Consider the following 144179-nt stretch of genomic DNA (forward strand, 5'->3'; position numbering starts at 1 on the left):
TACAATATATTCCTTGGACCTTCACATTGATGATGAAACACAGAAATCGCATCGGAATGAAATACAAACGGCAAACTGCCGCGTAAGTACAAGAATAAAGACTCGTCTTACAGTCTGTGTTTTGAGCATTCCCTCTGAGACCAGTATTAGTTCCCGATACACCACTGCAGGTCCAATGTATTCCTTGGACCTTCACATTGACGATGAGACACAGAAATCGCATCGGAATTAAATACAAAAGGCACAATGTCACCAAGAACAAGAATAGAGACTCTCTTTACAGTCGGTGCTTTGAGCATTCCCTGTGAGACCAGTATTAGTTTCCGATACACCACTGCTGGTTCAATGTATACCTTGGACCTTCACATTGACGATGAAACACATAAACCGCATCGGAATTAAATACAAACGGCACAATGCCGCCTTAAGTACAAGAATAGAGACTCTTCTTACGGTCGGTGCTTTGAGCATTCCCTGTGAGACCAGTATCAGTTTCCGATACACCACTGCAGGTTCAATGTATTTCTTGGACCTTCACATTGACGAAGAGACACAGAAATCGCATCGGAATTAAATACAAAAGGCACAATGTCACCAAGAACAAGAATAGAGACTCTCTTTACAGTCGGTGCTTTGAGCATTCCCTGTGAGACCAGTATTAGTTTCCGATACACTTCAGCAGGTTCAATGTATTCCTAGGACCATCACATTGACGATGAAACACATAAATCGCATCAGAATTAAATACAAACGGAGCAATGCCGCCTTAAGTACAAGAATAGAGACTCTTCTTACAGTCGGTGCTTTGAGCATTCCCTGAGAGACCAGAATTAGTTTCCGATACACCACTCCAGGTTCAATGTATTCCTTGGACATTCACATTGACGATGAAACACAGATATCGCATTGGAATTAAATTCAAAAGGCACAATGCCGCCTTAAGTACAAGAATAGAGACCATTCATACAGTCGGTGCTTTGAGCATTCCCTGTGAGACCAGTATTACTTTCCGATACACCACTGCAGGTTCAATGTATTCCTTGCACCTTCTCATTGACGATGAAACACAGAAATCGCATCGGAATTAAGTACAAAAGGCACAATGCCGCCTTATGTACAAGAATAGAGACTCTTCTTACGGTCGGTGCTTTGAGCATTCCCTGTGAGACCAGTATTAGTTTCCGATACACCACTGCATGTACAATATATTCCTTGGACCTTCACATTGATGATGAAACACAGAAATCGCATCGGAATGAAATACAAACGGCAAACTGCCGCGTAAGTACAAGAATAAAGACTCGTCTTACAGTCTGTGTTTTGAGCATTCCCTGTGAGACCAGTATTAGTTCCCGATACACCACTGCAGGTTCAATGTATTCCTTGGACCTTCACATTGACGAAGAGACACAGAAATCGCATCGGAATTAAATACAAAAGGCACTATGTCACCAAGAACAAGAATAGAGACTCTCTTTACAGTCGGTGCTTTGAGCATTCCCTGTGAGACCAGTATTAGTTTCCGATACACCACTGCTGGTTCAATGTATTCCTTGGACCTTCACATTGACGATGAAACACATAAACCGCATCGGAATTAAATACAAAAGGCACAATGCCGCCTTAAGTACAAGAATAGAGACTCTTCTTACGGTCGGTGCATTGAGCATTCCCTGTGAGACCGGTATTAGTTTCCGATACACCACTGCAGGTTCAATGTATTCCTCGGACCTTCACATTGACGCTGAAACACAGATATTACATCGGAATTAAATACAAAAGGCACAATGCCGCCTTAAGTACAAGAATAGAGACTCTTCTTACAGTCGGTGTTTTGAGCATTCCCTGTGAGACCAGTATTAGTTTCCAATACACCACTGCAGGTTCAATGAATTCCTTGGACAAACACATTGCCGATGAAAAACAGAAATTATATCGGAATAAAATACAAAAGACACAATGCCGTCTTAAGAGCAAGAATAGGGACTCTTCTTACAGTCGGTGCTTTGAGCATTCCCTGTGAGACCAAAATTAGTTTCCGATACACCACTGCAAGTTCAATGTATTCCTTGGACATACACATTGACGATGAAACACTGAAATTACATCGGAATTAAATACAAAAGACTCAATGCCGTCTTAAGTACAAGAGGAGTGAGGCTTCTTAGAGTCTGTGTTTTATCCATTCCTGTGAGACCAGTATTAGTTTCCGATACACCACTGCAGGTTCAATGTATTCCTTGGAACTTCACATTGACGATGAAACACAGATATCGCATCGGAATTAAGTACAAAAGGTGCAATGCCGCCTTAAGTACAAGAATAGAGACTCTTCTTACAGTCGGTGCTTTGAGCATTCCCTGTGAGACCAGTATTAGTTTCCGATACACCACTGCAGGTTCAATGTATTCCTTGGACCTTCACATTGACGATGTAACTCAGAAATCGCATCGGAATTAAATACAAAAGGCACAATGCCGCATTAAGTACAATAATAGAGACTCTTCTTACAGTCGGTGATTTGAGCATTCCCTTTGAGACCAGTATTAGTTTCTGATACACCACTGCAGGTTCAATGTATTCCTTGGAACTTCACATTGACGATGAAACACAGAAATCGCATCGGAATTAAATACAAAAGGCACAATGCCGTCTTAAGTACAAGAATAGGGACTCTTCTTACAGTCGGTGCTATGAGCATTCCCTGTGAGACCAGTATTAGTTTCCGATACACCACTGCAGGTTCAATGTATTCCTTGGACCTTCACATTGACGATGAAACACAGAAATGGCATGGGATTCAAATTCAAAAGGCACTATGCCATCTTAAGTACAAGAATAGAGACTCTTCTTAAAGTCGGTGCTTTGAGCATTCCCTGTGAGACCAGTATTAGTTTGCGATACACCACTGAAGCTTCAATGTATTCCTTGGACCTTGACATTGACGATGAAACACAGAAATCGCATCGGAATTAAATACAAAAAGCACAATGCCGCCTTAAGTACAAGAATGGAGACTCTTCTTACAGTCGGTGCTTTGAGCATTCCCTGTGAGACCAGTAACAGTTTCCGATACACCACTGCAGGTTCAATGTATTTCTTGGACCTTCACATTGACGATGAAACGCAGAAATCGCATTGGAATTAATTACAAAAGGCGCAATGCCGCCTTAAGTACAAGAATAGAGACTATTCTTACAGTCGGTGCTTTGAACATTCCCTGTGAGACCAGTATTAGTTTCTGATACACCACTGCAGGTTCAATGTATTCCTTGCACCTTTAGATTGACGATGAAGCACAGAAATCGCATCGGAGTTAAATACAGAAGGCACAATGCCGCCTTAAGTACAAGAACAGAGACTCTTCTTACAGTCGGTGCTTTGAGCATTCCCTATGAGACCAGTATTAGTTTCCGATACACCACTGCCGGTTCAATGTGTTCCTTGGACCTTCACATTGACGATGAAACACAGAAATCGCATAGGAATTAAATACCATAGGCGCAATGCCGCCTTAACTACAAGAATAGAGACTCTTCTTACAGTCGGTGATTTGAGCATTTTCTGTGAGAAAAGTATTACTTTCCGATACACCACTGCAGGTTCAATGTATTCCTTGGACCTTCATATTGACAATGAAACACAGAAATCGCATCGGAATTAAATTGAAAAGGCGCAATGCCGCCTTAAGAACAAGAATAGAGACTCTTCTTACAGTTGGTGCTTTGAGCACTCCCTGTGAGACCAGTATTACTTTCTGATACACAACTGCAGGTTCAATGTGATCTTTGGACCTTCACATTGACGATGAAACACAGAAATCGCATCGAATTAAGTACAAAAGGCACAATGCCGTCATCAGTACAAGAATAGAGACTCTTCTTACAGTCGGTGCTTTGAGCATTCCCTGTGAGACCAGTATTAGTTTCCGATACACCACTGCATGTTCAATGTATTCCTTGGACCTTCACATTGACGATGAAACACAGAAATCGCATCGGAATAAAATACATAAGGCACAATGCCGTCTTAAGTACAAGAATAGAGACACTTCCTACAGTCGGTGATTTCAGCATTCCCTGTGAGACCAGTATTAGTTTCCGATACACCTCAGCAGGTTCAATGTATTCCTAGGACTTTCTCATTGACGATGAAACACAGAAATCGCATCGGATTTAAATACAAAAGGCACAATGTCGCCTTAAGTACAAGAATAGAGACTCTTCTTACAGTCGGTGCTTTGAGCATTCCCTGTCAGACCAGTGTTAGTTTCCGATACACCACTGCAGGTTCAATGTATTCCTTGGACCTTCACATTGAAGATGAAACACAGAAATCGCATCGGAATGAAATACAAAAGGCAAACTGCCGCGTAAGTACAAGAATAGAGACTCTTCTTAGAGTCGGTGCTCTCAGCATTCCCTGTGGGACCATTATTAGTTTCCAATACACCTCAGCAGGTTCAATGTATTCCTAGGACCTTCACATGGAATATGAACCACAGAAATCACATCGGAATTAAATACAAAAGGCGCAATGCCGCCTTAAGTACAAGAATAGAGACTCTTTTTACAGTCGGTGCTTTGAGCATTCCCTGTGAGACCAGTATTAGTTTCCGATACACCACTCCAGGTTCAATGTATTCCTTGGACATTCACATTGACGATGAAACACAGAAATCGCATCGGAATGAAATACAAAAGGCAAACTGCCGCGTAAGTACAAGAATAGAGACTCCTCTTACAGTCGGTGCTTTCAGCATTCCCTGTGACACCAGTCTTAGTTTCCGATACTCCTCAGCAGGTTCAATGTATTCCTAGGACCTTCATATTGACGATGCAACACAGAAATCGCATCGGAATTAAATACAAAAGGCACAATGTCGCCTTAAGTACAAGAATAGAGACTCTTCTTACAGTCGGTGCTTTGAGCATTCCCTGTGAGACCAGTATTAGTTTCCGATACACCACTTCAGGTTCAATGTATTCCTTGGACATTCACAATGACGATGAAACACAGAAATCGCATCGGAATGAAATACAAAAGCCAAACTGCCGCGTAAGTACAAGAATAGAGACTCTTCTTACAGTCGGTGCTTTCAGCTTCCCTGTGAGACCAGTATTAGTTTCCGATACACCTCAGCAGGCTCAATGTATTCCTAGGACCTTCACATTGACGATGAAACACAGACATCGCATCGGAATTAAATACAAAAAGCACAATGTCGCATTAAGTACAAAAATAGAGACTCTTTTTGCAGTCGGTGTTTTGAGCATTCCCTGTGAGACCAGAATTAGTTTCCGATACACCACTCCAGGTTCAACGTAATCCTTGGACCTTCACATTGACGATGAAACACAGAAATCGCATCGGAATGAAATACATAAGACAAACTCCCGTGTAAGTACAAGAATAGAGACTCTTCTTACAGTCGGTGTTTTCAGCATTCCCTGTGAGACCAGTATATGTTTCCGATAAACCTCAGCATGTTCGATGTATTCCTAGGACCTTCACATTGATGATGAAACACAGAAATCGCATCGGAATTAAATACAAAAGGCACAATGTCGCCTTAAGCACAAGAATAGTGACTCTTCTTACAGTCTGTGGTTTGAGCATTCCCTGTGAGACCAGTTTTAGTTTCCGATACACCACTGCAGGTTCTATGTATTCCTTGGACCTTCACATTGACGATGAAACACAGAAATCGCATCGGAATGAAATACAAAAGGCAAACTGCCGCATAAGTACAAGAATAGAGACTCTTCTTACAGTCGGTGCTCTCAGCATTCCCTGTGAAACCAGTATTAGTTTCCGATACACCTCAGCAGTTTCAATGTATTCCTAGGACCATCACATTGACGATGAAACACATAAATCGCAACAGAATTAAATACAAAAGGAGCAATAACGCCTTACGTACAAGAATAGAGACTCTTCTTACAGTCGCTGCTTTGAGCATTCCCTGAGAGACCAGAATTAGTTTCCGATACACCACTCCAGGTTCAATGTATTCCTTGGACATTCACATTGACGATGAAACACAGATATCGCATTGGAATTAAATTCAAAAGGCACAATGCCGCCTTAAGTACAAGAATAGAGACCATTCATACAGTCGGTGCTTTGAGCATTCCCTGTGAGACCAGTATTACTTTCCGATACACCACTGCAGGTCCAATGTATTCCTTGGACCTTCTCATTGACGATGAAACACAGAAATCGCATCGGAATTAAGTACAAAAGGCACAATGCCGTCATCAGTACAAGAATAGAGACTCTTCTTACAGTCGGTGCTTTGAGCATTCCCTGTGAGACCAGTATTAGTTTCCGATACACCACTGCATGTTCAATGTATTCCTTGGACCTTCACATTGACGATGAAACACAGAAATCGCATCGGAATAAAATACATAAGGCACAATGCCGTCTTAAGTACAAGAATAGAGACACTTCCTACAGTCGGTGATTTCAGCATTCCCTGTGAGACCAGTATTAGTTTCCGATACACCTCAGCAGGTTCAATGTATTCCTAGGACTTTCTCATTGACGATGAAACACAGAAATCGCATCGGATTTAAATACAAAAGGCACAATGTCGCCTTAAGTACAAGAATAGAGACTCTTCTTACAGTCGGTGCTTTGAGCATTCCCTGTCAGACCAGTGTTAGTTTCCGATACACCACTGCAGGTTCAATGTATTCCTTGGACCTTCACATTGAAGATGAAACACAGAAATCGCATCGGAATGAAATACAAAAGGCAAACTGCCGCGTAAGTACAAGAATAGAGACTCTTCTTAGAGTCGGTGCTCTCAGCATTCCCTGTGGGACCATTATTAGTTTCCAATACACCTCAGCAGGTTCAATGTATTCCTAGGACCTTCACATGGAATATGAACCACAGAAATCACATCGGAATTAAATACAAAAGGCGCAATGCCGCCTTAAGTACAAGAATAGAGACTCTTTTTACAGTCGGTGCTTTGAGCATTCCCTGTGAGACCAGTATTAGTTTCCGATACACCACTCCAGGTTCAATGTATTCCTTGGACATTCACATTGACGATGAAACACAGAAATCGCATCGGAATGAAATACAAAAGGCAAACTGCGGCGTAAGTACAAGAATAGAGACTCCTCTTACAGTCGGTGCTTTCAGCATTCCCTGTGAGACCAGTCTTAGTTTCCGATACTCCTCAGCAGGCTCAATGTATTCCTAGGACCTTCATATTGACGATGCAACACAGAAATCGCATCGGAATTAAATACAAAAGGCACAATGTCGCCTTAAGTACAAGAATAGAGACTCTTCTTACAGTCGGTGCTTTGAGCATTCCCTGTGAGACCAGTATTAGTTTCCGATACACCACTTCAGGTTCAATGTATTCCTTGGACATTCACAATGACGATGAAACACAGAAATCGCATCGGAATGAAATACAAAAGCCAAACTGCCGCGTAAGTACAAGAATAGAGACTCTTCTTACAGTCGGTGCTTTCAGCTTCCCTGTGAGACCAGTATTAGTTTCCGATACACCTCAGCAGGCTCAATGTATTCCTAGGACCTTCACATTGACGATGAAACACAGACATCGCATCGGAATTAAATACAAAAAGCACAATGTCGCATTAAGTACAAAAATAGAGACTCTTTTTGCAGTCGGTGTTTTGAGCATTCCCTGTGAGACCAGAATTAGTTTCCGATACACCACTCCAGGTTCAACGTAATCCTTGGACCTTCACATTGACGATGAAACACAGAAATCGCATCGGAATGAAATACATAAGACAAACTCCCGTGTAAGTACAAGAATAGAGACTCTTCTTACAGTCGGTGTTTTCAGCATTCCCTGTGAGACCAGTATATGTTTCCGATAAACCTCAGCATGTTCGATGTATTCCTAGGACCTTCACATTGATGATGAAACACAGAAATCGCATCGGAATTAAATACAAAAGGCACAATGTCGCCTTAAGCACAAGAATAGTGACTCTTCTTACAGTCTGTGGTTTGAGCATTCCCTGTGAGACCAGTTTTAGTTTCCGATACACCACTGCAGGTTCTATGTATTCCTTGGACCTTCACATTGACGATGAAACACAGAAATCGCATCGGAATGAAATACAAAAGGCAAACTGCCGCATAAGTACAAGAATAGAGACTCTTCTTACAGTCGGTGCTCTCAGCATTCCCTGTGAAACCAGTATTAGTTTCCGATACACCTCAGCAGTTTCAATGTATTCCTAGGACCATCACATTGACGATGAAACACATAAATCGCAACAGAATTAAATACAAAAGGAGCAATAACGCCTTACGTACAAGAATAGAGACTCTTCTTACAGTCGCTGCTTTGAGCATTCCCTGAGAGACCAGAATTAGTTTCCGATACACCACTCCAGGTTCAATGTATTCCTTGGACATTCACATTGACGATGAAACACAGATATCGCATTGGAATTAAATTCAAAAGGCACAATGCCGCCTTAAGTACAAGAATAGAGACCATTCATACAGTCGGTGCTTTGAGCATTCCCTGTGAGACCAGTATTACTTTCCGATACACCACTGCAGGTCCAATGTATTCCTTGGACCTTCTCATTGACGATGAAACACAGAAATCGCATCGGAATTAAGTACAAAATGCACAATGCCGCCTTATGTACAAGAATAGAGACTCTTCTTACGGTCGGTGCTTTGAGCATTCCTTGTGAGACCAGTATTAGTTTCCGATACACCACTGCATGTACAATATATTCCTTGGACCTTCACATTGATGATGAAACACAGAAATCGCATCGGAATGAAATACAAACGGCAAACTGCCGCGTAAGTACAAGAATAAAGACTCGTCTTACAGTCTGTGTTTTGAGCATTCCCAGTGAGACCAGTATTAGTTCCCGATACACCACTGCAGGTTCAATGTATTCCTTGGACCTTCACATTGACGAAGAGACACAGAAATCGCATCGGAATTAAATACAAAAGGCACAATGTCACCAAGAACAAGAATAGAGACTCTCTTTACAGTCGGTGCTTTGAGCATTCCCTGTGAGACCAGTATTAGTTTCCGATACACCACTGCTGGTTCAATGTATTCCTTGGACCTTCACATTGACGATGAAACACATAAACCGCATCGGAATTAAATACAAAAGGCACAATGCCGCCTTAAGTACAAGAATAGAGACTCTTCTTACGGTCGGTGCATTGAGCATTCCCTGTGAGACCGGTATTAGTTTCCGATACACCACTGCAGGTTCAATGTATTCCTCGGACCTTCACATTGACGCTGAAACACAGATATTACATCGGAATTAAATACAAAAGGCACAATGCCGCCTTAAGTACAAGAATAGAGACTCTTCTTACAGTCGGTGTTTTGAGCATTCCCTGTGAGACCAGTATTAGTTTCCAATACACCACTGCAGGTTCAATGAATTCCTTGGACAAACACATTGCCGATGAAAAACAGAAATTATATCGGAATAAAATACAAAAGACACAATGCCGTCTTAAGAGCAAGAATAGGGACTCTTCTTACAGTCGGTGCTTTGAGCATTCCCTGTGAGACCAAAATTAGTTTCCGATACACCACTGCAAGTTCAATGTATTCCTTGGACATACACATTGACGATGAAACACTGAAATTACATCGGAATTAAATACAAAAGACTCAATGCCGTCTTAAGTACAAGAGGAGTGAGGCTTCTTAGAGTCTGTGTTTTATCCATTCCTGTGAGACCAGTATTAGTTTCCGATACACCACTGCAGGTTCAATGTATTCCTTGGACCTTCACATTGACGATGAAACACAGATATCGCATCGGAATTAAGTACAAAAGGTGCAATGCCGCCTTAAGTACAAGAATAGAGACTCTTCTTACAGTCGGTGCTTTGAGCATTCCCTGTGAGACCAGTATTAGTTTCCAATACACCACTGCAGGTTCAATGTATTCCTTGGACCTTCACATTGTCGATGTAACTCAGAAATCGCATCGGAATTAAATACAAAAGGCACAATGCCGCATTAAGTACAATAATAGAGACTCTTCTTACAGTCGGTGATTTGAGCATTCCCTTTGAGACCAGTATTAGTTTCTGATACACCACTGCAGGTTCAATGTATTCCTTGGAACTTCACATAGACGATGAAACACAGAAATCGCATCGGAATTAAATACAAAAGGCACAATGCCGTCTTAAGTACAAGAATAGGGACTCTTCTTACAGTCGGTGCTATGAGCATTCCCTGTGAGACCAGTATTAGTTTCCGATACACCACTGCAGGTTCAATGTATTCCTTGGACCTTCACATTGACGATGAAACACAGAAATGGCATGGGAATCAAATTCAAAAGGCACTATGCCATCTTAAGTACAAGAATAGAGACTCTTCTTACAGTCGGTGCTTTGAGCATTCCCTGTGAGACCAGTATTAGTTTCCGATACACCACTGAAGGTTCAATGTATTCCTTGGACCTTGACATTGACGATGAAACACAGAAATCGCATCGGAATTGAATACAAAAAGCACAATGCCGCCTTAAGTACAAGAATGGAGACTCTTCTTACAGTCGGTGCTTTGAGCATTCCCTGTGAGACCAGTATCAGTTTCCGATACACCACTGCAGGTTCAATGTATTTCTTGGAAATTCACATTGACGATGAAACGCAGAAATCGCATTGGAATTAATTACAAAAGGCGCAATGCCGCCTTAAGTACAAGAATAGAGACTATTCTTACAGTCGGTGCTTTGAACATTCCCTGTGAGACCAGTATTAGTTTCTGATACACCACTGCAGGTTCAATGTATTCCTTGCACCTTTAGATTGACGATGAAGCACAGAAATCGCATCGGAGTTAAATACAGAAGGCACAATGCCGCCTTAAGTACTAGAACAGAGACTCTTCTTACAGTCGGTGCCTTGAGCATTCCCTATGAGACCAGTATTAGTTTCCGATACACCACTGCCGGTTCAATGTGTTGCTTGGACCTTCACATTGACGATGAAACACAGAAATCGCATTGGAATTAAATACCAAAGGCGCAATGCCGCCTTAACTACAAGAATAGAGACTCTTCTTACATTCGGTGATTTGAGCATTTCCTGTGAGAAAAGTATTACTTTCCGATACACCACTGCAGGTTCAATGTATTCCTTGGACCTTCATATTGACAATGAAACACAGAAATCGCATCGGAATTAAATTGAAAAGGCGCAATGCCGCCTTAAGAACAAGAATAGAGACTCTTCTTACAGTTGGTGCTTTGAGCACTCCCTGTGAGACCAGTATTACTTTCTGATACACAACTGCAGGTTCAATGTGATCTTTGGACCTTCACATTGACGATGAAACACAGAAATCGCATCGAATTAAGTACAAAAGGCACAATGCCGTCATCAGTACAAGAATAGAGACTCTTCTTACAGTCGGTGCTTTGAGCATTCCCTGTGAGACCAGTATTAGATTCCGATACACCACTGCATGTTCAATGTATTCCTTGGACCTTCACATTGACGATGAAACACAAAAATCGCATCGGAATAAAATACATAAGGCACAATGCCGTCTTAAGTACAAGAATAGAGACACTTCCTACAGTCGGTGATTTCAGCATTCCCTGTGAGACCAGTATTAGTTTCCGATACACCTCAGCAGGTTCAATGTATTCCTAGGACCTTCTCATTGACGATGAAACACAGAAATCGCATCGGATTTAAATACAAAAGGCACAATGTCGCCTTAAGTACAAGAATAGAGACTCTTCTTACAGTCGGTGCTTTGAGCATTCCCTGTCAGACCAGTGTTAGTTTCCGATACACCACTGCAGGTTCAATGTATTCCTTGGACCTTCACATTGAAGATGAAACACAGAAATCGCATCGGAATGAAATACAAAAGGCAAACTGCCGCGTAAGTACAAGAATAGAGACTCTTCTTAGAGTCGGTGCTCTCAGCATTCCCTGTGGGACAAGTATTAGTTTCCAATACACCTCAGCAGGTTCAATGTATTCCTAGGATCTTCACATGGAATATGAACCACAGAAATCACATCGGAATTAAATACAAAAGGCGCAATGCCGCCTTAAGTACAAGAATAGAGACTCTTTTTACAGTCGGTGCTTTGAGCATTCCCTGTGAGACCAGTATTAGCTTCCGATACACCACTCCAGGTTCAATGTATTCCTTGGACATTCACATTGACGATGAAACACAGAAATCGCATCGGAATGAAATACAAAAGGCAAACTGCCGCGTAAGTACAAGAATAGAGACTCCTCTTACAGTCGGTGCTTTCAGCATTCCCTGTGAGACCAGTCTTAGTTTCCGATACTCCTCAGCAGGTTCAATGTATTCCTAGGACCTTCATATTGACGATGCAACACAGAAATCGCATCGGAATTAAATACAAAAGGCACAATGTCGCCTTAAGTACAAGAATAGAGACACTTCTTACAGTCGGTGCTTTGAGCATTCCCTGTCAGACCAGTGTTAGTTTCCGATACACCACTGCAGGTTCAATGTATTCCTTGGACATTCACAATGACGATGAAACACAGAAATCGCATCGGAATGAAATACAAAAGCCAAACTGCCGCGTAAGTACAAGAATAGAGACTCTTCTTACAGTCGGTGCTTTCAGCTTCCCTGTGAGACCAGTATTAGTTTCCGATACACCTCAGCAGGCTCAATGTATTCCTAGGACCTTCACATTGACGATGAAACACAGACATCGCATCGGAATTAAATACAAAAAGCACAATGTCGCATTAAGTACAAAAATAGAGACTCTTTTTGCAGTCGGTGTTTTGAGCATTCCCTGTGAGACCAGAATTAGTTTCCGATACACCACTCCAGGTTCAACGTAATCCTTGGACCTTCACATTGACGATGAAACACAGAAATCGCATCGGAATGAAATACAAAAGACAAACTGCCGTGTAAGTACAAGAATAGAGACTCTTCTTACAGTCGGTGTTTTCAGCATTCCCTGTGAGACCAGTATATGTTTCCGATAAACCTCAGCATGTTCGATGTATTCCTAGGACCTTCACATTGATGATGAAACACAGAAATCGCATCGGAATTAAATACAAAAGGCACAATGTCGCCTTAAGCACAAGAATAGAGACTCTTCTTACAGTCGGTGCTCTCAGCATTCCCTGTGAAACCAGTATTAGTTTCCGATACACCTCAGCAGTTTCAATGTATTCCTAGGACCATCACATTGACGATGAAACACATAAATCGCAACAGAATTAAATACAAAAGGAGCAATAACGCCTTGCGTACAAGAATAGAGACTCTTCTTACAGTCGCTGCTTTGAGCATTCCCTGAGAGACCAGAATTAGTTTCCGATACACCACTCCAGGTTCAATGTATTCCTTGGACATTCACATTGACGATGAAACACAGATATCGCATTGGAATTAAATTCAAAAGGCACAATGCCGCCTTAAGTACAAGAATAGAGACCATTCATACAGTCGGTGCTTTGAGCATTCCCTGTGAGACCAGTATTACTTTCCGATACACCACTGCAGGTCCAATGTATTCCTTGGACCTTCTCGTTGACGATGAAACACAGAAATCGCATCGGAATTAAGCACAAAAGGCACAATGCCGCCTTATGTACAAGAATAGAGACTCTTCTTACGGTCGGTGCTTTGAGCATTCCCTGTGAGACCAGTATTAGTTTCCGATACACCACTGCATGTACAATATATTCCTTGGACCTTCACATTGATGATGAAACACAGAAATCGCATCGGAATGAAATACAAACGGCAAACTGCCGCGTAAGTACAAGAATAAAGACTCGTCTTACAGTCTGTGTTTTGAGCATTCCCTCTGAGACCAGTATTAGTTCCCGATACACCACTGCAGGTTCAATGTATTCCTTGGACCTTCACATTGACGATGAGACACAGAAATCGCATCGGAATTAAATACAAAAGGCACAATGTCACCAAGAACAAGAATAGAGACTCTCTTTACAGTCGGTGCTTTGAGCATTCCCTGTGAGACCAGTATTAGTTTCCGATACACCACTGCTGGTTCAATGTATACCTTGGACCTTCACATTGACGATGAAACACATAAACCGCATCGGAATTAAATACAAACGGCACAATGCCGCCTTAAGTACAAGAATAGAGACTCTTCTTACGGTCGGTGCTTTGAGCATTCCCTGTGAGACCAGTATCAGTTTCCGATACACCACTGCAGGTTCAATGTATTTCTTGGACCTTCACATTGACGATGAAACGCAGTAATCGCATTGGAATTAATTACAAAAGGCGCAATGCCGCCTTAAGTACAAGAATAGAGACCCTTCTTACAGTCGGTGCTTTGAACATTCCCTGTGAGACCAGTATTAGTTTCTGATACACCACTGCAGGTTCAATGTATTCCTTGCACCTTTAGATTGACGATGAAGCACAGAAATCGCATCGGAGTTAAATACAGAAGGCACAATGCCGCCTTAAGTACAAGAACAGAGACTCTTCTTACAGTCGGTGCCTTGAGCATTCCCTATGAGACCAGTATTAGTTTCCGATACACCACTGCCGGTTCAATGTGTTCCTTGGACCTTCACATTGACGATGAAACACAGAAATCGCATTGGAATTAAATACCAAAGGCGCAATGCCGCCTTAACTACAAGAATAGAGACTCTTCTTACAGTCGGTGCTTTGAGCGTTTCCTGTGAGAAAAGTATTACTTTCCGATACACCACTGCAGGTTCAATGTATTCCTTGGACCTTCATATTGACAATGAAACACAGAAATCGCATCGGAATTAAATTGAAAAGGCGCAATGCCGCCTTAAGAACAAGAATATAGACTCTTCTTACAGTTGGTGCTTTGAGCACTCCCTGTGAGACCAGTATTACTTTCTGATACACAACTGCAGGTTCAATGTGATCTTTGGACCTTCACATTGACGATGAAACACAGAAATCGCATCGAATTAAGTACAAAAGGCACAATGCCGTCATCAGTACAAGAATAGAGACTCTTCTTACAGTCGGTGCTTTGAGCATTCCCTGTGAGACCAGTATTAGTTTCCGATACACCACTGCATGTTCAATGTATTCCTTGGACCTTCACATTGACGATGAAACACAGAAATCGCATCGGAATAAAATACATAAGGCACAATGCCGTCTTAAGTACAAGAATAGAGACACTTCCTACAGTCGGTGATTTCAGCATTCCCTGTGAGACCAGTATTAGTTTCCGATACACCTCAGCAGGTTCAATGTATTCCTAGGACCTTCTCATTGACGATGAAACACAGAAATCGCATCGGATTTAAATACAAAAGGCACAATGTCGCCTTAAGTACAAGAATAGAGACTCTTCTTACAGTCGGTGCTTTGAGCATTCCCTGTCAGACCAGTGTTAGTTTCCGATACACCACTGCAGGTTCAATGTATTCCTTGGACCTTCACATTGAAGATGAAACACAGAAATCGCATCGGAATGAAATACAAAAGGCAAACTGCCGCGTAAGTACAAGAATAGAGACTCTTCTTAGAGTCGGTGCTCTCAGCATTCCCTGTGGGACAAGTATTAGTTTCCAATACACCTCAGCAGGTTCAATGTATTCCTAGGACCTTCACATGGAATATGAACCACAGAAATCACATCGGAATTAAATACAAAAGGCGCAATGCCGCCTTAAGTACAAGAATAGAGACTCTTTTTACAGTCGGTGCTTTGAGCATTCCCTGTGAGACCAGTATTAGTTTCCGATACACCACTCCAGGTTCAATGTATTCCTTGGACATTCACATTGACGATGAAACACAGAAATCGAATCGGAATGAAATACAAAAGGCAAACTGCCGCGTAAGTACAAGAATAGAGACTCCTCTTACAGTCGGTGCTTTCAGCATTCCCTGTGAGACCAGTATTAGTTTCCGATACTCCTCAGCAGGTTCAATGTATTCCTAGGACCTTCATATTGACGATGCAACACAGAAATCGCATCGGAATTAAATACAAAAGGCACAATGTCGCCTTAAGTACAAGAATAGAGACTCTTCTTACAGTCGGTGCTTTGAGCATTCCCTGTGAGACCAGTATTCGTTTCCGATACACCACTTCAGGTTCACTGTATTCCTTGGACATTCACAATGACGATGAAACACAGAAATCGCATCGGAATGAAATACAAAAGCCAAACTGCCGCGTAAGTACAAGAATAGAGACTCTTCTTACAGTCGGTGTTTTCAGCATTCCCTGTGAGACCAGTATATGTTTCCGATAAACCTCAGCAGGTTCGATGTATTCCTAGGACCTTCACATTGATGATGAAACACAGAAATCGCATCGGAATTAAATACAAAAGGCACAATGTCGCCTTAAGCACAAGAATAGTGACTCTTCTTACAGTCGGTGGTTTGAGCATTCCCTGTGAGACCAGTTTTAGTTTCCGATACACCACTGCAGGTTCTATGTATTCCTTGGACCTTCACATTGACGATGAAACACAGAAATCGCATCGGAATGAAATACAAAAGGCAAACTTGCCGCATAAGTACAAGAATAGAGACTCTTCTTACAGTCGGTGCTCTCAGCATTCCCTGTGAAACCAGTATTAGTTTCCGATACACCTCAGCAGGTTCAATGTATTCCTAGGACCATCAAATTGACGATGAAACACATAAATCGCAACAGAATTAAATACAAAAGGAGCAATGCCGGCTTACGTACAAGAATAGAGACTCTTCTTACAGTCGGTGCTTTGAGCATTCCCTGAGAGACCAGAATTAGTTTCCGATACACCACTCCAGGTTCAATGTATTCCTTGGACATTCACATTGACGATGAAACACAGATATCGCATTGGAATTAAATTCAAAAGGCACAATGCCGCCTTATGTACAAGAATAGAGACCATTCATACAGTCGGTGCTTTGAGCATTCCCTGTGAGACCAGTATTACTTTCCGATACACCACTGCAGGTCCAATGTATTCCTTGGACCTTCTCATTGACGATGAAACACAGAAATCGCATCGGAATTAAATACAAAAGGCACAATGCCGCCTTATGTACAAGAATAGAGACTCTTCTTACGGTCGGTGCTTTGAGCATTCCCTGTGAGACCAGAATTAGTTTCCGATACACCACTGCATGTACAATATATTCCTTGGACCTTCACATTGATGATGAAACACAGAAATCGCATCGGAATGAAATACAAACGGCAAACTGCCGCGTAAGTACAAGAATAAAGACTCGTCTTACAGTCTGTGTTTTGAGCATTCCCTCTGAGACCAGTATTAGTTCCCGATACACCACTGCAGGTTCAATGTATTCCTTGGACCTTCACATTGACGATGAGACACAGAAATCGCATCGGAATTAAATACAAAAATCACAATGTCACCAAGAACAAGAATAGAGACTCTCTTTACAGTCGGTGCTTTGAGCATTCCCTGTGAGACCAGTATTAGTTTCCGATACACCACTGCTGGTTCAATGTATTCCTTGGACCTTCACATTGACGATGAAACACATAAACCGCATCGGAATTAAATACAAAAGGCACAATGCCGCCTTAAGTACAAGAATAGAGACTCTTCTTACGGTCGGTGCTTTGAGCATTCCCTGTGAGACCGGTATTAGTTTCCGATACACCACTGCAGGTTCAATGTATTCCTCGGACCTTCACATTGACGCTGAAACACAGATATTACATCGGAATTAAATAAAAAAGGCACAATGCCGCCTTAAGTACAAGAATAGAGACTCTTCTTACAGTCGGTGTTTTGAGCATTCCCTGTGAGACCAGTATTAGTTTCCAATACACCACTGCAGGTTCAATGTATTCCTTGGACAAACACATTGCCGATGAAAAACAGAAATTATATCGGAATTAAATACAAAAGACACAATGCCGTCTTAAGAGCAAGAATAGGGACTCTTCTTACAGTCGGTGCTTTGAGCATTCCCTGTGAGACCAAAATTAGTTTCCGATACACCACTGCAAGTTCAATGTATTCCTTGGACATACACATTGACGATGAAACACTGAAATTACATCGGAATTAAATACAAAAGACTCAATTCCGCCTTAAGTACAAGAGGAGTGAGGCTTCTTAGAGTCTGTGTTTTATCCAATCCTGTGAGACCAGTATTAGATTCCGATACACCACTGCAGGCACAATGCATCCCTTGGACCTTCACATTGACGATGAAACACAGAAATCGCATCGGAATTAAATTCAAAAGGCACAATGCCGCCTTAAGTACAAGAATAGAGACCCTTCTGACAGTCGGTGCTATGAGCATTCCCTGTGAGACCAGTATTAGTTTCCCATACACCACTGCATGTTAAAAGTATCCCTTGGACCTTCACATTGACGATGAAACACAGATATCGCATTGGAACTAAATTCAAAAGGCACAATGCCGTCATAAGTACACGAATAGAGACTTATCTTTCAGTCGGTGCTTTGAGCATTCGCTGTGAGACCAGTAATAGTTTCCGATACACAACTGCAGGTTCAATGTATTCCTTGGACCTTCACATTGTCGATGAAACACAGAATTCGCATCGGAATTAAATACAAAATGCACAATGCCGCATTAAGTACAAGAATAGAGGCCCTTCTTACAGTCGGTGCTTTGAGCATTCCCTGTGAGACCAGTATTAGTTTAAAATACACCACTGCAGGTTCAATGTATTCCTTGAACCTTCACATTGACGATGAAACACAGAAATCGCATCGGAATTAAATACAAAAGGCACAATGCCACCTTAAGTGCAAGAATAGAAACTCCTCTTACTGTCGGTGCTTTAAGAATTCCCTGTGAGACCAGTAATAGTTTCCGATACACCACTGCAGGTTCAATGTATTCCTTGGACCTTCACATTGACGTTGAAACACAGAAATCGCATCGGAATTAAATACAAAAGGCGCAATGCCGCCTTAAGTAAAAGAATAGAGACTCTTCTTACGGTCGGTGCTTTGAGCATTGCCTGTGAGACCAGTATTAGTTTCTGATACACCACTGCAGGTTCAATGTATTCCTTGGACCTTCACATTGACGATGAAACACAGAAATCACATCGGAATTAATTACAAAAGGCACAATGCCATCGTAAGTACAAGAATAGAGACTCTTCTTACAGTCTGTGCTTCGAGCATTCCCTGTGAGACCAGTATTAGTTTCCGATACACCACTGCAGGTTCAATGTATTCCTTGGACCTTCACATTGACGATGAAACACAGAAATCGCATCGGAATTAAGTACAAAAGGTGCAATGCCGCCTTAAGTACAAGAATAGAGACTCTTCTTACAGTCGGTGCTTTGAGCATTCCCTGTGAGACCAGTATTAGTTTCCGATACACCACTGCAGGTTCAATGTATTCCTTGGACCTTCACATTGACGATGAAACTCAGAAATCGCATCGGAATTAAATACAAAAGGCACAATGCCGCATTAAGTACAATAATAGAGACTCTTCTTACAGTCGGTGCTTTGAGCATTCCCTTTGAGACCAGTATTAGTTTCTGATACACCTCTGCAGTTTCAATGAATTCCTTGGAACTTCACATTGACGATGAAACACAGAAATCGCATCGGAATTAAATACAAAAGGCACAATGCCGTCTTAAGTACAAGAATAGAGACTCTTCTTACAGTCGGTGCTATGAGCATTCCCTGTGAGACCAGTATTAGTTTCCGATACACCACTGCAGGTTCAATGTATTCCTTGGACCTTCACATTGACGATGAAACACAGAAATGGCATGGGAATTAAATTCGAAAGGCACTATGCCATCTTAAGTACAAGAATAGAGACTCTTCTTACAGTCGGTGCTTTGAGCATTCCCTGTGAGACCAGTATTAGTTTCCGATACACCACTGAAGGTTCAATGTATTCCTTGGACCTTGACATTGACGATGAAACACAGAAATCGCATCGGAATTAAATACAAAAGGCACAATGCCGCCTTAAGTACAAGAATGCAGACTCTTCTTACAGTCGGTGCTTTGAGCATTCCCTGTGAGACCAGTATCAGTTTCCGATACACCACTGCAGGTTCAATGTATTCCTTGGACCTTCACATTGACGATGAAACGCAGAAATCGCATTGGAATTAATTACAAAAGGCGCAATGCCACCTTAAGTACAAGAATAGAGACTCTTCTTACAGTCGGTGCTTTGAACATTCCCTGTGAGACCAGTATTAGTTTCTGATACACCACTGCAGGTTCAATGTATTCCTTGCACCTTTAGATTGACGATGAAACACAGAAATCGCATCGGAGTTAAATACAGAAGGCACAATGCCGCCTTAAGTACAAGAACAGAGACTCTTCTTACAGTCGGTGCCTTGATCATTCCCTATGAGACCAGTATTAGTTTCCGATACACCACTGCCGGTTCAATGTGTTCCTTGGACCTTCACATTGACGATGAAACACAGAAATCGCATTGGAATTAAATACCAAAGGCGCAATGCCGCCTTAACTACAAGATTAGAGACTCTTCTTACAGTCGGTGCTTTGAGCATTCCCTGTGAGAAAAGTATTACTTTCCGATACACCACTGCAGGTTCAATGTATTCCTTGGACCTTCATATTGACAATGAAACACAGAAATCGCATCGGTATTAAATTGAAAAAGCGCAATGCCGCCTTAAGAACAAGAATAGAGACTCTTCTTACAGTTGGTGCTTTGAGCACTCCATGTGAAACCAGTATTACTTTCTGATACACAACTGCAGCTTCAATGTGATCTTTGGACCTTCGCATTGACGATGAAACACAGAAATCGCATCGAATTAAGTACAAAAGGCACAATACCGTCATCAGTGCAAGAATAGAGACTCTTCTTACAGTCGGTGCTTTGAGCATTCCCTGTGAGACCAGAATTAGTTTCCGATACACGACTGCAGGTTCTATGTATTCCTTGGACATTCACATTGATAATGAACCACAGAAGTCCCATCGGAATTAAATACAAAAGGCGCAATGCCGCCTTAAGTACAAGAATAGAGACTCTTTTCACAGTCGGTGCTTTGGGCATTCCCTGTGAGACCAGAATTAGTTTCCGATACACCACTCCAGGTTCAATGTATTCCTTGGACATTCACATTGACGATGAAACACAGAAATCACATCGGAATGAAATACAAAAGGCAAACTGCAGCGTTAGTACAAGAATAGAGACTCCTCTTACAGTCGGTGCTTTCAGCATTCCCTGTGAGACCAGTATTAGTTTCCGATACTCCTCAGCAGGTTCAATGTATTCCTAGGACCTTCATATTGACGATGAAACACAGAAATCGCATCGGAATTAAATACAAAAGGCACAATGTCGCCTTAAGTACAAGAATAGAGACACTTCTTACAGTCGGTGCTTTGAGCATTCCCTGTGAGACCAGTATTAGTTTCCGATACACCACTCCAGGTTCAATGTATTCCCTGGACATTCACAATGACGATTAAACACAGAAATCGCATCGGAATGAAATACAAAAGCCAAACTGCCGCGTAAGTACAAGAATAGAGACTCTTCTTACAGTCGGTGCTTTCAGCTTCCCTGTGAGACCAGTATTAGTTTCCGATACACCTCAGCAGGTTCAATGTATTCCTAGGACCTTCACATTGACGATGAAACACAGAAATCGCATCGGAATTAAATACAAAAAGCACAATGTCGCATTAAGTACAAAAATAGAGACTCTTCTTGCAGTCGGTGTTTTGAGCATTCGCTGTGAGACCAGAATTAGTTTCCGATACACCACTCCAGGTTCAACGTAATCCTTGGACCTTCACATTGATGATGAAACACAGAAATCGCATCGGAATGAAATACAAACGGCAAACTGCCGCGTAAGTACAAGAATAAAGACTCGTCTTACAGTCTGTGTTTTGAGCATTCCCTGTGAGACCAGTATTAGTTCCCGATACACCACTGCTGGTTCAATGTATTCCTTTGACCTTCACATTGACGATGAAACACAGAAATCGAATCGGAATTAAATACAAAAGGCACAATGTCACCAAGAACAAGAATAGAGACTCTCTTTACAGTCGGTGCTTTGAGCATTCCCTGTGAGACCAGTATTAGTTTCCGATACACCACTGCCGGTTCAATGTATTCCTTGGACCTTCACATTGACGATGAAACACATAAACCGCATCGGAATTAAATACAAAAGGCACAATGCCGCCTTAAGTACAAGAATAGCGACTTTTCTTACGGTCGGTGCTTTGAGCATTCCCTGTGAGACCAGTATTAGTTTCCGATACACCACTGCAGGTTCAATGTATTCCTCGGACCTTCACATTGACGCTGAAACACAGATATTACATCGGAATTAAATACAAAAGGCACAATGCCGCCTTAAGTACAAGAATAGAGACTCTTCTTACAGTCGGTGTTTTGAACATTCCCTGTGAGACCAGTATTAGTTCCCGATACACCACTGCAGGTTCAATGTATTCCTTGGACCTTCACATTAACGATGAAACACAGAAATCGCATCCGAATTAAATACAATTGGCACAATGCCGTCTTAAGTACAAGAATAGAGACTCTTCTTACAGTCGATGCTATGAGCTTTCCCTGTGAGACCTGTATTAGTTTCCGATACACCTCTGCAGGTTCAATGTATTCCTTGGACCTTCACATTGACGATGAAACACAGAAATCGCATCGGAATTAAATACAAAAGGCACAATGTCACCAAGAACAAGAATAGAGACTCTCTTTACAGTCGGTGCTTTGAGCATTCCCTGTGAGACCAGTATTAGTTTCCGATACACCACTGCCGGTTCAATGTATTCCTTGGACAAACACATTGCCGATGAAAAACAGAAATTATATCGGAATTAAATACAAAAGACACAATGCCGTCTTAAGAGCAAGAATAGGGTCTCTTCTTACAGTCGGTGCTTTGAGCATTCCCTGTGAGACGAAAATTTGTTTCCGATACACCACTGCAAGTTCAATGTATTCCTTGGACATACACATTGACGATGAAACACTGAAATTACATCGTAATTAAATACAAAAGACTCAATGCCGCCTTAAGTACAAGAGGAGTGAGGCTTCTTAGAGTCTGTGTTTTATCCATTCCTGTGAGACCAGTATTAGTTTCCGATACACCACTGCAGGCACAATGTATCCCTTGGACCTCCACATTGACGATGAAACACAGAAATCGCATCGGAATTAAATTCAAAAGGCACAATGCCGCCTTAAGTACAAGAATAGAGACCCTTCTGTCAGTCGGTGCTATGAGCATTCCCTGTGAGACCAGTATTAGTTTCCGATACACCACTGCGGGTTAAAAGTATCCCTTGGACCTTCACATTGACGATGAAACACGGATATCGCATTGGAATTAAATTCAAAAGGCACAATGCCGTCATAAGTACACGAATAGAGACTCATCTTGCAGTCGGTGCTTTGAGCATTCCCTGTGAGACCAGTATTAGTTGCCGATACACAACTGCAGGTTCAATGTATTCCTTGGACCTTCACATTGACGATGAAACACAGAAATCGCATCGGAATTAAATACAAAAGGCACAATGCCGCATTAAGTACAAGAATAGAGGCCCTTCTTACAGTCGGTGCTTTGAGCATTCCCTGTGAGACCAGTATTAGTTTAAGATACACCACTGCAGGTTCAATGTATTCCTTGGACCTTCACATTGACGATGAAACACAGAAATCGCATCGGAATAAAATACAAAAGGTGCAATGCCGCCTTAAGTACAAGAATAGAGACTCTTCTTACACTCGGTGCTTTGAGCACTCCCTGTGAGACCAGTATTAGTTTCTGATACACCACTGCAGGTTCAATGTATTCCTTGGACCTTCACATTGACGATGAAACACAGATATCGCATCGGAATTAAATACAAAAGGCGCAATGCCGCCTTATGTACAAGTATAGAAACTCTTCTTACAGTCGGTGATTTGAGCATTCCCTGTGAGACCAGTATTCGTTTCTGATACACCACTGCAGGTTCAATGTATTGCTTGGACCTTCACATTGACGATGAAACAGAGAAATCGCATCGGAATTAATTACACAACACACAATGCCATCATAAGTACAAGAATAGAGACTCTTCTTACAGTCTGTGCTTTGAGCATTCCCTGTGAGACCAGTATTAGTTTCCGATACACCACTGCAGGTTCAATGTATTCCTTGGACCTTCACATTGACGATGAAACACAGAAATCGCATCGGAATTAAGTACAAAAGGTGCAATGCCGCCTTAAGTACAAGAATAGAGACTCTTCTTACTGTCGGTGCTTTGAGCATTCCCTTTGAGACCAGTATTAGTTTCTGATACACCACTGCAGGTTCAATGTATTCCTTGGAACTTCACATTGATGATGAAACACAGAAATCGCATCGGAATTAAATACAAAAGGCACAATGCCGTCTTAAGTACAAGAATAGAGACTCTTCTTACAGTCGGTGCTATGAGCATTCCCTGTGAGACCAGTATTAGTTTCCGATACACCACTGCAGGTTCAATGTATTCCTTGGACCTTCACATTGACGATGAAACACAGAAATGGCAACGGAATTAAATTCAAAAGGCACTATGCCATCTTAAGTACAAGAATAGAGACTCTTCTTACAGTCGGTGCTTTGAGCAGTCCCTGTGAGACCAGTATTAGTTTCCGATACACCACTGAAGGTTCAATGTATTCCTTGGACCTTGACATTGACGATGAAACACAGAAATCGCATCGGAATTAAATACAAAACTCACAATGCCGCCTTAAGTACAAGAATGGAGACTCTTCTTACAGTCGGTGCTTTGAGCATTCCCTGTGAGACCAGTATCAATTTCCGATACACCACTGCAGGTTCAATGTATTCCTTGGACCTTCACATTGACGATGAAACGCAGAAATCGCATTGGAATTAATTACAAAAGGCGCAATGCCGCCTTAAGTACAAGAATAGAGACTCTTCTTACAGTCGGTGCTTTGAACATTCATTGTGTGACCAGTATTAGTTTCTGATACACCACTGCAGGTTCAATGTATTCCTTGCACCTTTAGATTGACCATGAAACACAGAAATCGCATCGGAGTTAAATACAGAAGGCACAATGCCGCCTTAAGTACAAGAACAGAGACTCTTCTTACAGTCGGTGCCTTGAGCATTCCCTATGAGACCAGTATTAGTTTCCGATACACCACTGCCGGTTCAATGTGTTCCTTGGACCTTCACATTGACGATGAAACACAGAAATCGCATTGGAATTAAATACAAAAGGCGCAATGCCGCCTTAACTACAAGAATAGAGACTCTTCTTACAGTCGGTGCTTTGAGCATTCCCTGTGAGAAAAGTATTACTTTCCGATACACCACTGCAGGTTCAATGTATTCCTTGGACCTTCATATTGACAATGAAACACAGAAATCGCATCGGAATTAAATTGAAAAGGCGCAATGCCGCCTTAAGAACAAGAATAGAGACTCTTCTTACAGTTGGTGCTTTGAGCACTCCCTGTGAGACCAGTAATACTTTCTGATACACAACTGCAGGTTCAATGTGATCTTTGGACCTTCACATTGACGATGAAACACAGAAATCGCATCGGAATTAAGTACAAAAGGCACAATGCCGTCATCAGTACAAGAATAGAGACTCTTCTTACAGTCGGTGCTTTAAGCATTCCCTGTGAGACCAGAATTAGTTTCCGATACACCACTGCAGGTTCTATGTATTCTCTGGACATTCACATTGACGATGAAACCCAGAAATCGCATCGGAATTAAATACAAAAGGCGCAATGCCACCTTACGTACAAGCATAGAGACTCCTCTTACAGTCGATGCTTTGAGCATTCCCTGTGAGACCAGTATTAGTTTCCGATACACCACTGCAGGTTCAATGTATTCCTTGGACCTTCACATTGACGATGAAACACAGAAATCGCATCCGAATTAAATACAATTGGCACAATGCCGTGTTAAGTACAAGAATAAAGACTCTTCTTACAGTCGGTGCTATGAGCATTCCCTGTGAGACCTGTATTAGTTTCCGATACACCACTGCAGGTTCAATGTATTCCTTGGACCTTCACATTGACGATGAAACACAGAAATCGCATCGGAATTAAATAAAAATCGCACAATGCCGCCTTAAGTACAAGAATTGCGACTCTTCTTACAGTCGGTGCTTTGAGCATTCCCTGTGAGACCAGTATTAGTTTCCGATACACAACTGCAGGTTAAATGTATTCCTTGGACCTTCACATTGACGATGAAACACAGAATTCGCATCGGAATTAAATTCAAGAGGCACTATGCCATCTTAAGTACAAGAATAGAGACTCTTCTTACAGTCGGTGCTTTGAACATTCCCTGTGAGACCAGTATTAGTTTCCGATACACCACTGAAGGTTCAATGTATTCCTTGGACTTGACATTGACGATGAAACACAGAAATCGCATCGGAATTAAATACAAAAGGCACATTGCCGCCTTAAGTACAGGAATAGAGACTCTTCTTACAGTCGGTGCTTTGAGCATTCCCTGTGAGACCAGGATTAGTTTCCGATACACCACTGCAGGTTCAATGTATTCCTTGGACCTTCACATTGACGATGAAACGCAGAAATCGCATTGGAATTAATTACAAAAGGCGCTATCCCGCCTTAAGTACAAGAATAGAGACTCTTCTTACAGTCGGTGCTTTGAACATTCCCTGTGAGACCAGTATTAGATTGTGATACACCACTGCAGGTTCAATGTATTTCTTGCACTTTTACATTGACGATGAAACACAGAAATGGCATCGGAGTTAAATACAGAAGGCACAATGCCGCCTTAAGTACAAGAACAGAGACTCTTCTTACTGTCGGTGCCTTGAGCATTCCCTTTGAGTCCAGTATTAGTTTCCGATACACCACTGCCGGTTCAATGTTTTCCTTGGACCTTCACATTGACGGTGAAACACAAAAATCGCATTATAATTAAATACAAAAGGTGCAATGCCGCCTGAATTACAGGAATAGAGACTCTTCTTACAGTCGGTGATTTGAGCAATCCCTGTGAGAAAAGTATTACTTTCCGATACACCACTGCAGGTTCAATGTATTCCTTGGACCTTCATATTGACAATGAAACACAGAAATCGCATCTGAATTAAATTGAAAAGGCGCAATGCCGCCTTAAGGACAGGAATAGAGACTCTTCTTACAGTCGGTGCTTTGAGCACTCCCTGTGAGGCCAGTATTACTTTCTGATACACAACTGCAGGTTCAATGTGATCCTTGGACCTTCACATTGACGATGAAACAAAGAAATCGCATCGGAATTAAGTACAAAAGGCACAATGCCGTCATCAGTACAAGAATAGAGACTCTTCTTACAGTCGGTGCTTTGAGCATTCCCTGTGAGACCAGAATTAGTTTCCGATACACGACTGCAGGTTCTATGTATTCCTTGGACATTCACATTGACGATGAAACCCAGAAATCGCATCGGAATGAAATACAAAAGGCGCAATGCCACCTTAAGTACAAGCATAGACACTCTTCTTACAGTCGATGCTTTGAGCATTCCGTGTGAGACCAGTATTAGTTTCCGATACACCACTGCAGGTTCAATGTATTCCTTGGACCTTCACATTAACGATGAAACACAGAAATCGCATCCGAATTAAATACAATTGGCACAATGCCGTCTTAAGTACAAGAATAGAGACTCTTCTTACAGTCGATGCTATGAGCTTTCCCTGTGAGACCTGTATTAGTTTCCGATACAGCTCTGCAGGTTCAATGTATTCCTTGGACCTTCACATTGGCGATGAAACACCGAAATCGCATCGGAACTAAATACAAATCGCATAATGCCGCCTTAAGTACAAGAATTGTGACTCTTCTTACAGTCGGAGCTTTCAGCATTGCCTGTGAGACCAGCATTAGTTTCCGATACACCACTGCAGGTACAATATATTCCTTGGACCTTCACATTGATGATGAAACACAGAAATCGCATCGGAATGAAACACAAACGGCAAACTGCCACGTAAGTACAAGAATAAAGACTCGTCTTACAGTCTGTGTTTCGAGCATTCCCTGTGAGACCAGTATTAGTTCCCGATACACCACTGCAGGTTCAATGTATTCCTTGGACCTTCACATTGACGATGAAACACAGAAATCGCATCGGAATTAAATACAAATGGCACAATGTCACCAAGAACAAGAATAGAGACTCTCTTTACAGTCGGTGCTTTGAGCATTCCCTGTGAGACCAGTATTAGTTTCCGATACACCACTGCCGGTTCAATGTATTCCTTGGACCTTCACATTGACGATGAAACACATAAACCGCATCGGAATTAAATACAAAAGGCACAATGCCGCCTTAAGTACAAGAATAGAGACTTTTCTTACGGTCGGTGCTTTGAGCACTCCCTGTGAGACCGGTATTAGTTTCCGATACACCACTGCAGGTTCAATGTATTCCTCGGACCTTCACATTGACGCTGAAACACAGATATTACATCGGAATTAAATACAAAAGGCACAATGCCGCCTTAAGTACAAGAATAGAGACTCTTCTTACAGTCGGTGTTTTGAGCATTCCCTGTGAGACCAGTATTAGTTTCCAATACACCACTGCAGGTTCAATGTATTCCTTGGACAAACACATTGCCGATGAAAAACAGAAATTATATCGGAATTAAATACAAAAGACACAATGCCGTCTTAAGAGCAAGAATAGGGACTCTTCTTACAGTCGGTGCTTTGAGCATTCCCTGTGAGACCAAAATTAGTTTCCGATACACCACTGCAAGTTCAATGTATTCCTTGGACATACACATTGACGATGAAACACTGAAATTACATCGGAATTAAATACAAAAGACTCAATGCCGCCTTAAGTACAAGAGGAGTGAGGCTTCTTAGAGTCTGTGTTTTATCCATTCCTGTGAGACCAGTATTAGTTTCCGATACACCACTGCAGGCACAATGTATCCCTTGGACCTTCACATTGACGATGAAACACAGAAATCGCATCGGAATTAAATTCAAAAGGCACAATGCCGCCTTAAGTACAAGAATAGAGACCCTTCTGACAGTCGGTGCTATGAGCATTCCCTGTGAGACCAGTATTAGTTTCCGATACACCACTGCGGGTTAAAAGTATCCCTTGGACCTTCACATTGACGATGAAACACAGATATCGCATTGGAATTAAATTCAAAAGGCACAATGCCGTCATAAGTACACGAATAGAGACTCATCTTGCAGTCGGTGCTTTGAGCATTCCCTGTGAGACCAGTATTAGTTTCCGATACACAACTGCAGGTTCAATGTATTCCTTGGACCTTCACATTGACGATGAAACACAGAAATCGCATCGGAATTAAATACAAAAGGCACAATGCCGCATTAAGTACAAGAATAGAGGCCCTTCTTACAGTCGGTGCTTTGAGCATTCCCTGTGAGACCAGTATTAGTTTAAGATACACCACTGCAGGTTCAATGTATTCCTTGGACCTTCACATTGACGATGAAACACAGAAATCGCATCGGAATTGAATACAAAAGTGCAATGCCGCCTTAAGTACAAGAATAGAGACTCTTCTTACACTCGGTGCTTTGGGCACTCCCTGTGAGACCAATATTAGTTTCTGATACACCACTGCAGGTTCAATGTATTCCTCGGACCTTCACATTGACGATGAAACACAGATATCGCATCGGAATTAAATACAAAAGGCGCAATGCCGCCTTAAGTACAAGTATAGAGACTCTTCTTACAGTCGGTGATTTGAGCATTCCCTGTGAGACCAGTATTAGTTTCTGATACACCACTGCAGGTTCAATGTATTGCTTGGACCTTCACATTGACGATGAAACAGAGAAATCGCATCGGAAATAATTACAGAAGGCACAATGCCATCATAAGAACAAGAATAGAGACTCTTCTTACAGTCTGTGCTTTGAGCATTCCCTGTGAGACCAGTATTAGTTTCCGATACACCACTGCAGGTTCAATGTATTCCTTGGACCTTCACATTGACGATGAAACACAGAAATCGCATCGGAATTAAGTTCAAAAGGTGCAATGCCGCCTTAAGTACAAGAATAGAGACTCTTCTTAGAGTCGGTGCTTTGAGCATTCCATGTGAGACCGGTATTAGTTTCCGATACACCACTGCAGGTTCAATGTATTCCTTGGACCTTCACATTGACGATGAAACTCAGAAATCGCATCGGAATTAAATACAAAAGGCACAATGCCGCATTAAGTACAATAATAGAGACTCTTCTTACAGTCGGTGCTTTGAGCATTCCCTTTGAGACCAGTATTAGTTTCTGATACACCACTGCAGGTTCAAAGTATTCCTTGGAACTTCACATTGTCGATGAAACACAGAAATCGCATCGGAATTAAATACAAAAGGCACAATTCCGTCTTAAGTACAAGAATGGAGACTCTTCTTACAGTCGGTGCTATGAGCATTCCCTGTGAGACCAGTATTAGTTTCCGATACACCACTGCAGGTTCAATGTATTCCTTGGACCTTCACATTGACGATGAAACACAGAAATGGCATCGGAATTAAATTCAAAAGGCACTATGCCATCTTAAGTACAAGAATAGAGACTCTTCTTACAGTCGGTGCTTTGAGCAGTCCCTGTGAGACCAGTATTAGTTTCCGATACACCACTGAAGGTTCAATGTATTCCTTGGACCTTGACATTGACGATGAAACACAGAAATCGCATCTGTATTAAATTGAAAAGGCGCAATGCCGCCTTAAGAACAAGAATAGAGACTCTTCTTACAGTTGGTGCTTTGAGCATTCCCTGTGAGACCAGAATTAGTTTCCGATACACGACTGCAGGTTCTATGTACTCCTTGGACATTCACATTGAATATGAACCACAGAAATCACATCGGAATTAAATACAAAAGGCGCAATGCCGCCTTAAGTACAAGAATAGAGACTCTTTTTACAGTCGGTGCTTTGAGCATTCCCTGTGAGACCAGAATTAGTTTCCGATACACCACTCCAGGTTCAATGTATTCCTTGGACATTCACATTGACGATGAAACACAGAAATCACATCGGAATGAAATACAAAAGGCAAACTGCCGCGTAAGTACAAGAATAGAGACTCCTCTTACAGTCGGTGCTTTCAGCATTCCTGTGAGACCAGTATTAGTTTCCGATACTCCTCAGCAGGTTCAATGTATTCCTAGGACCTTCATATTGACGATGAAACACAGAAATCGCATCGGAATTAAATACAAAAGGCACAATGTCGCCTTAAGTACAAGAATAGAGACTCTTTTTACAGTCGGTGCTTTGAGCATTCCCTGTGAGACCAGAATTAGTTTCCGATACACCACTCCAGGTTCAATGTATTCCTTGGACATTCACATTGACGATGAAACACAGAAATCACATCGGAATGAAATACAAAAGGCAAACTGCCGCGTAAGTACAAGAATAGAGACTCCTCTTACAGTCGGTGCTTTCAGCATTCCCTGTGAGACCAGTATTAGTTTCCGATACTCCTCAGCAGGTTCAATGTATTCCTAGGACCTTCATATTGACGATGAAACACAGAAATCGCATCGGAATTAAATACAAAAGGCACAATGTCGCCTTAAGTACAAGAATAGAGACTCTTCTTACAGTCGGTGCTTTGAGCATTCCCTGTGAGACCAGTATTAGTTTCCGATACACCACTCCAGGTTCAATGTATTCCTTGGACATTCACAATGACGATGAAACACAGAAATCGCATCGGAATGAAATACAAAAGCCAAACTGCCGCGTAAGTACAAGAATAGAGACTCTTCTTACAGTCGGTGCTTTCAGCTTCCCTGTGAGACCAGTATTAGTTTCCGATACACCTCAGCAGGTGCAATGTATTCCTAGGACCTTCACATTGACGATGAAACACAGAAATCGCATCGGAATTAAATACAAAAAGCACAATGTCGCATTAAGTACAAAAATAGAGACTCTTCTTGCAGTCGGTGTTTTGAGCATTCCCTGTGAGACCAGAATTAGTTTCCGATACACCACTCCAGGTTCAACGTAATCCTTGGACCTTCACATTGACGATGAAACACAGAAATCGCATCGGAATGAAATACAAAAGCCAAACTGGCGTGTAAGTACAAGAATAGAGGCTCTTCTTACAGTCGATGCTTTCAGCTTCCCTGTGAGACCAGTATTAGTTTCCGATACACCACTCCAGGTTCAATGTATTCCTTGGACATTCACATTGACGATGAAACACAGAAATCGCATCGGAATTAAGTACAAAAGGCACAATGCCGCCTTATGTACAAGAATAGAGACTCTTCTTACGGTAGGTGCTTTGAGCATTCCCTGTGAGACCAGTATTAGTTTCCGATACACCACTGCAGGTACAATATATTCCTTGGACCATCACATTGATGATGAAACACAGAAATCGCATCGGAATGAAATACAAACGGCAAACAGCCGCGCAAGTACAAGAATAAAGACTCGTCTTACAGTCTGAGTTTTGAGCATTCTATGTGAGACCAGTATTAGTTCCCGATACACCACTGCAGGTTCAATGTATTCCTTGGACCTTCACATTGACGATGAAACACAGAAATCGCATCGGAATTAAATACAAAAGGCACAATGTCACCAAGAACAAGAATAGAGACTCTCTTTACAGTCGGTGCTTTGAGCATTCCCTGTGAGACCAGTATTAGTTTCCGATACACCACTGCCGGTTCAATGTATTCCTTGGACCTTCACATTGACGATGAAACACATAAACCGCATCGGAATTAAATACAAAAGGCACAATGCCGCCTTAATTACAAGAATAGTGACTTTTCTTACGGTCGGTGCTTTGAGCATTCCCTGTGAGACCGGTATTAGTTTCCGATACACCACTGCAGGTTCAATGTATTCCTCGGACCTTCACATTGACGCTGAAACACAGATATTACATCGGAATTAAATACAAAAGGCACAATGCCGCCTTAAGTACAAGAATAGAGACTCTTCTTACAGTCGGTGTTTTGAGCATTCCCTGTGAGACCAGTATTAGTTTCCAATACACCAATGCAGGTTCAATGTATTCCTTGGACAAACACATTGCCGATTAAAAAAACAGAAATTATATCGGAATTAAATACAAAAGACACAATGCCGTCTTAAGAGCAAGAATAGGGACTCTTCTTACAGTCGGTGCTTTGAGCATTCCCTGTGAGACCAAAATTAGTTTCCGATACACCACTGCAAGTTCAATGTATTCCTTGGACATACACATTGACGATGAAACACTGAAATTACATCGGAATTAAATACAAAAGACTCAATGCCGCCTTAAGTACAAGAGGAGTGAGGCATCTTAGAGTCTGTGTTTTATCCATTCCTGTGAGACCAGTATTAGTTTCCGATACACCACTGCAGGCACAATGTATCCCTTGGACCTTCACATTGACGATGAAACACAGATATCGCATTGGAATTAAATTCAAAAGGCACAATGCCGTCATAAGTACACGAATAGAGACTCATCTTGCAGTCGGTGCTTTGAGCATTCCCTGTGAGACCAGTATTAGTTTCCGATACACAACTGCATGTTCAATGTATTCCTTGGACCTTCACATTGACGATGAAACACAGAAATCGCATCGGAATTAAATACAAAAGGCACAATGCCGCATTAAGTACAAGAATAGAGGCCCTTCTTACAGTCGGTGCTTTGAGCATTCCCTGTGAGACCAGTATTAGTTTAAGATACACCACTGCAGGTTCAATGTATTCCTTGGACCTTCACATTGACGATGAAACACAGAAATCGCATCGGAATTAAATACAAAAGGTGCAATGCCGCCTTAAGTACAAGAATAGAGACTCTTCTTACACTCGGTGCTTTGAGCACTCCCTGTGAGACCAGTATTAGTTTCTGATACACCACTGCAGGTTCAATGTATTCCTCGGACCTTCACATTGACGATGAAACACAGATATCGCATCGGAATTAAATACAAAAGGCGCAATGCCGCCTTAAGTACAAGTATAGAGACTCTTCTTACAATCGGTGATTTGAGCATTCCCTGTGAGACCAGTACTAGTTTCTGATACACCACTGCAGGTTCAATGTATTGCTTGGACCTTCACATTGACGATGAAACAGAGAAATCGCATCGGAATTAAGTACAAAAGGTGCAATGCCGCCTTAAGTACAAGAATAGAGACTCTTCTTACAGTCGGTGCTTTGAGCATTCCCTGTGAGACCAGTATTAGTTTCCGATACACCACTGCAGGTTCAATGTATTCCTTGGACCTTCACATTGACGATGAAACTCAGAAATCGCATCGGAATTAAATACAAAAGGCACAATGCCGCATTAAGTACAATAATAGAGACTCTTCTTACAGTCGGTGCTTTGAGCATTCCCTTTGAGACCAGTATTAGTTTCTGATACATTACTGCAGGTTCAATGTATTCCTTGGAACTTCACATTGACGATGAAACACAGAAATCGCATCGGAATTAAATACAAAAGGCACAATGCCGTCTTAAGTACAAGAATAGAGACTCTTCTTACAGTCGGTGCTATGAGCATTCCCTGTGAGACCAGTATTAGTTTCCGATACACCACTGCAGGTTCAATGTATTCCTTGGACCTTCACATTGACGATGAAACACAGAAATGGCATCGGAATTAAATTCAAAAGGCACTATGCCATCTTAAGTACAAGAATAGAGACTCTTCTTACAGTCTGTGCTTTGAGCAGTCCCTGTGAGACCAGTATTAGTTTCCGATACACCACTGAAGGTTCAATGTATTCCTTGGACCTTGACATTGACGATGAAACACAGAAATCGCAATGGAATTAAATACAAACGGCACAATGCCGCCTTAAGTACAAGAATGGAGACTCTTCTTACAGTCGGTGCTTTGAGCATTCCCTGTGAGACCAGTATCAGTTTCCGATACACCACTGCAGGTTCAATGTATTCCTTGGACCTTCACATTGACGATGAAACGCAGAAATCGCATTGGAATTAATTACAAAAGGCGCAATGCCGCCTAAAGTACAAGAATAGAGACTCTTCTTACAGTCGGTGCTTTGAACATTCCCTGTGAGACCAGTATTAGTTTCTGATACACCACTCCAGGTTCAATGTATTCCTTGCACCTTTAGATTGACCATGAAACACAGAAATCGCATCGGAGTTAAATACAGAAGGCACAATGCCGCCTTAAGTACAAGAACAGAGACTCTTCTTACAGTCGGTGCCTTGAGCATTCCCTATGAGACCAGTATTAGTTTCCGATACACCACTGCCGGTTCAATGTGTTCCTTGGACCTTCACATTGACGATGAAACACAGAAATCGCGTTGGAATTAAATACAAAAGGCGCAATGCCGCCTTAACTACAAGAATAGAGACTCTTCTTACAGTCGGTGCTTTGAGCATTCCCTGTGAGAAAAGTACTACTTTCCGATACACCACTGCAGGTTCAATGTATTCCTTGGAGCTTCATATTGACAATGAAACACAGAATTCGCATCGGAATTAAATTCAAAAGGCACTATGCCATCTTAAGTACAAGAATAGAGACTCTTCTTACAGTCGGTGCTTTGAACATTCCCTGTGAGACCAGTATTAGTTTCCGATACACCACTGAAGGTTCAATGTATTCCTTGGACTTGACATTGACGATGAAACACAGAAATCGCATCGGAATTAAATACAAAAGGCACAATGCCGCCTTAAGTACAGGAATAGAGACTCTTCTTACAGTCGGTGCTTTGAGCATTCCCTGTGAGACCAGTATTAGTTTCCGATACACCACTGCAGGTTCAATGTATTCCTTGGACCTTCACATTGACGATGAAACGCAGAAATCGCATTGGAATTAATTACAAAAGGCGCAATCCCGCCTTAAGTACAAGAAAAGAGACTCTTCTTACAGTCGGTGCTTTGAACATTCCCTGTGAGACCAGTATTAGTTTGTGATACACCACTGCAGGTTCAATGTATTTCTTGCACCTTTACATTGACGGTGAAACACAGAATTTGCATCGGAGTTAAATACAGAGGGCACAATGCCGCCTTAAGTACAAGAACAGAGACTCTTCTTACTGTCGGTGCCTTGAGCATTCCCTTTGAGTCCAGTATTAGTTTCCGATACACCACTGCCGGTTCAATGTGTTCCTTGGACCTTCACATTGACGGTGAAACACAAAAATCGCATTATAATTAAATACAAAAGGCGCAATGCCACCTGAACTACAGGAATAGAGACTCTTCTTACAGTCGGTGCTTTGAGCATTCCCTGTGAGAAAAGTATTACTTTCCGATACACCACTGCAGGTTCAATGTATTCCTTGGACCTACATATTGACAATGAAACACAGAAATCGAATCTGAATTAAATTGAAAAGGCGCAATGCCGCCTTAAGGACAAGAATAGAGACTCTTCTTACAGTCGGTGCTTTGAGCACTCCCTGTGAGACCAGTATTACTTTCTGATACACAACTGCAGGTTCAATGTGATCCTTGGACCTTCACATTGACGATGAAACAAAGAAATCGCATCGGAATTAAGTACAAAAGGCACAATGCCGTCATCAGTACAAGAATAGAGACTCTTCTTACAGTCGGTGCTTTGAGCATTCCCTGTGAGACCAGAATTAGTTTCCGATACACGACTGCAGTTTCTATGTATTCCTTGGACATTCACAGTGACGATGAAACCCAGAAATCGCATCGGAATTAAATACAAAAGGCGCAATGCCACCTTAAGTACAAGCATAGAGACTCTTCTTACAGTCGATGCTTTGAGCATTCCGTGTGAGACCAGTATTAGTTTCCGATACACCACTGCAGGTTCAATGTATTCCTTGGACCTTCACATTAACGATGAAACACAGAAATCGCATCGGAATTAAATACAAATCGCACAATGCCGCCTTAAGTACAAGAATTGTGACTCTTCTTACAGTCGGTGCTTTCAGCATTCCCTGTGAGACCAGTATTAGTTTCCGATACACCACTGCAGGTACAATATATTCCTTGGACCTTCACATTGATGATGAAACACAGAAATCGCATCGGAATGAAATACAAACGGCAAACTGCCGCGTAAGTACAAGAATAAAGACTCGTCTTACAGTCTGTGTTTTGAGCATTCCCTGTGACACCAGAATTACTTTCCGATACACCACTGCAGGTTCAATGTATTCCTTGGACCTTCATATTGACAATGAAACACAGAAATCGAATCTGAATTAAATTGAAAAGGCGCAATGCCGCCTTAAGGACAAGAATAGAGACTCTTCTTACAGTCGGTGCTTTGAGCACTCCCTGTGAGACCAGTATTACTTTCTGATACACAACTGCAGGTTCAATGTGATCCTTGGACCTTCACATTGACGATGAAACAAAGAAATCGCATCGGAATTAAGTACAAAAGGCACAATGCCGTCATCAGTACAAGAATAGAGACTCTTCTTACAGTCGGTGCTTTGAGCATTCCCTGTGAGACCAGAATTAGTTTCCGATACACGACTGCAGGTTCTATGTATTCCTTGGACATTCACAGTGACGATGAAACCCAGAAATCGCATCGGAATTAAATACAAAAGGCACAATGTCGCCTTAAGTACAAGAATAGAGACTCTTCTTACAGTCGGTGCTTTGAGCATTCCCTGTGAGACCAGTATTAGTTTCCGATACACCACTCCAGGTTCAATGTATTCCTTGGACATTCACAATGACGATGAAACACAGAAATCGCATCGGAATGAAATACAAAAGCCAAACTGCCGCGTAAGTACAAGAATAGAGACTCTTCTTACAGTCGGTGCTTTCAGCTTCCCTGTGAGACCAGTATTAGTTTCCGATACACCTCAGCAGGTTCAATGTATTCCTAGGACCTTCACATTGACGATGAAACACAGAAATCGCATCGGAATTAAATACAAAAAGCACAATGTCGCATTAAGTACAAAAATTGAGACTCTTCTTGCAGTCGGTGTTTTGAGCATTCCCTGTGAGACCAGAATTAGTTTCCGATACACCACTCCAGGTTCAACGTAATCCTTGGACCTTCACATTGACGATGAAACACAGAAATCGCATCGGAATGAAATACAAAAGCCAAACTGGCGCGTAAGTACAAGAATAGAAGCTCTTCTTACAGTCGATGCTTTCAGCTTCCCTGTGAGACCAGTATTAGTTTCCGATACACCACTCCAGGTTCAATGTATTCCTTGGACATTCACATTGACGATGAAACACAGAAATCGCATCGGAATTAAGTACAAAAGGCACAATGCCGCCTTATGTACAAGAATAGAGACTCTTCTTACGGTAGGTGCTTTGAGCATTCCCTGTGAGACCAGTATTAGTTTCCGATACACCACTGCAGGTACAATATATTCCTTGGACCTTCACATTGATGATGAAACACAGAAATCGCATCGGAATGAAATACAAACGGCAAACTGCCGCGTAAGTACAAGAATAAAGACTCGTCTTACAGTCTGTGTTTTGAGCATTCCCTGTGAGACCAGTATTAGTTCCCGATACACCACTGCAGGTTCAATGTATTCCTTGGACCTTCACATTGACGATGAAACACAGAAATCGCATCGGAATTAAATACAAAAGGCACAATGTCACCAAGAACAAGAATAGAGACTCTCTTTACAGTCGGTGCTTTGAGCATTCCCTGTGAGACCAGTATTAGTTTCCGATACACCACTGCAGGTCCAATGTATTCCTTGGACCTTCACATTGACGATGCAACACAGAAATCGCATCGGAATTAAGTACAAAAGGTGCAATGCCGCCTTAAGTACAAGAATAGAGACTCTTCTTACAGTCGGTGCTTTGAGCATTCCCTGTGAGACCAGTATTAGTTTCCGATACACCACTGCAGGTTCAATGTATTCCTTGGACCTTCACATTGACGATGAAACTCAGAAATCGCATCGGAATTAAATACAAAAGGCACAATGCCGCATTAAGTACAATAATAGAGACTCTTCTTACAGTCGGTGCTTTGAGCATTCCCTTTGAGACCAGTATTAGTTTCTGATACACCACTGCAGGTTCAATGTATTCCTTGGAACTTCACATTGACGATGAAACACAGAAATCGCATCGGAATTAAATACAAAAGGCACAATGCCGTCTTAAGTACAAGAATAGAGACTCTTCTTACAGTCGGTGCTATGAGCATTCCCTGTGAGACCAGTATTAGTTTCCGATACACCACTGCAGGTTCAATGTATTCCTTGGACCTTCACATTGACGATGAAACACAGAAATGGCATCGGAATTAAATTCAAAAGGCACTATGCCATCTTAAGTACAAGAATAGAGACTCTTCTTACAGTCGGTGCTTTGAGCAGTCCCTGTGAGACCAGTATTAGTTTCCGATACACCACTGAAGGTTCAATGTATTCCTTGGACCTTGACATTGACGATGAAACACAGAAATCGCATCGGAATTAAATACAAACGGCACAATGCCGCCTTAAGTACAAGAATCAAGACACTTCTTACAGTCGGTGCTTTGAGCATTCCCTGTGAGACCAGTATCAGTTTCCGATACACCACTGCAGGTTCAATGTATTCCTTGGACCTTCACATTGACGATGAAACGCAGAAAACGCATTGGAATTAATTACAAAAGGCGCAATGCCGCCTAAAGTACAAGAATAGAGACTCTTCTTACAGTCGGTGCTTTGAACATTCCCTGTGAGACCAGTATTAGTTTCTGATACACCACTGCAGGTTCAATGTATTCCTTGCACCTTTAGATTGACCACGAAACACAGGAATCGCATCGGAGTTAAATACAGAAGGCACAATGCCGCCATAAGTACAAGAACAGAGACTCTTCTTACAGTCGGTGCCTTGAGCATTCCCTATGAGACCAGTATTAGTTTCCGATACACCACTGCCGGTTCAATGTGTTCCTTGGACCTTCACATTGACGATGAAACACAGAAATCGCATTGGAATTAAATACAAAAGTCGTAATGCCGCCTTAACTACAAGAATAGAGACTCTTCTTACAGTCGGTGCTTTGAGCATTCCCTGTGAGAAAAGTACTACTTTCCGATACACCACTGCAGGTTCAATGTATTCCTTGGAGCTTCATATTGACAATGAAACACAGAAATCGCATCGGAATTAAATTGAAAAGGCGCAATGCCGCTTAAGAACAAGAATAGAGACTCTTCTTACAGTTGTAGCTTTGAGCACTCCCTGTGAGACCAGTATTACTTTCTGATACACAACTGCAGGTTCAATGTGATCTTTGGACCTTCACATTGACGATGAAACACAGAAATCGCATCGGAATTAAGTACAAAAGGCACAATGCCGTCATCAGTACAAGAATAGAGACTCTTCTTACAGTCGGTGCTTTGAGCATTCCCTGTGAGACCAGAATTAGTTTCCGATACACCACTGCAGGTTCTATGTATTCCTTGGACATTCACATTGACGATGAAACCCAGAAATCGCATCGGAATTAAATACAAAAGGCGCAATGCCACCTTAAGTACAAGCATAGAGACTCTTCTTACAGTCGATGCTTTGAGCATTCCCTGTGAGACCAGTATTAGTTTCCGATAAACCACTGCAGGTTCAATATATTCCTTGGACCTTCACATTGACGATGAAACGCAGAAACCGCATTGGAATTAATTACAAAAGGCGCAATCCCGCCTTAAGTACAAGAATAGAGACTCTTCTTACAGTCGGTGCTTTGAACATTCCCTGTGAGACCAGTATTAGTTTCCGATACACCACTGAAGGTTCAATGTATTCCTTGGACTTGACATTGACGATGAAACACAGAAATCGCATCGGAATTAAATACAAAAGGCACAATGCCGCCTTAAGTACAGGAATGGAGACTCTTCTTACAGTCGGTGCTTTGAGCATTCCCTGTGAGACCAGTATTAGTTTCCGATACACCACTGCAGGTTCAATGTATTCCTTGGACCTTCACATTGACGATGAAACGCAGAAACCGCATTGGAATTAATTACAAATGGCGCAATCCCGCCTTAAGTACAAGAATAGAGACTCTTCTTACAGTCGGTGCTTTGAACATTCCCTGTGAGACCAGTATTAGTTTGTGATACTCCACTCCAGGTTCAATGTATTTCTTGCACCTTTACATTGACGGTGAAACACAGAATTTGCATCGGAGTTAAATACAGAAGGCACAATGCCGCCTTAAGTACAAGAACAGAGACTCTTCTTACTGTCGGTGCCTTGAGCATTCCCTTTGAGTCCAGTATTAGTTTCCGATACACCACTGCCGGTTCAATGTGTTCCTTGGACCTTCACATTGACGGTGAAACACAAAAATCGCATTATAATTAAATACAAAAGGCGCAATGCCGCCTGAACTACAGGAATAGAGACTCTTCTTACAGTCGGTGCTTTGAGCAATCCCTGTGAGAAAAGTATTACTTTCCGATACACCACTGCAGGTTCAATGTATTCCTTGGACCTTCATATTGACAATGCAACACAGAAATAGAATCTGAATTAAATTGAAAAGGCGCAATGCCGCCTTAAGGACAAGAATAGAGACTCTTCTTACAGTCGGTGCTTTGAGCACTCCCTGTGAGACCAGTATTACTTTCTGATACACAACTGCAGGTTCAATGTGATCCTTGGACCTTCACATTGACGATGAAACAAAGAAATCGCATCGGAATTAAGTACAAAAGGCACAATGCCGTCATCAGTACAAGAATAGAGACTCTTCTTACAGTCGGTGCTTTGAGCATTCCCTGTGAGACCAGAATTAGTTTCCGATACACGACTGCAGGTTCTATGTATTCCTTGGACATTCACAGTGACGATGAAACCCAGAAATCGCATCGGAATTAAATACAAAAGGCGCAATGCCACCTTAAGTACAAGCATAGAGACTCTTCTTACAGTCGATGCTTTGAGCATTCCGTGTGAGACCAGTATTAGTTTCCGATACACCACTGCCGGTTCAATGTATTCCTTGGACCTTCACATTGTCGATGAAACACATAAACCGCATCGGAATTAAATACAAAAGGCACAATGCCGCCTTAAGTACAAGAGGAGTGAGGCTTCTTAGAGTCTGTGTTTTATCCATTCCTGTGAGACCAGTATTAGTTTCCGATACACCACTGCAGGCACAATGTATCCCTTGGACCTTCACATTGACGATGAAACACAGAAATCGCATCGGAATTAAATTCAAAAGGCACAATGCCGCCTTAAGTAGAAGAATAGAGACCCTTCTGACAGTCGGTGCTATGAGCATTCCCTGTGAGACCAGTATTAGTTTCCGATACACTACTGCGGTTTAAAAGTATCCCTTGGACCTTCACATTGACGATGAAACACAGATATCGCATTGGAATTAAATTCAAAAGGCACAATGCCGTCATAAGTACACGAATAGAGACTCATCTTGCAGTCGGTGCTTTCAGCATTCCCTGTGAGACCAGTATTAGTTTCCGATACACAACTGCAGGTTCAATTTATTCCTTGGACCTTCACATTGACGATGAAACACAGAAATCGCATCGGAATTAAATACAAAAGGCACAATGCCGCATTAAGTACAAGAATAGAGGCCCTTCTTACAGTCGGTGCTTTGAGCATTCCCTGTGAGACCAGTATTAGTTTAAGATACACCACTGCAGGTTCAATGTATTCCTTGGAGCTTCACATTGACGATGAAACAGAGAAATCGCATCGGAATTAATTACAAAAGGCACAATGCCATCATAAGTACAAGAATAGAGACTCTTCTTACAGTCTGTGCTTTGAGCATTCCCTGTGAGACCAGTATTAGTTTCCGATACACCACTGCAGGTTCAATGTATTCCTTGGACCTTCACATTGACGATGAAACACTGAAATCGCATCGGAATTAAGTACAAAAGGTGCAATGCCGCCTTAAGTACAAGAATAGAGACTCTTCTTACAGTCGGTGCTTTGAGCATTCCCTGTGAGACCAGTATTAGTTTTCGATACACCACTGCAGGTTCAATGTATTCCTTGGACCTTCACATTGACGATGAAACTCAGAAATCGCATCGGAATTAAATACAAAAGGCACAATGCCGCACTAAGTACAATAATAGAGACTCTTCTTACAGTCGGTGCTTTGAGCATTCCCTTTGAGACCAGTATTAGTTTCTGATACACCACTGCAGGTTCAATGTATTCCTTGGAACTTGACATTGCCGATGAAACACAGAAATCGCATCGGAATTAAATACAAAAGGCACAATGCCGTCTTAAGTACAAGAATAGAGACTCTTCTTACAGTCGGTGCTATGAGCATTCCCTGTGAGACCAGTATTAGTTTCCGATACACCACTGCAGGTTCAATGTATTCCTTGGACCTTCACATTGACGATGAAACACAGAAATGGCATCGGAATTAAATTCAAAAGGCACTATTCCATCTTAAGTACAAGAGTAGAGACTCTTCTTACAGTCGGTGATTTGAGCAGTCCCTGTGAGACCAGTATTAGTTTCCGATACACCACTGAAGGTTCAATGTATTCCTTGGACCTTGACATTGACGATGAAACACAGAAATCGCATCGGAATTAAATACAAAAGGCACAATGCCGCCTTAAGTACAAGAATGGAGACTCTTCTTACAGTCGGTGCTTTGAGCATTCCCTGTGAGACCAGTATCAGTTTCCGATACACCACTGCAGGTTCAATGTATTCCTTGGACCTTCACATTGACGATGAAACGCAGAAATCGCATAGGAATTAATTACAAAAGGCGCAATGCCGCCTTAAGTACAAGAATAGAGACTCTTCTTACAGTCGGTGCTTTGAACATTCCCTGTGAGACCAGTATTAGTTTCTGATACACCACTGCAGGTTCAATGTATTCCTTGCACCTTTAGATTGACCATGAAACACAGAAATCGCATCGGAGTTAAATACAGAAGGCACAATGCCGCCTTAAGTACAAGAACAGAGACTCTTCTTACAGTCGGTGCCTTGAGCATTCCCTATGAGACCAGTATTAGTTTCCGATACACCACTGCCGGTTCAATGTGTTCCTTGGACCTTCACATTGACGATGAAACACAGAAATCGCTTTGTAATTAAATACAAAAGGCGCAATGCCGCCTTAACTACAAGAATAGAGACTCTTCTTACAGTCGGTGCTTTGAGCATTCCCTGTGAGAAAAGTATTACTTTCCGATACACCACTGCAGGTTCAATGTATTCCTTGGACCTTCATATTGACAATGAAACACAGAAATCGCATCGGAATTAAATTGAAAAGGCGCAATGCCGCCTTAAGAACAAGAATAGAGACTCTTCTTACAGTTGGTGCTTTGAGCACTCCCTGTGAGACCAGTATTACTTTCTGATACACAACTGCAGGTTCAATGTGAACTTTGGACCTTCACATTGACGATGAAACACAGAAATCGCATCGGAATTAAGTACAAAAGGCACAATGCCGTCATCAGTACAAGAATAGAGACTCTTCTTACAGTCGGTGCTTTGAGCATTCCCTGTGAGACCAGAATTAGTTTCCGATACACCACTGCAGGTTCTATGTATTCCTTGGACATTCACATTGACGATGAAACCCAGAAATCGCATCGGAATTAAATACAAAAGGCGCAATGCCACTTTAAGTACAAGCATAGAGACTCTTCTTACAGTCGATGCTTTGAGCATTCCCTGTGAGACCAGTATTAGTTTCCGATACACCACTGCAGGTTCAATGTATTCCTTTGAACTTCACATTGACGATGAAACACAGAAATCGCATCCGAATTAAATACAATTGGCACAATGCCGTCTTAAGTACAAGAATAGAGACTCTTCTTACAGTCGGTGCTATGAGCATTCCCTGTGAGACCTGTATTAGTTTCCGATACACCACTGCAGGTTCATTGTATTCCTTGGACCTTCACATTGACGATGAAACACAGAAATCGCATCGGAATTAAATACAAATCGCACAATGCCGCCTTAAGTACAAGAATTGTGACTCTTCTTACAGTCGGTGCTTTGAGCATTCCCTGTGAGACCAGTATTAGTTTCCGATACACAACTGCAGGTTAAATGTATTCCTTGGACCTTCACATTGACGATGAAACACAGAAATCGCATCCGAATTAAATACAATTGGCACAATGCCGTCTTAAGTACAAGAATAGAGACTCTTCTTACAGTCGGTGCTATGAGCATTCCCTGTGAGACCTGTATTAGTTTCCGATACACCACTGCAGGTTCATTGTATTCCTTGGACCTTCACATTGACGATGAAACACAGAAATCGCATCGGAATTAAATACAAATCGCACAATGCCGCCTTAAGTACAAGAATTGTGACTCTTCTTACAGTCGGTGCTTTGAGCATTCCCTGTGAGACCAGTATTAGTTTCCGATACACAACTGCAGGTTAAATGTATTCCTTGGACCTTCACATTGACGATGAAACACAGAATTCGCATCGGAATTAAATTCAAAAGGCACTATGCCATCTTAAGTACAAGAATAGAGACTCTTCTTACAGTCGGTGCTTTGAACATTCCCTGTGAGACCAGTATTAGTTTCCGCTACACCACTGAAGGTTCAACGTATTCCTTGGACTTGACATTGACGATGAAACACAGAAATCGCATCGGAATTAAATACAAAAGGCACAATGCCGCCTTAAGTACAGGAATAGAGACTCTTCTTACAGTCGGTGCTTTGAGCATTCCCTGTGAGACCAGTATTAGTTTCCGATACACCACTGCAGGTTCAATGTATTCCTTGGACCTTCACATTGACGTTGAAACGCAGAAATCGCATTGAAATTAATTACAAAAGGCGCAATCCCGCCTTAAGTACAAGAATAGAGACTCTTCTTACAGTCGGTGCTTTGAACATTCCCTGTGAGACCAGTATTAGTTTGTGATACACCACTGCAGGTTCAATGTATTTCTTGCACCTTTACATTGACAATGAAACACAGAAATGGCATCGGAGTTAAATACAGAAGGCACAATGCCGCCTTAAGTACAAGAACAGAGACTCTTCTTACTGTCGGTGCCTTGAGCATTCGCTTTGAGTCCAGTATTAGTTTCCGATACACCACTGCCGGTTCAATGTGTTCCTTGGACCTTCACATTGACGGTGAAACACAAAAATCGCATTATAATTAAATACAAAAGGCGCAATGCCGCCTTAACTACAAGAATAGAGACTCTTCTTACAGTCGGTGCTTTGAGCATTCCCTGTGAGAAAAGTATTACTTTCCGATACACCACTGCAGGTTCAATGTATTCCTTGGACCTTCATATTGACAATGAAACACAGAAATCGCATCTGAATTAAATTGAAAAGGCGCAATGCCGCCTTAAGGACAAGAATAGAGACTCTTCTTACAGTCGGTGCTTTGAGCACTCCCTGTGAGACCAGTATTACTTTCTGATACACAACTGCAGGTTCAATGTGATCCTTGGACCTTCACATTGACGATGAAACAAAGAAATCGCATCGGAATTAAGTACAAAAGGCACAATGCCGTCATCAGTACAAGAGTAGTGACTCTTCTTACAGTCGGTGCTTTGAGCATTCCCTGTGAGACCAGAATTAGTTTCCGATACACGACTGCAGGTTCTATGTATTCCTTGGACATTCACATTGACGATGAAACCCAGAAATCGCATCGGAATTAAATACAAAAGGCGCAATGCCACCTTAAGTACAAGCATAGAGACTCTTCTTACAGTCGATGCTTTGAGCATTCCGTGTGAGACCAGTATTAGTTTCCGATACACCACTGCAGGTTCAATGTATTCCTTGGACCTTCACATTAACGATGAAACACAGAAATCGCATCCGAATTAAATACAATTGGCACAATGCCGTCTTAAGTACAAGAATAGAGACTCTTCTTACAGTCGGTGCTATGAGCATTCCCTGTGAGACCTGTATTAGTTTCCGATACACCACTGCAGGTTCATTGTATTCCTTGGACCTTCACATTGACGATGAAACACAGAAATCGCATCGGAATTAAATACAAATCGCACAATGCCGCCTTAAGTACAAGAATTGTGACTCTTCTTACAGTCGGTGCTTTGAGCATTCCCTGTGAGACCAGTATTAGTTTCCGATACACAACTGCAGGTTAAATGTATTCCTTGGACCTTCACATTGACGATGAAACACAGAAATCGCATCCGAATTAAATACAATTGGCACAATGCCGTCTTAAGTACAAGAATAGAGACTCTTCTTACAGTCGGTGCTATGAGCATTCCCTGTGAGACCTGTATTAGTTTCCGATACACCACTGCAGGTTCATTGTATTCCTTGGACCTTCACATTGACGATGAAACACAGAAATCGCATCGGAATTAAATACAAATCGCACAATGCCGCCTTAAGTACAAGAATTGTGACTCTTCTTACAGTCGGTGCTTTGAGCATTCCCTGTGAGACCAGTATTAGTTTCCGATACACAACTGCAGGTTAAATGTATTCCTTGGACCTTCACATTGACGATGAAACACAGAATTCGCATCGGAATTAAATTCAAAAGGCACTATGCCATCTTAAGTACAAGAATAGAGACTCTTCTTACAGTCGGTGCTTTGAACATTCCCTGTGAGACCAGTATTAGTTTCCGCTACACCACTGAAGGTTTAACGTTTTCCTTGGACTTGACATTGACGATGAAACACAGAAATCGCATCGGAATTAAATACAAAAGGCACAATGCCGCCTTAAGTACAGGAATAGAGACTCTTCTTACAGTCGGTGCTTTGAGCATTCCCTGTGAGACCAGTATTAGTTTCCGATACACCACTGCAGGTTCAATGTATTCCTTGGACCTTCACATTGACGTTGAAACGCAGAAATCGCATTGAAATTAATTACAAAAGGCGCAATCCCGCCTTAAGTACAAGAATAGAGACTCTTCTTACAGTCGGTGCTTTGAACATTCCCTGTGAGACCAGTATTAGTTTGTGATACACCACTGCAGGTTCAATGTATTTCTTGCACCTTTACATTGACAATGAAACACAGAAATGGCATCGGAGTTAAATACAGAAGGCACAATGCCGCCTTAAGTACAAGAACAGAGACTCTTCTTACTGTCGGTGCCTTGAGCATTCGCTTTGAGTCCAGTATTAGTTTCCGATACACCACTGCCGGTTCAATGTGTTCCTTGGACCTTCACATTGACGGTGAAACACAAAAATCGCATTATAATTAAATACAAAAGGCGCAATGCCGCCTTAACTACAAGAATAGAGACTCTTCTTACAGTCGGTGCTTTGAGCATTCCCTGTGAGAAAAGTATTACTTTCCGATACACCACTGCAGGTTCAATGTATTCCTTGGACCTTCATATTGACAATGAAACACAGAAATCGCATCTGAATTAAATTGAAAAGGCGCAATGCCGCCTTAAGGACAAGAATAGAGACTCTTCTTACAGTCGGTGCTTTGAGCACTCCCTGTGAGACCAGTATTACTTTCTGATACACAACTGCAGGTTCAATGTGATCCTTGGACCTTCACATTGACGATGAAACAAAGAAATCGCATCGGAATTAAGTACAAAAGGCACAATGCCGTCATCAGTACAAGAGTAGTGACTCTTCTTACAGTCGGTGCTTTGAGCATTCCCTGTGAGACCAGAATTAGTTTCCGATACACGACTGCAGGTTCTATGTATTCCTTGGACATTCACATTGACGATGAAACCCAGAAATCGCATCGGAATTAAATACAAAAGGCGCAATGCCACCTTAAGTACAAGCATAGAGACTCTTCTTACAGTCGATGCTTTGAGCATTCCGTGTGAGACCAGTATTAGTTTCCGATACACCACTGCAGGTTCAATGTATTCCTTGGACCTTCACATTAACGATGAAACACAGAAATCGCATCCGAATTAAATACAATTGGCACAATGCCGTCTTAAGTACAAGAATAGAGACTCTTCTTACAGTCGGTGCTATGAGCTTTCCCTGTGAGACCTGTATTAGTTTCCGATACACCTCTGCAGGTTCAATGTATTCCTTGGACCTTCACATTGACGATGAAACACAGAAATCGCATCGGAATTAAATACAAATCGCACAATGCCGCCTTAAGTACAAGAATTGTGACTCTTCTTACAGTCGGTGCTTTCAGCATTCCCTGTGAGACCAGTATTAGTTTCCGATACACCACTGCAGGTTCAATGTATTCCTTCGACCTTCACATTGACGATGAAACACAGAAAACGCATCTGAATTAAATACAAAAGGCACAATACCGCCTTAAGTACAAGAATAGAAACTCTTCTTACAGTCGGTGCTTGAGCATTCCCTGTGAGACCAGTATTAGTTACCGATACACCACTGCAGGTTCAATGTATTCCTAGGACCTTCACATTGACGAAGAAACACAGAAATCACATCGGAGTTAAATACAAAAGGCACAATGCCGTCATAAGTACAAGAATAGAGGCTCTTCTTACAGTCGGTGCTATGAGCATTCCCTGTGAGACCAGTATTAGTCTCCGATACACCACTGCAGGTTCAATGTATACCTTGGACCTTCACATTGACGATGAAACACAGAAAACGCATCGGAGTTAAATACAAAAGGCCCAATGCGGCCTTAAGTACAAGAATAGAGACTCTTCATACAGTCGGTGTTTTGTGCATTCCCTGTGAGACCAGTGTTAGTTTCCGATACACCACTGCAGGTTCAATGTATTCCTTTGACCTTCACATTGACGATGAAACACAGAATTCGCATCGGAATTAAATTCAAAAGGCACTATGCCATCTTAAGTACAAGAATAGAGACTCTTCTTACAGTCGGTGCTTTGAGCATTCCCTGTGAGACCAGTATTAGTTTCGGATACACAATACTGAAGGTTCAATGTATTCCTTGGACTTGACATTGACGATGAAACACAGAAATCGCATCGGAATGAAATACAAAAGGCACAATGCCGCCTTAAGTACAGGAATAGAGACTCTTCTTACAGTCGGTGCTTTGAGCATTCCCTGTGAGACCAGTATTAGTTTCCGATACACCACTGCAGGTTCAATGTATTCCTTGGACCTTCACATTGACGATTAAACGCAGAAATCGCATTGGAATTAATTACAAAAGGCGCAATGCCGCCTTAAGTACAAGAATAGAGACTCTTCTTACAGTCGGTGCTTTGAGCATTCCCTGTGAGACCAGTATTAGTTTCCGATACACCACTGCAGGTTCAATGTATTCCTTGGACCTTCACATTGACGATTAAACGCAGAAATCGCATTGGAATTAATTCCAAAAGGCGCAATGCCGCCTTAAGTACAAGAATAGAGGCTCTTCTTACAGTCGGTGCTATGAGCATTCCCTGTGAGACCTGTATTAGTTTCCGATACACCACTGCAGGTTCAATGTATTCCTTGGACCTTCACACTGACGATGAAACACAGAAATCGCGTCGGAATTAAATACAAATCGCACAATGCCGCCTGAAGTACAAGAATTGTGACTCTTCTTACAGTCGTTGCCATGAGCATTCCCTGTGAGACCAGTATTAGGTTCCGATACACCACTGCAGGTTCAATGTATTACTTGGACCTTCACATTGACGATGAAACACAGAAATCGCATCGGAATTAAATACAAAAGGGGCAATGCCACCTTAAGTACAAGAATAGAGACTCTTCTTACCGTCGGTGCTTTGAGCATTCCCTGTGAGACCAGTATTAGTTTCTGATAAACCACTGCAGGTTCAATGTATTCCTTGGATCTTCACATTGACGATGAACCGCAGAAATCGCATCGGAAATAAAAACAAATGGCACAATGCCACCTTAGGTACAAGAATAGAGACTCTTCTTAAAGTCGGTGCCATGAGCATTCCCTGTGAGACCAGTATTAGGTTCCGATACACCACTGCAGGTTCAATGTATTCCTTGGACCTTCACATTGACGATGAAACACAGAAATCGCATCGGAATTAAATACAAACGGCGCAATGCCGCCTTAAGTACAAGAATAGAGACTCTTCTTACAGTCGGTGCTTTGAGCATTCCCTGTGGGGCCAGCATTAGTTTCTGATATACCACTGCAGGTTCCATGTATTCCTTGGACCTTCAAATTGACTATGAAACACAGAAATCGCATCCGAATTAAATACAATTGGCACAATGCCGCCTTATGTACAAGAATAGAGACTCTTCTTACTGTCGGTGCTTTGAGCATTCCCTGTGAGACCAGTATTAGTTTCCGATACACCACTGCAGGTTCAATGTATTCCTTGGACCTTCACATTGACGTTGAAACACAGAAATCGCATCGTAATTAAATACAAAAGGCGCAATCTCGCCTTAAGTACAAGAATAGAGACTCTTCTTACAGTCGGTGCTTTGAGCATTCCCTGTGAGACCAGTATTAGTTTCTGATACACCACTGAATGTTCAATGTATTCCTTGGACCTTCACATTGACGATGATACACAGAAATCGCATCGGAATTAATTACAAAAGGCACAATGCCGTCATAAGTACAAGAATAGAGACTCTTCTTACAGTCGGTGCTTTGAGCATTCCCTGTGAGACCAGTATTAGTTACCGATACACCACTGCAGGTTCAATGTATTCCTAGGACCTTCACATTGACGAAGAAACACAGAAATCACATCGGAGTTAAATACAAAAGGCACAATGCCGTCATAAGTACAAGAATAGAGGCTCTTCTTACAGTCGGTGCTATGAGCATTCCCTGTGAGACCAGTATTAGTTTCCGATACACCACTGCAGGTTCAATGTATAACTTGGACCTTCACATTGACGATGAAACACAGAAAACGCATCGGAGTTAAATACAAAAGGCCCAATGCCGCCTTAAGTACAAGAATAGAGACTCTTCATACAGTCGGTGTTTTGTGCATTCCCTGTGAGACCAGTGTTAGTTTCCGATACACCACTGCAGGTTCAATGTATTCCTTTGACCTTCACATTGACGATGAAACACAGAATTCGCATCGGAATTAAATTCAAAAGGCACTATGCCATCTTAAGTACAAGAATAGAGACTCTTCTTACAGTCGGTGCTTTGAGCATTCCCTGTGAGACCAGTATTAGTTTCGGATACACAATACTGAAGGTTCAATGTATTCCTTGGACTTGACATTGACGATGAAACACAGAAATCGCATCGGAATTAAATACAAAAGGCACAATGCCGCCTTAAGTACAGGAATAGAGACTCTTCTTACAGTCGGTGCTTTGAGCATTCCCTGTGAGACCAGTATTAGTTTCCGATACACCACTGCAGGTTCAATGTATTCCTTGGACCTTCACATTGACGATTAAACGCAGAAATCGCATTGGAATTAATTACAAAAGGCGCAATGCCGCCTTAAGTACAAGAATAGAGACTCTTCTTACAGTCGGTGCTTTGAGCATTCCCTGTGAGACCAGTATTAGTTTCCGATACACCACTGCAGGTTCAATGTATTCCTTGGACCTTCACATTGACGATTAAACGCAGAAATCGCATTGGAATTAATTACAAAAGGCGCAATGCCGCCTTAAGCACAAGAATAGATGCTCTTCTTACAGTCGGTGCTATGAGCATTCCCTGTGAGACCTGTATTAGTTTCCGATACACCACTGCAGGTTCAATGTATTCCTTGGACCTTCACACTGACGATGAAACACAGAAATCGCGTCGGAATTAAATACAAATCGCACAATGCCGCCTGAAGTACAAGAATTGTGACTCTTCTTACAGTCGTTGCCATGAGCATTCCCTGTGAGACCAGTATTAGGTTCCGATACACCACTGCAGGTTCAATGTATTACTTGGACCTTCACATTGACGATGAAACACAGAAATCGCATCGGAATTAAATACAAAAGGGGCAATGCCACCTTAAGTACAAGAATAGAGACTCTTCTTACAGTCGGTGCTTTGAGCATTCCCTGTGAGACCAGTATTAGTTTCTGATAAACCACTGCAGGTTCAATGTATTCCTTGGATCTTCACATTGACGATGAACCGCAGAAATCGCATAGGAAATAAAAACAAATGGCACAATGCCACCTTAGGTACAAGAATAGAGACTCTTCTTAAAGTCGGTGCCATGAGCATTCCCTGTGAGACCAGTATTAGGTTCCGATACACCACTGCAGGTTCAATGTATTCCTTGGACCTTCACATTGACGATGAAACACAGAAATCGCATCGGAATTAAATACAAACGGCGCAATGCCGCCTTAAGTACAAGAATAGAGACTCTTCTTACAGTCGGTGCTTTGAGCATTCCCTGTGGGGCCAGCATTAGTTTCTGATATACCACTGCAGGTTCCATGTATTCCTTGGACCTTCAAATTGACTATGAAACACAGAAATCGCATCCGAATTAAATACAATTGGCACAATGCCGCCTTATGTACAAGAATAGAGACTCTTCTTACTGTCGGTGCTTTGAGCATTCCCTGTGAGACCAGTATTAGTTTCCGATACACCACTGCAGGTTCAATGTATTCCTTGGACCTTCACATTGACGTTGAAACACAGAAATCGCATCGGAATTAAATACAAAAGGCGCAATCTCGCCTTAAGTACAAGAATAGAGACTCTTCTTACAGTCGGTGCTTTGAGCATTCCCTGTGAGACCAGTATTAGTTTCTGATACACCACTGAATGTTCAATGTATTCCTTGGACCTTCACATTGACGATGATACACAGAAATCGCATCGGAATTAATTACAAAAGGCACAATGCCGTCATAAGTACAAGAATAGAGACTCTTCTTACAGTCGGTGCTTTGAGCATTCCCTGTGAGACCAGTATTAGTTTCCGATACACCACTGCAGGTTCAATGTTTTCCTTGGACCATCACATTGACGATGAAACACAGAAATCGCATCGGAATTAAATACAAAAGGTGCAATGCCGCCTTAAGTACAAGAATAGAGACTCTTCTTACAGTCGGTGCTTTGAGCATTCCCTGTGAGACCAGTATTAGTTTCTGATACACCACTGAATGTTCAATGTATTCCTTGGACCTTCACATTGACGATGATACACAGAAATCGCATCGGAATTAATTACAAAAGGCACAATGCCGTCATAAGTACAAGAATAGAGACTCTTCTTACAGTCGGTGCGTGGAGCATTCCGTTTGAGACCAGTTTTAGTTTCTGATACATCACTGCAGGTTCAATGTATTGCTTGGACCTTCCCATTGTCGGTGAAACACAGAAATCGCATCGGAATTAAATACAAAAGGCGCAATGCCGCCTTAAGTACAAGAATAGAGACTCTTCTTACAGTCGGTGCTTTGAGCATTCCCTGTGAGACCTGTATTAGTTTTCGATACACCACTGCATGTTCAATGTATTAAATTAATTAATTAATTAATTAATTAATTAAAATTAAATGCAAAAGGCACAATGCCGTCTTAAGTACAAGATTAGAGACTCTTCCTACAGTCGGTGCTATGAGCATTCCCTGTGAGACCTGTATTAGTTTCCGATACACCACTGCATGTTCAATGTATTCCTTGGACCTTCACATTGACGATGAAACACAGATATTGCATCGGAATTAAATACAAAATGCGCAATGCCGCCTTAAGTACAAGTATAGAGACCCTTCTTACAGTCGGTGATTTGAGCATTCCCTGTGAGACCAGTATTAGTTTCTGATACACCACTGCAGGTTCAATGTATTGCTTGGACCTTCACACTGACGATGAAACACAGAAATCACATCGGAATTAAATACAAAAGGCACAATGACGTCTTAAGTACAAGAATAGAGACTCTTCTTACAGTCGGTGCTATGAGCAATCCCTGTGAGACCAGTATTAAATTCCGATTCACCACTGTATGTTCAATGTATTCCTTGGACCTTCACATTGACGATGAAACACAGAAATCGCATCGGAATTAAATACAAAAGGCGCAATGCCGCCTTAAGTACAAGAATAGAGACTCTTCTTACAGTCGGTGCTTTGAGCATTCACTGTGAGGCCAGTATTAGATTCCGATACACCACTGCAGGTTCAATGTTTTCCTTGGACCTTCACATTGACGATGAAACACAAAAATCGCATCGGAATTAAATACAAAAGGCACAATGCCATCTTAAGTACATGAATAGAGACTCTTCTTACAGTCGGTGCTTTCAGCAATCCCTGTGAGACCAGTATTAGTTTCTGATACACCTCAGCAGGTTCAATGTATTCCTAGGACCTTCACATTGACGATTAAACACAGAAATCGCATCGGAGTTAAATACAAAAGGCACAATGTCGCCTTAAGTACAAGATTAGACACTCTTCTTACAGTCCGTGCTTTGAGCATTCCCTGTGAGACCAGTATTAGTTTCCGATTCACCACTGAAGGTTCAATGTATTCCTTGGACCTTCACATTGACGATGAAACACAGAAATCGCATCGGAATTAAATACAAAAGGCACAATGCCGTCTTAAGTACAAGAATAGAGACTCTTCTTACAGACGGTGCTACGAGCATTCCCTGTGAGACCAGTATTAGCTTCCGATACACCACTGCAGGTTCAATGTATTCCTTGGACCTTCCCATTGACGGTGAAACACAGAAATCGCATCGGAATTAAATACAAAAGGCGCAATGCCGCCTTAAGTACAAGAATAGAGACTCTTCTTACAGTCGGTGCTTTGAGCATTCCCTGTGAGACTAGTATTAGATTCCGATACACCACCGCAGGTTCAATGTATTCCTTGGACATACACATTGACGATGAAACACAGAAATCGCATCGGAATTAAATACAAAAGGCACAATGCCGTCTTAAGTACAAGAATAGAGACTCTTCTTACAGTCGGTGCTATGAGCATTCCCTGTGAGACCTGTATTAGTTTCCGATACACCACTGCATGTTCAATGTATTCCTTGGACCTTCACATTGACGATGAAACACAGATATTGCATCGGAATTAAATACAAAATGCGCAATGCCGCCTTAAGTACAAGTATAGAGACCCTTCTTACAGTCGGTGATTTGAGCATTCCCTGTGAGACCAGTATTAGTTTCTGATACACCACTGCAGGTTCAATGTATTGCTTGGACCTTCACACTGACGATGAAACACAGAAATCGCATCGGAGTTAAATACAAAAGGCACAATGCCGCCTTAAGTACAAGAATAGAGACTCTTCTTACTGTCGGTGCTTTGAGCATTCCCTGTGAGACCAGTATTAGTTTCCGATACACCACTGCAGGTTCAATGTATTCCTTGGACTTTCACATTGACGATAAAACTCAGAAATCGCATCGGAATTAAATACAAAAGGCGCAATGCCGCCTTAAGTACAAGAATAGAGACTCTTCTTACAGTCGGTGCTTGGAGCATTCCCTTTGAGACCAGTTTGAGTTTCTGATACACCACTGCAGGTTGAATGTATTCCTTGGACCTTCACATTGACGATGAAACACAGAAATCGCATCGGAATTAAATACAAAAGGCACAATGCCGTCTTAAGTACAGGAATAGTGACTCTTCTTACAGTCGGTGCTTTCAGCATTCCCTGTGAGACCAGTATTAGTTTCTGATACACCACTGCATGTTCAATGTATTCCTTGGACCTTCACATAGACGTTGAAACACAGAAATCGCATCGGAATTAATTACAAAAGGCACAATGCCGTTATAAGTACAAGAATAGAGACTCTTCTTACAGTCGATGCTTTGATCATTCCCTGTGAGACCAGTATTAGTTTCCGATACACCACTGCAAGTTCAATGTATTCCTTGGACCATCACATTGACGATGAAACACAGTAATCGCATCGGAATTAAATACAAAAGGTGCAATGCCGCCTTAAGTACAAGAATAGAGACTTTTCTTACAGTCGGTGCTTTGAGCATTTCCTGTGAGACCAGTATTAGTTTCCGATACACCACTGCAGGTTCAATGTATTCCTTGGACCTTCACATTGACGATAAAACTCAGAAATCGCATCGGAATCAAATACAAAAGGCGCAATGCCGCCTTAAGTACAAGAATAGAGACTCTTCTTACAGTCGGTGCTTGGAGCATTCCCTTTGAGACCAGTTTTAGTTTCTGATACACCACTGCAGGTTGAATGTATTCCTTGGACCTTCACATTGACGATGAAACACAGATATCACATCGGAATTAATTACAAAAGGCACAATGCCGTCTTAAGTACAAGAATAGAGACTCTTCTTACAGTCGGTGCTATGAGCAATCCCTGTGAGACCAGTATTAATTTCCGATTCACCACTGTATGTTCAATGTATTCCATGGACCTTCACATTGACGATGAAACACAGAAATCGCATCGGAATTAAATACAAAAGGCGCAATGCCGCCTTAAGTACAAGAATAGAGACTCTTCTTACAGTCGGTGGTTTGAGCATTCCCTGTGAGGCCAGTATTAGATTCCGATACACCACTGCAGGTTCAATGTATTCCATGGACCTTCACATTGACGATGAAACACAGAAATCGCATCGGAATTAAATACAAAAGGCACAATGCCGTCTTAAGTACAAGAATAAAGACTCTTCTTACAGTCGGTGCTTTCAGCATTCCCTGTGAGACCAGTATTAGTTTCCGATACACCTCAGCAGGTTCCATGTATTCCTAGGACCTTCACATTGACAATGAAACACAGAAATCGCATCGGAATTAAATACAAAAGGCACAATGTCGCCTTAAGTACAAGTATAGACACTCTTCATACAGTCGGTGCTTTGAGCATTCCCTGTGAGACCAGTATTAGTTTCCGATACACCACTGCATGTTCAATGTATTCCTTGGGCCTTCACATTGACGATGAAGCACAGAAATCGCATCGGAATTAAATACAAAAGGCACAATGCCGTCTTAAGTACAAGAATAGAGACTCCTCTTACAGACGGTGCTACGAGCATTCCCTGTGAGACCAGTATTAGGTTCCGATACACCACTGCAGGTTCAATGTATTCCTTGGACATACACATTGACGATGAAACACAGAAATCGCATCGGAATTAAATACAAAAGGCACAATGCCGTCTTATGTACAAAAATAGAGAATCTTCTTACAGTCGGTGCCATAAGCATTCCCTGTGAGACCTGTATTAGTTTCCGATACACCACTGCATGTTCAATGTATTTCTTGGACCTTCACATTGACGATGAAACACAGATATCGCATCGGAATTAAATACAAAATGCGCAATACCACCTTAAGTACTAGTATAGAGACCCTTCTTACAGTCGGTGATTTGAGCATTCCCTGTGAGACCAGTATTAGTTTCTGATACACCACAGCAGGGTCAATGTATTGCTTGGACCTTCACATTGACGATGAAACACCGAAATCGCATCTGAGTTAAATACAAAAGGCACAATGCCGCCTTAAGTACAAGAATAGAGACTCTTCTTACAGTCGGTGCTTTGAGCATTCCCTGTGAGACCAGTATTAGTTTCTGATACACCACTGCATGTTCAATGTATTCCTTGGACCTTCACATTGACGAAGAAACACAGAAATCGCATCGGAATAAATTACAAAAGGAACAATGCCGTCATAAGTACAAGAATAGAGACTCATGTTACAGTCGGTGCTCTGAGCATTCCCTGTGAGACCAGTATTAGTTTCCGATACACCACTGCAGGTTGAATGTATTCCTTGGACCTTCACATTGACGATGAAACAAAGAAAACGCATCGGAATTAAATACAAAAGGCGCAATGCCGTCTTAAACACAAGAATAGAGACTCTTCTTACAGTCGGTGCTTTCAGCATTCCCTGTGAGACCAGTATTAGTTTCCGATACACCTCAGCAGGTTCAATGTATTCCTAGGACCTCCACACTGACGATGAAACACAGAAATCGCATCGGAATTAAATACAAAAGGCACAATGTCGCCTTAAGTACGAGAATAGACACTCTTCTTACAGTCGGTGCTTTGAGCATTCCCTGTGAGACCAGTATTAGTTTCCGATACACCACTGCAGGTTCAATGTATTCCTTGGACCTTCCCATTGACGATGAAACACAGAAATCGCATCGGAATTAAATACAAAAGGAGCAATGCCGCCTTAAGTACAAGAATAGAGACTCTTCTTACAGTCGGTGCTTTGAGCATTCCCTGTGAGACTAGTATTAGATTCCGATACACCACTGCAGGTTCAATGTATTCATTGGACCTTCACATTGACGATGAAACACAGAAATCGCATCGGAATTAAATACAAAAGGCACAATGCCGTCTTAAGTACAAGAATAGAGACTCTTCTTACAGTTGGTGCTTTCAGCATTCCCTGTGAGACCAGTATTAGTATCCGATACACCTCAGCAGGTTCAATGTATTCCTAGGACCTTCACATTGACGATGAAACACAGAAATCGCATCGGAATTAAATACAAAAGGCACAATGTCGCCTTTGGTACAAGAATAGGCACTCTTCTTACAGTCGGTGCTTTGAGCATTCCCTGTGAGACCAGTATTAGTTTCCGATACACCACTGCAGGTTCAATGTATTCCTTGGACCTTCACATTGACGATGAAACACAGAAATCGCATCGGAATTAAATACAAATCGCACAATGCTGCATTAAGTACAAGAATAGAGACTCTTTTTACAGTCGGTGCTTTGAGCATTCCCTGTGAGACCAGAATTAGTTTCCGATACACCACTCCAGGTTCAATGTATTCCTTGGACCTTCACATTGGCGATGAAACACAGAAATCGCATCGGAATGAAATACAAAAGGCAAACTGCCGCGTAAGTACAAGAATAGAGACTCTTCTCACAGTCGGTGCTCTCAGAATTCCCTGTGAGACCAGTATAAGTTGCCGATACACCTCAGCAGATTCAATGTATTCCTAGGACCTTCACATTGACGATGAAACACAGAAATCGCATCGGAATTAAATACAAAAGGCACAATGTCGCCTTTGGTACAAGAATAGGCACTCTTCTTACAGTCGGTGCTTTGAGCATTCCCTGTGAGACCAGTATTAGTTTCCGATACACCACTGCAGGTTCAATGTATTCCTTGGACCTTCACATTGACGATAAAACTCAGAAATCGCATCGGAATTAAATACAAAAGGCACAATGCCGTCTTAAACACAAGAATAGAGACTCTTCTTACAGTCGGTGCTTTCAGCATTCCCTGTGAGACCAGTATTAGTTTCCGATACACCTCAGCAGGTTCAATCTATTCCTAGGACCTTCACGTTGACGATGAAACACAGAAATCGTATCGGAATTAAATACAAAAGGCACAATGTCGCTTTAAGTACAAGAATAGACACTCTTCTTACAGTCGGTGCTTTGAGCATTCCCTGTGAGACCAGTATTAGTTTCCGATACACCACTGAAGGTTCAATGTATTCCTTGGACCTTCACATTGACGATGAAACAAAGAAATCGCATCGGAATTAAATACAAAAGGCACAATGCCGTCTTAAGTACAAGAATAGAGACTCTTCTTACAGGCGGTGCTACGAGCATTCCCTGTGAGACCAGTATTAGTTTCCGATACACCACTGCAGGTTCAATGTATTCCTTGGACCTTCCCATTGACGATGAAACACAGAAATCGCATCGGAATTAAATACAAAAGCGCAATGCCGTCTTAAGTACAAGAATAGAGACTCTTCATACAGTCGGTGCTTTCAGCATTCCCTGTGAGACCAGTATTAGTACCCGATACACCTCAGCAGGTTCAATGTATTCCTAGGACCTTCACATTGACGATGAAACACAGAAATCGCATCGGAATTAAATACAAAAGGCACAATGTCGCCTTAAGTACTAGAATAGGCACTCTTCTTACAGTCGGTGCTTTGAGCATTCTCTGTGAGACCAGTATTAGTTTCCGATTCACCACTGCAGGTTCAATGTATTCCTTGGACCTTCACATTGACGATGAAACACAGAAATCGCATCGGAATTAAATACAAAAGGCACAATGCCGTCTTAAGTACAAGAATAGAGACTCTTCTTACAGACGGTGCTTTGAGCATTCCCTGTGAGACCAGAATTAGTTTCCGATACACCACTCCAGGTTCAATGTATTCCTTGGACCTTCACATTGACGATGAAACACAGAAATCGCATCGGAATGAAATACAAAAGGCAAACTGCCACGTAAGTAGAAGAATAGAGACTCTTCTCACAATCGGTGCTTTCAGAATTCCCTGTGAGACCAGTATTAGTTGCCGATACACCACTGCAGGTTCAATGTATTCCTTGGACCTTCACATTGACGATAAAACTCCGAAATCGCATCGGTATTAAATACAAAAGGCGCAATGCCGCCTTAAGTACAAGAATAGAGACTCTTCTTACAGTCGGTGCCTGGAGCATTCCCTTTGAGAACAGTTTTAGTTTCTGATACACCACTGCAGGTTGAATGTATTCCTTGGTCCTTCACATTGACGATGAAACACAGACATCGCATCGGAATTAAATACAAAAAGCACAATGCCGTCTTAAACACAAGAATAGAGACTCTTCTTACAGTCGGTGCTTTCAGCATTCCCTGTGAGACCAGTATTAGTTTCCGATACACCTCAGCAGGTTCAATGTATTCCTAGGACCCTCACATTGACGATGAAACACAGAAATCGCATCGGAATTAAATACAGAAGGCACAATGCCGTCTTAAGTACAAGAATAGAGACTCTTCTTACAGTCGGTGCTTTGAGCATTCCCTGTGAGACCAGTATTAGTTTCCGATACACCACTGAAGGTTCAATGTTTTCCTTGGACCTTGACATTGACTATGAAACACAGAAATCGCATCGGAATTAAATACAAAAGGCACAATGCCACCTTAAGTACAAGAATAGAAACTCTTCTTACAGTCGGTGCTTTGAGCATTCCCTGTGAGACCACTATTAGTTTCCGATACACCACTGCAGGTTCAATGTATTCCTTCGACCTTCACATTGACGATGAAACACAGAAATCGCATCGGAGTTAAATACAAAAGGCACAATTCCGTCTTAAGTACAAGAATAGATACTCTTCTTACAGTCGGTGCTATGAGCATTCCCTGTGAGACCAGTATTAGTTTCCGATACACCACTCCAGGTTCAATGTATTCCTTGGACCTTCACATTGACGATGAAACACAGAAATCGCATCGGAATTAAATACAAAAGGCACAATGTCGCCTTAAGTACAAGAATGGAGACTCCTCTTATTGTCGGTGCTTTGAGCATTCCCTGTGAGACCAGTATTAGTTTCCGATACACCACTGCAGGTTCAATGTAACCCTAGGACCTTCACATTGACGATGAAACACAGAAATCGCATCGGAATTAAATACAAAAGGCGCAATGCCGCCTTAAGTACAAGAATAGAGACTCTTCTTACAGTCGGTGCTTTGAGCATTCCCTGTGAGACTAGTATTAGATTCCGATACACCACCGCAGGTTCAACGTATTCCTTGGACATACACATTGACGATGAAACACAGAAATCGCATCGGAATTAAATACAAAAGGCACAATGCCGTCTTAAGTACAAGAATAGAGACTCTTCTTACAGTCGGTGCTATGAGCATTCCCTGTGAGACCTGTATTAGTTTCCGATACACCACTGCATGTTCAATGTATTCCTTGGACCTTCACATTGACGATGAAACACAGATATTGCATCGGAATTAAATACAAAATGCGCAATGCCGCCTTAAGTACAAGTATAGAGACCCTTCTTACTGTCGGTGATTTGAGCATTCCCTGTGAGACCAGTATTAGTTTCTGATACACCACTGCAGGTTCAATGTATTGCTTGGACCTTCACACTGACGATGAAACACAGAAGTCGCATCGGAGTTAAATACAAAAGGCACAATGCCGCCTTAAGTACAAGAATAGAGACTCTTCTTACTGTCGGTGCTTTGAGCATTCCCTGTGAGACCAGTATTAGTTTCCGATACACCACTGCAGGTTCAATGTATTCCTTGGACTTTCACATTGACGATAAAACTCAGAAATCGCATCGGAATTAAATACAAAAGGCGCAATGCCGCCTTAAGTACAAGAATAGAGACTCTTCTTACAGTCGGTGCTTGGAGCATTCCCTTTGAGACCAGTTTGAGTTTCTGATACACCACTGCAGGTTGAATGTATTCCTTGGACCTTCACATTGACGATGCAACACAGAAATCGCATCGGAATTAAATACAAAAGGCACAATGCCGTCTTAAGTACAGGAATAGTGACTCTTCTTACAGTCGGTGCTTTCAGCATTCCCTGTGAGACCAGTATTAGTTTCTGATACACCACTGCATGTTCAATGTATTCCTTGGACCTTCACATAGACGTTGAAACACAGAAATCGCATCGGAATTAATTACAAAAGGCACAATGCCGTTATAAGTACAAGAATAGAGACTCTTCTTACAGTCGATGCTTTGATCATTCCCTGTGAGACCAGTATTAGTTTCCGATACACCACTGCAAGTTCAATGTATTCCTTGGACCATCACATTGACGATGAAACACAGAAATCGCATCGGAATTAAATACAAAAGGTGCAATGCCGCCTTAAGTACAAGAATAGAGACTTTTCTTACAGTCGGTGCTTTCAGCATTTCCTGTGAGACCAGTATTAGTTTCCGATACACCACTGCAGGTTCAATGTATTCCTTGGACCTTCACATTGACGATAAAACTCAGAAATCGCATCGGAATCAAATACAAAAGGCGCAATGCCGCCTTAAGTACAAGAATAGAGACTCTTCTTACAGTCGGTGCTTGGAGCATTCCCTTTGAGACCAGTTTTAGTTTCTGATACACCACTGCAGGTTGAATGTATTCCTAGGACCTTCACATTGACGATGAAACACAGATATCACATCGGAATTAATTACAAAAGGCACAATGCCGTCTTAAGTACAAGAATAGAGACTCTTCTTACAGTCGGTGCTATGAGCAATCCCTGTGAGACCAGTATTAATTTCCGATTCACCACTGTATGTTCAATGTATTCCATGGACCTTCACATTGACGATGAAACACAGAAATCGCATCGGAATTAAATACAAAAGGCGCAATGCCGCCTTAAGTACAAGAATAGAGACTCTTCTTACAGTCGGTGGTTTGAGCATTCCCTGTGAGGCCAGTATTAGATTCCGATACACCACTGCAGGTTCAATGTATTCCATGGACCTTCACATTGACGATGAAACACAGAAATCGCATCGGAATTAAATACAAAAGGCACAATGCCGTCTTAAGTACAAGAATAAAGACTCTTCTTACAGTCGGTGCTTTCAGCATTCCCTGTGAGACCAGTATTAGTTTCCGATACACCTCAGCAGGTTCAATGTATTCCTAGGACCTTCACATTGACGATGAAACACAGAAATCGCATCGGAATTAAATACAAAAGGCACAATGTCGCCTTAAGTACAAGTATAGACACTCTTCATACAGTCGGTGCTTTGAGCATTCCCTGTGAGACCAGTATTAGTTTCCGATACACCACTGCATGTTCAATGTATTCCTTGGGCCTTCACATTGACGATGAAGCACAGAAATCGCATCGGAATTAAATACAAAAGGCACAATGCCGTCTTAAGTACAAGAATAGAGACTCCTCTTACAGACGGTGCTACGAGCATTCCCTGTGAGACCAGTATTAGGTTCCGATACACCACTGCAGGTTCAATGTATTCCTTGGACATACACATTGACGATGAAACACAGAAATCGCATCGGAATTAAAAAAAAAAGGCACAATGCCGTCTTATGTACAAGAATAGAGACTCTTCTTACAGTCGGTGCCATAAGCATTCCCTGTGAGACCTGTATTAGTTTCCGATACACCACTGCATGTTCAATGTATTTCTTGGACCTTCACATTGACGATGAAACACAGATATCGCATCGGAATTAAATACAAAATGCGCAATACCACCTTAAGTACAAGTATAGAGACCCTTCTTACAGTCGGTGATTTGAGCATTCCCTGTGAGACCAGTATTAGTTTCTAATACACCACAGCAGGGTCAATGTATTGCTTGGACCTTCACATTGACGATTAAACACCGAAATCGCATCGGAGTTAAATACAAAAGGCACAATGCCGCCTTAAGTACAAGATTAGAGACTCTTCTTACAGTCGGTGCTTTGAGCATTCCCTGTGAGACCAGTATTAGTTTCTGATACACCACTGCATGTTCAATGTATTCCTTGGACCTTCACATTGACGAAGAAACACAGAAATCGCATCGGAATAAATTACAAAAGGAACAATGCCGTCATAAGTACAAGAATAGAGACTCTTGTTACAGTCGGTGCTTTGAGCATTCCCTGTGAGACCAGTATTAGTTTCCGATACACCACTGCAGGTTGAATGTATTCCTTGGACCTTCACATTGACGATGAAACAAAGAAAACGCATCGGAATTAAATACAAAAGGCACAATGCCGTCTTAAACACAAGAATAGAGACTCTTCTTACAGTCGGTGCTTTCAGCATTCCCTGTGAGACCAGTATTAGTTTCCGATACACCTCAGCAGGTTCAATGTATTCCTAGGACCTCCACACTGACGATGAAACACAGAAATCGCATCGGAATTAAATACAAAAGGCACAATGTCGCCTTAAGTACGAGAATAGACACTCTTCTTACAGTCGGTGCTTTGAGCATTCCCTGTGAGACCAGTATTAGTTTCCGATACACCACTGCAGGTTCAATGTATTCCTTGGACCTTCCCATTGACGATGAAACACAGAAATCGCATCGGAATTAAATACAAAAGGAGCAATGCCGCCTTAAGTACAAGAATAGAGACTCTTCTTACAGTCGGTGCTTTGAGCATTCCCTGTGAGACTAGTATTAGATTCCGATACACCATTGCAGGTTCAATGTATTCATTGGACCTTCACATTGACGATGAAACACAGAAATCGCATCGGAATTAAATACAAAAGGCACAATGCCGTCTTAAGTACAAGAATAGAGACTCTTCTTACAGTTGGTGCTTTCAGCATTCCCTGTGAGACCAGTATTAGTATCCGATACACCTCAGCAGGTTCAATGTATTCCTAGGACCTTCACATTGACGATGAAACACAGAAATCGCATCGGAATTAAATACAAAAGGCACAATGTCGCCTTTGGTACAAGAATAGGCACTCTTCTTACAGTCGGTGCTTTGAGCATTCCCTGTGAGACCAGTATTAGTTTCCGATACACCACTCCAGGTTCAATGTATTCCTTGGACCTTCACATTGGCGATGAAACACAGAAATCGCATCGGAATGAAATACAAAAGGCAAACTGCCGCGTAAGTACAAGAATAGAGACTCTTCTCACAGTCGGTGCTCTCAGAATTCCCTGTGAGACCAGTATAAGTTGCCGATACACCTCAGCAGGTTCAATGTATTCCTAGGACCTTCACAGTGACGATGAAACACAGAAATCGCATCGGAATTAAATTCAAAAGGCACAATGTCGCCTTTGGTACAAGAATAGGCACTCTTCTTACAGTCGGTGCTTTGAGCATTCCCTGTGAGACCAGTATTAGTTTCCGATACACCACTGAAGGTTCAATGTATTCCTTGGACCTTCCCATTGACGATGAAACAAAGAAATCGCATCGGAATTAAATACAAAAGGCACAATGCCGTTTTAAGTACAAGAATAGAGACTCTTCTTACAGACGGTGCTACGAGCATTCCCTGTGAGACCAGTATTAGTTTCCGATACACCACTGCAGGTTCAATGTATTCCTTGGACCTTCCCATTGACGATGAAACACAGAAATCGCATCGGAATTAAATACAAAGGGCGCAATGCCGTCTTAAGTACAAGAATAGAGACTCTTCTTACAGTCAGTGCTTTCAGCTATCCCTGTGAGACCAGTATTAGGTTCCGATACACCTCAGCAGGTTCAATGTATTCCTAGGACCTTCACATAGACGATAAAACACAGAAATCACATCGGAATTAAATACAAAAGGCACAATGTCGCCTTAAGTACAAGAATAGACACTCTTCTTACAGTCGGTGCTTTGAGCATTCCCTGTGATACCAGTATTAGTTTCCGATACACCACTGCAGGTTCAATGAATTCCTTGGACCTTCACATTGACGATGAAACACAGAAATCGCATCGTAATTAAATACAAAAGGCACAATGCCGTCTTAAGTACAAGAATAGAGACTCTTCATACAGTCGGTGCTTTCAGCATTCCCTGTGAGACCAGTATTAGTATCCGATACACCTCAGCAGGTTCAATGTATTCCTAGGACCTTCACATTGACGATGAAACACAGAAATCGCATCGGAATTAAATACAAAAGGCACAATGTCGCCTTAAGTACTAGAATAGGCACTCTTCTTACAGTCGGTGCTTTGAGCATTCTCTGTGAGACCAGTATTAGTTTCCGATACACCACTGCAGGTTCAATGTATTCCTTGGACCTTCACATTGACGATGAAACCCAGAAATCGCATCGGAATTAAATACAAAAGGCACAATACCGCATTATGTACAAGAATAGAGACTCTTTTTACAGTCGGTGCTTTGAGCATTCCCTGTGAGACCAGAATTAGTTTCCGATACACCACTCCAGGTTCAATGTATTCCTTGGACCTTCACATTGACGATGAAACACAGAAATCGCATCGGAATGAAATACAAAAGGCAAACTGCCACGTAAGTAGAAGAATAGAGACTCTTCTCACAATCGGTGCTTTCAGAATTCCCTGTGAGACCAGTATTAGTTGCCGATACACCACTGCAGGTTCAATGTATTCCTTGGACCTTCACATTGACGATAAAACTCCGAAATCGCATCGGTATTAAATACAAAAGGCGCAATGCCGCCTTAAGTACAAGAATAGAGACTCTTCTTACAGTCGGTGCCTGGAGCATTCCCTTTGAGAACAGTTTTAGTTTCTGATACACCACTGCAGGTTGAATGTATTCCTTGGTCCTTCACATTGACGATGAAACACAGACATCGCATCGGAATTAAATACAAAAAGCACAATGCCGTCTTAAACACAAGAATAGAGACTCTTCTTACAGTCGGTGCTTTCAGCATTCCCTGTGAGACCAGTATTAGTTTCCGATACACCTCAGCAGGTTCAATGTATTCCTAGGACCCACATATTGACGATGAAACACAGAAATCGCATCGGAATTAAATACAGAAGGCACAATGCCGTCTTAAGTACAAGAATAGAGACTCTTCTTACAGTCGGTGCTTTGAGCATTCCCTGTGAGACCAGTATTAGTTTCCGATACACCACTGAAGGTTCAATGTTTTCCTTGGACCTTGACATTGACTATGAAACACAGAAATCGCATCGGAATTAAATGCAAAAGGCACAATGCCACCTTAAGTACAAGAATAGAAACTCTTCTTACAGTCGGTGCTTTGAGCATTCCCTGTGAGACCATTATTACTTTCCGATACACCACTGCAGGTTCAATGTATTCCTTCGACCTTCACATTGACGATGAAACACAGAAATCGCATCGGAGTTAAATACAAAAGGCACAATTCCGTCTTAAGTACAAGAATAGATACTCTTCTTACAGTCGGTGCTATGAGCATTCCCTGTGAGACCAGTATTAGTTTCCGATACACCACTCCAGGTTCAATGTATTCCTTGGACCTTCACATTGACGATGAAACACAGAAATCGCATCGGAATTAAATACAAAAGGCACAATGTCGCCTTAAGTACAAGAATGGAGACTCCTCTTATTGTCGGTGCTTTGAGCATTCCCTGTGAGACCAGTATTAGTTTCCGATACACCACTGCAGGTTCAATGTAACCCTAGGACCTTCACATTGACGATGAAACACAGAAATCGCATCGGAATTAAATAGAAAAGGCACAATGTCGCCTTAAGTACAAGAATAGAGACTCTTATTACAGTCGGTGCTTTGAGCATTCCCTGTGAGACCAGTATTAGTTTCCGATACACCACTCCAGGTTCAATGTATTCCTTGGACATTCACGTTGACGATGAAACACAGAAATCGCATCGGAATGAAATACAAAAGGCAAACTGCCGCGTAAGTACAAGAATAGAGACTCTTCTTACAGTCGGTGCTTTCAGAAATACCTGTGAGACCAGTGTTAGTTTCCGACACACCTCAGCAGGTTCAATGTAATCCTAGGACCTTCAAATTGACGATGAAACACATAAATCGCATCGGAATTATATACAAAAGGCACAATGTCGCCTTAAGTACAAGAATAGAGACACTATTTACACTCGGTGCTTTGAGCATTCCCTGTGAGACCAGTATTTGTTTCCGATACACCACTCCAGGTTCGATGTATTCCTTGGAACTTCACATTGACGATGAAACACAGAAATCGTATCGGAATGAAATACAAAAGGCAAACAGCCGCGTAAGTACAAGAATAGAGACTCTTTTTACAGTCGGTGCTTTCAGCAATCCCTGTGAGACCAGTATTAGTTTCCGATACACCTCAACAGGTTCAATGTATTCATAGGACCTTCACATTGACGATGAAACACAGAAATCGCATCGGAATTAAATACAAAAGGCGCAAAGCCGCCTTTAGTACAAGAATAGAGACTCTTCTTACAGTCGGTGCTTTGAGCATTCCCTGTGAGACCAGAATTAGTTTCCGATACACCACTCCAGGTTCAATGTATTCCTTGGACATTCACATTGACGATGAAACACAGCAATCGCATCGGAATGAAAAACAAAAGGCAAACTGCCGCGTATGTACAAGAATAGAGACTCTTCTTACAGTAGGTGCTTTCAGCATTCCCTGTGAGACCAGTATTAGTTTCCGATACACCTCAGCAGGTTCAATGTATTCCTAGGACCTTCACATTGACGATGAAACACAGAAATCGCATCGGAATTTAATACAAAAGGCACAATGTCGAATTAAGTACAAGAATAGAGACTCTTCTTACAGTCGGTGCTTTGAGCATTCCCTGTGAGACCAGTTTTAGTTTCCGATACACCACTCCAGGTTCAATGAATTCCTTGGACATTCACATTGACGATGAAACACAGAAATCGCATCGGAATGAAATTCAAAAGCAAACTGCCGCGTAAGTACAAGAATAGAGACTCTTCTTACAGTCGGTGCTTTCAGCATTCCCTGTGAGACCAGTATTAGTTTCCGATACACCTCAACAGGTTCAATGTATTCCTAGGACCTTCACATTGACGATGAAACACAGAAATCGCATTGGAATTAAATACAAAAGGCACAATGTCGCCTTAAGTACAAGAATAGAGACTCTTCTTACAGTCGGTGCTTTGAGCATTCCCTGTGAGACCAGTATTAGTTTCCGATACACCACTCCAGGTTCAATGAATTCCTTGGACATTCACATTGACGATGAAACACAGAAATCGCATCGGAATGAAATACAAAAGGCAAACTGCCGCGTAAGTACAAGAATAGAGACTCTTCTTACAGTCGGTGCTTTCACCATTCCCTGTGAGACCAGTAATAGTTTCCGATACACCTCAGCAGGTTCAATGTATTCATAGGACCTTCACATTGACGATGAAAAACAGAAATCGCATCGGAATTAAATACAAAAGGCGGAATGCCGCCTTAAGTACAAGAATGGAGACTCTTCTTACAGTCGGTGCTTTGAGCATTCCCTGTGAGACCAGAATTAGTTTCCGATACACCACTCCAGGTTCAATGTATTCCTTGGACATTCACATTGACGATGAAACACAGAAATCGCATCGGAATGAAATACAAAAGGAAAACTGCCGCGTAAGTACAAGAATAGAGACTCTTCTTACAGTCGGTGCATTCAGCGTTCCCTGTGAGACCAGTATTAGTTTCCGATACACCTCAGCAGGTTCAATGTAATCCTATGACCTTCACATTGACGATGAAACACATAAATCGCATCGGAATTAAATACAAAAGGCACAATGTCGCCTTAAGTACAAGAATAGAGACTCTTCTTACAGTCGATGCTTTGAGCATTCCCTGTGAGACCAGTATTAGTTTCCGATACACCACTGCAGGTTCAATGTAATCCTAGGACCTTCACATTGACGATGAAACACATAAATCGCATCGGAATTAAATACAAAAGGCAAAATGTCGCCTTAAGTACAAGAATAGAGACTCTTCTTACAGTCGGTGCTTTGAGCATTCCCTGTGAGACCAGTATTAGTTTCCGATACACCACTGCAGGTTCAATGTAATCCTAGGACCTTCACACTGACGATGAAACACAGAAATCGCATCGGAATTAAATACAAAAGGCACAATGTCGCCTTAAGTACAAGAATAGAGACTCTTCTTACTGTCGGTGCTTTGAGCATTCCCTGTGAGACCAGTATTAGTTTCCGATACACCACTCCAGGTTCAATGTATTCCTTGGACATTCACATTGACGATGAAACACAGAAATCGCATCGGAATGAAAAACAAAAGGCAAACTGCCGCGTAAGTACAAGAATAGAGACTCTTCTTACAGTCGGTGCTTTCAGAAATACCTGTGAGACCAGTGTTAGTTTCCGACACACCTCAGCAGGTTCAATGTAATCCTAGGACCTTCAAATTGACGATGAAACACATAAATCGCATCGGAATTATATACAAAAGGCACAATGTCGCCTTAAGTACAAGAATAGAGACACTATTTACACTCGGTGCTTTGAGCATTCCCTGTGAGACCAGTATTTGTTTCCGATACACCACTCCAGGTTCGATGTATTCCTTGGACCTTCACATTGACGATGAAACACAGAAATCGTATCGGAATGAAATACAAAAGGCAAACAGCCGCGTAAGTACAAGAATAGAGACTCTTTTTACAGTCGGTGCTTTCAGCAATCCCTGTGAGACCAGTATTAGTTTCCGATACACCTCAACAGGTTCAATGTATTCATAGGACCTTCACATTGACGATGAAACACAGAAATCGCATCGGAATTAAATACAAAAGGCGCAAAGCCGCCTTTAGTACAAGAATAGAGACTCTTCTTACAGTCGGTGCTTTGAGCATTCCCTGTGAGACCAGAATTAGTTTCCGATACACCACTCCAGGTTCAATGTATTCCTTGGACATTCACATTGACGATGAAGCACAGAAATCGCATCGGAATGAAATACAAAAGGCAAACTGCCGCGTAAGTACAAGAATAGAGACTCTTCTTACAGTCGGTGCTTTCAGCATTCCCTGTGAGACCAGTATTAGTTTCCGATACACCTCAGCAGGTTCAATGTATTCCTAGGACCTTCACATTGACGATGAAACACAGAAATCGAATTGGAATTAAATACAAAAGGCACAATGTCGCCTTAAGTACAAGAATAGAGACTCTTCTTACAGTCGGTGCTTTGAGCATTCCCTGTGAGACCAGTATTAGTTCCCGATACACCACTTCAGGTTCAAGGTATTCCTTGGACATTCGCATTGACGATGAAACACAGAAATCGCATCGGAATGAAAAACAAAAGGCAAACTGCCGCGTAAGTACAAGAATAGAGACTCTTCTTACAGTCGGTGCTTTCAGCATTCCCTGTGAGACCAGTATTAGTTTCCGATACACCTCAGCAGGTTCAATGTATTCCTAGGACCTTCACATTGACGAAGAAACACAGAAATCGCATCGGAATTAAATACAAAAGGCACAATGTCGAATTAAGTACAAGAATGGAGACTCTTCTTACAGTCGGTGCTTTGAGCATTCCCTGTGAGACCAGTATTAGTTTCCGATACACCACTCCAGGTTCAATGTATTCCTTGGACATTCACATTGACGATGAAACACAGAAATAGCATCGGAATGAAATACAAAATGCACACTGCCGCGTAAGTACAAGAATAGAGACTCTTCTTACAGTCGGTGCTTTAAGCATTCCCTGTGAGGTCAGTATTGGTTTCCGATACACCTCAGCAGGTTCAATGCAATCCTAAGACCTTCACATTGACGATGAAACACATAAATCGCATCGGAATTAAATACAAAGGGTACAACGTCGCCTTAAGTGCAAGAATAGAGACTCTTCTTACAGGCGGTGCTTTGAGCATTCCCTGTGAGACCAGTATTAGTTTCCGATACACCACTGCAGGTTCAATGTATTCCTAGGACCTTCACACTGACGATGAAACACAGAAATCGCATCGGAATTAAATACAAAAGGCACAATGTCGCCATAAGTACAAGAATAGAGACTCTTCTTGCAGTCGGTGCTTTGAGCATTCCCTGTGAGACCAGTATTAGTTTCCGATACACCACTCCAGGTTCAATGTATTCCTTGGACATTCACATTGACGATGAAACACAGCAATCGCATCGGAATGAAAAACAAAAGGCAAACTGCCGCGTATGTACAAGAATAGAGACTCTTCTTACAGTAGGTGCTTTCAGCATTCCCTGTGAGACCAGTATTAGTTTCCGATACACCTCAGCAGGTTCAATGTATTCCTAGGACCTTCACATTGACGATGAAACACAGAAATCGCATCGGAATTTAATACAAAAGGCACAATGTCGAATTAAGTACAAGAATAGAGACTCTTCTTACAGTCGGTGCTTTGAGCATTCCCTGTGAGACCAGTTTTAGTTTCCGATACACCACTCCAGGTTCAATGAATTCCTTGGACATTCACATTGACGATGAAACACAGAAATCGCATCGGAATGAAATTCAAAAGCAAACTGCCGCGTAAGTACAAGAATAGAGACTCTTCTTACAGTCGGTGCTTTCAGCATTCCCTGTGAGACCAGTATTAGTTTCCGATACACCTCAACAGGTTCAATGTATTCCTAGGACCTTCACATTGACGATGAAACACAGAAATCGCATTGGAATTAAATACAAAAGGCACAATGTCGCCTTAAGTACAAGAATAGAGACTCTTCTTACAGTCGGTGCTTTGAGCATTCCCTGTGAGACCAGTATTAGTTTCTGATACACCACTCCAGGTTCAATGAATTCCTTGGACATTCACATTGACGATGAAACACAGAAATCGCATCGGAATGAAATACAAAAGGCAAACTGCCGCGTAAGTACAAGAATAGAGACTCTTCTTACAGTCGGTGCTTTCACCATTCCCTGTGAGACCAGTAATAGTTTCCGATACACCTCAGCAGGTTCAATGTATTCATAGGACCTTCACATTGACGATGAAAAACAGAAATCGCATCGGAATTAAATACAAAAGGCGGAATGCCGCCTTAAGTACAAGAATGGAGACTCTTCTTACAGTCGGTGCTTTGAGCATTCCCTGTGAGACCAGAATTAGTTTCCGATACACCACTCCAGGTTCAATGTATTCCTTGGACATTCACATTGACGATGAAACACAGAAATCGCATCGGAATGAAATACAAAAGGCAAACTGCCGCGTAAGTACAAGAATAGAGACTCTTCTTACAGTCGGTGCATTCAGCGTTCCCTGTGAGACCAGTATTAGTTTCCGATACACCTCAGCAGGTTCAATGTAATCCTATGACCTTCACATTGACGATGAAACACATAAATCGCATCGGAATTAAATACAAAAGGCACAATGTCGCCTTAAGTACAAGAATAGAGACTCTTCTTACAGTCGATGCTTTGAGCATTCCCTGTGAGACCAGTATTAGTTTCCGATACACCACTGCAGGTTCAATGTAATCCTAGGACCTTCACATTGACGATGAAACACATAAATCGCATCGGAATTAAATACAAAAGGCAAAATGTCGCCTTAAGTACAAGAATAGAGACTCTTCTTACAGTCGGTGCTTTGAGCATTCCCTGTGAGACCAGTATTAGTTTCCGATACACCACTGCAGGTTCAATGTAATCCTAGGACCTTCACACTGACGATGAAACACAGAAATCGCATCGGAATTAAATACAAAAGGCACAATGTCGCCTTAAGTACAAGAATAGAGACTCTTCTTACTGTCGGTGCTTTGAGCATTCCCTGTGAGACCAGTATTAGTTTCCGATACACCACTCCAGGTTCAATGTATTCCTTGGACATTCACATTGACGATGAAACACAGAAATCGCATCGGAATGAAAAACAAAAGGCAAACTGCCGCGTAAGTACAAGAATAGAGACTCTTCTTACAGTCGGTGCTTTCAGCATTCCCTGTGAGACCAGTATTAGCTTCCGATACACCTCAGCAGGTTCAATGTATTCCTAGGACCTTCACATTGACGATGAAACACAGAAATCGCATCGCAATTAAATACAAAAGGCAAAATGTCGCCTTAAGTACAAGAATAGAGACTCTTCTTACAGTCGGTGCTTTGAGCATTCCCTGTGAGACCAGTATTAGTTTCCGATACCACTCCAGGTTCAATGTATTCCTTTGACATTCGCATTGACGATGAGACTCAGAAATCGCATCGGAATGAAATACAAAAGGCAAACTGCCGCGTAAGTACAAGAATAGAGACTCTTCTTACAGTCGGTGCTTTCAGCATTCCCTGTGAGACCAGTATTAGTTTCCGATACACCTCAGCAGGTTCAATGTCATCCTAGGACCTTCACATTGACGATGAAACACATAAATCGCATCGGAATTAAATACAAAAGGCACAATGTCGCCTTAAGTACAAGAATAAAGACTCTTCTTATAGTCGGTGCTTTGAGCATTCCCTGTGAGACCACTATTAGTTTCCGATACACCACTGCAGGTTCAATGTATTCCTAGGACCTTCACACTGACGAATAAACACAGACATCGCATCGGAATTAAATACAAAAGGCACAATGTCGCCTTAAGTACAAGAATAGAGACTCTTCTTACAGTCGGTGCTTTGAGCATTCCCTGTGAGACCGGTATTAGTTTCCGATACACCACTCCAGGTTCAATGTATTCCTTGGACATTCACATTGACGATGAAACACAGAAATCGCATCGGAATGAAAAACAAAAGGCAAACTGCCGCGTAAGTACAAGAATAGAGACTCTTCTTACAGTCGGTGCTTTCAGCATTCCCTGTGAGACCAGTATTAGTTTCCGATACACCACTGCAGGTTCAATGTAATCCTAGGACCTTCACATTGACGATGAAACACATAAATCGCATCGGAATTAAATACAAAAGGCAAAATGTCGCCTTAAGTACAAGAATAGAGACTCTTCTTACAGTCAGTGCTTTGAGCATTCCCTGTGAGACCAGTATTAGTTTCCGATACACCACTGCAGGTTCAATGTAATCCTAGGACCTTCACACTGACGATGAAACACAGAAATCGCATCGGAATTAAATACAAAAGGCACAATGTCGCCTTAAGTACAAGAATAGAGACTCTTCTTACTGTCGGTGCTTTGAGCATTCCCTGTGAGACCAGTATTAGTTTCCGATACACCACTCCAGGTTCAATGTATTCCTTGGACATTCACATTGACGATGAAACACAGAAATCGCATCGGAATGAAAAACAAAAGGCAAACTGCCGCGTAAGTACAAGAATAGAGACTCTTCTTACAGTCGGTGCTTTCAGCATTCCCTGTGAGACCAGTATTAGTTTCCGATACACCTCAGCAGGTTCAATGTATTCCTAGGACCTTCACATTGACGATGAAACACAGAAATCGCATCGCAATTAAATACAAAAGGCAAAATGTCGCCTTAAGTACAAGAATAGAGACTCTTCTTACAGTCGGTGCTTTGAGCATTCCCTGTGAGACCAGTATTAGTTTCCGATACCACTCCAGGTTCAATGTATTCCTTGGACATTCGCATTGACGATGAGACACAGAAATCGCATCGGAATGAAATACAAAAGGCAAACTGCCGCGTAAGTATAAGAATAGAGACTCTTCTTACAGTCGGTGCTTTCAGCATTCCCTGTGAGACCAGTATTAGTTTCCGATACACCTCAGCAGGTTCAATGTAATCCTAGGACCTTCACATTGACGATGAAACACATAAATCGCATCGGAATTAAATACAAAAGGCACAATGTCGCCTTAAGTACAAGAATAGAGACTCTTCTTATAGTCGGTGCTTTGAGCATTCCCTGTGAGACCACTATTAGTTTCCGATACACCACTGCAGGTTCAATGTATTCCTTGGACCTTCACATTGACGATGAAACAAAGAAATCGCATCGGAATTAAATACAAAAGGCACAATGCCGTCTTAAGTACAAGAATAGAGACTCTTCTTACAGACGGTGCTACGAGCATTCCCTGTGAGACCAGTATTAGTTTCCGATACACCACTGCAGGTTCAATGTATTCCTTGGACCTTCCCATTGACGATGAAACACAGAAATCGCATCGGAATTAAATACAAAAGGCGCAATGCCGTCTTAAGTACAAGAATAGAGACTCTTCTTACAGTCAGTGCTTTCAGCTATCCCTGTGAGACCAGTATTAGGTTCCGATACACCTCAGCAGGTTCAATGTATTCCTAGGACCTTCACATAGACGATGAAACCCAGAAATCGCATCGGAATTAAATACAAAAGGCACAATACCGCATTATGTACAAGAATAGAGACTCTTTTTACAGTCGGTGCTTTGAGCATTCCCTGTGAGACCAGAATTAGTTTCCGATACACCACTCCAGGTTCAATGTATTCCTTGGACCTTCACATTGACGATGATACACAGAAATCGCATCGGAATGAAATACAAAAGGCAAACTGCCACGTAAGTAGAAGAATAGAGACTCTTCTCACAATCGGTGCTTTCAGAATTCCCTGTGAGACCAGTATTAGTTGCCGATACACCACTGCAGGTTCAATGTATTCCTTGGACCTTCCCATTGACGATAAAACTCCGAAATCGCATCGGTATTAAATACAAAAGGCGCAATGCCGCCTTAAGTACAAGAATAGAGACTCTTCTTACAGTCGGTGCCTGGAGCATTCCCTTTGAGAACAGTTTTAGTTTCTGATACACCACTGCAGGTTGAATGTATTCCTTGGTCCTTCACATTGACGATGAAACACAGACATCGCATCGGAATTAAATACAAAAAGCACAATGCCGTCTTAAACACAAGAATAGAGACTCTTCTTACAGTCGGTGCTTTCAGCATTCCCTGTGAGACCAGTATTAGTTTCCGATACACCTCAGCAGGTTCAATGTATTCCTAGGACCCTCACATTGACGATGAAACACAGAAATCGCATCGGAATTAAATACAGAAGGCACAATGCCGTCTTAAGTACAAGAATAGAGACTCTTCTTACAGTCGGTGCTTTGAGCATTCAATGTGAGACCAGTATTAGTTTCCGATACACCACTGAAGGTTCAATGTTTTCCTTGGACCTTGACATTGACTATGAAACACAGAAATCGCATCGGAATTAAATACAAAAGGCACAATGCCACCTTAAGTTCAAGAATAGAAACTCTTCTTACAGTCGGTGTTTTGAGCAATCCCTGTGAGACCAGTATTAGTTTCCGATACACCACTGCAGGTTCAATGTATTCCTTCGACCTTCACATTGACGATGAAACACAGAAATCGCATCGGAGTTAAATACAAAAGGCACAATTCCGTCTTAAGTACAAGAATAGATACTCTTCTTACAGTCGGTGCTATGAGCATTCCCTGTGAGACCAGTATTAGTTTCCGATACACCACACCAGGTTCAATGTATTCCTTGGACCTTCACATTGACGATGAAACACAGAAATCGCATCGGAATTAAATACAAAAGGCACAATGTCGCCTTAAGTACAAGAATGGAGACTCTTCTTATTGTCGGTGCTTTGAGCATTCCCTGTGAGACCAGTATTAGTTTCCGATACACCACTGCAGGTTCAATGTAACCCTAGGACCTTCACATTGACGATGAAACACAGAAATCGCATCGGAATTAAATAGAAAAGGCACAATGTCGCCTTAAGTACAAGAATAGAGACTCTTATTACAGACGGTGCTTTGAGCATTCCCTGTGAGACCAGTATTAGTTTCCGATACACCACTCCAGGTTCAATGTATTCCTTGGACATTCACGTTGACGATGAAACACAGAAATCGCATCGGAATGAAATACAAAAGGCAAACTGCCGTGTAAGTACAAGAATAGAGACTCTTCTTACAGTCGGTGCTTTCAGAAATCCCTGTGAGACCAGTATTAGTTTCCGACACACCTCAGCAGGTTCAATGTAATCCTAGGACCTTCAAATTGACGATGAAACACATAAATTGCATCGGAATTATATACCAAAGGCACAATGTCGCCTTAAGTACAAGAATAGAGACACTATTTACACTCGGTGCTTTGAGCATTCCCTGTGAGACCAGTATTTGTTTCCGATACACCACTCCAGGTTCGATGTATTCCTTGGACCTTCACATTGACGATGAAACACAGAAATCGTATCGGAATGAAATACAAAAGGCAAACAGCCGCGTAAGTACAAGAATAGAGACTCTTTTTACAGTCGGTGCTTTCAGCAATCCCTGTGAGACCAGTATTAGTTTCCGATACACCTCAACAGGTTCAATGTATTCATAGGACCTTCACATTGACGATGAAACACAGAAATCGCATCGGAATTAAATACAAAAGGCGCAAAGCCGCCTTTAGTACAAGAATAGAGACTCTTCTTACAGTCGGTGCTTTGAGCATTCCCTGTGAGACCAGAATTAGTTTCCGATACACCACTCCAGGTTCAATGTATTCCTTGGACATTCACATTGACGATGAAGCACAGAAATCCCATCGGAATGAAATACAAAAGGCAAACTGCCGCGTAAGTACAAGAATAGAGACTCTTCTTACAGTCGGTGCTTTCAGCATTCCCTGTGAGACCAGTATTAGTTTCCGATACACCTCAGCAGGTTCAATGTATTCCTAGGACCTTCACATTGACGAAGAAACACAGAAATCGCATCGGAATTAAATACAAAAGGCACAATGTCGAATTAAGTACAAGAATGGAGACTCTTCTTACAGTCGGTGCTTTGAGCATTCCCTGTGAGACCAGAATTAGTTTCCGATACACCACTCCAGGTTCAATGTATTCCTTGGACATTCACATTGACGATGAAACACAGAAATAGCATCGGAATGAAATACAAAAGGCACACTGCCGCGTAAGTACAAGAATAGAGACTCTTCTTACAGTCGGTGCTTTCAGCATTCCCTGTGAGATCAGTATTGGTTTCCGATACACCTCAGCAGGTTCAATGTAATCCTAAGACCTTCACATTGACGATGAAACACATAAATCGCATCGGAATTAAATACAAAGGGTACAATGTCGCCTTAAGTGCAAGAATAGAGACTCTTCTTACAGGCGGTGCTTTGAGCATTCCCTGTGAGACCAGTATTAGTTTCCGATACACCACTGCAGGTTCAATGTATTCCTAGGACCTTCACACTGACGATGAAACACAGAAATCGCATCGGAATTTAATACAAAAGGCACAATGTCGAATTAAGTACAAGAATAGAGACTCTTCTTACAGTCGGTGCTTTGAGCATTCCCTGTGAGACCAGTTTTAGTTTCCGATACATCACTCCAGGTTCAATGAATTCCTTGGTCATTCACATTGACGATGAAACACAGAAATCGCATCGGAATGAAATTCAAAAGCAAACTGCCGCGTAAGTACAAGAATAGAGACTCTTCTTACAGTCGGTGCTTTCAGCATTCCCTGTGAGACCAGTATTAGTTTCCGATACACCTCAACAGGTTCAATGTATTCCTAGGACCTTCACATTGACGATGAAACACAGAAATCGCATTGGAATTAAATACAAAATGCACAATGTCGCCTTAAGTACAAGAATAGAGACTCTTCTTACAGTCGGTGCTTTGAGCATTCCCTGTGAGACCAGTATTAGTTTCCGATACACCACTCCAGGTTCAATGAATTCCTTGGACATTCACATTGACGATGAAACACAGAAATCGCATCGGAATGAAATACAAAAGGCAAACTGCCGCGTAAGTACAAGAATAGAGACTCTTCTTACAGTCGGTGCTTTCAGCATTCCCTGTGAGACCAGTAATAGTTTCCGATACACCTCAGCAGGTTCAATGTATTCATAGGACCTTCACATTGACGATGAAAAACAGAAATCGCATCGGAATTAAATACAAAAGGCGCAATGCCGCCTTAAGTACAAGAATGGAGACTCTTCTTACAGTCGGTGCTTTGAGCATTCCCTGTGAGACCAGAATTAGTTTCCGATACACCACTCCAGGTTCAATGTATTCCTTGGACATTCACATTGACGATGAAACACAGAAATCGCATCGGAATGAAATACAAAATGCAAACTGCCGCGTAAGTACAAGAATAGAGACTCTTCTTACAGTCGGTGCATTCAGCATTCCCTGTGAGACCAGTATTAGTTTCCGATACACCTCAGCAGGTTCAATGTAATCCTAGGACCTTCACATTGACGATGAAACACATAAATCGCATCGGAATTAAATACAAAAGGCACAATGTCGCCTTAAGTACAAGAATAGAGACTCTTCTTACAGTCGATGCTTTGAGCATTCCCTGTGAGACCAGTATTAGTTTCCGATACACCACTGCAGGTTCAATGTAATCCTAGGACCTTCACATTGACGATGAAACACATAAATCGCATCGGAAGTAAATACAAAAGGCAAAATGTTGCCTTAAGTACAAGAATAGAGACTCTTCTTACAGTCGGTGCTTTGAGCATTCCCTGTGAGACCAGTATTAGTTTCCGATACACCACTGCAGGTTCAATGTAATCCTAGGACCTTCACACTGACGATGAAACACAGAAATCGCATCGGAATTAAATACAAAAGGCACAATGTCGCCTTATGTACAAGAATAGAGACTCTTCTTACTGTCGGTGCTTTGAGCATTCCCTGTGAGACCAGTATTAGTTTCCGATACACCACTCCAGGTTCAATGTATTCCTTGGACATTCACATTGACGATGAAACACAGAAATCGCATCGGAATGAAAAACAAAAGGCAAACTGCCGCGTAAGTACAAGAATAGAGACTCTTCTTACAGTCGGTGCTTTCAGCATTCCCTGTGAGACCAGTATTAGTTTCCGATACACCTCAGCAGGTTCAATGTATTCCTAGGACCTTCACATTGACGATGAAACACAGAAATCGCATCGCAATTAAATACAAAAGGCAAAATGTCGCCTTAAGTACAAGAATAGAGACTCTTCTTACAGTCGGTGCTTTGAGCATTCCCTGTGAGACCAGTATTAGTTTCCGATACCACTCCAGGTTCAATGTATTCCTTGGACATTCGCATTGACGATGAGACACAGAAATCGCATCGGAATGAAATACAAAAGGCAAACTGCCGCGTAAGTACAAGAATAGAGACTCTTCTTACAGTCGGTGCTTTCAGCATTCCCTGTGAGACCAGTATTAGTTTCCGATACACCTCAGCAGGTTCAATGTAATCTTAGGACCTTCACATTGACGATGAAACACATAAATCGCATCGGAATTAAATACAAAAGGCACAATGTCGCCTTAAGTACAAGAATAGAGACTCTTCTTATAGTCGGTGCTTTGAGCATTCCCTGTGAGACCACTATTAGTTTCCGATATACCACTGCAGGTTCAATGTATTCCTAGGACCTTCACACTGACGAATAAACACAGACATCGCATCGGAATTAAATACAAAAGGCACAATGTCGCCTTAAGTACAAGAATAGAGACTCTTCTTACAGTCGGTGCTTTGAGCATTCCCTGTGAGACCGGTATTAGTTTCCGATACACCACTCCAGGTTCAATGTATTCCTTGGACATTCACATTGACGATGAAACACAGAAATCGCATCGGAATGAAAAACAAAAGGCAAACTGCCGCGTAAGTACAAGAATAGAGACTCTTCTTACAGTCGGTGCTTTCAGCATTCCCTGTGAGACCAGTATTAGTTTCCGATACACCTCAGCAGGTTCGTTGTATTCCTAGGACCTTCACATTGACGATGAAACACAGAAATCACATCGGAATTAAATACAAAAGGCATAATGTCGTCTTAAGTACAAGAATAGAGACTCTTCTTACAGTCGGTGCTTTGAGCATTCCCTGTGAGACCAGTATTAGTTTCCGATACACCACTCCAGGTTCAATGAATTCCTTGGACATTCACATTGACGATGAAACACAGAAATCGCATCGGAATGAAATACAAAAGCAAACTGCCGCGTAAGTACAAGAATAGGGTCTCTTCTTACAGTCGGTGCCATAAGCATTCCCTGTGAGACCAGTATTAGTTTCCGATATACCTCAGCATGTTCAATGTATTCCTTGGACCTTCACATTGACGATGAAACACAGAAATCGCATCGGAATTAAATACAAAAGGCGCAATGCCGCCTTAAGTACAAGAATAGAGACTCTTCTTACAGTCGGTGCTTTGACCTTCCCTGTGAGACCAGAATTAGTTTCAGATACACCACTCCAGGTTCAATGTATTCCTTGGACATTCACATCGACGATGAAACACAGAAATCGCATCGGAATGAAATACAAAAGGCAAACTGCCGCGTAAGTACAAGAATAGAGACTCTTCTTACAGTCGGTGCTTTCAGCATTCCCTGTGAGACCAGTATTAGTTTCCGATACACCTCAGCAGGTTCAATGTAATCCTAGGACCTTCACATTGATGATGAAACACATAAATCGCATCGGAATTAAATACAAAAGGCACAATGTCGCCTTAAGTACAAGAATAGAGACTCTTCTTACAGTCGGTGCTTTCAGCATTCCCTGTGAGACCAGTATTAGTTTCCGATACACCACTGAATGTTCAATGTAATCCTAGGACCTTCACATTGACGATGAAACACATAAAGCACATCGTAATTAAATACAAAAGGCACAATGTCGCCTTAAGTACAAGAATAGAGACTCTTCTTACAGACGGTGCTTTGAGCATTCCCTGTGAGACCAGTATTAGTTTCCGATACACCACTGCAGGTTCAATGTATTCCTAGGACCTTCACACTGACGATGAAACACAAAAATCGCATCGGAATTAAATACAAAAGGCACAATGTCGCCTTAAGTACAAGAATAGAGACTCTTCTTACAGTCGGTGCTTTGAGCATTCCCTGTGAGACCAGTATTAGTTTCCGATACACCACTGCAGGTTCAATGTATTCCTAGGACCTTCACACTGACGATGAAACACAGAAATCGCATCGGAATTAAATACAAAAGGCACAATGTCGCCTTAAGTACAAGAATAGAGACTCTTCTTACAGTCGGTGCTTTGAGCATTCCCTGTGAGACCAGTAATAGTTTCCGATACACCACTCCAGGTTCAATGTATTCCTTGGACATTCACATTGACGATGAAACACAGAAATCGCATCGGAATGAAATACAAAATGCAAACTGCCGCGTAAGTACAAGAATAGAGACTCTTCTTACAGTCGGTGCTTTCAGCATTCCCTGTGAGACCAGTATTAGTTTCCGATACACCTCAGCAGGTTCAATGTAATCCTAGGACCTTCACATTGACGATGGAACACATGAATCGCATCGGAATTAAATACAAAAGGCACAATGTCGCCTTAAGTGCAAGAATAGAGACTCTTCTTACAGTCGGTGCTTTGAGCATTCCCTGTGAGACCAGTATTAGTTTCCGATACACCACTGCAGGTTCAATGTATTCCTAGGACATTCACATTGACGATGAAACACAGAAATCGCATCGGAATTGAATACAAAAGGCACAATGTCGCCTTAAGTACAAGAATAGAGACTCTTCTTACAGTCGGTGCTTTGAGCATTATCTGTGAGACCAGTATTAGTTTCCGACACACCACTCCAGGTTCAGTGTATTCCTTCGACATTCACATTGACGATGAAACACCGAAATCGCATCGGAATGAAATACAAAAGGCAAACTGCCGCGTAAGTAAAAGAATAGAGACTCTTCTTACAGTCGGTGCTATCAGCATTCCCTGTGAGACCAGTATTAGTTTCCGATACACCTCAGCTGGTTCAATGTATTCCTAGGACCTTTGCATTGACGATGAAACAAAGAAATCGCATCGGAATTAAATACAAAAGACACAATGTCGCCTTAAGTACAAGAATAGAGACACTTCTTACAGTCTGTGCTTTGAGCATTCCCTGTGAGACCAGTATTAGTTTCCGATACACCACTCCAGGTTCAATGTATTCCTTGGACATTCACATTGACGATGAAACACAGAAATCGCATCGGAATGGAAAACAAAAGGCAAACTGCCGCGTAAGTACAAGAATAGAGACTCTTCTTACAGCCGGTGCTTTCATCATTCCCTGTGAGACCAGTATCTGTTTCCGATACACCTCAGCAGGTTCAATGTATTCCTAGGACCTTCACATTGACGATGAAACACAGAAATCGCATCGGAATTAAATACAAAAGGCACAATGTCGCCTTAAGTACAAGAATAGAGACTCTTCTTACAGTCGGTGCTTTGAGCATTCCCTGTGAGACCAGTATTAGTTTCCGATACACCACTCCAGGTTCAATGTATTCCTTGGACATTCACATTGACGATGAAACACAGAAATCGCATCGGAATGGAAAACAAAAGGCAAACTGCCGCGTAAGTACAAGAATAGAGACTCTTCTTACAGTCGGTGCTTTCATCATTACCTGTGAGACCAGTATTAGTTTCCGATACACCTCAGCAGGTTCAATGTATTCCTAGGACCTTCACATTGACGATGAAACACAGAAATCGCATCGGAATTAAATACAAAAGGCACAATGTCGCCTTAAGTACAAGAATAGAGACTCTTCTTACAGTCGGTGCTTTGAGCATTCCCTGTGAGACCAGTATTAGTTTCCGATACACCACTTCAGGTTCAATGTATTCCTTGGACATTCACGTTGACGATGAAACACAGAAATCGCATCGGAATGAAATTCAAAAGGCAAACTGCCGCGTAAGTACAAGAATAGAGACTCTTCTTACAGTCGGTGCTTTCAGCATTCCCTGTGAGACCAGTATTAGTTTCCGATACACCTCAGCAGGTTCAATGTAATCCTAGGACCTTCACATTGACGATGAAACACATAAATCGCATCGGAATTAAATACAAAAGGCACAATGTCGCCTTAAGTACAAGAATAGAGACTCTTCTTACAGTCGGTGCTTTGAGCATTCCCTGTGAGACCAGTATTAGTTTCCGATACACCACTGCAGGTTTAATGTATTCCTAGGACCTTCACACTGACGATGCAACACAGAAATCGCATCGGAATTAAATACAAAAGGCACAATGTCGCCTTAAGTACAAGAAAAGAGACTCTTCTTACAGTCGGTGCTTTGAGCATTCCCTGTGAGACCAGTATTAGTTTCCGATACACCACTCCAGGTTCAATGTATTCCTTGGACATTAACATTGACGATGAAACACAGAAATCGTATCGGAATGAAAAACAAAAGGCAAACTGCCGCGTAAGTACAAGAATAGAGACTCTTCTTACAGTCGGTGCTTTCAGCATTCCCTGTGAGACCAGTATTAGTATCCGATACACCTCAGCAGGTTCAATGTATTCCTAGGACCTTCACATTGACGATGAAACACAGAAATCGCATCGGAATTAAATACAAAAGGCACAATGTCGCCTTAAGTACAAGAATAGAGACTCTTCTTACAGTCGGTGCTTTGAGCATTCCCTGTGAGACCAGTATTAGTTTCCGATACACCACTCCAGGTTCAATGTATTCCTTGGACATTCACATTGACGATGAAACACAGAAATCGCATCGGAATGAAATACAAAAGGCAAACTGCCGCGTAAGTACAAGAATAGAGACTCTTCTTACAGTCGGTGCTTTCAGCATTCCCTGTGAGACCAGTATTAGTTTCCGATACACCTCAGCAGGTTCAATGTAATCCTAGGACCTTCACATTGACGATGGAACACATAAATCGCATCGGAATTAAATACAAAAGGCACAATGTCGCCTTAAGTACAAGAATAGAGACTCTTCTTACAGTCGGTGCTTTGAGCATTCCCTGTGAGACCAGTATTAGTTTCCGATACACCACTGCAGGTTCAATGTATTCCTAGGACCTTCACATTGACGATGAAACACAGAAATCGCATCGGAATTGAATACAAAAGGCACAATGTCGCCTTAAGTACAAGAATAGAGACTCTTCTTCCAGTCGGTGCTTTGAGCATTCCCTGTGAGACCAGTATTAGTTTCCGATACAACACTCCAGTTTCAATGTATTCCTTGGACATTCACATTGACGATGAAACACAGAAATCGCATCGGAATTAAATACAAAAGGCACAATGTCGCCTTAAGTATATGAATGGAAACTCTTCTTACTGTCGGTGATTTGAGCATTCCCTGTGAGACCGGTATTAGTTTCCGATACACCACTCCAGGTTCAATGTATTCCTTGGACATTCACATTGACGATGGAACACAGAAATCGCATCGGAATGAAATAAAAAAGCTAAACTGCCGCGTAAGTACAAGAATAGAGACTCTTCTTACAGTCGGTGCTTTCAGCATTCCCTGTGAGACCAGTATAAGTTTCCGATACACCTCAGCAGGTTCAATGTATTCCTAGGACCTTCACATTGACGATGAAACACAGAAATCGCATCGGAATTAAATACAAAAGGCGTAATGCCGCCTTAAGTACAAGAATAGAGACTCTTCTTACAGTCGGAGCTTTGAGCATTCCCTGTGAGACCAGAATTAGTTTCCGTTACACCACTCCAGGTTCAATGTATTCCTTGGACATTCACATTGACGATGAAACACAGAATTCGCATCGGAATGAAATACAAAAGGCAAACTGCCACGTAAGTACAAGAATAGAGACTCTTCTTACAGTCGGTGCTTTCAGCATTCCCTGTGAGACCAGTATTAGTTTCCGATACACCTCAGCAGGTTCATTGTATTCCTAGGACCTTCACATTGATTTTGAAACACAGAAATCGCATCGGAATTAAATACAAAAGGCACAATGTCGCCTTAAGTACAAGAATAGAGACTCTTCTTACAGTCGGTGCTTTGAGCAATCCCTGTGAGACCAGTATTAGTTTCCGATACACCACTGCAGGTTCAATGTAATCCTAGGACCTTCACATTGACGATGAAACACAGAAATCGCATCGGAATTAAATACAAAAGGCACAATGTCGCCTTAAGTACAAGAATAGAGACTCTTCTTACAGTCGGTAATTTGAGCATTCCCTGTGAGACCGGTATTAGTTTCCGATACACCACTGCAGGTTCAATGTATTCCTAGGACGTTCACATTGACGATGAAACACAGAAATCGCATCGGAATTAAATACAAAAGGCACAATGCCGTCTTAAGTACAAGAATAGAGACTCTTCTTACAGTCGGTGCTTTCAGCATTCCCTGTGAGACCTGTCTTAGTTTCCGATTCACCTCAGCAGGTTCAATGTATTCCTAGGAACTTCACATTGACGATGAAACACAGAAATCGCATCGGAATTTAATACAAAAGGCACAATGCCGTCTTAAGTACAAGAATGGAGACTCTTCTTACAGTGGGTGCTTTCAGCATTCCCTGTGAGACCAGTATTAGTTTCCGATACACCACTGCAGGTTCAATGTATTCCTTGGACCTTCACATTGACGATGAAACACAGAAATCGCATCGGAATTAATTACAAAAGGCACAATGCCACATTAAGTACAAGAATAGAGACTCTTCTTACAGTTGTTGCTTTCAGCATTCCCTGTGAGACCAGTATAAGTATCCGATACACCTCAGCAGGTTCAATGTATTCCTAGGACCTTCACATTGACGATGAAACACAGAAATCGCATCGGAATTAAATACAAAAGGCGCAATGCCGCCTTAAGTACAAGAATAGAGACTCTTCTTACAGTCGGTGCTTTGAGCATTAACTGTGAGACCAGAATTAGTTTCCGATACACCACTCCAGGTTCAATGTATTCCTTGGACATTCACATTGGCGATGAAACACAGAATTCGCATCGGAATGAAATACAAAAGGCAAACTGCCACGTAAGTACAAGAATAGAGACTCTTCTTACAGTCGGTGCTTTCAGCATTCCCTGTGAGACCAGTATTAGTTTCCGATACACCTCAGCAGGTTCAATGTATTCCTAGGACCTTCACACTGACGTTGAAACACAGAAATCGCATCGGAATTAAATACAAAAGGCACAATGTCGCCTTAAGTACAAGAATAGAGACTCTTCTCACAGTCGGTGCTTTGAGCACTCCCTGTGAGACCAGTATTAGTTTCCGATACACCACTGCAGGTTCAATGTAATCCTAGGACCTTCACATTGACGATGAAACACAGAAATCGCATCGGAATTAAATACAAAAGGCACAATACCGCCTTAAGTACAAGAATAGAGACTCTTCTTACAGTCGGTGATTTGAGCATTCCCTGTGAGACCGGTATTAGTTTCCGATACACCACTCCAGTATCAATGTATTCCTTGGACATTCACATTGACGATGAAACACAGAAATCGCATCGGAATGAAATAAAAAAGGCAAACTGCCGCGTAAGTACAAGAATAGAGACTCTTCTTACAGACGGTGCTTTCAGCATTCCCTGTGAGACCAGTATTAGTTTCCGATACACCTCAGCAGGTTCAATGTATTCCTAGGACCTTCACATTGACGATGAAACACAGAAATCGCATCGGAATTAAATACAAAAGGCACAATGTCGCCTTAAGTACAAGAATAGAGACTCTTCTTACACTCGGTGCTTTGAGCAATCCCTGTGAGACCAGTATTAGTTTCCGATACACCTCAGCAGGTTTAATGTATTCCTTGGACCTTCACTTTGACGATGAGACACAGAAATCGCATTGGAATGAAATTCAAAAGGCAAACTGCCGCGTAAGTACAAGAATAGAGACTCTTCTTACAGTCGGTGCTTTCAGCATTACCTGTGAGACCAGTATTAGTTTCCGATACACCTCAGGAGGTTCAATGTATTCCTAGGACCTTCACATTGACGATGAAACACAGATATCGCATCGGAATTAAATACAAAAGGCGCAATGCCGCCTTAAGTACAAGAATAGAGACTCTTCTTACAGTCGGTGCTTTGAGCATTCCCAGTGAGACCAGAATTAGTTTCCGATACAACACTCCAGGTTCAATGTATTCCTTGGATATTCACATTGACGATGATACACAGAAATCGCATGGGAATGAAATACAAAAGACAAACTGCCACGTAAGTTCAAGAAGAGAGACTCTTATTACAGTCGGTGCTTTCAGCATTCCTGTGAGACCAGTATTAGATTCCGATACACCTCAGCAGGATCAAGGTATTCCTAGGACTTTCACATTGACGGTGAAATACAGATATCGCATCGGAATTAAATACAAAAGGCACAATGCCGTCTTAACTATAAGAATAGAGACTCTTCTTACAGTCGGTGCTTTCAGCATTCCCTGTGAGACCAGTATTAGTTTCCGAAACCCCACAGCAGGTTCAATGTATTCCTAGGACCTTTACATTGACGATGAAACACAGAAATCGCATCGGAATTAAATACAAAATGCACAATGCCGCATTAATTACAAGAATAGAGACTCCTCTTACAGTTGGTGCTTTGAGCAATGCCTGTTAGACCAGGATTAGTTTCCGATACACCACTTCAGGTTCAATGTATTCCTTGGACCTTCACATTGACGTTGAAACACAGAGATCGCATCGGAATTAAAAACAAAAGGCGCAATGCCGCCTTAAGTACTAGAATTGGGACTCTTGTTACAGTCGGTGCTTTGGGCATTCCCTTTGAGACCAGTATTAGTTTCTGATACACCACTACAGGTTCAATGTATTCCTTGGACCTTCACATTGACGATGAAAAACAGAAATCGCATCGGAATTAATTACAAAAGGCACAATGCCGTCATAAGTAAAAGAATAGAGACTCTTCTTACAGTCGGTGCTTTGAGCATTCCCTGTGAGACTACTATTAGTTTCCGATACACCACTGCAGGTTCAATGTATTCCTTGCACCTTCACATTTACGATGAAACACAGAAATCGCATCGGAATTAAATACAAAAGACGCAATGCCGCCTTAAGTACAAGAATAGAGAATCTTCTTACAGTCGGTGTTTTGAGCATTCCCTTTGAGACCAGTATTAGTTTCTGATACACCACTGCAGGTTCAATGTATTCCTTGGACCTTCACATTGACGATGAAACACAGAAATCGCATCGGAATTAATTACAAAAGGCGCAATGCCGCCTTAAGTACAAGAATAGAGACTCTTCTTACAGTCGGTGCTTTGAGCATTAACTGTGAGACCAGAATTAGTTTCCGATACACCACTCCAGGTTCAATGTATTCCTTGGACATTCACATTGGCGATGAAACACAGAATTCGCATCGGAATGAAATACAAAAGGCAAACTGCCACGTAAGTACAAGAATAGAGACTCTTCTTACAGTCGGTGCTTTCAGCATTCCCTGTGAGACCAGTATTAGTTTCCGATACACCTCAGCAGGTTCAATGTATTCCTAGGACCTTCACATTGACGTTGAAACACAAAAATCGCATCGGAATTAAATACAAAAGGCACAATGTCGCCTTAAGTACAAGAATAGAGACTCTTCTCACAGTCGGTGCTTTGAGCATTCCATGTGAGACCAGTATTAGTTTCCGATACACCACTGCAGGTTCAATGTAATCCTAGGACCTTCACATTGACGATGAAACACAGAAATCGCATCGGAATTAAATACAAAAGGCACAATACCGCCTTAAGTACAAGAATAGAGACTCTTCTTACAGTCGGTGATTTGAGCATTCCCTGTGAGACCGGTATTAGTTTCCGATACACCACTCCAGTATCAATGTATTCCTTGGACATTCGCATTGACGATGAAACACAGAAATCGCATCGGAATGAAATAAAAAAGGCAAACTGCCGCGTAAGTACAAGAATAGAGACTCTTCTTACAGACGGTGCTTTCAGCACTCCCTGTGAGACCAGTATTAGTTTCCGATACACCTCAGCAGGTTCAATGTATTCCTAGGACCTTCACATTGACGATGAAACACAGAAATCGCATCGGAATTAAATACAAAAGGCACAATGTCGCCTTAAGTACAAGAATAGAGACTCTTCTTACACTCGGTGCTTTGAGCAATCCCTGTGAGACCAGTATTAGTTTCCGATACACCTCAGCAGGTTTAATGTATTCCTTGGACCTTCACATTGACGATGAGACACAGAAATCGCATTGGAATGAAATACAAAAGGCAAACTGCCGCGTAAGTACAAGAATAGAGACTCTTCTTACAGTCGGTGCTTTCAGCATTCCCTGTGAGACCAGTATTAGTTTCCGATACACCTCAGGAGGTTCAATGTATTCCTAGGACTTTCACATTGACGATGAAACACAGATATCGCATCGGAATTAAATACAAAAGGCGCAATGCCGCCTTAAGTACAAGAATAGAGACTCTTCTTACAGTCGGTGCTTTGAGCATTCCCAGTGAGACCAGAATTAGTTTCCGATACACCACTCCTGGTTCAATGTATTCCATGGATATTCACATTGACGATGAAACACAGAAATCGCATCGGAATGAAATACAAAAGACAAACTGCCACGTAAGTTCAAGAATAGAGACTCTTATTACAGTCGGTGCTTTCAGCATTCCTGTGAGACCAGTATTAGTTTCCGATACACCTCAGCAGGTTCAAGGTATTCCTAGGACTTTTACATTGACGGTGAAATACAGAAATCGCATCGGAATTAAATACAAAAGGCACAATGCCGTCTTAACTACAAGAATAGAGACTCTTCTTACAGTCGGTGCTTTCAGCATTCCCTGTGAGACCAGTATTAGTTTCCGATACCCCACAGCAGGTTCAATGTATTCCTAGGACCTTCACATTGACGATGAAACACAGAAATCGCATCGGAATTAAATACAAAATGCACAATGCCGCATTAATTACAAGAATGGAGACTCCTCTTACAGTTGATGCTTTGAGCAATGCCTGTTAGACCAGGATTAGTTTCCGATACACCACTTCAGGTTCAATGTATTCCTTGGACCTTCACATTGACGTTGAAACACAGAAATCGCATCGGAATTAAAAACAAAAGGCGCAATGCCGCCTTAAGTACTAGAATTGGGACTCTTGTTACAGTCGGTGCTTTGGGCATTCCCTTTGAGACCAGTATTAGTTTCTGATACACCACTACAGGTTCAATGTATTCCTTGGACCTTCACATTGACGATGAAACACAGAAATCGCATCGGAATTAATTACAAAAGGCACAATGCCGCCATAAGTAAAAGAATAGAGACTCTTCTTACAGTCGGTGCTTTGAGCATTCCCTGTGAGACTAGTATTAGTTTCCGATACACCACTGCAGGTTCAATGTATTCCTTGCACCTTCACATTTACGATGAAACACAGATATCGCATCGGAATTAAATACAAAAGACGCAATGCCGCCTTATGTACAAGAATAGAGAATCTCCTTACAGTCGGTGTTTTGAGCATTCCCTTTGAGACCAGTATTAGTTTCTGATACACCACTGCAGGTTCAATGTATTCCTCGGACCTTCACATTGACGATGAAACACAGAAATCGCATCGGAATTAATTACAAAAGGCGCAATGCCGCCTTAAGTACAAGAATAAAGACTCTTCTTATAGTCGGTGCTTTGAGCATTCCTTGTGAGACCAGTATTAGTTTCCGATACACCACTGCAGGTTCAATGTATTCCTTGGAGCTTCACAATGACAATGAAACACAGAAATCGCATCGGAATTAAATACAAAAGGCACAATCCCGTCTCAAGTACAAGAATAGACACTCTTCCTACAGTCGGTGCTTTCAGCATTCCCTGTGAGACCAGTATTAGTTTCCGATACACCTCAGCAGGTTCAATGTATTCCTAGGACCTTCACATTGACGATGAAACACAGAAATCGCATCGGAATTAAATACAAAAGGCACAATGCCGTCTTAAGTACAAGAATGGAGACTATTCTTATAGTCGGTGCTTTCAGCATTCCCTGTGAGACCAGTATTAGTTTCCGATTCACCACTGCAGGTTCAATGTATTCCTTGGACCTTCACATTGACGATGAAACACAGAAATCGCATCGGAATTAAATACAAAAGGCACAATGCCGCATTAAGTACAAGAATAGAGACTCTTCTTACAGTTGTTGCTTTCAGCATTCCCTGTGAGACCAGTATAAGATTCCGATACACCTCAGCAGGTTCAATGTATTCCTAGGACCTTCACATTGACGATGAAACACAGAAATCGCATCGGAATTAAATACAAAAGGCGCAATGCCGCCTTAAGTACAAGAATAGAGACTCTTCTTACATTCGGTGCTTTGAGCATTCCCTGTGAGACCAGAATTAGTTTCCGATACACCACTCCAGGTTCAATGTATTCCTTGGACATTCACATTGACGATGAAACACAGAATTCGCATCGGAATGAAATACAAAAGGCAAACTGCCACGTAAGTACAAGAATAGAGACTCTTCTTACAGTCGGTGCTTTCAGCATTCCCTGTGAGACCAGTATTAGTTTCCGATACACCTCAGCAGGTTCAATGTATTCCTATGACCTTCACATTGACGTTGAAACACAGAAATCGCATCGGAATTAAATACAAAAGGCACAATGTCGCCTTTAGTACAAGAATAGAGACTCTTCTTACACTCGGTGCTTTGAGCAATCCCTGTGAGACCAGTATTAGTTTCCCATACACCTCAGCAGGTTTAATGTATTCCTTGGACCTTCACATTGACGATGAAACACAGAAATCGCATTGGAATGAAATTCAAAAGGCAAACTGCCGCGTAAGTTCAAGAATAGAGACTCTTATTAATGTCGGTGCTTTCAGCATTCCTGTGAGACCAGTATTAGTTTCCGATACACGTCAGCAGGTTCAAGGTATTCCTAGGACTTACAGATTGACGGTGAAATACAGAAATCGCATCTGAATTAAATACCAAAGGCACAATGCCGTCTTAACTACAAGAATAGAGACTCTTCTTACAGTCGGTGCTTTCAGCATTCCCTGTGAGACCAGTATTAGTTTCCGATACCCCACAGCAGGTTCAATGTATTCCTAGAATCTTCACATTGACGATGAAACACAGAAATCGCATCGGAATTAAACACAAAAGGCACAATGCCGCAGTAAGTACAAGAATAGAGACTCTTCTTACAGTTGGTGCTTTGAGCATTGCCTGTGAGACCAGGATTAGTTTCCGATACACCATTGCAGGTTCAATGAATTCCTTGGACCTTCACATTGACGTTGAAACACAGAAATCGCATCGGAATTAAAAACAAAAGACGCAATGCTGCCCTAAGTACTAGAATTGGGACTCTTGTTACAGTCGGTGCTTTGGGCATTCCCTGTGAGATCAGTATTAGTTTCTGATACACAACTACAGGTTCAATGTATTCCTTGGACCTTCACGTTGACGATGAAACACAGAAATCGCATCGGAATTAATTGCAAAAGGCACAATGCCGTTATAAGTACAAGAATAGAGGCTCTTCATACAGTCGGTGCTTTGAACATTCCCTGTGAGACTAGTATTAGTTTCCGATACACCACTTCAGGTTCAATGTATTCCTTGGACCTTCACATTGACGTTGAAACACAGAGATCGCATCGGAATTAAAAACAAAAGGCGCAATGCCGCCTTAAGTACTAGAATTGGGACTCTTGTTACAGTCGGTGCTTTGGGCATTCCCTTTGAGACCAGTATTAGTTTCTGATACACCACTACAGGTTCAATGTATTCCTTGGACCTTCACATTGACGATGAAACACAGAAATCGCATCGGAATTAATTACAAAAGGCACAATGCCGTCATAAGTAAAAGAATAGAGACTCTTCTTACAGTCGGTGCTTTGAGCATTCCCTGTGAGACTAGTATTAGTTTCCGATACACCACTGCAGGTTCAATGTATTCCTTGCACCTTCACATTTACGATGAAACACAGAAATCGCATCGGAATTAAATACAAAAGACGCAATGCCGCCTTAAATACAAGAATAGAGAATCTTCTTACAGTCGGTGTTTTGAGCATTCCCTTTGAGACCAGTATTAGTTTCTGATACACCACTGCAGGTTCAATGTATTCCTTGGACCTTCACATTGACGATGAAACACAGAAATCGCATCGGAATTAATTACAAAAGGCGCAATGCCGCCTTAAGTACAAAAATAGAGACTCTTCTTACAGTCGGTGCTTTGAGCATTAACTGTGAGACCAGAATTAGTTTCCGATACACCACTCCAGGTTCAATGTATTCCTTGGACATTCACATTGGCGATGAAACACAGAATTCGCATCGGAATGAAATACAAAAGGCAAACTGACACGTAAGTACAAGAATAGAGACTCTTCTTACAGTCGGTGCTTTCAGCATTCCCTGTGAGACCAGTATTAGTTTCCGATACACCTCAGCAGGTTCAATGTATTCCTAGGACCTTCACATTGACGTTGAAACACAGAAATCGCATCGGAATTAAATACAAAAGGCACAATGTCGCCTTAAGTACAAGAATAGAGACTCTTCTCACAGTCGGTGCTTTGAGCATTCCCTGTGAGACCAGTATTAGTTTCCGATACACCACTGCAGGTTCAATGTAATCCTAGGACCTTCACATTGACGATGAAACACAGAAATCGCATCGGAATTAAATACAAAAGGCACAATACCGCCTTAAGTACAAGAATAGAGACTATTCTTACAGTCGGTGATTTGAGCATTCCCTGTGAGACCGGTATTAGTTTCCGATACACCACTCCAGTATCAATGTATTCCTTGGACATTCGCATTGACGATGAAACACAGAAATCGCATCGGAATGAAATAAAAAAGGCAAACTGCCACGTAAGTACAAGAATAGAGACTCTTCTTACAGTCGGTGCTTTCAGCATTCCCTGTGAGACCAGTATTAGTTTCCGATACACCACTGCAGGTTCAATGTAATCCTAGGACCTTCACATTGACGATGAAACACAGAAATCGCATCGGAATTAAATACAAAAGGCACAATACCGCCTTAAGTACAAGAATAGAGACTCTTCTTACAGACGGTGCTTTCAGCATTCCCTGTGAGACCAGTATTAGTTTCCGATACACCTAAGCAGGTTCAATGTATTCCTAGGACCTTCACATTGACGATGAAACACAGAAATCGCATCGGAATTAAATACAAAAGGCACAATGTCGCCTTAAGTATAAGAATAGAGACTCTTCTTACACTCGGTGCTTTGAGCAATCCCTGTGAGACCAGTATTAGTTTCCGATACACCTCAGCAGGTTTAATGTATTCCTTGGACCTTCACATTGACGATGAGACACAGAAATCGCATTGGAATGAAATACAAAAGGCAAACTGCCGCGTAAGTACAAGAATAGAGACTCTTCTTACAGTCGGTGCTTTCAGCATTCCCTGTGAGACCAGTATTAGTTTCCGATACACCTCAGGAGGTTCAATGTATTCCTAGGACCTTCACATTGACGATGAAACACAGATATCGCATCGGAATTAAATACAAAAGGCGCAATGCCGCCTTAAGTACAAGAATAGAGACTCTTCTTACAGTCGGTGCTTTGAGCATTCCCAGTGAGACCAGAATTAGTTTCCGATACACCACTCCAGGTTCAATGTATTCCATGGATATTCACATTGACGATGAAACACAGAAATCGCATCGGAATGAAATACAAAAGACAAACTGCCACGTAAGTTCAAGAATAGAGACTCTTATTACAGTCGGTGCTTTCAGCATTCCTGTGAGACCAGTATTAGTTTCCGATACACCTCAGCAGGTTCAAGGTATTCCTAGGACTTTTACATTGACGGTGAAATACAGAAATCGCATCGGAATTAAATACAAAAGGCACAATGCCGTCTTAACTACAAGAATAGAGACTCTTCTTACAGTCGGTGCTTTCAGCATTCCCTGTGAGACCAGTATTAGTTTCCGATACCCCACAGCAGGTTCAATGTATTCCTAGGACCTTCACATTGACGATGAAACACAGAAATCGCATCGGAATTAAATACAAAATGCACAATGCCGCATTAATTACAAGAATAGAGACTCCTCTTACAGTTGATGCTTTGAGCAATGCCTGTTAGACCAGGATTAGTTTCCGATACACCACTTCAGGTTCAATGTATTCCTTGGACCTTCACATTGACGTTGAAACACAGAAATCGCATCGGAATTAAAAACAAAAGGCGCAATGCCGCCTTAAGTACTAGAATTGGGACTCTTGTTACAGTCGGTGCTTTGGGCATTCCCTTTGAGACCAGTATTAGTTTCTGATACACCACTGCAGGTTCAATGTATTCCTTGGACCTTCACATTGACGATGAAACACAGAAATCGCATCGGAATTAATTACAGAAGGCACAATGCCGTCATAAGTAAAAGAATAGAGACTCTTCTTACAGTCGGTGCTTTGAGCATTCCCTGTGAGACTAGTATTAGTTTCCGATACACCACTGCAGGTTCAATGTATTCCTTGCACCTTCACATTGACGATGAAACACAGAAATCGCATCGGAATTAATTACAGAAGGCACAATGCCGTCATAAGTAAAAGAATAGAGACTCTTCTTACAGTCGGTGCTTTGAGCATTCCCTGTGAGACTAGTATTAGTTTCCGATACACCACTGCAGGTTCAATGTATTCCTTGGACCTTCACATTGACGATGAAACACAGAAATCGCATCGGAATTAAATACAAAAGGCACAATGCCGCATTAAGTACAAGAATAGAGACTCTTCTTACAGTTGTTGCTTTCAGCATTCCCTGTGGGACCAGTATAAGATTCCGATACACCTCAGCAGGTTCAATGTATTCCTAGGACCTTCACATTGACGATGAAACACAGAAATCGCATCGGAAGTAAATACAAAAGGCACAATGCCGTCTTAAGTACAAGAATGGAGACTATTCTTATAGTCGGTGCTTTCAGCATTCCCTGTGAGACCAGTATTAGTTTCCGATTCACCACTGCAGGTTCAATGTATTCCTTGGACCTTCACATTGACGATGAAACACAGAAATCGCATCGGAATTAAATACAAAAGGCACAATGCCGCATTAAGTACAAGAATAGAGACTCTTCTTACAGTTGTTGCTTTCAGCATTCCCTGTGGGACCAGTATAAGATTCCGATACACCTCAGCAGGTTCAATGTATTCCTAGGACCTTCACATTGACGATGAAACACAGAAATCGCATCGGAAGTAAATACAAAAGGCGCAATGCCGCCTTAAGTACAAGAATAGAGACTCTTCTTACATTCGGTGCTTTGAGCATTCCCTGTGAGACCAGTATTAGTTTCCGATTCACCACTGCAGGTTCAATGTATTCCTAGGACCTTCACATTGACGATGAAACACAGAAATCGCATCGGAATTAAATACAAAAGGCACAATGCCGTCTTAAGTACAAGAATGGAGACTATTCTTATAGTCGGTGCTTTCAGCATTCCCTGTGAGACCAGTATTAGTTTCCGATTCACCACTGCAGGTTCAATGTATTCCTTGGACCTTCACATTGACGATGAAACACAGAAATCGCATCGGAATTAAATACAAAAGGCACAATGCCGCATTAAGTACAAGAATAGAGACTCTTCTTACAGTTGTTGCTTTCAGCATTCCCTGTGGGACCAGTATAAGATTCCGATACACCTCAGCAGGTTCAATGTATTCCTAGGACCTTCACATTGACGATGAAACACAGAAATCGCATCGGAAGTAAATACAAAAGGCGCAATGCCGCCTTAAGTACAAGAATAGAGACTCTTCTTACATTCGGTGCTTTGAGCATTCCCTGTGAGACCGGTATTAGTTTCCGATACACCACTCCAGGTTCAATGTATTCCTTGGAAATTCACATTGACGATGAAACACAGAAATCGCATCGGAATTAAATACAAAAGGCACAATGTCGCCTTAAGTACAAGAATAGAGACTCTTCTTACACTCGGTGCTTTGAGCAATCCCTGTGAGACCAGTATTAGTTTCCCATACACCTCAGCAGGTTTAATGTATTCCTTGGACCTTCACATTGACGATGAAACACAGAAATCGCATTGGAATGAAATTCAAAAGGCAAACTGCCGCGTAACTTCAAGAACAGAGACTCTTATTAATGTCGGTGCTTTCAGCATTCCTGTGAGACCAGTATTAGTTTCCGATACACGTCAGCAGGTTCAAGGTATTCCTAGGACTTACAGATTGACGGTGAAATACAGAAATCGTATCTGAATTACATACCAAAGGCACAATGCCGTCTTAACTACAAGAATAGAGACTCTTCTTACAGTCGGTGCTTTCAGCATTCCCTGTGAGACCAGTATTAGTTTCCGATACCCCACAGCAGGTTCAATGTATTCCTAGAATCTTCACATTGACGATGAAACACAGAAATCGCATCGGAATTAAACACAAAAGGCACAATGCCGCAGTAAGTACAAGAATAGAGACTCTTCTTACAGTTGGTGCTTTGAGCATTGCCTGTGAGACCAGGATTAGTTTCCGATACACCATTGCAGGTTCAATGAATTCCTTGGACCTTCACATTGACGTTGAAACACAGAAATCGCATCGGAATTAAAAACAAAAGGCGCAATGCCGCCCTAAGTACTAGAATTGGGACTCTCGTTACAGTCGGTGCTTTGGGCATTCCCTGTGAGATCAGTATTAGTTTCTGATACACAACTACAGGTTCAATGTATTCCTTGGACCTTCACGTTGACGATGAAACACAGAAATCGCATCGGAATTAATTGCAAAGGGCACAATGCCGTTATAAGTACAAGAATAGAGACTCTTCTTACAGTCGGTGCTTTGAACATTCCCTGTGAGACTAGTATTAGTTTCCGATACACCACTGCAGGTTCAATGTATTCCTTGCACCTTCATATTGACGATGAAACACAGAAATCGCATCGGAATTATATACCAAAGGCGCAATGCCGCCTTAAGTACAAGAATAGAGACTATTCTTACAGTCGGTGTTTTGAGCATTCCCTTTGAGACCAGTATTAGTTTCTGATACACCACTGCAGGTTCAATGTATTCCTTCTACCTTCACATTGACGATGAAACACAGAAATCGTATCGGAATTAATTACAAAAGGCGCAATGCCGCCTTAAGTACAAGAATAGATACTCTTGTTATAGTCGGTGCTTTGAGCATTCCCTGTGAGACCAGTATTAGTTTCCGATACACCACTGCAGGTTCAATGTATTCCTTGGACCCTCACAATGACAATGAAACACAGAAATCGCATCGGAATTAAATACAAAAGGTACAATCCCGTCTTAAGTACAAGAATAGAGACTCTTCTTACAGTCGGTGCTTTGAGCAGTCCCTGAGAGACCAGAATTAGTTTCCGTTACACCACTCCAGGTCCAATGTATTTCTTGGACATTGACATTGACGATGAAACACAGATATCGCATCGGATTGAAATACAAAAGGCAAACTGCCGCGTAAGTACAAGAATAGAGACTCCTCTTACAGTCGGTGCTTTCAGCATTCCCTGTGAGACCAGCATTAGCTTCCGATACACCTCTGCAGGTTCAATGTATTCCTAGGACCTTCACATTGACGATGAAACACAGAAATCGCATCGGAATGAAATACAAAATGCACAATGTCGCCTTAAGTACAAGAATAGAGACTCTTCTTACAGTCGGTGCTTTGAGCATTCCCTGTGAGACCAGTATTAGTTTCCGATACACCACTGCAATTTCAATGTATTCCTCGGACCTTCACATTGACGATGAAACACAGAAATCGCATCGGAATTAAATACAAAAGGCACAATGCCGTCTTAAGTACAAGAATAGAGACTCTTCTTACAGTCGGTGATTTGAGCATTCCCTGTGAGACCGGTATTAGTTTCCGATACACCACTCCAGGTTCAATGTATTCCTTGGACATTCACATTGACGATGAAACACAGAAATCGCATCGGAATGAAATAAAAAAGGCAAACTGCCGCGTAAGTACAAGATTAGAGACTAGTCTTACAGACGGTGCTTTCAGCATTCCCTGTGAGGCCAGTATTAGTTTCCGACACACCTCAGCAGGTTCAATGTATTCCTAGGACCTTCACATTGACGATGAAACACAGAAATCGCATCGGAATTAAATACAAAAGGCACAATGTCGCCCTAAGTACAAGAATAGAGACTCTTCTTACACTCGGTGCTTTGAGCAATCCCTGTGAGACCAGTATTCGTTTCCCATACACCTCAGCAGGTTTAATGTATTCCTTGGACCTTCACATTGACGATGAAACACAGAAATCGCATTGGAATGAAATACAAAAGGCAAACTGCCGCGTAAGTACAAGAATAGAGACTCTTGTTACAGTCGGTGTTTTCAGCATTCCCTGTGAGACCAGTATTAGTTTCCGATACACCTCAGGAGGTTCAATGTATTCCTAGGACCTTCACATTGACGATGAAACACAGATATCGCATCGGAATTAAATACAAAAGGCGCAATGCCGCCTTAAGTACAAGAATAGAGACTCTTCTTACAGTCGGTGCTTTGAGCATTCCCTGTGAGACCAGAATTAGTTTCCGATACACCACTCCAGGTTCAATGTATTCCTTGGATATTCACATTGACGATGAAACACAGAAATCGCAACGGAATGAAATACAAAAGACAAACTGCCGCGTAAGTTCAAGAATAGAGACTCTTATTAATGTCGGTGCTTTCAGCATTCCTGTGAGACCAGTATTAGTTTCCGATACAACTCAGCAGGTTCAAGGTATTCCTAGGACTTACACATTGACGGTGAAATACAGAAATCGCATCGGAATTAAATACAAAAGGCACAATGCCGTCTTAACTACAAGAATAGAGACTCTTCTTACAGTCGGTGCTTTCTGCATTCCCTGTGAGACCAGTATTAGTTTCCGATACCCCACAGCAGGTTCAATGTATTCCTAGAATCTTCACATTGACGATGAAACACAGAAATCGCATCGGAATTAAACACAAAAGGCACAATGCCGCATTAAGTACAAGAATAGAGACTCTTCTTACAGTCGGTGTTTTGAGCATTCCCTTTGAGACCAGTATTAGTTTCTGATACACCACTGCAGGTTCAATGTATTCCTTGGACCTTCACATTGACGATGAAACACAGAAATCGCATCGGAATGAAATAAAAAAGGCAAACTGCCGCGTAAGTACAAGAATAGAGACTAGTCTTACAGACGGTGCTTTCAGCATTCCCTGTGAGGCCAGTATTAGTTTCCGACACACCTCAGCAGGTTCAATGTATTCCTAGGACCTTCACATTGACGATGAAACACAGAAATCGCATCGGAATTAAATACAAAAGGCACAATGTCGCCCTAAGTACAAGAATAGAGACTCTTCTTACACTCGGTGCTTTGAGCAATCCCTGTGAGACCAGAATTAGTTTCCATTACACCACTCCAGGTCCAATGTATTTCTTGGACATTGACATTGACGATGAAACACAGATATCGCATCGGATTGAAATACAAAAGGCAAACTGCCGCGTAAGTACAAGAATAGAGACTCCTCTTACAGTCGGTGCTTTCAGCATTCCCTGTGAGACCAGCATTAGCTTCCGATACACCTCTGCAGGTTCAATGTATTCCTAGGACCTTCACATTGACGATGAAACACAGAAATCGCATCGGAATGAAATACAAAATGCACAATGTCGCCTTAAGTACAAGAATAGAGACTCTTCTTACAGTCGGTGCTTTGAGCATTCCCTGTGAGACCAGTATTAGTTTCCGATACACCACTGCAATTTCAATGTATTCCTCGGACCTTCACATTGACGATGAAACACAGAAATCGCATCGGAATTAAATACAAAAGGCACAATGCCGTCTTAAGTACAAGAATAGAGACTCTTCTTACAGTCGGTGATTTGAGCATTCCCTGTGAGACCGGTATTAGTTTCCGATACACCACTCCAGGTTCAATGTATTCCTTGGACATTCACATTGACGATGAAACACAGAAATCGCATCGGAATGAAATAAAAAAGGCAAACTGCCGCGTAAGTACAAGAATAGAGACTAGTCTTACAGACGGTGCTTTCAGCATTCCCTGTGAGGCCAGTATTAGTTTCCGACACACCTCAGGAGGTTCAATGTATTCCTAGGACCTTCACATTGACGATGAAACACAGATATCGCATCGGAATTAAATACAAAAGGCGCAATGCCGCCTTAAGTACAAGAATAGAGACTCTTCTTACAGTCGGTGCTTTGAGCATTCCCTGTGAGACCAGAATTAGTTTCCGATACACCACTCCAGGTTCAATGTATTCCTTGGATATTCACATTGACGATGAAACACAGAAATCGCAACGGAATGAAATACAAATGACAAACTGCCGCGTAAGTTCAAGAATAGAGACTCTTATTAGTGTCGGTGCTTTCAGCATTCCTGTGAGACCAGTATTAGTTTCCGATACATCTCAGCAGGTTCAAGGTATTCCTAGGACTTACACATTGACGGTGAAATACAGAAATCGCATCGGAATTAAATACAAAAGGCACAATGCCGTCTTAACTACAAGAATAGAGACTCTTCTTACAGTCGGTGCTTTCAGCATTCCCTGTGAGACCAGTATTAGTTTCCGATACCCCACAGCAGGTTCAATGTATTCCTAGAATCTTCACATTGACGATGAAACACAGAAATCGCATCGGAATTAAACACAAAAGGCACAATGCCGCATTAAGTACAAGAATAGAGACTCTTCTTACAGTCGGTGTTTTGAGCATTCCCTTTGAGACCAGTATTAGTTTCTGATACACCACTGTAGGTTCAATGTATTCCTTGGACCTTCACATTGACGATGAAACACAGAAATCGCATCGGAATTAATTACAAAAGGCGCAATGCCGCCTTAAGTACAAGAATAGAGACTCTTCTTATGTTGGTGCTTTGAGCATTCCCTGTGAGACCAGTATTAGTTTCCGATACACCACTGCAGGTTCAATGTATTCCTTGGACCTTCTCAATGACAATGAAACACAGAAATCACATCGGAATTAAATACAAAAGGTACAATCCCGTCTTAAGTACAAGAATAGAGACTCTTCTTGCAGTCGGTGCTTTGAGCAGTCCCTGTGAGACCAGAATTAGTTTCCGTTACACCACTCCAGGTCCAATGTATTTCTTGGACATTGACATTGACGATGAAACACAGATATCGCATCGGATTGAAATACAAAAGGCAAACTGCCGCGTAAGTACAAGAATAGAGACTCCTCTTACAGTCGGTGCTTTGAGCATTCCCTGTGAGACCAGCATTAGCTTCCGATACACCTCTGCAGGTTCAATGTATTCCTAGGACCTTCACATTGACGATGAAACACAGAAATCGCATCGGAATGAAATACAAAATGCACAACGTCGCCTTAAGTACAAGAATAGAGACTCTTCTTACAGTCGGTGCTTTGAGCATTCCCTGTGAGACCAGTATTAGTTTCCGATACACCACTGCAATTTCAATGTATTCCATGGACCTTCACATTGACGATGAAATACAGAAATCGCATCGGAAATAAATACAAAAGGCACAATGCCGCCTTACGTACAAGAATAGACACTCTTCTTACAGTCGGTGCTTTGAGCATTCCCTGTGAGACCAGTATTAGTTTCCGATACACCACTGCAGGCACAATGTATTCCTTGAACCTTCACATTGACGATGAAACACAGAAATCGCATCGGAACTAAATTCTAAAGGCACAATGCCGCCTTAAGTACAAGAATAGAGACCCTTCTTACAGTCGGTGCTATGAGCATTCCCTGTGAGACCAGTATTAGTTTCTGATTCACCACTGCAGGTTCAATGTATTCCTTGGACCTTCACATTGACGATGAAACACAGTAATCGCATCGGAATTAATTACAATAGGCACAATGCCGTCATAAGTACACGAATAGAGACTCTTCTTACAGTCGGTGCTTTGAGCATTCCCTGTGAGACCAGTATTAATTTCCGATACACCACGTCAGGTTCAATGTATTCCTTGGACCTTCACATTGACCATGAAACATAGAAATCGCATCGGAATTAAATACAAATGGTGCAATGCCGCCTTAAGTACAAGAATAGAGACTTTCCTTACAGTCGGTGCTTTGAGCATTCCCTGTGAGACCAGTATTAGTTTCCGATACACCACTGCAGGTTTAATGTATTCCTTGGACCATCACATTGACGATGAAACACAGAAATCGCATCGGAATTAAATACAAAAGGCAAACTGCCACGTAAGTACAAGAATAGAGACTCTTATTACAGTCGGTGCTTTCAGCATTTCCTGTGAGACCAGTATTAGTTTCCGATACACCTCAGCAGGTTCAATGTATTCCTTAGACCTTCACATTGACGATGAAACACAGATATCGCATCGGAATTAAATACAAAAGGCTCAATGCCGTCTTAAGTCCAAGAATAGAGACTCTTATTACAGTCGGTGCTATGAACATTCCCTGTGAGACCAGTATTAGTTTCCGATACACCACTGCAGGTTCAATGTATTCCTTGGACCTTCACATTGACGATGAAACACAGAAATCGCATCGGAATTAAATACAAAAGGCAAACTGCCACGTAAGTACAAGAATAGAGACTCTTCTTACAGTCGGTGCTTTCAGCATTCCCTGTGAGACCAGTATTAGTTTCCGATACACCTCAGCAGGTTCAATGTACTCCTAGGACCTTCACATTGACGATGAAATACAGAAATCGCATCGGAAATAAATACAAAAGGCACAATGCCGCCTTACGTACAAGTATAGACACTCTTCTTACAGTCGGTGCTATGAGCATTCCCTGTGAGACCAGTATTAGTTTCCGATACACCACTGCAGGCACAATGTATTCCTTGGACCTTCACATTGACGATGAAACACAGAAATCGCATCGGAATTAAATTCTAAAGGCACAATGCCGCCTTAAGTACAAGAACAGAGACCCTTGTTACAGTCGGTGCTATGAGCATTCCCTGTGAGACCAGTATTAGTTTCTGATACACCACTGTTGGTTCAATGTATTCCTTGGACCTTCACATTGACGATGAAACACAGTAATCGCATCGGAATTAATTACAAAAGGCACAATGCCGTCATAAGTACACGAATAGAGACTCTTCTTACAGTCGGTGCTTTGAGCACTCCCTGTGAGACCAGTATTAATTTCCGATACACCACTTCAGGTTCAATGTATTCCTTGGACCTTCACATTGACCATGAAACATAGAAATCGCATCGGAATTAAATACAAATGGTGCAGTGCCGCCTTAAGTACAAGAATAGAGACTCTCCTTACAGTCGGTGCTTTGAGCATTCCCTGTGAGACCAGTATTAGTTTCCGATACACCACTGCAGGTTCAATGTATTCCTTGGACCATCACATTGACGATGAAACACAGAAATCGCATCGGAATTAAATACAAAAGGCAAACTGCCACGTAAGTACAAGAATAGAGACTCTTCCTACAGTCGGTGCTTTCAGCATTCCCTGTGAGTCCAGTATTAGTTTCCGATACACCTCAGCATGTTCAATGTATTCCTTAGACCTTCACATTGACGATGAAACACAGATATCGCATCGGAACTAAATACAAAAGGCTCAATGCCGTCTTAAGTCCAAGAATAGAGACTCTTATTAAAGTCGGTGCTATGAACATTCCCTGTGAGACCAGTATTAGTTTCCGATACACCACTGCAGGTTCAATGTATTCCTTGGACCTTCACATTGACGATGACACACAGAAATCGCATCGGAATTAAATACAAAAGGCAAACTGCCACGTAAGTACAAGAATAGAGACTCTTCTTACAGTCGGTGCTTTCAGCATTCCCTGTGAGACCAGTATTAGTTTCCGATACACCTCAGCAGGTTCAATGTATTCCTAGGACCTTCACATTGACGTTGAAACACAGAAATCGCATCGGAATTAAATAAAAAAGGCACAATGTCGCCTTAAGTACTAGAATAGAGGCTCTTCTTACAGTCGGTGCTTTGAGCATTCCCTGTGAGACCAGTATTAGTTTCCGATACACCACTGCAGGTTCAATGTAATCCTAGGACCTTCACATTGACGATGAAACACAGAAATCGCATCGGAATTAAATACAAAAGGCACAATGTCGCCTTTAGTACAAGAATAGAGACTCTTCTTACAGTCGGTGATTTGAGCATTCCCTGTGAGACCGGTATTAGTTTCCGATACACCACACAAGGTTCAATGTATTCCTTGGACATTCACATTGACGATGAAACACAGAAATCGCATCGGAATGAAATAAAAAAGGCAAACTGCCGCGTAAGTACAAGAATAGAGACTCTTCTTACAGACGGTGCTTTCAGCATTCCCTGTGAGGCCAGTATTAGTTTCCGACACACCTCAGCATGTTCAATGGATTCCTAGAACCTTCACATTGACGATGAAACACAGAAATCGCATCGGAATTAAATACAAAAGGCACAATGTCGCCTTAAGTACAAGAATAGAGACTCTTCTTACACTCGGTGCTTTGAGCAATCCCTGTGAGACCAGTATTAGTTTCCCATACACCTCAGCAGGTTTAATTTATTCCTTGGACCTTCACATTGACGATGAAACACAGAAATCGCATTGGAATGAAAAACAAAAGGCAAACTGCCGCATTAAGTACAAGAATAGAGACTCTTCTTATAGTTGGTGCTTTGAGCATTGCCTGTGAGACCAGGATTAGTTTCTGATACACCACTACAGGTTCAATGTATTCCTTGGACCTTCACATTGACGATGAAACACAGAAATCGCATCGGAATTAATTACAAAAGGCGCAATGCCGCCTTAAGTACAAGAATAGAGACTCTTCTTACAGTCGGTGTTTTGAGCATTCCCTTTGAGACCAGTATTAGTTTCCGATACACCACTGCAGGTTCAATGTATTCCTTGGACTTTCACATTGACGATGAAACACAGAAATCGCATCGGAATTAGATACAAAAGGCGCAATGCCGCCTTAAGTACAAGAATAGAGACTCTTCTTACAGTCGGTGCTTTGAGCATTCCCTGTGAGACCAGTATTAGTTTCCGATACACCACTGCATGTTCAATGTATTCCTTGGACCTTCACATTGACGATGAAACACAGAAATCGCATCGGAATAATATACTTAAGGCACAATGCCGTCTTAAGTACAAGAATAGATACACTTCCTACAGTCGGTGTTTTCAGCATTCCCTGTGAGACCAGTATTAGTTTCCGATACACCTCAGCAGGTTCAATGTATTCCTAGGACCTTCACATTGACGATGAAACACAGAAATCGCATCGGATTTAAATACAAAAGGCACAATGTCGCCTTAAGTACAAGAATAGAGACTCTTCTTACAATCGGTGCTTTGAGCATTCCCTGTGAGACCAGAATTAGTTTCCGATACACCACTCCAGGTCCAATGTATTCCTTGGACATTCACATTGACGATGAGACACAGAAATCTCATCGGAATGAAATACAAAAGGCAAACTGCCGCGTAAGTACAAGAATAGAGACTCCTCTTACAGTCGGTGCCTTCAGCATTCCCTGTGAGACCAGTATTAGTTTCCGATACTCCTCAGCAGGTTCAATGTAATCCTAGGACTTTCATATTGACGATGAAACACAGAAATCGCATCGGAATTAAATACAAAAGGCACAATGTTGCCTTAAGTACAAGAATAGTGACTCTTCTTACAGTCGGTGCTTTGAGCATTCATTGTTGAGACCAGTATTAGTTTCCGATACACCACTCCAGGTTCAATGTATTCCTTGGACATTCACAATGACGATGAAACACAGAAATCGCATCGGAATGAAATACAAAAGCCAAACTGCCGCGTAAGTACAAGAATAGGGACTCTTCTTACAGTCGGTGCTTTCAGCTTCCCTGTGAGACCAGTATTAGTTTCCGATACACCTCAGCAGGTTCAACGTATTCCTAGGACCATCACATTGACGATGAAACACATAAATCGCATCAGAATTAAATACAAAAGGAACAATGCCGCCTTAAGTACAAGAATAGAGACTCTTCTTACAGTCGGTGCTTTGAGCATTCCCTGAGAGACCAGAATTAGTTTCCGATACACCACTCCAGGTTCAATGTATTCCTTGGACATTCACATTGACGATGAAACACAGATATCGCATTGGAATTAAATTCAAAAGCCACAATTCCGCCTTAAGTACAAGAATAGAGACCATTCATACAGTCGGTGCTTTGAGCATTCCCTGTGAGACCAGTTCTACTTTCCGATACACCATTGCAGGTTCAATGTATTCCTTGGACCTTCTCATTGACGATGAAACACAGAAATCGCATCGGAAGTAAGTACAAAAGGCACAATGCCGCCTTTTGTACAAGAATAGAGACTCTTCTTACGGTCGGTGCTTTGAGCATTCCCTGTGAGACCAGTATTAGTTTCCGATACACCACTGCAGGTACATTATATTCCTTGGACCTTCACATTGATGATGAAACACAGAAATCGCATCGGAATGAAATACAAACGGCAAACTGCCGCGTAAGTACAAGAATAAAGACTCGTCTTACAGTCTGTGTTTTGAGCATTCCCTGTGAGACCAGTATTAGTTCCCGATACACCACTGCAGGCACAATGTATCCCTTGGACCTTCTCATTGACGATGAAACACAGAAATCGCATCGGAAGTAAGTACAAAAGGCACAATGCCGCCTTTTGTACAAGAATAGAGACTCTTCTTACAGTCGGTGCTTTCAGCTTCCCTGTGAGACCAGTATTAGTTTCCGATACACCTCAGCAGGTTCAACGTATTCCTAGGACCATCACATTGACGATGAAACACATAAATCGCATCAGAATTAAATACAAAAGGAGCAATGCCGCCTTAAGTACAAGAATAGAGACTCTTCTTACAGTCGGTGCTTTGAGCATTCCCTGAGAGACCAGAATTAGTTTCCGATACACCACTGCCGGTTCAATGTATTCCTCGGACCTTCACATTGACGCTGAAACACAGATATTACATCGGAATTAAATACAAAAGGCACAATGCCGCCTTAAGTACAAGAATAGAGACTGTTCTTACAGACGGTGTTTTGAGCATTCCCTGTGAGACCAGTATTAGTTTCCAATACACCACTGCAGGTTCAATGTATTCCTTGGACAAACACATTGCCGATGAAAAACAGAAATTATATCGGAATTAAATACAAAAGACACAATGCCGTCTTAAGAGCAAGAATAGGGACTCTTCTTACAGTCGGTGCTTTGAGCATTCCCTGTGAGACCAAAATTAGTTTCCGATACACCACTGCAAGTTCAATGTAATCCTTGGACATACACATTGACGATGAAACACTGAAATTACATCGGAATTAAATACAAAAGACTCAATGCCTCCTTAAGTACAAGAGGAGTGAGGCTTCTTAGAGTCTGTGTTTTATCCATTCCTGTGAGACCAGTATTAGTTTCCGATACACCACTGCAGGCACAATGTATCCCTTGGACATTCACATTGACGATGAAACACAGAAATCGCATCGGAATGAAATACAAAAGGCAAACTGCCGCGTAAGTACAAGAATAGAGGCTCTTCTTACAGTCGGTGCTTTCAGCATTCCCTGAGAGACCAGTATTAGTTTCCGATACTCCTCAGCAGGTTCAATGTATTCCTACGACCTTCATATTGACGATGAAACACAGAAATCGCATCGGAATTAAATACAAAAGGCACAATGTCGCCTTAAGTACAAGAATAGAGACTCTTCTTACTGTCGGTGCTTTGAGCATTCCCTGAGAGACCAGTATTAGTTTGCGATACACCACTGCAGGTTCAATGTATTCCTAGGACCTTCACATTGACGATGAAACACAGAAATCGCATCGGAATTAAATACAAAAGGCGCAATGCCGCCTTAAGTACAAGAATCGAGACTCTTCTTACAGTCGGTGCTTTGAGAAATACCTGTGAGACCAGTATTAGTTTCCGATACACCACTGCAGGTTCAATGTATTCATTGGACCTTTACATTGACGATGAAACACAGAAATCGCATCGGAATTAAATACAAAAGGCACAATGCAGTCTTAAGTACAAGAGTAGAGACTCTTACTACAGTCGGTGCTTTCAGCATTCCCTGTGAGACCAGTATTAGTTTCCGATGCACCTCAGCAGGTTCTATGTATTCCTAGGACCTTCACATTATCGATGAAACACAGAAATCGCATCGGAATTAAATACAAAAGGCACAATGTCGCCTTAAGTACTAGAATAGAGACTCTTCTTACAGTCGGTGCTTTGAGCATTCCCTGTGAGACCAGTATTAGTTTCCGATACACCACTGCAGGTTCAATGTATTCCTTGGACCTTCACATTGTCGATGAAACACAGAAATCGCATCGGAATGAAATACAAAAGGCAAACTGCCGCGTAAGTACAAGAATAGAAACTCTTCTTACAGTCCGTGCTTTCAGCATTACCTGTGAGACCAGTATTAGTTTCCGATACACCTCAGCAGGTTCAATGTATTCCTAGGACCCTCACATTGACGATGAAACACAGAAATCGCATCGGAATTAAATACCATAGGAGCAATGCCGCCTTAAGTACAAGAATAGAGACTCTTCTTACAGTCGGTGCTTTGAGCATTCCCTGTGAGACCAGAATTAGTTTCCGATACACCACTCCAGGTTCAATGTATTCCTTGGACATTCACATTGGCGATGAAACACAGAAATCGCATCGGAATGAAATACAAAAGGCAAACTGCCGCGTAAGTACAAGAATAGAGGCTCTTCTTACAGTCGGTGCTTCCAGCATTCCCTGAGAGACCAGTATTAGTTTCCGATACTCCTCAGCAGGTTCAATGTATTCCTACGACCTTCATATTGACGATGAAACACAGAAATCGCATCAGAATTAAATACAAAAGGCACAATGTCGCCTTAAGTACAAGAATAGAGACTCTTCTTACTGTCGGTGCTTTGAGCATTCCCTGAGAGACCAGTATTAGTTTGCGATACACCACTGCAGGTTCAATGTATTCCTAGGACCTTCACATTGACGATGAAACACAGAAATCGCATCGGAATTAAATACAAAAGGCACAATGTTGCCTTAAGTACAAGAATAGAGACTCTTCTTACAGTCGGTGCTTTGAGCATTCCCTGTGAGACCAGTATTAGGTTCCGATACACCACTCCAGGTTCAATGTCTTCCGTGGACCTTCACATTGTCGATGAAACACAGAAATCGCTTCGGAATGAAATAAAAAAGCCAAACTGCCGCGTAAGTACAAGAATAGAGACTCTTCTTACAGTCGTTGCTTTCAGCATTCCCTGTGAGACCAGTATTAGTTTCCGATACACCTCAGCAGGTTCAATGTATTCCTAGGACCTTCACATTGACGATGAAACACAGAAATCGCATCGGAATTTAATACAAAGGGCCCAATGTCGCCTTAAGTACACGAATAGAGACTCTTCTTACAGTCGGTGCTTTGAGCATTGCCTGTGAGACCAGTATTAGTTTCCGATACACAACTGCAGATACAATGTATTCCTTGGACCTTCACATTGACGATGAAGCACAGAAATCGCATCGGATTCAATACAAAAGGCACAATGCCGCATTAAGTACAAGAATAGAGGCCCTTCTTACAGTTGGTGCTTTGAGCATTCCCTGTGAGACCAGTATCAGTTTAAGATACACCACTGCAGGTTCAATGTATTCCTTGGACCTTCACATTGACGATGAAACACAGAAATCGCATCGGAATTAAATACAAAAGGTGCAATGCCGCTTTAAGTACAAGAATAGGGACTCTTCTTACAGTCGGTGCTTTGAGCATTCCCTGTGAGACCAGTATTAGTTTCCGATACACCACTGCAGGTTCAATGTATTCCTTGCACCTTCACATTGGCGATGAAACACAGAAATCGCATCGGAATTAAATACAAAATGCGCAATGCCGCCTTAAGTACAAGAATAGAGACTCTTCTTACAGTCGGTGCTTTGAGCATTCCCTTTGAGACCAGTATTAGTTTCTGATACACCACTAAAGGTTCAAAGTATTCCTTGGACCTTCACATTGAGGATGAAACACAGAAATCGCATCGGAATTAAATACTAATGGCTCAATGCCGTCTTAAGTACAAGAATGGAGACTCTTCTTACAGTCGGTGCTTTCAGCTTTCGCGGAGAGACAAGTATTAGTTTCCGATACACCTCAGCCTGTTCAATGTATTCCTAAGACCTTCACATTGACGATGAAACACAGAAATCGCATCGGAATTAAATACAAAAGGCACAATGTCGCCTTAAGCACAAGAATAGTGACTCTTCTTACAGTCGGTGCTTTGAGCATTCCCTGTGAGACCAGTTTTAGTTTCCGATACACCACTGCAGGTTCAATGTATTCCTTGGACCTTCACATTGACGATGAAACACAGAAATCGCATCGGAATAAAATACAAAAGGCAAACTGTTGCATAAGTACAAGAATAGAGACTCTTCTTACAGTCGGTGCTTTCAGCATTCCCTTTGAAACCAGTATTAGTTTCCGATACACCTCAGCAGGTTCAATGTATTCCTAGGACCTTCACATTGACGATGAAACTCAGAAATCGCATCGGAATTAAATACAAAAGGTGCAACGCCGCCTTAAGTACAAGAATAGAGACTCTTCTTACAGTCGGTGCTTTGAGCATTCCCTGTGAGACCAGAATTAGTTTCCGATACGCCACTCCAGGTTCAATGTATTCCTTGGACATTCACGTTGACGATGAAACACAGATATCGCATCTGAATGAAATACAAAAGGCAAACCGGCGCGTAGGTACAATAATAGAGACTCTTCATACAGTCGGTGCTTTTATCATTCCCTGTGAGACCAGTATTAGCTTCCGATACATCTCAGCAGGTTCAATGTATTCCTAGGACCTTCACATTGACGATGAAATACAGATATCGCAACGGAATTAAATACAAAAGGCACAATGCCGCTTATGTACAAGAATAGAGACACGTCTTACAGTCAGTGTTTTCAGCATTCCCTGTGAGGCCAGTATTAGTTTCTGACACACCACTGCAGGTTCAATGTATTCCTTGGACATACACATTGACGATGAAACACTGAAATGAAATCGGAATTGAATACAAAACACGCAATGCCGCCTTAAGTGCAAGAAGAGTGAGACTTCTTAGACTCTGTGCTTTGATCCTTTCCTGTGAGACCAGTATTAGTTTCCGATACACCACTGCAGGTTCAATGTATTCCTTGGTCCTTCACATTGACGATGAAACACAGAAATCGCATCGGAATTAAATACAAAAGGCACAATGTCGCCTTAAGTACAGGAATAGATACTCTCCTTACAGTCGGTGCATTAAGCATTCCCTGTGGGACCAGTATTAGTTTCCGATACACCGCTGCCGGTTCAATGTATTCCTTGGACCTTCACATTGACGATGAAACACAGAAATCGCATCGGAATTAATTACAAAATGCACAATGCCGCCTTAAGTAAAAGTATAGAGATTCTTCTTACGGTCGGTGCTTTGAGCATTCCCTGTGAGACCAGTATTAGTTTCCGATACACCACTGCAGGTTCAATGTATTCCTCGGACCTTCACATTGACGCTGAAACACAGAAATTACATCGGAATTAAATAGAAAAGGCTCAATGCCGCCTTAAGTACAAATATAGAGACTCTTCTTACAGTCGGTGCTTTGAGCATTCCCCGTGAGACCAGTATTAGTTACCAATACACCACTGCAGGTTCAATGTATTCCTTGGACATACACATTTCCGATGAAAAACAGAAATTATATCGGAATTAAATATAAAAGACACAATGCCGCCTTAAGTGCAAGAATAGAGACTCTTCTTATAGTCGGTGCTTTGAGCATTCCCTGTGAGACCATAATTAGTTTCCGATACACCACTGCAGGTTCAGTGCATTCCTTGGACCATCACTTTGACGATGAAACACAGAAATCGCATCTTAATTACATACAAAAGGCACAATGCCGCCTTATGTACAAGAATAGAGACTCTCCTTACGGTCGGTGCTTTGAGCATTCCCTGTGAGACCAGTATTAGTTTCCGATACACCACTGCAGACTCAATGTATTCCTTGGACCTTCACATTGACGATGAAACACAGAAATCGCATCGGAATTAAATACAAAAGACACAATGTCACCATAAGTACAAGAATAGAGACTCTTCTCACAGTCGGTGCTTTCAGCATTCCGTGTGAGACCAGAATTAGTTTCCGATACACCACTGCAGGTGCAATGTATTCCTTGGACCTTCACATTGACGATGAAACATAGAAATCGCATCAGAATTAAATACATAACGCTCAGTGCCGCCATCAGTACATGAATAGAGACTCTTCTTACAATCGGTTCTTTGAGCATTCCCTGTGAGACCAGTATTAGTTTCCGATACACCACTGCAGGTTCAATGTATTCACTGAAACACTGAAATTAAATCGGAATTAAATACAAAACGAACAATTCCGCCATAAGTGCAAGTAGAGTGAGACTTCTTAGAGTCTGTGCTTTGATCCTTTCCTGTGAGACCGGTATTAGTTTCCGATACACCACTGCAGGTTTAATGTATTCCTTGGTCCTTCACATTGACGATGAAACACTGAAATCGCATCGGAATTAAATACAAAAGGCACAATGCCGCCTTAAGTACAAGAAAAGAGACTCTTCTTACAGTCGGTGCTTTGGGCATTCCCTGTGAGACCAGTATTAGTTTCCGATACACCACTGCAGGTTCAATGTATTCCTTGGACATACACATTGACGATGGAACACAGAAATCGCATCGGAATTAAATACAAAAGGCACAAAGCCGCCTTAAGTAGAAGATTAGAAACTTTTCTTACAGTGCGTGCTTTGAGCATTGCCTATGAGACCAGTATTAGTTTCCGATACACCACTGCAGGTTCAGTGTATTCCTCGGACCTTCACATTGACGATGTAACACAGAAATCGCATCGGAATTAAATTCAAAAGGCACAATGCCACCATAAGTAAAAGAATAGAGACTGTTCTTACAATCGATGCTTTGAGCATTCCCTGTGAGAGCAGTATTAGTTTCCGATACAGCATTGCAGGTTCAATGTATTCCTTGGACATACACATTGACGATGAAACACTGAAATTACAACGGAATTAAATACAAAAGGCACAATGCCGCCTTAAGTACAGGAATATAGACTCATCTTACAGTCGGTGATTTGTGCATTCCCTGTGAGACCAGTATTAGTTTCTGATACACCACTGCTGGTTCAATGTATTCCTTGGATCTTTACATTGACGATGAAACAGGGAAATCGCATTGGAATTAAATACAAAAGGCACAATGCCGCCACAAGTACAAGAATAGTGACTCTTCGTACAGTCGGTGCTTAGAGCATTCCCTTTCAGACCAGTATTAGTTTCCGATACACCACTCCAGGTTCAACGTATTAACTGGACATACACATTGACGATGAAACACAGAAATCGCATCGGAATTAAATACAAAAGGCACAATGCCACCATAAGTAAAAGAATAGAGACTGTTCTTACAGTCGATGCTTTGAGCATTCCCTGTGAGACCAGTATTAGTTTCCGATACACCACTGCAGGTTCAATGTATTCCTTGGACATACACATTGACGATGAAACACTGAAATTACATCGGAATTGAATACAAAAGACTCAATGCCGCCTTAAGTGCAAGAAGAGTGAGACTTCTTAGAGTCTGTGCTTTGATCCTTTCCTGTGAGACCAGTATTAGTTTCCGATACACCTCAGCAGGTTCAATGTATTCCTAGGACCCTCACATTGACGATGAAACACAGAAATCGCATCGGAATTAAATACCATAGGAGCAATGCCGCCTTAAGTACAAGAATAGAGACTCTTCTTACAGTCGGTGCTTTGAGCATTCCCTGTGAGACCAGAATTAGTTTCCGATACACCACTCCAGGTTCAATGTATTCCTTGGACATTCACATTGACGATGAAACACAGAAATCGCATCGGAATGAAATACAAAAGGCAAACTGCCGCGTAAGTACAAGAATAGAGGCTCTTCTTACAGTCGGTGCTTCCAGCATTCCCTGAGAGACCAGTATTAGTTTCCGATACTCCTCAGCAGGTTCAATGTATTCCTACGACCTTCATATTGACGATGAAACACAGAAATCGCATCAGAATTAAATACAAAAGGCACAATGTCGCCTTAAGTACAAGAATAGAGACTCTTCTTACTGTCGGTGCTTTGAGCATTCCCTGAGAGACCAGTATTAGTTTGCGATACACCACTGCAGGTTCAATGTATTCCTAGGACCTTCACATTGACGATGAAACACAGAAATCGCATCGGAATTAAATACAAAAGGCACAATGTTGCCTTAAGTACAAGAATAGAGACTCTTCTTACAGTCGGTGCTTTGAGCATTCCCTGTGAGACCAGTATTAGGTTCCGATACACCACTCCAGGTTCAATGTCTTCCGTGGACCTTCACATTGTCGATGAAACACAGAAATCGCTTCGGAATGAAATAAAAAAGCCAAACTGCCGCGTAAGTACAAGAATAGAGACTCTTCTTACAGTCGTTGCTTTCAGCATTCCCTGTGAGACCAGTATTAGTTTCCGATACACCTCAGCAGGTTCAATGTATTCCTAGGACCTTCACATTGACGATGAAACACAGAAATCGCATCGGAATTTAATACAAAGGGCCCAATGTCGCCTTAAGTACACGAATAGAGACTCTTCTTACAGTCGGTGCTTTGAGCATTGCCTGTGAGACCAGTATTAGTTTCCGATACACAACTGCAGATACAATGTATTCCTTGGACCTTCACATTGACGATGAAGCACAGAAATCGCATCGGATTCAATACAAAAGGCACAATGCCGCATTAAGTACAAGAATAGAGGCCCTTCTTACAGTTGGTGCTTTGAGCATTCCCTGTGAGACCAGTATCAGTTTAAGATACACCACTGCAGGTTCAATGTATTCCTTGGACCTTCACATTGACGATGAAACACAGAAATCGCATCGGAATTAAATACAAAAGGTGCAATGCCGCTTTAAGTACAAGAATAGGGACTCTTCTTACAGTCGGTGCTTTGAGCATTCCCTGTGAGACCAGTATTAGTTTCCGATACACCACTGCAGGTTCAATGTATTCCTTGCACCTTCACATTGGCGATGAAACACAGAAATCGCATCGGAATTAAATACAAAATGCGCAATGCCGCCTTAAGTACAAGAATAGAGACTCTTCTTACAGTCGGTGCTTTGAGCATTCCCTTTGAGACCAGTATTAGTTTCTGATACACCACTAAAGGTTCAAAGTATTCCTTGGACCTTCACATTGAGGATGAAACACAGAAATCGCATCGGAATTAAATACTAATGGCTCAATGCCGTCTTAAGTACAAGAATGGAGACTCTTCTTACAGTCGGTGCTTTCAGCTTTCGCGGAGAGACAAGTATTAGTTTCCGATACACCTCAGCCTGTTCAATGTATTCCTAAGACCTTCACATTGACGATGAAACACAGAAATCGCATCGGAATTAAATACAAAAGGCACAATGTCGCCTTAAGCACAAGAATAGTGACTCTTCTTACAGTCGGTGCTTTGAGCATTCCCTGTGAGACCAGTTTTAGTTTCCGATACACCACTGCAGGTTCAATGTATTCCTTGGACCTTCACATTGACGATGAAACACAGAAATCGCATCGGAATAAAATACAAAAGGCAAACTGTTGCATAAGTACAAGAATAGAGACTCTTCTTACAGTCGGTGCTTTCAGCATTCCCTTTGAAACCAGTATTAGTTTCCGATACACCTCAGCAGGTTCAATGTATTCCTAGGACCTTCACATTGACGATGAAACTCAGAAATCGCATCGGAATTAAATACAAAAGGTGCAACGCCGCCTTAAGTACAAGAATAGAGACTCTTCTTACAGTCGGTGCTTTGAGCATTCCCTGTGAGACCAGAATTAGTTTCCGATACGCCACTCCAGGTTCAATGTATTCCTTGGACATTCACGTTGACGATGAAACACAGATATCGCATCTGAATGAAATACAAAAGGCAAACCGGCGCGTAGGTACAATAATAGAGACTCTTCATACAGTCGGTGCTTTTATCATTCCCTGTGAGACCAGTATTAGCTTCCGATACATCTCAGCAGGTTCAATGTATTCCTAGGACCTTCACATTGACGATGAAATACAGATATCGCAACGGAATTAAATACAAAAGGCACAATGCCGCTTATGTACAAGAATAGAGACACGTCTTACAGTCAGTGTTTTCAGCATTCCCTGTGAGGCCAGTATTAGTTTCTGACACACCACTGCAGGTTCAATGTATTCCTTGGACATACACATTGACGATGAAACACTGAAATGAAATCGGAATTGAATACAAAACACGCAATGCCGCCTTAAGTGCAAGAAGAGTGAGACTTCTTAGACTCTGTGCTTTGATCCTTTCCTGTGAGACCAGTATTAGTTTCCGATACACCACTGCAGGTTCAATGTATTCCTTGGTCCTTCACATTGACGATGAAACACAGAAATCGCATCGGAATTAAATACAAAAGGCACAATGTCGCCTTAAGTACAGGAATAGATACTCTCCTTACAGTCGGTGCATTAAGCATTCCCTGTGGGACCAGTATTAGTTTCCGATACACCGCTGCCGGTTCAATGTATTCCTTGGACCTTCACATTGACGATGAAACACAGAAATCGCATCGGAATTAATTACAAAATGCACAATGCCGCCTTAAGTAAAAGTATAGAGATTCTTCTTACGGTCGGTGCTTTGAGCATTCCCTGTGAGACCAGTATTAGTTTCCGATACACCACTGCAGGTTCAATGTATTCCTCGGACCTTCACATTGACGCTGAAACACAGAAATTACATCGGAATTAAATAGAAAAGGCTCAATGCCGCCTTAAGTACAAATATAGAGACTCTTCTTACAGTCGGTGCTTTGAGCATTCCCCGTGAGACCAGTATTAGTTACCAATACACCACTGCAGGTTCAATGTATTCCTTGGACATACACATTTCCGATGAAAAACAGAAATTATATCGGAATTAAATATAAAAGACACAATGCCGCCTTAAGTGCAAGAATAGAGACTCTTCTTATAGTCGGTGCTTTGAGCATTCCCTGTGAGACCATAATTAGTTTCCGATACACCACTGCAGGTTCAGTGCATTCCTTGGACCATCACTTTGACGATGAAACACAGAAATCGCATCTTAATTACATACAAAAGGCACAATGCCGCCTTATGTACAAGAATAGAGACTCTCCTTACGGTCGGTGCTTTGAGCATTCCCTGTGAGACCAGTATTAGTTTCCGATACACCACTGCAGACTCAATGTATTCCTTGGACCTTCACATTGACGATGAAACACAGAAATCGCATCGGAATTAAATACAAAAGACACAATGTCACCATAAGTACAAGAATAGAGACTCTTCTCACAGTCGGTGCTTTCAGCATTCCGTGTGAGACCAGAATTAGTTTCCGATACACCACTGCAGGTGCAATGTATTCCTTGGACCTTCACATTGACGATGAAACATAGAAATCGCATCAGAATTAAATACATAACGCTCAGTGCCGCCATCAGTACATGAATAGAGACTCTTCTTACAATCGGTTCTTTGAGCATTCCCTGTGAGACCAGTATTAGTTTCCGATACACCACTGCAGGTTCAATGTATTCACTGAAACACTGAAATTAAATCGGAATTAAATACAAAACGAACAATTCCGCCATAAGTGCAAGAAGAGTGAGACTTCTTAGAGTCTGTGCTTTGATCCTTTCCTGTGAGACCGGTATTAGTTTCCGATACACCACTGCAGGTTTAATGCATTCCTTGGTCCTTCACATTGACGATGAAACACTGAAATCGCATCGGAATTAAATACAAAAGGCACAATGCCGCCTTAAGTACAAGAAAAGAGACTCTTCTTACAGTCGGTGCTTTGGGCATTCCCTGTGAGACCAGTATTAGTTTCCGATACACCACTGCAGGTTCAATGTATTCCTTGGACATACACATTGACGATGGAACACAGAAATCGCATCGGAATTAAATACAAAAGGCACAAAGCCGCCTTAAGTAGAAGATTAGAAACTTTTCTTACAGTGCGTGCTTTGAGCATTGCCTATGAGACCAGTATTAGTTTCCGATACACCACTGCAGGTTCAGTGTATTCCTCGGACCTTCACATTGACGATGTAACACAGAAATCGCATCGGAATTAAATTCAAAAGGCACAATGCCACCATAAGTAAAAGAATAGAGACTGTTCTTACAATCGATGCTTTGAGCATTCCCTGTGAGAGCAGTATTAGTTTCCGATACAGCATTGCAGGTTCAATGTATTCCTTGGACATACACATTGACGATGAAACACTGAAATTACAACGGAATTAAATACAAAAGGCACAATGCCGCCTTAAGTACAGGAATATAGACTCATCTTACAGTCGGTGATTTGTGCATTCCCTGTGAGACCAGTATTAGTTTCTGATACACCACTGCTGGTTCAATGTATTCCTTGGATCTTTACATTGACGATGAAACAGGGAAATCGCATTGGAATTAAATACAAAAGGCACAATGCCGCCACAAGTACAAGAATAGTGACTCTTCGTACAGTCGGTGCTTAGAGCATTCCCTTTCAGACCAGTATTAGTTTCCGATACACCACTCCAGGTTCAACGTATTAACTGGACATACACATTGACGATGAAACACAGAAATCGCATCGGAATTAAATACAAAAGGCACAATGCCACCATAAGTAAAAGAATAGAGACTGTTCTTACAGTCGATGCTTTGAGCATTCCCTGTGAGACCAGTATTAGTTTCCGATACACCACTGCAGGTTCAATGTATTCCTTGGGCATACACATTGACGATGAAACACTGAAATTACATCGGAATTGAATACAAAAGACTCAATGCCGCCTTAAGTGCAAGAAGAGTGAGACTTCTTAGAGTCTGTGCTTTGATCCTTTCCTGTGAGACCAGTATTAGTTTCCGATACAGCACTGCAGGTTCAATGTATTCCTCGGACTTATCCATTGACGATGAAACACTGAAATCAGGTACAATGTATTCCTTGTACCTTCACATTGACGATGAAACACAGAAATCGCATCGGAATTAAATGCAAAAGGCACAATGCCGCCTTAAGTACAAGAATAGAGACTCTTCTTACTGTCGGTGCTTTGAGCATTCCCTGTGAGACCAGTATTAGCTTCCGATAGACCACTGCCGATTCCATGTATTCCTAGGACATACACATTGACGATGAAACACTGAAATTACATCGGAATTAAATACAAAAGGAACAATGCCGCCTTAAGTGCAAGAAGAATGAGACTTCTTAGAGTCTGTGCTTTGATCATTTCCTGTGAGACCAGTATTAGTTTCCGATACACCACTGCAGGTGCAATGTATTCCTTGAACCTTCACATTGACGATGAAACAAAGAAATCGCATAGGAATTAAATACAAAAGCACAATGCCGCCTTAAGTACAAGAATAGAGACTCTTCTTACAGTCGGTGCTTTGAGCTTTCCCTGTGAGACCAGTATTAGTTTCCGATACACCACTGCAGGTTCTGTTGTGTCGGTAGCTGGGCCGACACCGTGAAGTTGAGATGGCTGAAAAGGCAAGCTAGACTAACGCAGACGGGCGTGAAGTACTGGAACAGGATACGTAATTAATGTTAGGAAGAAAAGTACGGAGCAGGTTTAATACTTAACTTTACTCAGTCATTGTGGTACATCGATCTTGACGATACACAGGAGACTTTAAGTACAATCACTGTATGGCTAATGGCGCCTTGCTAGTTCGTAGCCATTAACTTAGCTGATGGCTATTCTGTCTCTCGGCTAATGAGAGAGAAAGGCTTCGTACATCTGGTCGGTAGCTAGGTTCTCGTACAACTGGGGCGAGTGCTCTCTCGTATCACGAGACCTGCCTTGGTGGTGGCGCTAGGTCTGCGATTACACAGTGGCGACACGCGGGTCCGACATGTACTAAATGGACCGCGGCCGATTTAAGCTACCACCTAGCAAGTGTGGTGTCTGGCGGTGACACCACATTCCTCCGCAAATCGGCGAACGGTCGTGTGATAAGGCTTCCGCCCGCCGTGGGGAGGACCACATGTTGACGTATGCGATGAGGTGGGGAGCCTAACAACAGGCGAGGCTGTGCCACCCGCACCCGGCCATTCGGTCCGAGGGGAGCTAGGAAACGCCTGAAAAACTAGTCCAGGGTGCACGTCAACATGCGGTGTATGCGCCCGTAAAGAGACAGGAGGGACCGAAGGATCAACCTCCATTGCGTCGGGGTAGCCGACGCGCGATGACGTCATGTGGTCCGGAGCGGGCGGGAGTTCCATGGCGGAGGACAGCTGGTCACGGGAAGCGATCGGCGGCCCGTGACCCTGGGAGGCGCTTGGCGGCTGCAACGAAGCGTCGAATGCGGGCGGCGCCGGCGGGAGAACAAGCGGCGGCGGCGGCGGCTGCTGCTGCTGCGGCGGCGGCGGCGGCGCGTCGCCATGGGGCAAAATGGAAGGCATCGTCGGTAACACCTGGGGATGAGGCGAGCCAGTAGATGGGTCCCCAGGGCGCTGACCGGACGGCACCGTCGCTGAAAGCAGACGGGGAGCGGCAGAACCCGAGCGACGACAGAGGCGCAGCTGATTGAGATGCCGACGCACCTCACCAGAGGCCCCCAAAACCAAATACATCGCGCGGCCGAGGCAGCGAAGAATGCGCCCTGCGAGCCAACGCCGTGAACCTCGATAGTTGCGATAAAATACAACGTCGCCTGGAGCAAAAGCAGGAGTCTGCCGCTTCACAGGAACCTGATGCGGCGGATGCAGCAAAGACATCAAGGTGCGATGAGGACGACCGTGGAGCAACTCAGCCGGCGAGCGACCATCTCGGGGCTGAGAGCGATACGAAGACAAAAAGAGCAACAATGCGTCCTCCCGAGAATGCGACTCTTTCAATTTCAACATCTGTGACTTGAAAGTCCGGACCAATCGTTCAGCGGCACCGTTGGACTGAGGCGAAAACGGCGCGGATGTCAGATGTTGAATACCATTGGCCTGGCAGAATGACTGAAATTCTGCGGACATGAATTGTGGGCCATTGTCGGAAACAATAGTCTGCGGAAGACCTTCAATGCAAAAGATAGCAGACAACGCTTGGATGGTGGCGGAGGACGTCGTGGAAGACATCCGGACAACAAAAGGAAAATTACTGAAGGCGTCGACCAGAACCAACCATCGAGCATTCCAGAATGGACCAGCAAAATCAATGTGCAAGCGTTGCCAAGGGGAAGTGTCTTTTGGCCACGCAAAGACTTTCCGCGGCGGTGCGGACTGTTGTTCGGCACACGCCGGGCACGAAGAACACATATTCGTAATCGCAGCATCGATTCCGAACCAAGTACAGTGCTGACGAGCAAGTTGTTTCGTTCGCACTATACCCCAATGTCCGTGGTGAAGAAGCCGTAAAACAGAGGACTGTAACGAACGTGGGACCACGACTCCGGACTGATCATTATCAGAACGCAACAACAAAACACCACGTCGAACAAAAAGTCTCTCCTTGTGAGCAAAAAATCGGCGAACCAATGGATCCTCGATCCGAGACTTTGACAAAGGCCATTGCGTAGCAACAAAACGTAAAACAGTAGCAAGGACAGGGTCAGCAGCTGTGGCTGTAGCGACACGACGAAAATCAATCGGAAACGATTCGACCACTTCATCGGTTTCCGAATCAATGAACATGCAAGCAAGTTCGGAAGAATCGAATGCTTTATCCTCAGCAACAGGCAAACGGGACAACGCATCGGCGTTTCCGTGCTTAGCAGTGGACCGATACAAGATATCGTAGCGGTACTGCGAGAGGAAAATAGACCAGCGAATGAATTTCTGCGCTGTACGTGGAGGTACAGGCTTGGTCGGATGAAAAAGCGATGTCAAAGGTTTGTGGTCTGTGATGATGGTAAAGTGACGACCATACAAGAAATCATGGAACTTAGTAACACCAAACACGAGAGCCAAAGCTTCTTTCTCTATCTGTGAATAATTTCTTTGCGCAGACGAGAGTAATTTGGACGCAAAGGCAATAGGGCGATCATGGGAGCCAACTTTGTGCGCAAGCACAGCACCGATCCCGAAATCCGATGCATCTACCATCAACAAAAGGGGTTTCTGGGGATCGAATGGCGTAAGGCAAGTATTAGAAAGCAACGCCGATTTCAACTGGCGAAAGGCGCGTTCGCATTCCGTCGTCCAGAGAAACGGAACACCTGTACGGCGTAAGCGAGGAAGCGGATCTGAAATGAAAGAGGCATTGCGCACATTCACTCACACCTTGTGATTCTACATTGTTCAATGTTCTTGCGACCTCCTGACGCAATGCGTGGGGAACATTGCGCGCTCTGAAAAATTTCGGTTGCGCGTTTCCTTCCAGTTCCAAATGTGCTTCATAGTTTTTAGCGCAACCTAAGCCCGGTGCAAAAATGTCTGCAAATTCGTCACACAGCCGAGAAACACTGTCTGTAGGCACAGTCTGATTCACTGATAGGACCTGATTTACAATAGACATGTAAAACAACTGAAACAAATCTAGACCAAACAAGTTCACTGCAGAAGAAGAACGAAGAACGTAAAATGACACAAGTTTTGTTTGTCCCTTGTATGTTGCAAGAAGGCTGCACTGTCCTAACATAGGAATTTTCTGTCCGGAATATGTAGTTAGCTTAACATTGGCGGAACGCAACGGAGGTTTGCCCAGTTGTTTGTACGTGTCGTGATTGAGCAATGAAACTGCAGCTCCGGTATCGAGCTGGAATGGTATCACTTTGCCTTCAAAGTCTAAGTCCACAAAAAGTTTATTGTCCTGCTGACGACAAAAGCGACTGTTTTGTGCAATTTGAATAGACACTGGTACAGAATCACTTGCTAATTGACGTGATTTCCGGCGACGTCGACGCACAGTTTCTGTGGGACGATCACAGTCACTGTTAGAGAAAGTGTCACTGGACGAAGCGGAATTAACGACATGAATGTCCATAGGCGAAGGTCCACGAGCCTGAGTGTCCTTGGTTCGATTCCGGCGCGAAGCAAAGGGCCTGGAATGATTGTGATTGTCTGATCTGAGCTTTTTCTGGCAAACACTTTGAACATGTCCTTTCTTATTGCAGAAAAAGCAAATAGCTTGGCGTGACGGGCAATGTTCACGCGAATGTCTAGTAGCACACCGCGGGCACGATTTCACTACATTTGTGGGCTGGCGCGGCCCACGTGGCTTAGCGCGCGGCGGCAGCTGTGCGGACGTGCGCGAGGCCCGGTTACCGGGCCGCGCAGCGCGTCCAGCGGGCCGGTTAATGTTACACACGGCTGGCGAAGTTTCAAAAGATTCCTGAGCACAGTCAAGTGTGTCCTGTCTATCCAATATGTCTATCACTTGTTGAAGGGAGGGATTAACTAGTTTCAAAATTTGTTCCCGTATGCGAACATCAGAAACGTTCTGTGCAATTGCATCACGCACCATTGTATCTGAATAAGAAAGACCACAGTCACATTCAAAGGCACAGTCCCTAGTAAGTCCTTGCAATGTTGCTACCCACTCCCTATTAGTTTGACCGGCCGTACGTTTTGTACGAAAGAACGTATACCGTTTTGCAACCACATTAACTGTTTCTTTGAAATAGGCGTCTAATGCAGGCAAAATTTCCTCGTAGGACAGAGTTGCTACGTCGCGTCGGGGAAACAATTTCACTATCACATGGTATGTGGACACACCGACACATGAAAGCAAAAACGGCTGCCGCTCATTACCTTGAATTCTGTAGGCAGCGAGGTGGAACGCAAACTGGCGGGACCACTCGTGCCAGGTTTCCTGGTTCGGGTCGTAGGGCCTAAAAGCCGGTGTAACGGCAGGTTGTAACTGCGGTAGCGGTGAAGCGGCGGCGGCCGCATCGGTGTGCAGCGCACGTTGACCCTGGACGAGCTGTCCAAGGGCATCCAATAACGCCTGCGTCTGCTGATTCTGCAAGCGATAAAATTCGGACAGTACATCTGGAGAATGTGGCGAAGCCATGACACAATTAAATGTAAGCAATCAGAAAGAACTCTTTTCCCTCGTCGCCAATGTTGTGTCGGTAGCTGGGCCGACACCGTGAAGTTGAGATGGCTGAAAAGGCAAGCTAGACTAACGCAGACGGGCGTGAAGTACTGGAACAGGATACGTAATTAATGTTAGGAAGAAAAGTACGGAGCAGGTTTAATACTTAACTTTACTCAATCATTGTGGTACATCGATCTTGACGATACACAGGAGACTTTAAGTACAATCACTGTATGGCTAATGGCGCCTTGCTAGTTCGTAGCCATTAACTTAGCTGATGGCTATTCTGTCTCTCGGCTAATGAGAGAGAAAGGCTTCGTACATCTGGTCGGTAGCTAGGTTCTCGTACAACTGGGGCGAGTGCTCTCTCGTATCACGAGACCTGCCTTGGTGGTGGCGCTAGGTCTGCGATTACACAGTGGCGACACGCGGGTCCGACATGTACTAAATGGACCGCGGCCGATTTAAGCTACCACCTAGCAAGTGTGGTGTCTGGCGGTGACACCACAGGTTCAATGTATTCCTTGGACATACACATTGACGATGAAACACAGATATTGCATCGGAAATTTATAAAAAAGGCACAATGCCGCCATAAGTACATGATTAGAGACCCTTCTCACAGTCGGTGCTTTGAGCATTCCCTGTGACACCAGTATTAGTTTCCGATACACCACTGCAGGTTCAATGTATTGCATGGACATACACATTGACGATGAAACACAGAAATCGCATCGGAATTAAATACAAATGGCACAATGCTTCCATAAGTGCAAGAATAGAGACTCCTCTTACAGTCGGTGCTTTGAGCATTCCCTGAGAGACCAGTATTAGTTTCCGATACACCACTGCAGGTACAATGTATTCCTTAGACATACACATTGACGATGAAACCATGAAATTACATCGGAATTAAATACAAATGGCACAATGCTGCCATAAGTGCAAGAATAGAGACTCCTCTTACAGTCGGTGCTTTGAGCATTCCCTGTGAGACCAGTATTAGTTTCTGATACACCACTGCAGGTTCAATGTATTCCTTGGACATACGCATTGACGATGAAACACAGAAATCGCATCGGAATTAAATACAAAAGGCACAATGCCGCTATACGTACAAGAATAGAGACTCTTCTTACAGTCGGTGCTTTGAGCATTCCCTGTGAAACCAGTATTAGTTTCCGATACACCACTCCAGGTTCAATGTATTCCTTGGACATACTCAATGACCATGAGACACTGAAATTACATCGGAATTAAATTCAAAAGGCACAATGCCGCCATAAGTGCAAGTTGAGTGAGACTTCTTAGAGTCGGTGCTTTGATCCTTTCCTTTGAGCCCGATATTAGTTTCCGATACACCACTGCAGGTTCAATGTATTCCTTGTACCTTCACATTGACGATGAAACACAGAAATCGCATCGGAATTAAATGCAAAAGGCACAATGCCGCCTTAAGTACAAGAATAGAGACTCTTCTTACTGTCGGTGCTTTGAGCATTCCCTGTGAGACCAGTATTAGCTTCCGATAGAGCACTGCCGATTCCATGTATTCCTTGGACATACACATTGACGATGAAACACAGAAATCGCATCGGAATTAAATACAAAATGCACAATGCCGCCTTAAATACAAGAATTGAAACTCTTCCTACAGTCGATGTTTCGAGCATTCCCTGTGAGACCAGTATTAGTTTCCGATACACCACTGCAGGTTCATTGTATTCCTTAGACATACACATTGACGATGAAACACTGAAATTACATTGGAATTAAATACAAAAGGCACAATGCCACCATAAGTGTAAGAATAGAGACTCTTCTTACAGTCGGTGCTTTGAGCATTCCCTGTGAGACCAGTATTAGTTTCCGATACACCAATGTAGGTTCAGTGTATTCCTTGGACATACACATTGACGATGAAACACAGAAATCGCATCGGAATTAAATACAAAATGCACAATGCCGCCTTACGTACAAGAATAGAGACTTTTCTTATAGTAGGTGCTCTGAGCATTCCCTGTGAGACCAGTATTAGTTTCTGATACACCACTGCAGGTTCAATGTATTCCTTAGACATACACATTGACAATGAAACACTGAAATTATATCGGAATTAAATACAAAAGTCACAATGCCGCCATAAGTGCAAGAACATAGACTCTTCTTACAGTCGGTGCGTTGTGCATTCCCTGCGAGACGAGTACTAGTTTCCGATACACCACTGCAGGTACAATGTATTCCTTGTACCTTCACATTGACGATGAAACACAGATATTGCATCGGAATTTTATAAAAAAGGCACAATACCGCCATAAGTACAAGAATAGAGACCCTTCTTACAGTCGGTGCTTTGAGCATTCCCTGTGAGACCAGTATTAGTTTCCGATACACCACTGCAGGTTCAATGTATTCCTTGGACCTTCACATTGACGATGAAACACAGAATTCGCTTCCGAATTAAATACAAAAGGCCCAATGCCGCCTTCAGTACAAGATTAGAGACTCTTCTTACAGTCGGTGCTTTGAGCATTCCCCGTGAGACCAGTATTAGTTTCTGATACACCACTGCAGGTTCAATGTATTCCTTGGACATACACATTGACGATGAAACACAGAAATTACATCGGAATTAAATACAAAAGGAACAATGCCGCCTTAACGACAAGATGAGTGAGACTTCTTAGAGTCTGTGTGTTGATCCATTCCTATGAGACCAGTATTAGTTTCCGATACACCACTGCAGGTTCAATGTATTCCTTAGACATACACATTGACGATGAAACCATGAAATTACATCGGAATTAAATACAAATGGCACAATGCTGCCATAAGTGCAAGAATAGGGACTCCTCTTACAGTCGGTGCTTTGAGCATTCCCTGTGAGACCAGTATTAGTTTCCGATACACCACTGCATTTACAATGTATTCCTTGTACCTTCACATTGACCATGAAACACAGAAATCGCATCGGAATTAAATGCAAAAGGCACAATGCCGCCTTAAGTACAAGAATAGAGACTCTTCTTACAGTCGGTGCTTTGAGCTTTCCCTGTGAGACCAGTATTAATTTCCGATACACCACTCCAGGTTCAATGTATTCCTTGGACATACACATTGACGATGAAACACTGAAATTACATCGGAATTAAGTACAAAAGGAACAATGCCGCCTTAACGGCAAGATGAGTAAGACTTCTTAGAGTCCGTGCTTTGATCCTTTCCTGTGAGACCAGTATTAGTTTCCGATACACCACTGCAGGTGCAATGTATTCCTTGAACCTTCACATTGACGATGAACCACAGAAATCGCATCGGAATTTAATGCAAAAGGCACAATGCCGCCTTAAGTACAAGAATAGAGACTCTTCTTACAGTCGGTGATTTGAGCATTCCCTGTGAGACCAGTATTAGTTTCTGACACACCACTGCAGGTTCAATGTATTCCTTGGACATATGCATTGACGATGAAACACAGAAATCGCATCGGAATTAAATACAAAAGGCACAATGCCGCTATACGTACAAGAATAGAGACTCTTCTTACAGTCGGTGCTTTGAGCATTCCCTGTGAGATAAGTATTAATTTCCGATATACCACTCCAGGTTCAATGTATTCCTTGGACATACTCAATGACGATGAGACACTGAAATTACATCGGAATTAAATACAAAAGGCACAATGCCGCAATAAGTGCAAGATGAGTGAGACTACTTAGAGTCGGTGTTTCATCCTTTCCTGTGAGCCCGATATTAGTTTCCGATACACCACTGCAGGTTCAATGTATTCCTTGTACCTTCACATTGACGATGAAACACAGAAATCGCATCGGAATTAAATGCAAAAGGCACAATGCCGCCTTAAGTACAAGAATAGAGACTCTTCTTACTGTCGGTGCTTTGAGCATTCCCTGTGAGACCAGTATTAGTTTCCGATACACCACTGCAGGTTCAATGTATTCCTTGGACCTTCACATTGACGATGAAACACAGAATTCGCTTCCGAATTAAATACTAAAGGCATAATGCCGCCTTCAGTACAAGAATAGAGACACTTCTTACAGTCGGTGTTTTGAGCATTTCCTGTGAGACCAGTATTAGTTTCCGATACACCACTGCAGGTTCAATGTATTGCTTGGACACACACATTGACGATGAAACACAGAAATCGCATCGGAATTAAATACAAATGGCACAATGCTTCCATAAGTGCAAGAATAGAGACTCCTCTTACAGTCGGTGCTTTGAGCATTTCCTGTGAGACCAGTATTAGTTTCCGATACACCACTGCAGGTACAATGAATTCCTTGTACCTTCACATTGACGATGAAACACAGAAATCGCATCGGAATTAAATACAAAAGGCCCAATGCCGCCTTCAGTACAAGAATAGAGACTCTTCTTACAGTCGGTGCTTTGAGCATTCCCTGTGAGACCAGTATTAGTTTCTGATACACCACTGCAGGTTCAATGTATTCCTTGGACATACACATTGACGATGAAACACAGAAATTACATCGGAATTAAATACAAAAGGAACAATGCCGCCTTAACGGCAAATTAAGTGAGACTTCTTAGAGTCTGTGCTTTGATCCTTTCCTATGAGACCAGTATTAGTTTCCGATACACCACTGCAGGTTCAATGTATTCCTTAGACATACACATTGACGATGAAACCATGAAATTACATCGGAATTAAATACAAATGGCACAATGCTGCCATAAGTGCAAGAATAGAGACTCCTCTTACAGTCGGTGCTTTGAGCATTCCCTGTGAGACCAGTATTAGTTTCCGATACACCACTGCATTTACAATGTATTCCTTGTACCTTCACATTGACCATGAAACACTGAAATTACATCGGAATTAAGTACAAAAGGAACAATGCCGCCTTAACGGCAAGATGAGTAAGACTTCTTAGAGTCTGTGCTTTGATCCATTCCTGTGAGACCAGTATTAGTTTTCGATACACCACTGCAGGTGCAATGTATTCCTTGAACCTTCACATTGACGATGAAACACAGAAATCGCATCGGAATTAAATGCAAAAGGCACAATGCCGCCTTAAGTACAAGAATAGAGACTCTTCTTACAGTCGGTGTATTGAGCATTCGCTGTGAGACCAGTATTAGTTTCCGATACTCCACTCCAGGTTCAATGTATTCCTTGGACATACTCATTGACGATGAAACACTGAAATTAGATCGGAACTAAATACAAAAGGAACAATGCCGCCTTAACTGCAAGATGAGTGAGACTTCTTTGAGTCTGTGCTTTGATCCTTTCCTGTGAGACCAGTATTAGTTTCCGATACACCACTGCAGGTTCAATGTATTCCATGGACCTTCGCATTGACGAAGAAACACAGAAATCGCATCGGAACTAAGTACAAAATGAACAATGCCTTAATAAGTACAAGAATAGAGACTCTTCTTACAGTCGGTGCTTTGAGCATTCCCTGTGGGACCAGTATTAGTTTCCGATACTCCACTGCAGGTTCAATGAATTCCTTAGACATACACATTGACGATGAAACACTGAAATTACATCGGATTTAAATACAAAAGGCACAATGGCGCCATAAGTGCATGAATAGTGACTCTTCTTACAGTCGATGCTTTGAGCATTCCCTGTGAGGCCATTATTAGTTTCCGATACACCACTGCAGGTACAATGTATTCCTTGGACCTTCAAATTGACTATGAAACACAGAGATCGCATCGGAATTATATACAAAATGCACAATGCCGCCTTAAGTACAAGAATAGAGACTCTTCTTACAGTCGGTGCTTTGAGCATTCTCTTTGAGAAGAGTATTAGTTTCCGATACACCACTGCAGGTTCAATGTATTCCTTAGACATACACATTGACGATGAAACACTGAAATTACATCGGAATTAAATACAAAAGGCACAATGCCGCCATAAGTGCATGAATAGGGACTCTTCTCACAGTCGGTGCTTTGAGCATTCCCTGTGAGACCAGTATTAGTTTCCGATACACCACAGCAGGTACAATGTATTCCTTGGAACTTCCCATTGACGATGAAACACAGAAATCGCATCGGAATTAAATACAAAAGGCACAATGCCGCCTTAAATACAAGAATTGAAACTCTTCCTACAGTCGATGTTTCGAGCATTCCCTGTGAGACCAGTATTAGTTTCCGATACACCACTCCAGGTTCAATGTTTTCCTTGGACATACTCTTTGTCGATGAAACACTGAAATTACATCGGTATTAAATACAAAAGGAACAATGCCGCCTTAACTGCAAGATGAGTGAGACTTCTTAGAGTCTGTGCTTTAATCCTTTCCTGTGAGACCAGTAATAGTTTCCGATACACCACTGCAGGTTCAATGTATTCCTTGGACCTTCGCATTGACGAAGAAACACAGAAATCGCATCGGAACTAAATACAAAAGGCACAATGCCGCAATAAGTACAAGAATAGAGACTCTTCTTATAGTCGGTGCTTTGAGCATTCCCTGTGCGACCAGTATTAGTTTCCGATACACCACTGCAGGTTCATTGTATTCCTTAGACATACACATTGACGATGAAACACTGAAATTACATTGGAATTAAATACAAAAGGCACAATGCCACCATAAGTGTAAGAATAGAGACTCCTCTTACAGTCGGTGCTTTGAGCATTTCCTGTGAGACCAGTATTAGTTTCCGATACACCACTGCAGGTACAATGTATTCCTTGTACCTTCACATTGACGATGAAACACAGAAATCGCATCGGAATTAAATGCAAAAGGCACAATGCCGCCTTAAGTGCAAGAATAGAGACTCTTCTAACAGTCGGTGCTTTGAGCATTCCCTGTGGGACCAGTATTAGTTTCCGATACACCAATGCAGGTTCAGTGTATTCCTTTGACATACACATTGACGATGAAACACAGAAATCGCATCAGAATTAAATACAAAATACACAATGCCGCCTTACGTACAAGAATAGAGACTTTTCTTACAGTAGGTGCTCTGAGTATTCCCTTTCAGACCAGTATTAGTTTCTCATACACCACTGCAGGTTCAATGTATTCCTTAGACATACACATTGACAATGAAACACTGAAATTATATCGGAATTAAATACAAAAGTCACAATGCCGCCATAAGTGCAAGAACATAGACTCTTCTTACAGTCGGTGCGTTGTGCATTCCCTGCGAGACGAGTACTAGTTTCCGATACACCACTGCAGGTACAATGTATTCCTTGTACCTTCACATTGACGATGAAACACAGAAATCGCATCGGAATTAAATGCAAAAGGCACAATGCCGCCTTAAGTACAAAAATATAGACTTTTCTTACAGTCGGTGCTTTGAGCATTCCCTGTGAGACCAGTATTAGCTTCCGATTCACCACTGCAGATTCCATGTATTCCTAGGACATACACATTGACGATGAAACACTGAAATTACATCGGAATTAAATACAAAAGGAACAATGCCGCCTTAAGTGCAAGAAGAAAGAGACTTCTTAAAGTCTGTGCTTTGATCCTTTCCTGTGAGACCAGTATTAGTTTCCGATACACCACTGCAGATGCAATGTATTCCTTGGACCTTCACATTGACGATGAAGTACAGAAATCGCATAGGAATTAAATACAAAAGCACAATGCCGCCTTAAGTACAAGAATACAGACTCTTCTTACAGTCGGTGCTTTGAGCTTTCCCTGTGAGACCAGTATTTGTTACCGATACACCACTGCAGGTTCAATGTATTCCTTGGAGATACACATTGACGACGAAACACAGATATTGCATCGGAATTTTATAAAAAAGGCACAATGCCGCCATAAGTACAAGAATAGAGACTCTTCTTACAGTCGGTGCTTTGAGCATTCCCTGTGAGACCAGTAATAGTTTCCGATACACCACTGCAGGTTCAATGTATTCCTAGGACCTTCACATTGACGATGAAACACAGAATTCGCATCGGAATTAAATACTAAAGGCATAATGCCGCCTTCAGTGCAAGAATAGAGACTCTTCTTACAGTCGGTGCTTTGAGCATTTCCTGTGAGACCAGTATTAGTTTCCGTTACACCACTGCAGGTTCAATGTATTGCTTGGACATACACATTGACGATGAAACACAGAAACCGCATCGGAATTAAATACAAAAGGCACAATGCCGCCTTACGTACAAGAATAGAGACTCATCTTACAGTCGGTGCTTTGAGCATTCCCTGTGAGACCACTATTAGTTTCCGATACACCACTCGAGGTTCAATGTATTCCTTGGACATACTCATTGACGATGAAACACTGAAATTACATCGGAATGAAATACGAAAGGAACAATTCCGCCTTAACGGCAAGATGAGTGAGACTTCTTAAAGTCTGTGCTTTGATCCTTTCCTGTGAGACCAGTATTATTTTCCGATACACCACTGCAGGTTTAATGTATTCCTTGGACCTTCGCATTGACGATGAAACACAGAGATCGAATCGGAACTAAATACAAAAGGCACAATGCCGCAATAAGTACAAGAATAGAGACTCTTCTTACAGTCGGTGCTTTGAGCATTCCCTGTGAGACCAGTATTAGTTTCCGATACACCACTCCAGGTTCAATGTATTCCTTAGACATACACATTGACGATGAAACACTGAACTTACATCGGAATTAAATACAAATGCCACACTGCCGCCAGAAGTGCATGAGTAGAGACTCCTCTTACAGTCGGTGCTTTGAGCATTCCCTGTGAGACCAGTATTAGTTTCCGATACACCACTGCAGGTACAATGTATTCCTTGTACCTTCACATTGACGATGAAACTCAGAAATCGCATCGGAATTAAATACAAAAGGCACAATGCCGCCTTAAGTACAAGAATAGAGACTCTTCTTACTGTCGGTGCTTTGAGCATTCCCTGTGAGACCAGTATTAGTTTCTGATACACCACTGAAAGTTCAATGTATTCCTTGGACATATGCATTGACGATGAAACACAGAAATCGCATCGGAATTAAATACAGAAGGCACAATGCCGCCTTACGTACAAGAATAGAGACTCTACTTACAGTCGGTGCTTTGAGCATTCCCTGTGAGACCAGTATTAGTTTCCGATACACCTCTCCAGTTTCAATGTATTCCTTGGACATACTCAATGACGATGAAACACTGAAATTACATCGGAATTAAATACAAAAGGAACAATGCTGCCTTAACTGCAAGATGAGTGAGACTTCTTAGAGTCTGTGCTTTGATCCTTTCCTGTGAGCCCGATATTACTTTCCGATACACCACTGCAGGTTCAATGTATTCCTTGGACCTTCGCATTGACGATGAACCACAGAAATCGCATCGGAACTAAATACAAAATGCACAATGCTGCAATAAGTACAAGAATAGAGACTCTTCTTACAGTCGGTGCTTTGAGCATTCCCTGTGAGACCAGTCTTAGTTTCCGATACACCACTGCAGGTTCAATAAATTCCTTAGACATACACATTGACGATGAAACACTGCAATTACATTGGAATTAAATACAAAATGCACAATGCCGCCATAAGTGCAAGAATAGAGACTCTTCTTACTGTCGGTGATTTGAGCTTTCCCTGTGAGACCAGTATTAGTTTCCGATACACCACTGCAGGTAGAATGTATTCCTTGTACCTTCACATTGACGATGAAACACAGAAATCGCATCGGAATTAAATACAAAAGGCACAATGCCGCCTTAAGTACAAGAATAGAGACTCTTCGCCATAAGAGCAAGAATAGAGACTCTTCTTGCAGTCGGTGCTTTGAGCTTTCCCTGTGAGACCAGTATTAGTTTCCGATACACCACTGCAGGTTCAATGTATTCCTTGGACCTGCACATTGACGAAGAAACACAGAAATCGCATCGGAATTAAATACAAAAGGCACAATGCCGCCTTACGTACAAGAATAGAGACTCTTCTTACAGTCGGTGCTTTGAGCATTCCCTGTAAGACCAGTATTAGTTTCCGATACACCACTGCAGGTTCAATGTATTCCTTAGACATACACATTGACGTAGAAACACTGAAATTACACTGGAATTAAATACAAAAGGCACAATGCCATCATAAGTGCAAGAATAGAGACTCCTCTTACAGTCGGTGCTTTGAGCATTCCCTGTGAGACCAGTATTAGTTTCCGATACACCACTGCAGGTACAATGTATTCCTTGTACCTTCACATTGACGATGAAACACAGAAATTGCATCGGAATTAAATACAAAAGGCACAATGCCGCATCAGTACAAGAATAGAGACTCTTCTTACAGACGGTGCTTTGAGCATTTCCTGTGAGACCAGTATTAGTTTCCGCTACACCACTGCAGGTTCAATGCATTGCTTGGACATACACATTAACGATGAAACACAGAAATCGCATCCGAATTAAATACAAAAGGCACAATGCCGCCTTACCTACAAGAATAGAGACTTTTCTTACAGTCGGTGCTTTGAGCATTCCCTGTGAGACCAGTATTGGTTTCCGATACACCACTCCAGGTTCAATGTAATCCTTGGACATACTCACTGACGATGAAACACTGATATTACATCGGAATTAAATGCAAAAGGAACAATGAAGCCTTAACTGCAAAATGAGGGAGACTTCTTAGAGTCTGTGCTTTGATCCTTTCCTGTTAGACCAGTATTAGTTTCCGATACACCACTGCAGGTTCAATGTTTTCCTTGGACCTTCGCATTGACGATGAAACACAGTAATCGCATCGGAACTAAATACAAAAGGCGCAATGCCGCAATAAGTACAAGAATAGAGACTCTTCTTACAGTCGGTGCTTTAAGCATTCCCTGTGAGAGCAGTATTAGTTTCCGATACACCACTGCAGGTTCAATGTATTCCTTAGACATACACATTGACGAACAAACACTGAAATTACACTGGAATTAAATACAAAAGGCACAATGCCATCATAAGTGCAAGAATAGAGACTCCTCTTACAGTCGGTGCTTTGAGCATTCCCAGTGAGACCAGTATTAGTTTCCGATACACCACTGCAGGTACATTGTATTCCTTGTACCTTCACATTGACGATGAAACACAGAAATCGCATCGGAACTAAATACAAAAGGCACAATGCCGCTTCAGTACAAGAATAGAGACTCTTGTTACAGACGGTGCTTTAAGCATTTCCTGTGAGACCAGTATTAGTTTCCGATACACCACTGCAGGTTCAATGTATTTCTTGGACATACACATTGACGATGAAACACAGAAATCGCATCCGAATTAAATACAAAAGGCACAATACCGCCTTACGTACAAGAATAGAGACTTTTCTTACAGTCGGTGCTTTTAGCATTCCCTGTGAGACCAGTATTGGTTTCCGATACACCACTAAAGGCTCAATGTATTCCTTGGACATACTCATTGACGATGAAACACTGAAATTACATCGGAATTAAATCCAAAAGGAACATTGAAGCCTTAACTGCAAAATGAGGGAGACTTCTTAGAGTCTGTGCTTTGATCCTTTCCTGTGAGACCAGTATTAGTTTCCGATACACCACTGCAGGTACAATGTATTCCTTGGACATACACATCGACGATGAAACGCAGAAGTGGCATCGGAATTAAATACAAATGGCACAATGCCGCCTTAAGTACAAGAATAGAGAGTCTTCTTACAGTCGGTGCTTTGAGCATTCCCTGTGAGACCAGTATTAGTTTCCGTTACACCACTGCAGGTTCAATGTATTCCTTGGACCCTCACATTGACGATGAAAAACAGAAGTCGCATTGGAATTAAATACAACAGGCACATTGCCGACTTATGTACAAGAGTAGAGACTCTTCTTACAGTCGGCGCTTTGAGCATTTCCTGTGAGGCAAGTATTAGTTTCCGATACACCACTGGAGGTTCAATGTATTGCTTGGACATACACATTGACGATGAAACACTGAAATCACATCGGAATTAAGTACAAAAGGAACAATGCCGCCTTAAGTACAAGAATAGAGACTCTTCTTACACTCGGTGCTTTGAGCAATCCCTGTGAGACCAGTATTAGTTTCCGATACACCTCAGCAGGTTTAATGTATTCCTTGGACCTTCACATTGACGATGAAACACAGAAATCGCATCGGAATTAAATACAAAAGGCACAATGCCGATTTAAGTACAAGAATAGAGACTCTTCTTACAGTCAATGCTTTGAGCATTCCGTGTGAGACCAGTATTAGTTTCCGATTCACGACTGCAGGTTCAATGTATTCCTTGGACGTTCACATTGACGATGAAATACAGAAATCGCATAGGAATTAAATACAAAAGCACAATGCCGCCTTAAGTACAAGAATACAGACTCTTCTTACAGTCGGTGCTTTGAGCTTTCCCTGTGAGACCAGTATTTGTTTCCGATACACCACTGCAGGTTCAGTGTATTCCTTGGAGATACACATTGACGATGAAACACAGATATTGCATCGGAATTTTATAAAAAAGGCACAATGCCGCCATAAGTACAAGAATAGAGACTCTTCTTACACTCGGTGCTTTGAGCAATCCCTGTGAGACCAGTATTAGTTTCCGATACACCTCAGCAGGTTTAATGTATTCCTTGGACCTTCACATTGACGATGAAACACTGAAATTACATCGGAATTAAGTACAAAAGGAACAATGCCGCCTTAAGTACAGATATACAGACTCTTCTTAGAGTCGATGCTTTGAGCATTCCCTGTGAGACCAGCATTAGTTTCCTATACATTAGTGCAGGTGCAGTGTATTCCTTGGACCTTCGCATTGACGATGAAACACAGAAATCGCATCGGAATTAAATACAAAAGGCACAATGCCGCCATAAGTACAAGAATAGAGACCCTTCTTACAGTCGGGTCTATGAGCATTCCCTGTGAGTCCAGTATTAGTTTCCGATACACCACTGCAATTTCAGTGTATTCCTTGGACCTTCAGATTGAGGATGAAGCACATAAATCTCATCGGAATGAAATACAAAAGGAACAATGCCGCCTTAAGTACAAGAATAGAGACTCTTCTTACAGTCGGTGCTTCGAGCATTCCCTGTGAGACCAGTATTAGTTTCCGATACACAATTGCAGGTTCAATGTATTCCTTGGACATACACATTGACGATGAAACACTGAAATTACATCGGAATTAAATTCAAAAGGCACAATGCCGCCTTATGTACAAGAATAGAGACTCTTCTTAAGTCGGTGCTTTGAGCATTCCCTGTGAGACCAGTATTAGTTTCCGATACACCACTCCAGGTTCAAAGTATTCCTTGGACCTTCAAATTGACCATGAAACACAGAAATGGTATCGGATTTAAATACAAAAGCCATAATGCCGCCTGAAGTACAAGAATAGAGACTTTTCGTACAGTCGGTGCCTTGAGCATTCCCTGTGAGACTAGTCTTAGTTTCCGATACAGCACTGCAGGTTCAATGTATTCCTCGGACATACACATTGACGATGAAACACTGAAACCACATCGGAATTAAATACAAAAGGCACAATGCCGCCATAAGTGCAAGAAGAGTGAGACTTCTTAGAGTCTGAGCTTTGATCCTATCCTGTGCGACCTGTATTAGTTTTCGATACGCCACTGCAGGTTCAATGTATTCCTTGGACCTTCAAATTGACGATTATACACAGAAATCGCATCGGAATTAAATACAAAAGGCACAATGCCACCTTAAGTACAAGAATAGAGACTCTTCTTACAGTCGGTGTTTTGAGCATTCCCTGTGAGACCGGTATTAGTTTCCGATTCACCACTGCAGGTTCAATGTATACCTTGGACCTTCACATTGACGATGAAACACAGAAATCGCATCGGAATCAAATACAAAAGGCACAATGCCGCCTTAAGTACAAGAATATAGACTCTTCTTACAGTCGGAGTTTTGAGCATTCCCTGTGAAACCAGTATTAGTTTCCGCTACACCTCTGCAGGTTCAGTTTCTTCCTTGGACCTTCACATTGACGGTGAAACACAGAAATCGCTTCGAAATTAAATACAAAACGCACAATGCCGCCTTAAGTACAAGAATAAAGACTCTTCTTACAGTCGGTGCTTTGAGCATTCCCTGTGAGACCAGTATTAGTTTCCGATACACCTCTGCAGGTTCAATGTATTCCTTGGACCTTCACATTGACGATGAAACGCAGAAATCGCATCGGAATTAAATACAAAAGGCACAATGCCGCCTTAAGTACAAGAATGGAGACTCTTCTTACAGTCGGTGCTTTGAGCGTTCCCTGTGAGACCAGGATTAGTTTCCGATACGCCACTGCAGGTTCAATGTATTCCTTGGACCTTCAAATTGACGATGATACACAGAAATCGCATAGCAATTAAATACAAAAGGCACAATGCCGCCTTAAGTACCAGAATAGAGACTCTTCTTACAGTCGGTGCTTTGAGCTTTCCCTGTGAGACCAGTATTAGTTTCCGCTACACCTCTGCATTTCAGTTTATTCCTTGGACCTTCACATTGACGATGAAACACAGAAATGGCATCGGAATTAAATACAAAAGGCACAATGCCGATTTAAGTACAAGAATAGAGACTTGTCTTACAGTCGGTGCTTTGAGCATTCCCTGTGAGACCAGTATTAGTTTCCGCTACACCTCTGCAGGTTCAATGTATTCCTTGGACCTTCACATTGACGATGAAACGCAGAAATCGCATCGGAATTAAATACAAAAGGCACAATGCCGCCATAAGTACAAGAATAGAGACTCTTCTTACAATCGGTGCTTTGAGCATTCCCTGTGAGACCAGTATTAGTTTCCGATACGCCACTGCAGGTTCAATGTATTCCTTGGACCTTCAAATTGACGATGATACACAGAAATCGCATCGGAATTTAATACAAAAGGCACAATGCCGCCTTAAGTACAAGAATAGAAACTCTTCTTACAGTCGGTGTTTTGAGTATTGCCTGTGAGACCAGTATTAATTTCCGATACACCACTGCAGTTTCAATGTATTCCTTGGACCTTCACATTGACGATGAAACACAGAACTCACATCGGAATTAAATACAAAAGGCACAATTCCGCCTTAAGTACAAGAATAGGGACTCTTCTTACAGTCGGTGCTTTGAGCATTCCCTGTGAGACCAGTATTAGTTTCCGCTACACCTCTGTTGGTTCAATCTATTCCTTGGACCTTCACATTGACGATGAAACACAGAAATCGCATCGGAATTAAATACAAAAGGCACAATGCCGCCTTAAGTACAAGAATAGAGACCCTTCCTACAGTCGATGCTCTGAGCATTCCCTGTGAGACCAGTTTTAGTTTCCGATACACCACTGCAGGTTCAATGTATTCCTTGGAGCTTAGAATTGACGATGAAACACAGAAATCGCATCGGAACTAAATACAAAAGCACAATGCCGCAATAAGTACAGCAATAGAGACTCTTCTTACAGTTGGTGCATTGAGCATTCGTTTTGGGACCAGTATTAGTTTCCGATACACCACTGCAGGTTCAAAGTATTCCTTACACATACACATTGACGATGAAACACTGAAATTACATCGGAATTAAATACAAAAGGCAAAATGCCGCCATAAGTGCAAGAATAGAGACTCTTCTTCCAGTCGGTGCTTTGAGCATTCCCTGTGAAACCAGTATTAGTTTCCGATACACCACAGCAGGTACAATGTATTCCTTGGACCTTCACATTGACGATGAAACACAGTAATCGCATCGGAATTAAATACAAAAGGCACAATGCCGCCTTAAGTACAGGAATATATTCCCTTCCTACAGTCGATGCTTTGAGCATTCCCTGTGAGACCAGTATTAGTTTCTGATA

This window comes from Schistocerca americana, unplaced genomic scaffold (assembly GCF_021461395.2).
Source record: "Schistocerca americana isolate TAMUIC-IGC-003095 unplaced genomic scaffold, iqSchAmer2.1 HiC_scaffold_13, whole genome shotgun sequence".
Lineage (NCBI taxonomy): Eukaryota > Metazoa > Arthropoda > Insecta > Orthoptera > Acrididae > Schistocerca > Schistocerca americana.